The sequence below is a fragment of the Dreissena polymorpha genome, chromosome 4 (assembly GCF_020536995.1).
Source record: "Dreissena polymorpha isolate Duluth1 chromosome 4, UMN_Dpol_1.0, whole genome shotgun sequence".
Lineage (NCBI taxonomy): Eukaryota > Metazoa > Mollusca > Bivalvia > Myida > Dreissenidae > Dreissena > Dreissena polymorpha.
Genome location: NC_068358.1, coordinates 72727604 through 72840285, shown reverse-complemented (window position 1 = coordinate 72840285; position 112682 = coordinate 72727604). Strand labels below are relative to the sequence as shown.

Here is a 112682-nt window from a genome sequence, read left to right as displayed (position 1 = left end):
GGTAAATGCAGCCATGATATTGCGTGTAATTTGGTCGGTGCTTTTAGCAGCAGCTTACACAGAAGTCGTATGTAGTAATTTTAAAAAAATGATCAGACATTGCACTTTCAAAAACGTTTAAGGAGTGCATTCATCCAAATATAATCTTTTAATAGGTACAATGTTCATATTCGAATCATAAGATAGTATGCATGTATCATTTACGATAATGAATCTAAACATAAGTTATCAAAAAACATTTTGAAGTCAGTAATCACATATCTGATTTAAACGTTCGGCGAATAAGCATTGTTGATATGAGGCTATACTCTTTATGCTCTATGAACGCAATTCAACGAAATGATAAGGGACCAAGGGTCAATGGTTCGAGCCCGGTTGAAGATTACTTTAATATTATTATTGTTTTTACTGAAGCAATTTGGTCCCAATGTTTAAATTTATAAATTTAAATAATACATTCCAAAATCTTATGCTTAAATGCTTTAAACGTTAGTATAATTATTTATATGTAAAGACAATGCCATTTTTGCTAAAATATGCATATTATACACATTTTTTATTAACAGATATTTCCTCGATTAAAAATTTGCTGTTATTCTAACTAAACGCATAAAACGTTAAATAGTATAGCGAAAATGATTTTTTAATCGAATATGTATCATGTATATTTGATACAGTGTTACTTTCAACTGAGTTATCATTTAATCAGCATTATACAGCAGCAAACACAATTTACTTAATACACATTCTTAATGCAAAACTCACATTCTATGACAGTATATATCCCGTTCCAATTTAATAAGTAAGCAAAAGTAAATGTGATCTTCGTCCATGCTATTTTTATGTCGATGTTGAAAATCTCGTTAAATTTCTTGTACATTGAAGTAAACCTTTCTAACTAAATCTGTATACAAACAATATGGCATAAGTGTTCATAAAATATGTAACGTTCAAAATGTGTTTCTTAGTAAAATATATTGTTAAATTAAAAAAAAAAACATTCCATATTGGAAATCGTTGCTGTCTGAATAAATTTTATGTCACTCGTAAGTACATTCTTTTTGCATGCACTATGTATTACACATCTGGAATAAACATAATTTTCCCTGTTATAGGTAACGTTTTAATTATTTTTTAAAACGTAAAAATACCATGCTATGCTTTAAATTCTAAGTTGTATCGTGCATGTGTAAACACGATGAGCTGTAAAATTCTTAGGTGACTAAAATTATTTTTCTGTTCTTTAAATATTTGACGATATAAAAACCATCAAAGTTTATTATTACGAGTGCGATGTTGTAAATGCACTATTTTCGATCGACGGCGATTTAAATATTATAGCATGGCTACTAGTTCGCTGGAATCTCGCAGATGAAATAGTGGTGATTGTTGCAGGGTGCGTCGTACCAACAATTTGATGTTTTGGTCAGGTGCTAAAACAATAAGAACAATTCTACATAGAACTTCTTCTGAATTCATTACACTTTGCCAACAATACGACTGTTAAATTGGGGCGCTAATGTCATTATATGCAAGGTTGCATGTACACATGGAACAAAAAATGAACGAAATGAGCGTACGTGTATAAAAGCTGAAATAAGCCGTTTAATAGCCGCATACAATAATTTAAAATTCGGTACTTAGATTTAAAAAAAAACATTTTACGGTATAGTATATTAATTACAAGGAAACATGCAATTTGACAGATGTTTACCCAAATTCCCATGCAGTGTTGATCGCCACCATTGGGGTCGCCCGGTGCCCAGTAACTGGACGTAGCGCTTATCCATTTTCCTGAGTTGAACCACCGATACTTCATAGTACTCAGAAAGTCTGAGGCTCCTACCCAGAAAGATCCTGTAAGTGTATCAATTTTAAATGTACATCAACCGGTTTTTGATTAATCAATTCGACCAAAAACTCGATATTAACTTATATTTATACTTTTATTTAGAGCACCTTTGCTCATCACCAGTCTAGCGTCCGCATGAAAAAAACAACAAACAATTAAATGAGGAGCATCGTGAGAAAACCGGGCTTAATGACAAAATTTTCGAATTTGAGATCTTTAAAGTTTCTTAAAGTGCAGACCTTTCTGAGCATAACGGTATGTTTGTTTTAAGTATCCGATGCAAAACGGCGGAATAATGGGTATTTAATGACGTAACAGAATCCGTTTTTTTATTCGCTTACGTTATGACGTTATATTTATGACGTCGTGTAATTTTCTTGTATCACATTTCTTTCAATATTTATAAATACTTTTTAATCACTTAACCGGTAAAAACTTACAACAATATGATCAAAATAAGTATATTTTATATTTTCATTATTCGTAACTACATTTTGTTTCCTCGCAACGATAGAATGTCGGCGATAAGAAAAGCGTGACGTGTCGCGCAGGTCCGGATTAAGCACTAGGCTAACAAGGCTGCAGCCTTGGGCCCCCGATTTGTAAGGGGCCCCCAAAGACAGGCCAGTTTTTCAATGTATGATCTGTCTTTATTACGCCATTTAAGGACTCTATCGGGATTGCAGTAGAAATTGTCAATGTGGTTTTACCAGTTTCCCGATGTATATCCAATTGTAACCGTTTCGTTTGCTTTGATTAACTATGCAATCAATTTTCTTTCTGTGTTCTATATCCATTCAGAACCATAATTTTCTCTGTTTATTATACGACTTGCCCGTTTGGTTATGACAACATATGGGCCGTTCACTTTGATTAACTATGCTATCTGGATGCACTTGCGGGAGGCCTCTTAAAATATGTAGCGCAACATTGCTTCTTTGTGTTATCGGGCCTCTGATGTATATCGAATAGTAGCGGAGCCAATCACTGGCTTGCTTATGTTAATAACACCGTATCAAGGTTTTCAAGCTCAATTTACCGTATGTTTATAACCCAGGGTGCAGAATAACCTGACTATGTGGGGTTCCCAATTAAACGTTAAATTGATTTACACACACCGGTAAGTGGTGCTTTTTCTACAATAACTTCTTAAAACAATTTTTTTACGAATTTTAACTAGTGCATAAAAGACAGTTTTTTATTCTGCGTTTGGCAGTGTGACTTACATCAGAATTACTTTATTTAATAAGCCTTTGTTCTCAGACAAAAATTCGATGTCTACTGCATTGATGTACATGGTTATGCTTCGCGAAACGTGGAATTGTGTCACTTATTTCACATGCTTTCAAGGATTTATTCTTAAATCTTAAGATATCAACTAAAACTGCAAGAAAACTTGAGATATTTGCATAAATAAAGTTCTTAACGGTGTGTTTACATTGTCCAGCCCGTGTGTAAAACCCGGGAAACCCCGTTGATTCTGCACCCTAAACCTGCACAATTTTGTTAACGCACCATTCTTCGATAAGTCTACGGACAGATTACCACGCTAACATATAGGATATTTGACTGACTTATCGGATAACTGACACGAGCCTCGAGGTTATCTCACTGTTTCTGAATATTCTATATTTCGTATCACAGACACGAATAATACCCATAAATGAAAATAAAACGTGCACAACTTAGACATACAGTTCTGTTCTGACCTTTGGATACTAACAACCCCCTATCCCCTCCCTCTCCCACAAAATGGCCCCATTCTCAAATCCCCTATTTTCAACTCTTCATCCCCAATCTAACTCTTCCACTCCAACCTCATTGTCGTGATTTTGTCGTTCCGCCACGTGCTTTGTAAGAGTTGGTTAGTTTGGAGGCGAAAAGAAGGTAATTGTTTTATTGTATCATTAGATGTTTAACTGTGTACACATGCAAGTAATTTGATTTTTGTAGCTGTAGTATCAATTATGATTTTCAATATACAGAAGAAGGCCAGAGGGAAGGGGCCCCCGTTAAATGTGCAGCCTTGGGCCTCTAAATAGCTTAATCCGGCCCTGGTGTCGCGATTTTAGACGGCTTGTGGCTAATTTTGATCCGAAACCAGTCATAATTTGAAAAATCTTACCGACATAATTATAAATAAATGTATCAATTTGATGCAACGCTTAAAGAAAACATTACTTTATAAATCGTTATCCTTCATTTAACGACAAAGCCAAATATAGAGCTACCTAAAAAAACTCTTAAATTTGCGATTTCTACTTGACGTCGAGGGCAGATTGTAGGGTTTGTTTTGTTTTACTTTCATTGTTCCTTTAATGCATAATTCTTTAAAGGGCTTATATATAATTATTATAATAATTATATTATAAAACAACCAATGCTATAGTTTATGAATGTATTGATGCGCAAAAGATCAGATACAGAGATAATTGAAAACAATGAAATGGCATTTGTATCATAATAGTACACACTAGTCAGGACAGTAAGTCATATTTGTTTCTGGCACGTACAGTTGCATGATGTTTATTAAATACATTAACAATATGCACGTCGTCACAACAGTCAATTTCCAAAGAAATAATCCTTCGACGCTGGTCGGACATATCGGCTTACGGATCGGCGCAAGTATTGCCGGCGGTCTGCACTCAATCCAGCAGAGGGAACTGGGTGTGGACGCTCCACATTCTGGAACCGAAATGTCGGGGTTTTCAGGATCTGCAATTCCTGCTCTTCTCCGTCGTGTTGGATTTTTGCAGTCACAATACCCGGCTTTCTTTGGTCAAATTTAAAGTACTGGTACTGCCTGAAGGGGTTAACAAATACATTAATTTATGCAAATAAGCATGACAAAATAATGTAAAGAATAAATGTCGACAAAAAGTGCTGGGTTAGTAACCGTTACGACATCAATTGTTTAAGTTTACTTAACATTTGAACATTCAAGTCTGTAACACGTACTAAAATTATTCCTGTAACAGGTTTGAAGTACAATTCCAGGAAAGGTTTCCATTGCCGCCATGTCCAGGTCGGATACGAGACTGCCGTGTTGGTAACAGACGACTGGTCAACAAGCGCCGTTAGTTGTTCGAGAGTCTCACAGTCGTGGTTCCGGTATCTGTTTTTTATATGCGCAAATCCGGAATCCACCAAACACCTTGCATGCCCTTTGACAGAAAGAAAAATGTTTTGATATAATTGTACTGATAATGATATATTTGAAATGTCTTAATTAAATGCTAAAAAAAACTCATTTGTCTAATTATTAAAATGCGATAGAACAAAATTGTAAGTGTTTTTGAATATTTCGACGCGTATTACCCCTTTAGAAAATAATTAAGGTAGGGAATTGAAAAATGGTAAAAAAAATCTTTTAAGAAAGTTATTCGACAATACATCAAATTATTTTTCCGTAATATAATTTGTATACATACCAGGAACTTGCATGTGATACTCAATCAAGCGATGTTGGCCGGTCATCACTCGCCACATGAAATAACCCAGAACGTACCGGTTTTTGTTCTGCCCTGCAATGTAAAAGCCCTGTGTGGAATCTTTATTTTTGTCACTGCGTTTATAACATACATGTAGAAATAAGTGGAAAAGCTGCTAAATGATTCACTTTAAAAATACTTGTGAGCAAGCAAAATCAGCAAGACAACTGCGCGCGCAAAAACACATGCACACGTTGTACATGCACACACATACGTTCTTATATAAAATGTACATACCGGGGCAATTGTCTGCATGAATGGAACAAGTGTAAGCATCAGACTCGTAATTCTGCAGGGCCCAATCAAGCATAGAAAGGACAGCGTCCGGGCCATGTGAGGTCTTTCCGTCCTTGCCAATCGTTTGGTCCTCGTCAATCAGGAACTTCAACTGGCGGGGAATACTGTCCACTCGAACGCCAAAGATCTGAACCTTCCTTAGAGTGAGGAAATATAGCGGTCCTATCTGGCGGGCATGTGAGGTAGACTCACATTCTGGCTAAAATCGAACGTGAAATGGACATATCCGTCTGGACCTTCATTTGCCTCCTTACTTTTCCTGATGCAATCGTTGTATACATCTCTTTCCTGAAAAAATAGCAATCATTTTTCAAACGTTAAACACTGAACAACGGCTGCAAATTAAACGATTTAATAAGGATAATACAATTGCTGAAGCACTCATTTTGGTACATATTATAATACCAATGTCGCAGATTTGTTTTGTTTAGAAGACGTTTGGACACGACGAATTAAAAAAAAATATTTTGTAAAGCCTACAATTATTTCATATTTACTAAATGCAAGACTATATTATAATTATGTGTCAAACATTATTACCTTTTGTGCTAAAAGAATGTGAATCCTGAACGAGTCTGTAGCTGTCAATTTCTCTTCGTCCGTCACAGCATCCATGACACCCCTCCTGAGTGTTTCGCACTTGGCACAAACGTCATCACGTGGACCAGCGATCCGGATGTGCGGTAAGCACATGCGCCATATTTCCTTGAAGGCCGTTATTTCCATGACCCTGGAACCAGCTTCCGTGCATGATGTCTGGTACTGTTGATGCAGGTTGGTCTTTGTTGTGTCAGATGTTAAGTATACAGTCGGAACGTTGTCTACACCTCTCGGGGCGGCTGGTTGTGGTAGACCCCGTTCATCCACATAATAACGTATGAAATGCACAACGCGCATGACATCATCGTAACAAACAGCATGCTTTGGCTTTCTTCCACGGTTGCCATGAACTCTAGGCGTCAAACCGTGTTCTCTGACATGTTACTGTAATGATAAAAGCTGGTGCTTACCGATGTCAAAGAACAGCACAAATGGTTAACAACAGTATCAAAATTAAAACGTTTATCACACTGATGTTTACAGCCGCATCCGTCCGACATAAACTTACGCACGTTACGTAATGCGTCATCGTGAGCGTCGCCGGTTTCTTGTACATTCTCACCTTGGTCGCTTTCGTTATCTTCTGCGCCTTCGTTGCGGACCAGGTAATCCCGGACCCGGGTAGCAATTAATACTTCGGGCTCTTCAGGATCAACTAAGGGCGTTTCATCACACAGCACTTCCTGTGAGTTGACCGGTGTCCGACCAAAATGGTCCGACAATACAGATTCTAGTTCCTGAAAATATAGAAATGTGTATATTATAGGCCTAATATCACACGTGTTTATAATAACTTCATATGCATGTGATGTCAGTAAATTTAATATTAATTTTACTAACTTTCAATATGCTGTATGCATAGAATATTAACTACAATCTTGAATTAAAATAATAGCGAATGAGCGATATTATAACGAACTTATTATTCCCAACAAATTTATGTATGTTATTTAAATATTAAACATTGTAGTCACAACTGTTAATCTAGATCTAAATTACAGTTTGATTTATACTGCGTACACAATTAGGCCTATATACCTTTAAATGGACATCAGTTAAAAAATCATTTTAGCATGTTGCACTTTGCTTATAGGTGATAATGAAACGCTTAAATTTTTATTGAATTACAGTAAATCTATGTAAGGTAACGTGATTAAAATTCAATATTATTTAAATAATAAATAATTAGCATGCAACTATCTGCAAATGACAAATAAGAGTTAATAAAAACGGTCCGGTGACGGGAATCGAATTACTGAACATCAGTTTCATAGCGCTTCGATGCATCCATTACACCACAAGCACAAACTTACAATTTCGAGAGAAAATAAGGTCTATATATAAACAATAATTATTAAATGAAAACAATAATTATTAAATGAAAACAAAGAAACGACCATTTTGAAATGTCAAAACAAATGATAATCATATTTTTTCATAACAACGTACACCACTATTCGTTGCTCGTTTACGCAATGTTAGTATTTATTTAACTATCTATCATAACACCACTATTCGTTGCTCGTTTATGCACTGTTAGTATTTATTTAACTATCTATCATAAATACATGATTGTAAACAACAAATCTACAAAAAGAAAACAGTTTTATAACGCATTTCATAACTATCATGGCGTTCGATTTGGATAGAGCAAAGTTTACTAGATTTCTAAAGGCTATTGAGCAAAACTGCAACATTTTGTTTTACTTTCACTTCAGACGGTTCATGTTACAAAAGCAATAGAAATTAAAATATTTCCAACAGAAAGGTTCATAACACTGCAATCAAGAACAAACAAATAGTTACCTACATTTCTTTATCCATCATGTAATTCCGAGAATCACAACAATTCCGCAAATAACACGTAATATGTTTACACCAAACACTAAAATATTTCCCGGGTAAAACAATGACGTAGGTTAAAGCGGGTTTTCCCAATAACGTCATCAATGTCATTTAGCCTGGTTTTCCATATGGACGATGGTCCACCGTCGCCCAACTAAAAATAGCATGTAAAACTAAGTATGCGCATGCTCATTGGCCAAAATGATTTGGGCGACCGTGGACCAACAGGCCTCTGTTTCTCACGACGCGCCTCAAATGTATTTTTCGATTTTAAGGAAAAAAAAGTTACACGGGGCACTAAGAAGTTCAATAATGCTAGTAATGCAGTATAGGCTTTTATGAATTGGAAAAGTGTACCAAATAATAAATGGCTTTTAAAATCAAAACAATGACCATTGTCCAAATCAAATCGCAGAATTTCGTTTTATCACAATTTCTACTTACGAAACTTTTTTATAATAATATGTATAATATCACCGATCACGAGCAGAGAGCTGTTTTGAATCATTATACAGTAAAACGTAAACGGCGTGTGTCGTTAAACTCGTACTCGTTTCGACCTTTTTGTTCAAAAGTAATTAAGTTTAAGTGGTGGCTAAAGCAAACCCCGTTGGAGCGGTACTTGAAAACATAAATCACTGATCAATTGGATTTATAAAACTATTAAACTATTTTTGTAAAACACAATTAGGCCATTCTTTTTTTGTAAACAGCTATCTCTGATTATAACCTAGGTGTGATGTGATGCGATAGCAACATATTTTATGTACCGATTTGTTCATATTGCTTTGATATTGCTTAGAATATTAAACTAAAACCACACAAATATAATCAACAGTTAGGCCGTGACGTAGTGGTGCGAATCCCTTTGAGGGAGCTTTTTCCCCAGCACCAAGTACTAGATAAACCTAGGAAACGGACTCGAGAGCGTTTAAATAAGCCTAAGGCTTTCAATGCAATCAAGCTAAAGTAAAAAGGACTCAAAAACTTTAGTATTGGGCGTTGAAGACGACATTGCTTTAAAATGGATAAAAAGGACCATCGACGTCGCGTTTTGGTGTTTTTAAAATTAACCTAACAATTTGTTGTAATTAAGTTTGCTCAAGTATGGTTTTAGGTAATTCAAAACAACAAATTCAAGAATCTTTGACAATGCAGTTAAACATAACAGTGATGGGTAAAGTTTTAGACTTGTTAAAGTATAAAATATGTATTAAGATATTAAATGGCGAGTTAAATAATAAGAATTAAAATAAACTCAATACATAGCATTATAGCATTATCACTCAAATCAAAACCTTTACACATTACTCTCCTTACTTTGAGTTGCCAGAGCATGTTTATAAAGGAACTGGTTTTCAGCGACGTCATTGATTTCCACAAGATTTGCCTTTGTTAAAAAGAATGCCGTGCTGCATGTTACCTGTACGAAATTAAAAACAAAAACAAGTTACTTGACCGGTAATATTTTCCTTACTAACGTGTGCATGAGCAGTTTGAAAATAAATGAAACAGTATTTGTGTTCACCGTTGAATGGGTGTGCTACATACTTTATAGACTGCCTTTATATTTTGTTTCATTTATTTTTGTAAGCTTTTATTCAGAAATTCATATAAACATACACACATACATACTATTAATAAAGATATCATAACAGTGCCAATATATACCAAAATTGTATATAGCATGTTATTTTCATAAACAAAAGTACAATGTGTAGTAATACGTGTGTATGCCTTAAAAAAATCCTGACAAAAAAGGAGAGAAATGCAAGAAACAAAGAACAAAACGTTGCATACAGACAAAAACCTAAACAAAGAAGCAAAACAATTTAGATGTACTCATCTTAACATTTGTTTTCAGTAAAAAATATATAATTTAAGAAAAAAGTAATTATTTGTTTATGTTCACAAGTTCTTTAATTACTGACCACCGCGCCTTTTCCGTTTCAGTTAGTTTGTTTTTATGCCCCCGGTAGGGTGGCATATAGCAGTTGAACTGTCCGTCAGTGTGTCAGTCTGTTCGTCCGTCCGAAAACTTAAACATTGGCCATAACTTTTGCAATATTGATGATAGCAACTTAATATTTGGCATGCATGTGTATCTCATGAAGCTGCACATTATGAGTGTTGAAAGGTCAAGATCAAGGTCATCCTTCAAGGTCAAAGGTAAAAAACAAAATTCAAGGGTAGTAACAAGCTTTAAAGGGAGATAATTTCTATTTTATATCATTTTGGCAGGTACAGATCATTTTCACAAGGGAAGTAATGTTTTTAAAAGGATATAATCTGAAACAAATTTTAAGGTCAATGTCATCCTTCACGGTCAAAAGTAAAAAAATACAATCCAAGGGAAGTAATAAGCTATAAAAGGGAGATAATTTTTAAACCTGCCAAATGATACATTGAAATTTTATTTCAAAGCGGCGAAATAGGGGGCATAGTGTTTCTAACAAACACATCTCTTGTTATTGTGATTTATGGTGTCAGACCCCGATAAACATTTAAGTTATCCATTATAATTTGGTAAAGATTTCTTTCTCCTAGAAGCAAAATATATGTTTCAACTTATAGAGTTAAGATGTTTATTAATTTCTTTTTTAAATCCAATACTTCCAAGAATAAATGAATAACAATTCATTGTATAATGTGTATTTAATTGGAGCAGTAGGTCTGTCATTAAATAAGTAATCAGTATTTTGACTTTGTCACATTCCTAAAAAGGATAGGTGATTGTTTCCTCTACATGATTACAAAAAGTACCATTTTTATTGTAAGTTAAATTCATTTTAATTAATAAAGAATTAGTTACTGTTATTTGGTGAATAATTCTATACTGGAACCACTGTAAGTATCTCTTGTCATGTAGAAATGATTATAAAAATATATGTCCATTTATTTCCTCGTTATTGAGTTTTTCCCAATTTTTATGCAAATAGGTTCTAGATTGGATATATATAGACTTATAATTGTTAAAAAAGTTAGCATAGCATGACAGGGAAGGCATTTGAACACTCGCGTCTCTTCTATAAAATTCTAGATTTAAGGATCTAATATATGTCTTCACTGAATGAATAAGACATTTATAATGAATACAATTAATGCCGTACTATTTACATTTTGGTCGTATGGCAATTGAATTTCCAGTTACACAATGCCAACTTCTTAAATTAAATATGTTTTTGCCTTTATGGGATATCATTGACCAAGTTCCAGAACTCTGACCTGCAATTTAGCAGAATTAAGTCACCTTTTGTTGCTTGAAATTTGGATAAGGTATAGGTTCTATCTCCATATCACTGCTTTTACAACAGTTATTATGTTGAAACTTAGGCATATGTTAATGATAATTGTGTCAGGTTGTTGACAAAAGTTAATAACGATGACATGCCATGACTCATAATTATGCCCTTTTGCACTTAATCAATTTTAATAAGCTAGCCATTCAACATCTTTATATAACTATTTGTACTTCAGGTAATCATTTTAAACTTTTCGTTTATGTTCTTAGTGAATGTGTGAGGTAATTTGCCCTTACCTGAAATTAAGCAGAATAATGTCCCTCCTTGTATTAAAAAACACTAAAGGTTGTCTAAGATCAACTACTCCATACCTCCATATTGAGTACAGATATGGAAATAACACGTAGATGTTCGGGGTCTTTATGAACATTCACAGAACAAACCCTATAACTGTGGTCAGCTTTTGAAGCATGTCTTTGTCCTGAAAAGTTATGGGTTTCAGTTGAAATTCAGGTAACAATTTTGCTTGCAACAAGTACTTATTTCTCTTATTACTACAGATATTAAAGAGGCCTTATCACGTTTTGGTAAATTAACGAAAATTAAAAAAAGGTGTTTCAGATTCGCAAATTTTCGTATAAGTTTTGATATTTGTGAGGAAACAGTAATACTGAGCATTTAACATGCTCTAAAATAGCCATCATATGCATCTTTGGCGATTTAAAAACCTGAAAAGTATAAAGCGTTGCAACGCGAAACGATTTAATAATTTGGGGAGTTCTGTTGTTGTCTGTATATTTTGTGAAACTAAGAATATTGCTTATATAGCGTATAAAATACACCATTCATTGCAGGAGTACGGATGGCAGAGTGGACTAAGTGCTAGACATTTACTCCAGAACTACAGGGGTCATTGGTTCGAGCCCTGATGAGGGTAACTTTTTTTTTTCTTTTTGAAACTTTATTCTTGATTTTTCGCAGGAGCTTTTTAGATCAAATGTTTACATTTATCAATATAAAGCATATAATGACAAACTTCAAAACATGCCAAAATCTATGAAAAGTCCCCTTTAAATGAAAATTTTGGGGTTTAATTAATCAAAGCCAGTAACTCTGATATTGAATCAGCAAAATTATGCATCTTTCGTTCTTTAAAAAGAGAACACCTGTCTATAATTGCGTGTCAAAACTCCATATCTCTATGGCTACTTCAGCTATTGAGATAACTCTGAAAAAAAATCTGGATATTTAAAACAAATCACTGAAATGGATTTATAACAGCCGTTCAGCACGACTATTTCTGTTGTTTACTAAATTAAATCAGGTTTCACTTGTGCATTAAGAAATTTATTTTAAAGTTTGCATGCAATAACAAATCATAACACGTTGAATATCATAACTGAATAATTGAAGATCATTTCATATATATTCAAATTGTTGCTCTACGAAGTGAACACATGAATCAAAAATGACCTGAGAGACTGTCCAGGTTGCGACGTCGTTGCTGAAGTAATAACAGGTTTGTCCAAATTCATAAAGCCCTCTGGACAACAGCCACTTGCTGCAAACGTAGCAATTTAATTGCATATCGAATAGCGCATCAATATAGATGTATGTTTATAATGCCTCAGTCACAAATAATCCGGTCATCGGCCGTTTCGTCCGATCCCCAGGCATCGGAAAGACTGGACACGTCGGAGCAGTCCGCCGCCCGATGAGAGACACATCGGATTCATTGTACGTGTATCATGACGAGTTTCGTCCGGCGTCCGCCATTCATCTTGCGGAAGCCCTCCGATGTATTTGTCCCTGGGAAATATCTTAATGTTTGTCAATACACATACAATTAATCCGATGTCGGTAGATCGCTGGGCGATAACCGAGCGTTGTTCGTCCGATCTTTTTTCAATCTCAATTCGATACCTTCATGACAGACAGACAGACAGACAGACAGTTTATTTCGACTTGTACAATGTACATCGTCAACAACACATAATGATAACAGTACAGTTTGTCAATTGTGATAAAACAAAGTTTTATACAAATTTACAAATCATTTACTGAGCAAATACAGTGGCGTGATTACTAAATAAATATAACAACAACAGAAAAGAAAGAAAAATGAAAAAAAAGGATGAACAATTATAGTATTCTTGCATTTAGAATAGATGTTCGTACTTTAAGTGATTCTTTTACATAAAGGCATATATTAATTAGTTCTGTTTTATTATTCGTTTGCAGTAAACTTAAATATTTATACATAGATGATCTTATATAATAACATGCTTTAATGTATTATTTTCTAATGTTTCCAAACGTCGGGCAAATACAAATAAAGTGAAATTCATCTTCAATATCGGTCGAATCGCAACAAATGCAATATCGTTGGTTTCTAGAAATGATTTGTCTCGCATAACGACCGGTTTGAATATGTAATGGGTGGGCTGACAATCTAAGTCAAGTAAAAAGGTATCTCAAACTTCTTGGGATAAGGTCTAGGTAGGACTCATATTCAAAGTTGATTTTAAAACTTCGATAAACATCTAGCATTGAACTGCTGTTTAACGTCCCATACAAGTCCTGTGTAAAGTGATCATATACTCTGCGTTTAAATTCCTCTACAAATGTATTAGTGTCAATATTTATATTAGTTACATCATCAAATACATAACTGAAACCAAAGTCATCAATCATCTTTTTAACATTAAATATCCAATTATGACAGCCTTTGTGGTAATCTGCAACGGTCAAGTTATATACAGTTTTAATAATGATATTTTTAGATCTACGTTTATTAAACCAATATTTAATGACACGTACATATCCATTTATATACATGGGATATCTACCCAGCTCACCATAAACACATGCATTACACGTGTTAAGTTTAACCTTTAATAATCGTTTACAAAATTTCAAATGAATTCTTTCTAATTCCTTAGATTTAGTATAGCCCCAAACTTCCGAGGCATAGTTTAAAATGGAACCAACAAAAGCGTCAAATAGTTGAAAAAGTATTTTGGGCTTTAAATCATAGTCATTACATTTAGATAATAAGATATTCATTGCTTTTAATGCTTTACCCGTTAGGTGTTCCTGATTCAATGTAAAACTCCCAGTATAATTAAAAACAACTCCTAGATAATTAAAATCGTTCACTACTTGAATGACATGTCCATTGTAGGTCCACTTTTCATTGGGCAATAATCCGCTTCTTTTCCGAAATACCATAATCTTTGTTTTCTCTGTATTTAGTTTTAATCCCAAAACATTGCAATAATAATGTAGATTATCTAAATGATTTTGAATTTCGTCTGGCGATTTACCTACAATGGCCATATCATCAGCAAATAACAGTAAAATCAAGACAATGTCATCAATATGCAATCCGGATTGTACATCATTTTGTAAAAACAACTCGAGATCTTCTACAAACAAAGAAAATAATAAAGGGGACATAACCCCCCCCCCCCCCCCCCCTGACGAAGCCCCACTGCATATGAAAAATAGTCAGAATATGAAGACAATGACTTAACACAAGATTTAACTTTTTTTATACATATCCCGAACAATCCTAAGAATTTTACCCTGTATGCTACATTTATACATTTTTAACCATAATGCATTTCTATATATAGTATCAAAACATTTCATCATGTCCACAAAATAATATATAATCTCTTATTTTCAAATAAATAATTTTTAACAAGAGAATGGAGAATAGATATTGCATCAGTCGTAGACCGCCCTTTCCGAAATCCGAATTGGGCGTCCGAAATAGTGTTATTTTCACAACAGATATTTTCAATACGATTGTTTAAAACGGTTGTAAAGAGCTTAGATAAACAGCTGACCAAAGTAATCCCTCCATAGTTATTAACATCTTCTTTTGAACCTTTTTTGTGCAGAGGGACAATTCCCTCGGTCCATTTTTCAGGATAATACCCTGAGTTCAATACGCAATTAAATAAGTCACATATATGCAAGGCTAATATATCAACACTTTCAATAAAATACTCGTTCAAAAGATTATCACTACCGCAAGATTTGTTCCGCTTCAATGACTTAACAGCATTAATGATCTCTTCAACTGAAATTTGATCATCGAGCTCAGGGTTAACATGATTAGGATTATCAAAATCATTACAATTATTAAAATTTTCAGCATCATAATTCTTATCATTTGAAATGTCTGTGCTTAAATTTTCAAAATACTTTTTAAACTCATCAAGAGTTATTTTGGAAGATGTTTTTGCAGATTTAGATTTAAAATGTTTCCAAAATTCTCTGGGCCTACTTTGGCGTAAATTTGCCAATTCGGACATACGTTTTTTATAGTCTGCGTGCTTTTTCTTTCTAACGATATTTTTATAATTAGTTTTTGCATCACACAAAGTAGACCTGTTTGTATCGCTTTTGTCAACATAAAACAATTTAAGCGCTTCCAAATACATATTACGGCCGACAATACAATCATGGTCAAACCAATCTCTATTCCTTTTAGTGTATCCTTCAAAATAAGTATCGTGTGAATAAAAACAATCTTTGGTAAACAATGGATCTGCAACATCGCGAATAGTATTAGAAAACTTATCAATCAAAACGTTAATTGAGTCCCTGTCAGGGCAATTTATATAATGCACAATATCATTAAAAGTTGGCAATATTCGAATAATCCCCGAGCGAAATTGTTCACGCAAGGAGTCATTCCATTTATATTTAGTGTCTGATTGTTTTTCTTCGCTATGCAATCTGTTATTGCATAACAATGAAAAGCATAACGGTGCATGGTCACTCCATTCATTAAAACGTTGTATATAAAATTGTTGTATCTGAGAGAAGTTACTTTCTTTTGTTAAAAGATAATTGATCACTGAACAACCGTTATTTGACAAAAAAGTGAACTGATCGCTATTACCATTGCGACCATTTACAATGAGAAACGATGCGCCCTTACAAATATCGAGCAATTTCACCCCGTGGCTGTTGAGTGATTTATCTAATGAGGCCCTGTCAGGGATGCAATCTGAAGTATAATCTTGGCTATCGATACAACTATTAAATTTGTCACAGAGAATATAATCTTTTTTATCACCAACTCTACTGTTAAAATCACCACATATAAATACACAACCAAGAGTTTCATATCAACATATATCATTTTCTAAAATATCAAACAAATCAACGTTAAAAATATTGTATATTGGGGAATCATCGCCCCATATATATGATCCACACAGATAAATATTTTCTGGAGTATTAAAAAAGGAATGATCTAGTTTCAACCAAATTAGAGTGTCGTAATGGTTTTTTATTACATGTATTCCATTCTTAAAATGTTCTTTGTAAAGTAAAACAATTCCACCGCTACTACATTTCGCATTTTTATGCTTGAATTTGCGATAAAAATTGTAAGATACATATCCGTTCAACTGGATATTACTATTTGAGTCACACCAAGATTCATAAAGAAAACATATATCATATTTTTTAAGGATATTTACAAAATCACTATATTCTTTTTTGTCTTTTGTGAGTCCGTGCACGTTCCACGACAGTATAGACAGTTCACCCTCGTAGTGTTCCTAGGGACGTACCGGTTTGCCGTCGACGTACAGCGTATCGTATGCGATCCACGCACGTTTGCCTTCCTTTCTGGCATCTTTCATGTGGGGAACCAGTTTGCGCCGCTTCACTACCACTTCCGGTGGAAAGTGTTCGTGCATTTGGTAGTTTGTACCTGTAAGGTGTTTCCATTGTTTCCTCACTAGTTCCCTGTCCCTGAAGAAGGTAAATTTTGCGACTATATTTCGCACTTTGCCGTGAACCGGATATCCTGGCGCGCGGTGTACACGCTCGAAACGTATGGTGTCAGCGGTTTCTTTGGCGACCTTGAGTGTTTCATCTATGTGATCGCGGAGCTTCCGCTCTGTGACTTCGGGCGGCTCATTTCCTGTTGAGTTGTCTTCCGGGATATTCATAAACACTAAGTTATTACGCATTGACTGCGATTTCAAATAAACAACGTCATCCCGGAGCTCGTTTCGCTCCTTTTTTAGCTGAACTAGCCTGTCTGCCACTATCGTTGCCCCAACATCAACCAACTCCACCTTTTCCTCAAGCGCCAACACGCGCGCGTCTGTACGCTTCACCCTATCTTCAAGAGCGACCCATATTTTCTTTAGTTCTTACTCGAAAACACACACTTTCTTCTCTAATGAATCTATTGCATTTAATTTAACATCAATAGCCGCTAACCTGTTATCCATTGTTCTCATAAAGCTCATGACGTCCTTGATTGTTGGCTCCTGACCGTTTTCCGCCATATTTTCAAAACTTGCTCTGGACGAATCTACACAAGACAGCTCAAACACTTCACTCTGTAGTGGACCGATTTCGTATGGGTATAACACCGCATTAGATTATCCTAATATTTCACTTACTGAAACATTTGTGTTAACCTCCGACGGGCCTCTCTGTTTGGATAGTTTTGCTTTGTTTACACTTTGACTGCCACTTTGACTGCCACTATTTCTGTTTTTTTCGCTTATTCCCCATAGTCGATAAACTGCATACTTTTAGATAATCCACACGCCATAATAAACCAAATGTTCACTTAATCAACACAAAAAACAACGTTTTCTCCAAAACTTAATTTAAAATCCACAAATTTCCACAAATTTCTTTCCCGTTTCAAAAACACGTCCACTTTCGCGCCTATCACGTGACATTACCTCCATGGGTCCGACGTCGGGTTAAATTTTAAGTGAGACTTACGATTAATCCGGACGCCGCCCGATGCTTCAAAATGACCCGGTGCCAGCCCAATGAGCGAAAACAATACGACGTCCGCTGATCGAACCGTGATCGGTCTCTATTTGTGACTGAGTTATTAATTAATGATTTCCGAATATAAGAAGTCGTATGCTTACTCAACATTTGCATCTTATCGTACAATACATTTCTTTTGTACTACACTATTCGAACATCAACTTACCGCTTGAAAATACAACAGCACCGCTTGAAAATACAACAGCACCGATAAATAAAAGGAATATCATTTTAGAAGTTCAGAGATGTCCCCAGTGTTGCAAACCATGAGCACTCACTATATTTATATGAGTCGCGTTCTGAGAAAACTGGGCTTAATGCTTGTACGTAAAGTGTCGTCCCAGATTAGCCTGTGCAGTCCGCACAGGCTAATCAGGGACGATACTTTTCGCTTTAATGGTATTTTTCGTTAAAAGGAAGTCCCTTCTTACCGAAAATCTTGTTAAGGCGGAAAGTGTCGTCCCTGATTAGCCTGTGCAAACTGCACAGGCTAATCTGGGATGACACTTTACGCACAAGCATTAAGCCCAGTTTTCTCAGAACGCGGCGCATATGTTCTTGCACCCGCAATGTTATACCCATGTCACATGTAGCGAAAAGGATTTAGTGATTGGTTCACCGTTTCATGTAAGCTGCCACCTGATAACCTTTTCATTAAATAATGGGTACCGTATTTATGGATGTAGGTTATTTTAAGCTGGGAAATATATTTTATTAACGTAAATTACGCACTTAAATGTGGAGTGTTCGAGCGTGGGTGTGTTTAGGAGAAAATTTCACGCGTTGGTTTAAAATGACCTGTTCAGAAATTTGATTTTTGTTTCACGATGAGATTTGATAGATTTCAAAATATTGCTTCTTCGCAAATCGAAATGCATGAAATACAAAGCGTGTGTGACTCTTGGCACCTATAATTCTGTACATTTTACTACCATAAACACTACGATGTTCAACTGCTTAGTCGGATGGGGCGTCAAAATTGCTTTAGCATTAAAACCGTTTTTGATTGTTTTCTCGGTATTATATTCGCATGGTTATTAATATGAGCAAATAGTGTATATGAAAATGAATAAAAAGCGAAATCACTTAAAGGCTCTATAAAGGTGAGAAATTAAATTATTATGCATATAAACTGGTCTAATTTTTACCGGATTTCAGTTTCCTGTGCATAAAAAATGCTCATAACACAGCTTAAGTGCAACGTTGTCAAGACTTATGGAAGATATATCCGTTTCATAATTGGTAGAAATGTTTACAACTTTGCAACTAACGTGATGTGTAGCCTCAAAGCGTTTACGTATGCTAAAAATAGCCGAAAGAAAATTAAATTTTAATTCTGTTTTAAACAATTTTTAACCAGCAGAAAGTTACTTATAAGATCACTACAAACGTTTTAACCATTTAGAAGAGACCAACTTTGTGAGTGATACCGGAAAACGTAGAAAATCAACGATATATTTTTGGTGACCTGAGTGACTTTCACTTTCACTTTCCGAGTAAACAGCGATGTAAATAAACTGATTGTTTGTAAACACAATTGACTTGGAGGACACTATATTTTGAGCTCAAAACAAGTTGCATTGCTTATTTTTGTATGGTTATGTCCAATTGCATATACATATTGTTTTTGATAACCTTTATAAATAAAATATGAAAAACAATAATTTAAAATCGGTAAATAATTACGGATCGTGACCTTTATAGAGCCTTTAAGTATTCATCCTTTTTTTAATTGTATGTGGCAAAATGCTAGTTTTTGAAAACATGTGCAATAACTTCACTTAAGACAAACGTCTAAATCAAAATAAGCATTTTTAAAGAGTTTTTGAAAGGGTTCTCTTTTGTGCAAGAAATTACAAGAGAAAATCTGCAAGTTCAAAACAAAAGGTTTTAGAGTGTATATAGTATCCCTGTCAAAATGAAATGTACAGTAAACATCAATTGCATCTGTTTTCGTAAAATCCCATTATTTTTAAGATTCAGTTGAGAGAACTAAAGTTATCAAATTTCAGTCAATTGGCTTATATGTTCATAGTAGCATATGGAATACGTATTTAGAGTTTTAAATAAACTAGCTTAACGAATCACTTTAATCTAGCCCGCACGCCAACGCACGATAACGTTGACACCAGCGAATAGAATATATTGCATTTTTAATGTAAAGTCGTGATAAAGCAATGTTCATAAAACGATTGTATCAATGGATTCTATGGAACGCCATAACTGACTTTATATGAGTATTGTCGCTGTTTGCTGTACATTCAGCATTAGTTTCGGTGGGATAAGCTTTATGCCGTGTGCAATCTTCTTTACGTTCTTTACATTAGTTATTATGTGCAGTACTTACAGCATTACGTGCAGTAGTTACATCACTATGTTCTGTCAAAACTTAATTACGTTCGGTACATTCGTCAATATGTGCAGTAGTTACAACATTACTTGCAGTAGTTACAGTATTACGTTCCGTGGACAAAGTTTTATTTTTTGTGCAAAGTTCCTTCTTTTCTGTGCAAAGTTCTTGGCGTTCTGTACATTCATCAAGAGCGGTAGTTACAATATTACGCGCAGTAGCAACTCCACTGTTTGCTTTGCAAATTTCATTATGTTCAGTACATTCGTCATCCTGCGCAGTAACTACATTATTATGTTCTCTCCAAATGTCTTTATGTTGGGTACATTCAACTTTTTGTGCAGTAATTACATCATTTCGCGCTGTGCAAACGTCTTAACGTTGATTACGTTCGTCATTGTGTGCAGTTGTTACAGCATTACGTGCGGTAGTTATAGCATTAAGTTATGTAAAAATGTCTTGCGTTCGGTACATGTATCATTATGCGCAGTAGTAACAGCATTACGTGTACTAGTAACAACATAATGGCGTGAACAAATGCCTTTACGTTCGGTACATTTATCATTATATGCAGTTGTTACAGCATTACGTGCTTTAGTAACAACATTATGTTCTGTCAAAATAGTTTTACGTTCGGTACATTTATCATTATTCGCAGTAGTAACAGCATTGTGCGCAGTAGTAACAACATTATGTTTTGTCCACATAGATTTACGTTCGGTACATTTATAAGTGTGTGCTGTAGTTATATGATAACGCGTTGTTGTTTTAAAATGTCGTGCTGTCCAAAGTATATTGTATTTAGTACTTTTGCCACTACGCGTACTGGTTACATCGTAACGTTTGATAGAAACGACTTTACACTTGGTAGTTACGCCTTTTCGTTCTGTGGATAGGTCATTCTATGAACATTTATACGTGACACCGGACGACGTAATTTTCCCACAAGTGTGAAACAGAATCTTGGACTATTCACCCCTGGACAATTCACCCCCAGAATTCGATTTCCTTGGACAATTCACCCCCCAAAGACAATTCACCCCCAAGACAATTCACCCCGATATTTTTATATGAGATTTTAGTGTCATTTGCTTTTGTCATATTTGAAAATAAGTTGTGAGCAGATGTTTTGGGGTTATAATTTTGACTTTGCAGCACAATTTTGACGTGAAAATAATAAAATGTAGTATGTCAACGAAAGATGACATTGTGATTTTTGTCAAATACAATTCAACCAATGAATTTTTCTATAAACTGTGTTACAACATATAAATTGAAAAAAGAGTATTTTTTAAAATAATATTTGTGCTTTTGTTTTAAATAATATTATTAGGTTAATATCTTATTATTAGTACTTTGTCAAATATTGAAGTCGATTAATTAATTTCATTGACATCTTAGAATTTTACATTATCACAATAACTTATTTATTCACGTTATATGGGATAATGAATTTTAAAAAATACCATGGTTTAATTGAGGAAAAAAAACATTAATTCAAGAATGGAAATTGAATCTGGTTGGGATCGTGCCATTAATGGGTATAACAATCAAGCATTCACACCCCTGATGAGGCTTAATCAAAGTGTCAAAACAGATAAATCAAAGACTTCAATTACATACATTGACAAATAATTATGTTGGTCTGGGCAATTCTAAAGGTCTAACATCTTAAAATATAAATATAAGATAAAACAAACAACTTCATAAAAATTAATTATGACTTGTATTGCAAATGTCTATAATGTCTACGTAATGCTATAGCTAAGTGCACATAATGATGCGTAATGAACGAAAAGAGAATTACACAGCACGTAATGTTTTTATAACAGCACGCATTGATGTAACTATTGCACATAATGACGAATGTACCGAAAGCAAAGAAGTTTGCACAGCACGAAATGTTGTTACTACTGAACTTAATTATGTAACTGCTGCACGTAAGGACGAATGTACCGAACGTAAAGACGTTTGCACAGCGCATAATGATAAAACTACTACACATAATGTTTAATGTACCAAACGTCAAGAAGTTCGCACGGCATGGAATTATGTTAGTACAGCGCATAATGATGAAACTATTGCACATAATGACGAATGTACCGAACGTAAATAAAGTTTGCGCAGCACGAAATGATGTTACTACTGAACGTAATGATGAAACTACTGCACATAATGACGAATGTACCGAACATGTAGACGTTTGCACAGCAAGTAATGATGAAACTACTGCATATAATGTTGAATGTACGTAACACAAAGAGGTTTGCACAAAACAAAATGATGTGACTAGTGCACGTGATGATGTAACTACAGCACGTAATGACGAATGTACCGAACGTAGAATCTAGCACAGAACTTAATGCTGTAACTACTGCGCGTAATGCTGTTACTACAGCCCATAATGACGAATGAACCGAAAATAAAGAATATATCACAGCACGTAATGATATTGCTACAGTGCGTAATAATGTAACTACATCACATATTGTCGTATGTACAGAACGTCAAGAAGTTTGGACAGAACATAATGGTGTTACTACTTCGCGTAATGCTTTAACTACTGCATATAATGACGAATGTACCGAACGTAAAGAAAATTGCACAAAGCATAATGTATATTTCACTGAAAATAATGATTAATGTACTACAAACAACGACAACAGTCATATGAAGTCAGTAATGGCGTTCCATAGTATTCGGTTATTAATGTGTTATGGTTATAAAACATAAATGTGCGAAAATTAGACCTTATTGTCATATTTATGTGGGCGTTCTATTAATAGAACATATGAGTATTTCGTTAAAGTCCATTGTCAAAGATCACGTGTCAGTCCATTTTCCAGGAACACGTGTAAGCCAATTGTCCAAGAACACGTGTTATTCCATTTTTGAGGAACATACGTCAGTAAATTATTAAGGAACACGTTTCAGCCCATTGTCTAGGATCACGTGTCATACCATTGTCTTGGAACACGTGTTAGCCCATTGTCTAGGAATACATTTAGGCCCATTTGCTAGGAACACGTGTAATACCATTGTCTAGGAACACGTGTCAGCCCATTGTCTAGGAATACATGTCATCCCATTGTCTAAACAAACATGTCAGACCATTGTCTATAAACACTTTTCAGTCCTTGGATCAGGACCACGGGTCAGGCAATTGTCCAGGAACAAGTGTCAGTCGATTGATTAGGAACATGTGTCAGTCAATTGATCAGGAACACGTGCCAGTCCATTGATCAGGAAAACGTGTCAGTCCATTGATCAGGAACACGTTTCAGTCCATTGATCAGGAACAAATATCAGTCATTTGATCAGAAACCCGCGTCAGTACATTGTCCAGGACACTTGTCAGTCCATTGATCAGGAACACGTGTCAGTCCATCGATCAGGAACATGTGTAAGTCCATCGATAAGGAACACGTGTTAGTCCATTGTCCCGCAACCCGTGTAAGACCATTGCGCAGGAACACTTTTCAGTCCATGGATCGGAAACACGGGTCAGTCATGTGTAACACGTGTCATAAGTTAGTTGAATAACACGTGTCAGTCCATTGTCCTGTAACACGTGTCGGTCCTTTGTCCAATAACAAGTGCCCAACCATTGTCCAGGAACACGTGTCAGTACATTGTCCTAGAAGACGTGTCAGTTTCTTGACAAGGAACACGTGTAAGTCCAATTGATCAGGAACACGTGTCAATCCATTATCCAGGAATACGTGTAAGTCCAATGTATATAAACATGTGTATATAAACACAAATCGTAATTATAAAAACACATATCGTCTTTATATGCCGATAAAATTTGAAAAATACGTTAACAATCGTTCATTAATTTATGTAAATATGTTATCTCAACACGTTAAGATAAATTTATAATAAATACAGATTTTTATTTTTGTACAATCCTAAATAATTGTTTTATTAAGTTAATTACGTTATTACATAAATCCATACTATGTTAAGATGCTGATGAACATCGAAATTAATTACATTAATAAAAATTTCGTAAGCAATATTATATAATCTTAATGAATAAAGATAACATTTAATATACGAAGCTTTTATTACACACGGGAGAAAATTTAGTTTTGCATCATTTCACAACAATGGATATGGATTTGATGCTTGAGCAACTTAGAGTGAAAGAAGGAGTGATACGGCGCTTCAGACAGGAGAAGATAACACAGGATATCATAGCACTCCAATAAATTATTGTCAAACAATTGAAAACTAACTAAATTATTAAGACTTGTTTTAGAGTACAGTATGATTTATGCCAAACAATCATACATGAAACGGCTATCGCTTTAATATATTAAAAATAAGAATTTTGTGAGATTTTTTCTTAGAAATTTCTATTGTTTCTAAGCCATTTGGCTAAATGTAGAAGTAAATTAAAGCATATTCATTTTTTGCATTAAACCAACATAAAGTATTATTACTTATAACTGTTCAGCGTTTAAGGCTTCGTCAGTGTCTGAAACACCTAGACGAAGATGGAATTCGTGCACAAAAAAGAAGGCGACTACGACGTCGCATTTACAACGTTTCAGCTCCAAATTAGTTATGGCACATTGACAGCAACCATACATTAATTCGATGGCATTGTTTTATAATAGGCGGCATTAATGGTTTTAGTAACATATCTTTGATGCACGGACAACAACAAAGCGGAGACGGTTTTCCATTGCTTCAGAGTTGGTGTCTCGAAATTTGGATTTCCTGACCGGGTTCCTGATCAGATCAAATGAAGGCCGTGAAAATATGAAGGTCGCCGACTTCATGATAAATGCTCGTGGGACAGGACGTGGTAGTATGCTCACTGGTAAAAGAACACACAATCAACGTATTGAACGATTGTGGAGGGTCGTGTATGACGGAGTCATGAATTATTTTTATGACGTATTTTACTTTTTAGAGGGCAGTGGCCTGCTTGACAATTTAAATGAAAAAAACTTGTTTGCATTTCATTACGTATTTATTTCAAAGATAAATAAAAGGTTAAACACCTGGTTATGAACATGGAATCACCATTGAATTCGAACAGTGAATTCAACACCAACGCGGCTTCACCCGGCCGGTATGATGGACAACCCATCAGCATTTGTTGATGACATCCTTCCAAACACTCGTACAGAATCTTCATCTGATAAGGATATGGAGTCCTTGAACAACAGGCATGTATTATCATCTCTTTAAATACGTGTTAAAGCAATCCGGATGCGACGGCTCCACGAGCTATGTCCTCAAAGCTGGAGGTCAAACAATCACGGCATAGACATCGTTTTGACAGCCAAACAGATATTAACTGAATGACAACACGATTGATTGCTTGATTCTTACAAGCTGCTTATGATTTCCAAGCGAAGTTTAAGGGACCTGTTCATAGACGTTTACCCTTGGCAGAAAGTGTTTTCGTGATTATTATACCAAAATATGTTTCAATTTTCAAAGCAATTTATTAAGTCTCGATATGTCAATTGCTTTAATTAAATATACAAAGCGCAAGTATTAATTTAAATAATAATTTGGACGTAATCATTGTTAGTATGGTTAAGTAAAATCTATACTGCAAGCTACAAATGCACTTCCTTCATTTGCGCTATCAACGTAACATTTTCATTTTCAATATTAATTGAGAATGAACAATTTTATGATGACAGAGGTGCACTTTTTTCAGCATACTCCGCCAGCACATTACTTTTATTATATGCTATACCTTTCTTCCCCATATTATACAACCATTACGAATATTTTTATAATAAACATGTATAATATACCTTTAAGCGTTTTATTGGCTAGTTTTTATTAAACTGACCATGTGATAATACGGAATATTACGCTAGTCAACACGCCGGGTATGCGAATACTTCGTTGACGGATGGCACTTCACTAACAGAGAACAACAAAAGCCACGCGCGAGAGGTGAGTTCTTCAGCTTTTTTGTATTTATGATCTGTTTATTTGGTTTTTAGACACAGAACATTGTTTGGGTGATTAATGGTTTAGCACTTCGTATTGCGAAGAAAGAAATTCGCGGAAAAAACGGTGAATTATTAAAAAAAACGATAAAATTCCATCGATAATCAGCATGAATTGAATGATCAGTACATATTTTAACAAAATAAACATACTTGCAAATAAATCAAGAACGTGCTTACTATTCGAAATAAAAGATCAATATATCCAGTAATGTTACAACATGTTACATTTTAGTTTACTAATGTATTTGAGAAAATTCAAATGTTTTAAAAGTCGCATGCACATTTTTCATCTGCACTTCGTTTACCGATCATCTAAAAAACAATGGCACTTCGTTTCCCGACATCTAGACACTTTTTTACAGATATAACACACTCGTTTTTTGTGAATCAAAAATGCAGAATTCGCTGTGGAATACTGTTAAAGTAAGCAGGCAATAAATAAAAATATATGTACTTAGTACGCAAATAAAAAACGAATTACCGAAGCATGTTCTTATCCCTTTAAAATATGATTATGATTTGGTACAAATGTGAAAGATAAATGTTAAACAAATTGGATATGTCTAATGAGTAAAATCTATATGACCATATATTTTAAATTACGTTCTAAACGGTTGATCTAAAGCATTTATCTTTATGTCCAAATGAAGGTACTAAGGCGATTTACTTATATATTAGATAGCATGTCATGAATAATCACTCTGCTTAAACTGCCTCTCAGAGATTAATATCAGCAGCGATGGAGGTCCGAAATTCTATTGGAACTTTTTGGCTCAATGCCAGTAAACGAAAATAGCAATAAAAGAACGGGCGGGGTCGATTTAATCACACGACAGTGGTGTAAAAAGTTATGCATACCCGTCTTTTTTTTAAATATAAACACAACACATGCTGCATATGACGTTGCATATTAGTGACAGAATTATTTATTACAGGATGAGTGAATCGGAGCTGGTCCGGCATGGCCCATGTTCAAACTTGGCCTAGACACCATCTTAATACAACTTCTTACCAAGTTTGGCAAATATTGGATGAACACTACTTGAATTAGAGAGCGGACACCATGCTGAATGTTTAAAACGCACTAAGTGACCCCGTGACCTATTTTTTGACCCGTCATGACCAATACGGACCGACTGACAGACAGACCGACAGGCAGACACGTTCTATCCTATATAGCACCCTAAACTTCGTTTGTGGGGGTATACTAAGTACTGACTGCATAATATGACATTTAAACATTTTATGTACGCATTCCTTTTTTCCAAAATCAGTTGTTTTTACGATTTAATTTTACCCGTGTTTCTTTAAACTCAACCAATACAGTGATTTAGGGTCAGGTGAATCGCACTTCGAGCAAACGTTAGCGTTGCGTAAAGGGAAGTGCTGCCTATAAGCAGGGCTCAAAATTAATGGAGTTTTACCATTCTCTTTTTAATTTTGTTGCTACGCATAGGTATCGTCTTGATGATGCGATTCAAACAAGCACAACCGACATAGGATTTTATGAAGAACAAATGTGTATTTGCCTCATCAAGACCCCTTCACTACCGTTATCTAGAGCCCTGCTATAAGTAAAATTAAACACGATTGTGTTAATCCGCATTATCCGTTGTATTTTTATTTCTCTGAATCTCAAGTTACCAATAAAAAACAAGTTCATTATGTACAAATTTATTTAATAATAAATATTATCTTATTTGAAAATTGCAATTATAATAAACATAGTAAAAATTAAAAGTAATGTGATTTTTGAAAATTATATTTTCAAAATGTTTCGAATGAATAGCCGTAATATAAATAAATGCATTAAAGGTAGAAGATAAAACTCAGTTATTAGAGTGCCCGCTTTGTTGAAAGTCTCCGTAATCTGAAGTGCCCTTTATCGGTAAACAAAGTGCCTGCAACTTTATGTATGTCACCTATTACAACATGCACTATCTTTGTTTATATTTCATTGAATACTATCAAAATTTCAGTATGTGAAGCACAGTGATTACTCTACATGCTGGAATAGCAAACAATTTCTTGCAATAATTCTAAGTAGTTTTATTTTGTTAGATTGTTTACCGTTCATCCAGTTTATGCTGTTTTCCGATCGAATTTTCTATTTTTTTGGCAAAACTGTACCATTCTTCCGTGAAATTGTCTATTCCCAATACAAAAGGATACACCATTTATCAACTCGACCATGTGTCTTGTCTTAAAAACTAATCTTTAGGATATAACTTTAAATAACACAGAGGAACATACCTCTCGCGCGTGGCGTTTGTTGTTCTCTGTTAGTGAAGTGTCATCCGTCAACGAAGTATTCGCATACCCGGCGTGGTCAAGTGTTTGTACCATTCGAGTGGCTTGTGTGATGACGTTTCTCACGAGAGGCGGGGACTCGAGTGTGATATGAAATAGCGCAAGCCACGTGACTAGTAACAATTGACTAGAGTAATATTCCTTTTTCAACTTATAGATGGGTTTCTTTAAATTATGCATAATGTCCTAAAAGCAACGAAACAATGGCGAATTTTAGTAATAATGTGTTAATGCTTTTCAATTCAAGTCTGACAAGAAACTTCGTTTTATCGATGTAAATGATAATGATGAGCGTTGCGGTTGTGATCGTGGTAGAAAAGCTGAAAGGCTAAGACGAAATTGTGTTCTTCTTGAAAACGGTATTCACAGAAATGATTTACGACGACAGAAAGGACCTAAAACAAGTATGATTCTTATTCCATTGAACAAAAACACTAAACAGATTTTTTTTTATAGATTTGGATTAAACAGTTTCTTCATCATTCTAAATAAATATGTATTGATTTTGATATTTGGTTGTAAATAAATCTTCTAAATATAATGAAGTAAGGTATTTTTCTAAATTTACTGGTGACTTTTTGCGAGACTCCTCTAACTGTATAAAGAATTAACATGAATTTATTTGCTGATGTTTTAATGTTTTATCAGATATTATTTCGTTTGATTTGGTTCGTCTCTTCTTTCCTTTCATAATCAAAGTGTTCATGTGAATTAACTACCGTCAATTGGGTATTTACGATTTTACCTTTATAATTTGATTTAACGATTTTGTTAGCAATCAAAAATACAACTTCATAACAATTTGTACCACAACAGCAATGAAGTTAGATTTGTATGCATGCACATACTAGTTTTTGTTTGAAAAGTCGAAACTCATATAAAACTAAATGTACAATGTTTGGAAATCCCAAAGTGAATATTCTTTGTAGATATGTTCACATGACACATAGAAGTAATGCATAGTATGTCGTACAAATGTATAAACGTGCCAGAATCGACTATGTGCTTTGAATATCTTGGTCATTATTAATTAAATTAAAGAACAACATTGCATTCACCCTTTTGTACCCATGCGTGTGTTTGTTTGTTGTTGTTTTTGCTGCATTTGTTTCATGCATATACACGTTAATGTTGATTGTCGTTATTTTACCACAATATATTATTTAACGTAACTATGGTTCAAGGTATGGTAATAACAATAATCTAAGCAGAAATTTTCCCATACGAAATAATACAACGAACTTATAATTGTTTAAAATAGAATAATCATTTCACGTCATACACAACAGTGCTTACGATTTAACAATCACAAAAATCATTAAAAGTGTCAAGGATTTGTTTCCGGACTTTCATCGAACGATTCTTGCATTCCCTTACCCTCAAATGGCGACTATGTTGCCGTGTAGAGAGAGAAAAAAGAGAGAATATCGTGAAAGATCCTTTCGAAAATCCTGTGATTTTATGAACATTTACAATTTAGGATTAAGGTAAGAAGACATATATACGTACTACCCTGTACGTACATTAATGTAGCATGTATGCTTTGAACAGGTAAATGGTAATTAATATAACAAGGATATAATACTTTGTGGCCCTACTTTGGTAAGTCTGTTGTTTTATGAGCCCATGTTTACGTACGGAAAATATCTTTCAAAGACAAGGAAAAAAATTGTGCACCTGCGTATATGCAGTTACGACTCTTTATCCACGTCATACATACTCATTGATATAAACAATAGTGCATAAACTACAATATTTGTCACAAAACCACACTTAACAAAATAGTTGATAAATAGTTATTATATGATATAAAATGTGTTTCTATTATATTGGAATAATAACATAATAACAGCTTAGCTATGTACCTGACAGCCACACTCGGCACAGATGTTACATACATGTGCATTCTGTAGACTTTTCGACTGGTAGAATGACGTTACTTGGTTACCTTAAGAGGAAATATTGTTGTCAATATATTAAAAAAACGCGTGTGTATACACGTCATGTTTATATCTCGAGTCTGACCTTTTGTTAACTAATGTGTTACGCATGTATTGGTTAATGTAGATCTACATTATACAATTCTATTTTAAACTCAGCTATAATAATTGAATCGACATTTTTTGTTATACACTACTCTTGACTTTGTTGTACTTATGAATTCAGATGAGTCGCGTTTATCACTTGTTATGCCTACGAAAGATCACAATTTATACCATGTTTTTTTTTAATTTTGTTTCAATTTCGTTAAAACAACCTTTTGATTAAATTACCGACTATGATTTCGACATATTTCTATAAGTACATATAACAATACTACAGATATAAAATGTTGATTGCTTACTCGGCTGATAGTAGTCATATACACGGATCGCAGCTGGTTGCGACTTGGCCACCATTCCAGTTCGGATAATATCCAGCGTCAGGCACAGGGGCGTAGAAGTAATCTGTGTATAACGTTAATGCATACCTGTACGGCAAAAACGTCAACAACATTGGTGCAATCATTATAAATGTTGGATGAGCAAATGATTGATCAATAACACATATTACACTAAAGATGCCTTGTCACAGATTTTGGCATGTTTTAAAGTTTGTCATTAAATGCTTTATATTGATAAGACATTTGATATAAAAAGCTCCAGTAAAAAATCAAGAATAAAATTAAAAAAAGAAAAGAAAGGTAACCCTCAGCAGGGCTCGAACCACTGACCCCTGGAGTCCTGGAGAACAAAGTCTACCACTTAGACCACTCGGCCATCCTTCTAGAATGCTAGTTGTATTTTATACTTTATAAAAGCAATCCTCGTATTTTCACAAAATATAACGACAACAACAGAACTCTCCAAATTGTTAATTCGTTTCGCGTTGCAACGCTTTTTAATTTTCGGGTTTTTAAATCGTCAAAAGATGCATAAAATGGCTATTTTAGAGCACGGTAAATATTCAGTATTAATGTTTCCTCACAAATATTATAACTAAAACGAAAATTGGCTAATCTGAAACAATTTTTTTCGATTTTGTCAATTTACACAAACGTAAAAAGGCCCCTTTAATTCAAATTAAAGTGTTTTTTTTTACTAGCATATAATCTGAAAAACCAGCTCCAAAAAGCATAACACGTTTTGGACCAAAATAGCGCGATGTGTCAGTTGTTCGCCAAACAAGAACATTCAGTAAAATAATATGACACGCGACTCTAATCTTACCTGATTGAAGTACAAAACGAGTTTTCTGTCCTTAGACTCCATACGTTTTATCTCCACTACTTTTTCAATGCTTTCAAGATCCGCTTTGAACCCAGACGGAATTCCAAACTCCTGGATGGCCATTCCACTAGTACTGGCCTTCAACCATCTGTAAGAAGGTGACTATGACTTTAATGTGTATACTCATTTTAATGAAAAATATGAAGTGCGTTATAAAAAAGGTATACTTAAATGTGCTGCTGAATGCCAAAACAGGTCAAAGAAAATCATTCGCCACGTTCTACAAGTATCAGTATAAACAACATATTTTTTATACGCCTAATATGAAGTTTTTTGCCCTTCCCCTAATCGTGAACACTTACTTGACGCATGATTTTATGAACAGCATATCAATGCTTTCAGTAACTATGGTGATATTGATCTGGAAAGAGAGCGTCTCAATTTTTTGTTCAACGTTGAACGAGAGTCCAACCTGAGCAAAGACAAAAAGCATTTCATCTTACGTACATGCTAATACCATAAAACCACTGAAATACTTCGGCACAATTGTTGTGTTTACTTGGCATACCGGTATATAACATACCAATAATACTGTCTTCCAATTCCTGTGATTAAAAATTATAAAAACTGAATATTTGCACTTTGCATTTGGGTAAAACACACACTTACATCTAACAGAGCCATTCCGTGACCAGTTGCGCTAACAGAAACTTGGCTTGGAATCGATGGCAACTGTAACAGCAATTGGAATACAGCAACATATTACGTGTACAATTAACTTTGCAATCAACATTAAGTACAATATTGTATCGGAAATTCAAACTGGTATTGAAGGAACTGTTTATTTTATTTGTACACGTTTTTGTTCTGAAGTATTCTTTCTAAGCATCTTCTACTTACTACAACGGACTGCATGACAAGAGCATTTTGCTTGTTGATGTTGAATGTATGCGTGAAGGTTCCAGCTGTTACTGTGGCTTGGATGTTAAACGTGTCTGAGAAGATCAAAGCAGCAAATCTGGACAAGGCTTGAAGGGCAACAACGGTATCCTGAAAAACGAATGTTGGTTAATATATAGATATAAATGGAATGCAAATAAATAAAAAATACCATTTATTTAAGTAATATGAGTTGTTTGAAGAAGTTTGATTACCTAAATCAGAAATACAGAAAAACATAATAATAAGACACGAAACAACTCGATAACACATTAAAATAGGAGATGCACTTGTGGTGGCATTTTGTTTCATCGTCAAATAAGAACAATAATTTATGTGGACTGTTGTGCGATTAAAATAATCAATGTTAATTATAGTTAAACATATGAGGTTATCAAGAACGACCTGAAAAAGTAAAATAAACATATTTTTACCAAAACATCTAGTGTTTGATAATTGGCATATTCGTATAATTAACGAGTACGGCCGTGATCATCAGACCTGTGTTGAACTGAAGCCTCCATTAGAGTTCCTTTGGGCCGTGATCCACTTCAAAATCGGAAGACCCATGCTCATATCGCCGGCCTCCGCCGTCACCAGCAGGTTGTATGCCGTCATCTCAATGTCGATAGGATTTGCCTGTGAGTGGGCGGGCTGCCAGTGGCTCTGAATGGAGGCTTCCTGGTCCTTGTGCCAGTGGATGGTGCCTCCTACAGGTTATATTAAGTGTATGTACATGTACTATATGGAATTATGGTATTAACGAATAAATACAGATGGGGAAGACTAGCCACTTTAGTTTCTTGTACTCGAGAGAATTTATTCAACCAATTAGAAATACTTTGATGAATTACATGTGTATAACACTGATAATAATACCAAAGTTTGTATTATCATGCGTCGAGGAAATACACACTGAATCAGAAAGATTTCAAGCCGAAGTTTGATAACACTATTTGATTTATAATTAACTTTGATTTAAAACACATAATACAAACCTGGCCATATTAAAATCAATCTTGAAACACTTACCGCTAACGATTGCATCATTCTTAAGTTTGGTCTTGATGTCACGTACAGATGGACTGTTGGCAAGTGTAAGGGCGTAGTTAAAAAGGGAAAGCACGTACTCATCATTCGTCGTTGCAATTTGGGACTCCAGATAATCTGTTGCCAGTGCCACAGATTGTGTGATCCTCTGGTGAATGCTCTAAAATACAGGACATAATTGTATGTTTTAATTGAAATATAATTAACGAAATAATAATTTGAACAGTAAGTTACATTTTATTTCACATGCATATCATTTCTATAATGTTACATTATATACATAATATTTCATCATTTATATGTACTAAAAATATATTTTTATATACGCTCCATCTGCAATTAACGACACGATTCTAATTACTTATATTACTTCGTGTAAAATGGACTACATAATGCACACTGCTTAAGCAGACGCTATCAAATGTGTGCATTTATATCAGTTTAATTAACTTACTCCATGAAGATCATTGTTTTCAAGAAGGGATGCCAAAACAAAAGCAGTGGGACCTATGCCGGATGCAGCTCCACCCTGAAATCAAAACAGTGTTACACTTACCAAAAAAATTCACTGTTCAACTATCTTGTCGCCTTTAGATAAACATTTAATTTATTAGAAATGTTATTGCTATCATGATAATTCCTATGAGAATAGATATCTTCATACTATGTATGTGTTATCATTTTTTAGATAATGCAGATTTATATAATTCCGTGTACAGTGTGATCAATCAAATTATTTATCAATTGACAAGTTGCACAAAGAAAGTTTGCTCCGCCTTATTGTTCGTTTAAGTTAATTTGTGCAAAGATCTATATTCAATTAATTGAAAAATACAAATACTTGATTTGATGTTTAACTGAAATATAACTCAATAGTTGGTTAATTTATTCATATATTGAACATATGCAACAGGTAAATTGATCGATTTCTACCTGCATATCCTTATGGATCACATTACCAGGCTCTGGGAACGAGCCGTCGGCTTTCTGTCGGTTGATCATCCAGTCGAGGTCTCGAGTCAGTGTCTCGTCGTCGATGAAGATTTGCTTCTTGGCCTGGTGGCATGACTTGGTAACAAATGCAGTCAGACTGTACGAATGGTTTCCAAAATTATGTTTTTCGTGTTGTCAAAATAAGTTTGCATGAGGTATATGTTTAGGTGAATGAATTTTGTGCCGTTTGAAAAAGAACAAGGCTTTCCAACAACATGTTTAATCACAACTATACTCCTTCTGGCCTTCGAGTGGTGACCTTGATCGTGAAGTGTCTTTACTCATCAGACCTTGTGCATTTTGTGCCAATGTGTTAAGAATCTAACCTAAAATATTACATCGATCTTAATCTGGCGTCAAGGCCGTGCTTTTTACAAAAAGTATTAATGACATAAAAATTATTTCAATAAATTCCCTCAAACGTAGCAGATATATAGAGATGGAGCTGACATGACTATGGAGTTCAAAACATTTGACCTTCATGCGTAATCTTGACATTGAGCCGGTGTGACTGACTCATTCCTCCTGTACCGATTCTCAATCTTCTTAATTTTTTTTACTCCAAGTTCCTTGAAAATCGTTTGGACAGTATAGTTGATATTAATCGGTCAGAAAAATTGTAACGGACAGACAAACAGAGACCAAAGGCAACTTGTGGGGAAAAAACATCACTCAAAAGCAATACATTTATGTTGGTTTGTATATAAGTACTTTATATATATCTTCAATAACAAAGTCTTGAACATTACCCACCACATGCTTTCGGATGGGTCATGGTCACCAATAGCGCTGAATGAGCCGTCCTTGTGTTGATATGTAAGTTCACGTTGATACCATAAGTCGGACACACAGTTCATTAACAAGAAGAAAATTCAATTTAGTTTGTAATGAAAGACTCGTGGGCGCCATAATGTAATGTGATAAGGTAAGAAAATACGCAAATAATACATATTATGATTAATGCGCATACATTAAAACTATGACACTAACCAATACTCAACAGGAAAATATGAAGGAGCTAAAATGGAACGTGGTGCTGATATAATGGTCAAGGGCGGACAGCCGAAATCGACCTTTTTATTAATCTGCTTTATTCGTTATTTCTTTAGTGAAACTCTCTTTGTTAGGATATAAAAAGGTATATCCATATAAGGTTGAATAATTTCAAAATTATATAGAATGTCTAAAACAGAATTCTGTATTATATGGTCACCCAATTTTTGCAACAGTTAGGGAACATAAAAGGAACACGATGCGGCACCCTTCCAAGTCGACCTAGATCTTTCCCCAATTCATTCAACTCTATTTCCGTCACTCACCCTTCTCCATAAAGCTGATTGCCTTGTCCTCGATATCTCTCGTCAGTTGGTTGGTTGCCGTCAGGTAGTTAGTTACAAAGACGTCTGGCGCGAAGCCGAGCATCGTCTGCTTGCCACATCCGGTCGGCATTTGAAGCAGTTTGTCGAGGTTGTTTACCGTTGGTCCAAGAAGGTCACCTAAATAAAGCGCCTTTGTTTTTTAAATGTATTTAACTAAGTAATTTTCGTGTACCGATTGCGGTAACGACGATTCTTTTAGAGCCGGCGACAACTGATTGAGGCATAGAGATATCAGCGACCTGGCTGAATGTCGTCTGGTTCTTCAGGTCTACCAAGACTGGGTTGCTGTAATTCTTAGCGACTCCTTCAGGCTGTCACAAATGTACAGTAATTAAACATAAACGTTGCACTAGTACATCATATAACACACTTTCCATATAAATTCAATGATTTAAAGTCTCTATAACGCTCAAAATCAACGAACATTTCGTTAAGTATTTCGAAAAATAAAGTTAACACCTTAACAATCAGTGTTCCTTATAGCAATAGCCAAAATTTCAACGCTAGATGTGGTATGATTACATAGATTTTTGTAGATACAAAATGCTCGTTTTTATTTATTTGTGGCCACAATTAATTCCCGCGAATATATCTATTCATGCGATACACGAACACCATTTGAGTGCTCATGTATCGAATGAATAGATATGCAAAACAATAATAAAAACGAGCATTTTGTATTTACAAATATCTATTTTAGCAGACCACATCTGACGTTGAAATTTCGGCAATTGCCATAAGGAACACTGATTTTTAATTGGTTAAGTTTATTTTACGAACAATCGTACAAAATTTTCGTTGCTTTTGAATAGTATTGTAACTTTAATCAATTTAAAATCATTAGATTAATTATAAGACCAGTGTTGTTTGTGTGTGGTTAAGTGAAACAAGTTTTGTTGTACTTTTTTGCACTTGAAAATGCCAGACAAAAGCATATGACGTAATGAAGATACACACAAACATTTCTAAAAGTACCTACACACATAAAGGTATCATTATATGTTTGAATAACTATTTCATATAAAGATATAAAAAGGGACCTGTCACCTCAACAAGAAGTTTCCTCTGTACGCCATCAGCTGCGAGGGCAGACTGGGCGGTCACAGTCAGGGGTATCATGCCCAGGGAGAAAGGAACGATCGGAAAAAACACGGACTTGGCCTCTCCAGCAAGGATCTATTAGATAAATACTGCAGGTATACCAAACACATTAAAGCGGACGCGGTGCGTATATTGACACATATTGGGTGTTTATTAGCAACAAATAACATTAAGTCCTATTCAGCATTAAAGTATTGTAAATTAAATCATTAATTATTAATTTATTTACATATTCAGCATCTATGTAGATAAATAAGCTTAAACGAACAATATTTGAAAACCCAAAATGAATACCATGCCCTAAAATATCCAATATATGCATTTTTATGATTTTAAAATCTGAACATTATAAAGCGCTGCAACGCAAAACGATTGAATAATTTCGATAGTTCTGTTGTAGTCATTAGATTTTGTGACACTACGAGGATTGCTGTTATAAAGAATAAAATACATCATTTTCTCTATCAGCACGGATAGCCTAATGGTCTAATCATTAGACTTTTACCCCAGTGGTCAGTGATTCCAGACCATTTGAAGGTACCTTTTTTCTTTCTTCATTTTTTTTTCTTGAGCTTTTTAGATCATATGTTTACATTTATCAATATAAAAGCATTTAATGACAAACTTCAATGCATGCCAAAATCTGTGAAAAGGTCATTATAAAATAAATATGTTCAACCACGTAGTCATGAAATGCATCTTAAAGAATTTCGAGCACAAACGACGTAAGTCGACAAACACTCGATGAACTTTGCTTCTTAGATACAGTCAATCGTGTGTTCACTGTACAAGAACAACGAAGCAAATGGCATTACGTATCGTCATACAAGGACTGTCTTCGTTTGCGTCTGTGTGTCGTAACTAACGTGACCGTTAGCGTCAACTGTCATGCTCCTGAAGTCTGACGAACCCTTCAAGGTCACCAGTACCTGAAAATGTTTTTTTTATAATGAGCGCACATATATATCAATGTTTGTTTTCTGTATAAAGTTTAATGTTTGATCATTTACCTGATTTGTAATTGTTTTTACCGGAAAAAAACTAAATAACTACCAACAAGAAAATTATCTTGCTATCATTTCATATGACCATATAATTGTGGTCTTTTTTTATTAAATTATATACATGGAAACGATACTGCGCACTACCAAATACGGTATAGATACAAACTTTTAACAACATCTGTACACGATCATTTTTAAAAGTTTGCATCAAATCAGCGTAAATATGTTTTTATATGTATAAATAAATGTTGTCATGTCTGAACCTCAAAACAAATTGACATCATATCAATAAAAACACTACCATAAAACCGAAAACAGCACGCACTGCCAACTTTCTATAAAGTCGGTCAAAAAATAACTTTCTGTGGGTAATCAATAATTGTATATGCGCTGTTTGCAATAAGCCTAATTTTGAATAAATTGAATTGAACATCCGTGTATTTTCCATGGTTAAAAAGCGTTTAAAAACATTCATAAATGCATTTCTTGAGAAAAGTAGCTTTCTTTGTAATAAGAACTCACAAATATTACCCCTCTTTAACCGTTGCAACTGCAATCACAAGTTAAATCACCCAATACATTAAATGAGTATCGTTTTGTTCTTTTGATCTAACCAAACGAAAAATGAAACTTGAAAATGAAACAAAAACGAAACACATTTAAACCATATACACATTAAACATAAAACTATTTAATTCGATTATAAGCAAAATGCTAATGATGAAGAAAAGAATTTGATTTCTTCTGATCAAAGTCCATCCAGTTGCAATGCCTAGATTCTATGAACGCAGCTTACATTCATTTCCTGTGATATGTAGTTAAATACGTTTGTTTGGAGAGCTAGCTCCTCCCCTCGGACAACAGAGTACGGCAGATTGAGGCTCACGAAGAAAGGCTTGAACGCCCCAATCTGAAATGTGTAACCATCAACTGAAGTAAATATATATGGCTCTGGCTCCACTTGCCGTTCCAAAACGAGATTCCATTGTTATTCTCTTGTTGAGTTTTTTCCCTTCTTTCTAATGTCAGACAGATTCGAAAATGACAATTTGTCATAAGTTAAAAAACACGTGCTATAAGAAGGTTTTCCTCTTAATGATACAGATGAAATTTCACTTTTTTTGTATCCCAACGTTGTTAACATCTTTTTCTTCTCTAATTGGTGACCCCTTAATGATGTTGTTATGATTTGAGCTGTGGTGAATTTATTGTCCAGAAATTATGCGTTTTGTCTGTTGCCCTAAATATGACTAGATGCTTATTCGGATTCCTGTATAGTTTTTAGAAAACATAATACACACGTTAAAAATTGAATGGCAATACAATTACACTATTTTATTCACTCATTATATTTGGAAGCTTCCTTCTCTCTCGTAATGTCCTATTAAAGTCCAAATAATAATACTTACATTAATAACCCTTAATTAAAGTACTATTCGAAAAGATGCAGTTCGTCTCAAGTTTTATTTTGTGAAAAACATTGTGTGCCAAACCTTGGCTGGAGAGGAAGCTATTCCCAATCCTGACTTGGAATGAACTGCAAATGCACTGGCTTTGTTTGGCTCTAGAAGTGCCCCCCCCCCCCCAAAGATTAAATTAAATTGTTACCGGATAAAATGTGTACGGCGATAACGTAAAATTGCCCGTAAGTATTGTTTTCACTACGTAACTAATAACTAATATGACACCGGGGGCAGTTCTCCGCCCCTACAGATTTGATGGGGGGCAGATATCCGCCTACTAAATTCTGACAGGGGGGCAGTTCTCCGCCCCTACCGATTTGATGGGGGGGGGGGCACCTCTCCGCCACCTTTAAAATAAGGGGGCAGTTCTCCGGGGGGCGCTTCTCCGGATACCTGTTTTCCTTGTCTGGACAGTATCCGATCACAACGAGATAATTGGTTTGTGGTGAACAAAGGTGCAATTAAACACCGGGTTAAAATGCTGCAACAGAGTGATAAAATTGGTGTGAACAATTACATTTATCAAGAGAATTATTTAATCTGTAACAAGGTAAGTTTTTTAAGAAATATACTGGTTCGAATCAGTATTTATGTTGCGTTCATAAAATCGATCTATTTGTTGCTTGTTTTCATCCTGAATTGTTTTTTGTTCATTAAATTTATTATATTATGAACTAATTTCAAGTTCTGAGAATTTTGAACTAAAAATGGTCGCAAAGAAGTGCCAAGTAGAGAGATTTCGTGGTCAACATATACCGAACTTTGATATATTCCACTCCCGATTTCGTTGTTAGTAAAAACAAATATTAACAATATAATCGTTCCAACAATTAATTTCCTTGCATGCTAAGGTTTTATTCAGACATAATTAGCAAAATTATATTTAATATTGTGCGTGATTATCAATAAAACGATGATATTGTCAACCTTCTCTATACGCGCTTATATGATATCCACCTCTTTTTTCCAACCAGTGGACGGAGTTTAAAGTGTGCGTGACGTCACTCGTGAACTGGTCTATTGCTAAAAGTCAGGTGCCAGTGATTTAGCGGCGTGTATTTGAAAGAATACACTCGCACTACAACATGAATAGGGTTTCCAGTAATGGGTTCTATAAAAGTATATTAACAGGCATAGAATTAAAAAAAAACTAAATAACTAGCATGTGATTTTTAATCTCACTATTTTATTTCAGACGCATAGGAACATGTATTATGCAAGTACATTCATAATCTTTTGCAGAAATCAATTAAACCTAATTCAAATCGATTCATCTCATAACAAAACATGCCTTACTCCTACAAGAAGCTCTTAGACCGGAATCTATCTTGCAGGCTAGATCAATACACACAGCTGTAAAGTCTATTATTTCAAAGAAATGACATGCTGCTGCTGTGCGGGCAATTATGGAAAAGCAACTTTTCAGAATAGTCGATATTCAACTTACCCTTAAAAGAAGCACAGTCATTTGAGACACGTTTTTAACAAAATATGTTGGTCGAATCATTAATTAAATTTATGTAATCATCATATCAATACTATAATAAAATAAGTGAAATATAGGACCAAATTTTATGGCCAAGTCGTCAATATGTAAATGGGTGTACGGAAGAAATCCTCTTCGGAAGAAACCCCCTTCCCGAAAAACGGCATAGCGGAACAAACCCCCTTTCATATTTTGCATACGCGGAATAAACCCCCTCGCTAGTTTTGCATATGCGGAATTAACCCCCTTCCATAGCGGAATTAGCCCCCTTCCATCGCGGAACAAACCCCCTTCCATAAAGTGAGAATATGCACGTTTTTGTAAAATATTTAGTAAATACGCTAGCTATTCTTACGACACAGGAACAGTAACTCCGATCCTAATAAAAAGACGAATGCTTCGGTTATTGTAGGAAAATATGAACGTAATATCGTCGTTTCGATCGGCGCGGGGCGTTAATTTGTCGTTGCTGGATTTTATTTAATTCGTCTTCAATGTAAAAAAAATCTTGCCTATTTTGGGTTATTGTAACATATTTTTATCTATATAGTACAATTTAACACATATACAACTCTTATAATCTCAGTTTAACGAGAGCAAGTAAAATTTACACGACCATCTAAACATTGTCAAGTTGTTAACAAACTGCCGGTACACTTCTTTAATCCCAGGGCAAGTGTGAGGTTTGGAGCTTTGCAAAACCGGTAGTTACTTCAAGAGCTTATACATTGACCGTTCCAATGATGTGATCCTAGTTTTTGTGTATGTTTGTTCTTTGGTAATGTAGGTGTGTTTGTCTATTGCATGTGTTGTGTGTCTCATTGTTTGGCAATCGGTTTCTTGCCATAAATAAAGGACTAGATTGAATTATAAGGGTTTACTCTCCTGCTGATGCAGCTCAAGTTTCACTTTTAGTGAAGATTTTAAAGGCCATGTGACTTTGTCATGTTGACCTCAAAATCAGTTGGCATTGCCTTTCCTTACCAAGCAACTAAAATACCAAATTAATTGATCAAAGCGTTCTCTTTATATAGTGCAAAAACGTAGTGGTCTACAAACAAACTGACAATAAGACCAAGGGATGGATAGTTACAAACCAATAGACCTTGGTTATAATATACTTGCAAATAATTTAAAATAGATCATGCAAAAACAAGTGTATCTTAACATCTTGGTGAATTTAAAAACCAATTTTTGGTAATTGAATAAAAGGAGTTATTTGCTTCTCATCAGCGTCCGTTTTTTGTTATTTGTTTCTTGTCAGGGTCGACTGTTTATTATTTGTTTCTTGTCAGGGTCTGCTGTTTATTATTTGTTTCTCGTCAGGGTCAGCTCTTTGTTATTTGTTTCTCGTCAGGGTCGGCTGTTTATTATTTGATTCTCGTCAGGGTCGGCTGTTTGTTATTTGTTTCTCGTCAGGGTGCGCTGTTTTTCTGCGTGCTCCACGATCTTCTTATCCACCTTGAGGCCCTTCCGCTCACGCACGCTGTTCATGTAGACGCGTGCTCTGTTCTCAGAATCCGCCTTCTCCCCATAGTGCATGACTTCCTCCTCCGTCGTGGGCACCCAGAATGGGTCCAAGTCAATAACCTGAAAAGGGAACCAGAACGGATCCAAGTTAATCACCTGAAAGGGAACCAGAATGGGTCCAAGTAAGTCATCTGAAAGGGAACCAGAATGGGTCCAAGTCAATAACCTGAAAAGGAACCATAACGGGTTCTAGTCAATCCCCTGATAAGGAACCCGAACTGGTCCAAGTCAATCACCTTAAAGGAAACCAGAATGAGTCAAAGTGAATCACCAGAAAGGGAACCAGAATAGGTGCAGATCAATCATCTGAAACGAAATCAAAACAGGTTCAAGTCAATCAACTGAAAGGATTCCAGATCGGATCTAAGTCAATCACCTGAAGGGATCCAGAACAGGTCCAAGTCAATCACTTGAAAGTGAACAGCATATGGAAAAAATTGTGAAGCAAGAAGTCTGCGTTTATTAAGTTAATTTATACGTGCCTCTGCCTCTTCTTAACTATAAATGGATGGGCAGACTTGATGGTCGACAAAAAAGGATTGTGCACAGTTTAAATAGGTTGGCACCAAAAACAGGTGCATGACAATCACATGTATAGTGGTGGAACATAGAGCACATTTGATATTAAGTCAGCCAGACTGGGCTGGGCTTCGATACAATTGTTCCCGAGATTCGGGAAAAAATAGTACATGAGAGAGCTAGTTAAGAAAGGTGACCACAAAATTAACACATTGATATTGGCTGCATCTATACCATTTATTTCTTATTGGTAAGGGGTGTGCACTCTTGAAAATTATAATATTAGAATTATCAAAAGCCAAATGGCTTTTAAAGTGTCAATCAAACATTCAAAACAAGTAAATAAGTCATTCAAAATGATTTAATCAAACTATCAAAAGGATTAAATCAATCATTTAAATGGAACATGTAAAAATAGTACATTAAAAATTCAAAAGAAGTAAATAAAAAATTCAGAGGGAGGAAATAAAAAATTCAACAAGAATCAATGAAACATTCAAAAGTTGTTAATAAAACATTCAAAAGCAGTAAATAATTCATTCAAAAGGACTAAATCAAGTGTTCATAAGAAGTAATTTATAATTCAACACGAGTCAATCAAACATTCAAAAGAAGTTTAAAAAAATTCAAACAAATCAATCACTTAAAACGAGTCAATCACCCGTTTAAAAGGATTCAATTTAAAGACCAAACAAGTCAATCTGACATTCAAAAGAAGTAAATCAATCATTATAAAGGAGTCAATCAGGGACAAATCTTGGTAATATAATAATATAGTATAATATCACTTCAGCGAATATACCATTCTTATTGCTTTTCTTGATAGTCTTGGTATGTTGCACACATTCATATTTCCAGCAACATCCTGATCATATGCATCTTACACTCAAAACTTAAGTCATAATTTAAGCTTAAACTTCAGTCATAATTTAAGCTCGTCATAAGATCTTTGATAAAACAGGACCCTGACTATCTAAAAAAATTAAATACCTCCCAATGACTGAACACTAGTTGGGGACTGGCCAGTCCACTAGTTTTCTTCCTTATGTCCTCTGCAAACCCAAAACTCTCCACAACTGGAAGAGTGGCTACGATGTTGAACATCTGAGACCCCTCCCTCATCTCGTCATGTAACACCTTGCCATAACGCTTCCCCAGAACAGCAAACAACTTGCCTGTAGTTAAGCAATACAAGTTCATAGTTTTCAAACCTTAAATGTCTAAACAATAACTTAATAATTTGGGTTTCTTTCTCTTTAAAACAGAGCTTCTGTCACTGTGTTAGTGGGTCAAGTTTCTAATAAAAACAATGACAAAAGATGAGGAAACTTCTTCATACTTTGGAATTCAACTGTTTGTTAAATTCGCCTCAAAAGCATACAATTTACTATGATATTAAAAGCACAAAATTAAATTCTGCATTAAAAATGCATAGATAAAAAACAAATCAATAGCCACCCTGATTTTGGACCACGAGAAAATCATTCAGACATTCTTAAGAGTTGTTTCCTTAATAGAATGAGTGCTTGATGTCACCAATACCATTCACATGTTGCATCAAAATCCAATTACCCTAATACACATACATGGCACCATATTGCAACTTAAGAATGCCAGTTAATGACTATAGGTACCGGTACCTATGTATAGTATGACACTACCAGTTATTACTCAACGTTTCTTACCAAGGACATCTGTGGAAGCCTGTATGGTACACTTGTACATGGCAGCCATCAGCCTTTGAGGTTGGGTTTGAAAACCCTTCTGACATGCCTCCTTCACTATGGAGATCAGCTGACCCGACACATGACCTTGAACTTGACCTTGAACTACCTTGACCCCATGCACTGTGTTACCTTGGTTAGATGCATCAGAGTCTTTGTTTTCTGTAATCTCAATTGTTGTGGTGGCAGGGTGCCCCTCATTAGTTTCCTTAATTGATTGAATGGTCATTGACTCATTTGCTGATTCATTAGCACTCTGAGTAGATATATCATTAATTTTCAACTCTGATATATGACTTTCAACACTCTTTCCACATCCCAGTTCGTCTTTTACAGCACTTTGCTTACTCAAGATCAAACTATCATTGTTTGTAGACTGGTTCACCTCCCATTTCTCAACCAAAAAGCACACTCCTCTCATAGGCTCATCACAAAGGGGACCAGTCAATGTTGCAAGCTGGAAACCAGTCACTACACTGTAGTCATAGTCTCGCACATACATCTTGCTAACTTTTGTTGCATGTGAAACAAATTCCCATATAGAAGTTCTTGAGTACCCTTCTACTTGATTTACAAGTAAATTTGGCCCTACCCTCTTAGGACCAAATGCCCAGATGTTATCCACAATACCTTTCCACTGTTTACCAGCATCATTAAACAATTTCTCCAGCTTTTCTTTAAACTCTATCATAGCCTCTTTCATGGACTGTTTCAATTTAAGGCCCAACTGACTATCAGATTTATGCCTGTCAGATATCTTGGATGATACATATTGATCAAGAGTCTTTATGAGGAACTGGTTTTTGTCGAGACAATCTGTAACTTCTGGTGGTAAAGGCACAGCCCTTATCTGCACCATGCAATGCCGCTGTGGATTGTATATTTGCACGAGGCCCCTGTCTAGAACCTCTTCATCATCTTTGTATTCCTTCCATTTTTCGTTCCCCAACCCTGGTCCCTGGTCCTGTATGTTTTCATTGACCATGTCTGTGGTTGGAGGGGGCACTATGGTCTCACGGAATGGTACTATGGGGGCAGAGGCTGTTACCTCAATCTTGGCATACCTGCAGGCAAATTCCATATGAGCAGTATAATACATGAGCATTTCAAATGATCCATGTCATGCGAACATGGGTCGTATTTCATATGCAGCCAGCTTAGTTAGAGACCACCCTGCACAATGAGACCCTTGAACTTGTGTGACTTTAAAGGGGACAGGGCAGCTCCTGACCAGACTGCGCACATGTGCAGGCTCGTGTTGAGTTACCTTGGATGCAGGTGGCATACAACCTATTTTTGCATGATATCCCTCATACATAGTTAATTTCAATGGTGGGGGGAATTGGTCCCTGAAAGCCATATTCCCATATCCACATATACAGCATTACAGAATCAATTACAATCAATGTTTTTGCATAAAACTAACTACTTTTTATTGACGATGCTGGAACAGCAGCGTCTAAGGTTTGATAACCAGTAAAAAAATTCTTTACAATGGCGACCTATGTAAAAGACCGAGCCAGTCCGATTGAGATAACTCGATTTTTCAGTTACTTCCCTTAGCATTTGCCACTGCGTAGGAGATTGCTCGTGGATTTTCATTGATAACATTCTCCTCGCAGAGTTGTCGTTCGTGTTGATAAAGGTAAATATTAATAGAACAGCATATCCTGGGGAAACAGATTCAATAAGTTTATCAGAACGTTAATTTCAAATTAGTAATTTTACATCCATTTTATTTTTATGGACCAATGAAACAACTATATATGTTCTTTATTTTGTTTGATATTTGTTCTCGATTTAGTTAATAAATTGCGAATAAAAACATGTAAAATTAACTTTTTACGTGATCACAAAACTAAAGAATGCGAACAATTTCGAACCTGCAAATTGTAAACGCTGCACTGCTATGATATATATATAGATAAAATAACATTTCTTTACGTAATTGTCCGTCCCGCTAGCACATTGGTAAGGCCGTTCGCTTTTTCACCTTTATGACACCGGTTCGATTCCCGCTCCCGGCGCAATGTTATATTTTGTCTGTTTTGTGGTCACCATTCCGGACAGGTGTTTTTTTCCGGATAATCTCATCCCCCCGCAGCATTTGACCATATAAAAAACTAAAAAGTATTTCAGTACAAAACAAATAGCTGGAAATTGCAGCTATCATTCAAAGTTCGTCCCAACTGTCGTCAATCTAATCTTATTAGGTAGGACTGCTGGACACACTCCGGGTCCCAACATTATGCAGCCTCAGCGCGGAGATAACTCATTACCTTGGAAAAACACAAATACACACACTGGGTGCAGCCTAGGCGCGTATAGACTCAAACAAGGCAACAAACTCAAGTGCGGGCACAATCATTTAAAATTTACATATTGAATACGATATTCTAACAGAAATTACACAACCACCTAAGTGTACATACCATGTTTGATATTTCGTTCGATCGTTAGATTTCAGCATATACATGTATAAGGTCATTTCCCTATTAGTTAACTTATCCATATGTTCGTGGGCGAACTCGGATAGTCAAGTGCTCATACAATTGAGCTCACATGGTCTGGCTATGTGCTCATACCTACTTTCGAGAATCATCATGAAGGTATTGCCATACTTAATGAACAAGAATGTGACCCGCCTCCCAGTTTCGCTCAATGGGTCAAGTTACCCACGGGTACTACTTCCCCGTACCCCTAAACTTTTTTTCGTACCAAAAATGTTTCGTACGCAAATTTTTTTCGTACCAATTTTTTTTTCGTACCCAAAATTTTTGCACCCAAATTTTTTATCGTACCCACATGTTTGTATCAACAAACACAATTGTGGTGATAAAGATAAACTTAAATTGATGTTTTATATCCATCCTCTTCAAAAGCATCGTCACACCAGTACTGCCAGTACTTTGATGGTTTAACCTTTTATCTTAAAAGATAACAATAATCACATTATAAAATGAGAAGGGTAATTTAGAAATAACATCCTTCAATATTCACTATCATGATTTCAGTGCATTATATTTATTAAATTCCTTTCAAGTATTTTCTTTCAATTCATTTCTAAAAGATAAATTTTCAATACAATACATTAAAATGGTGGATATCAGATATTCTTATATAATCTTATCATTCTTAAGGCTTGCCATAACCAGTGAAAATCATCACTTTGTAGCATACAACTTGTCATGGTTAAACACACATGGATTCAAAGTGAAACACAAACAATAGAACTGCACATTTGCTTGGCAGAGGAATCTAAGGAACCATCTATAACTTGCACACTTCATACACAGACAGACCAATAAGAAGTCATGTTGAATTAGGAGATTTCAGCCCTGCAATCAAAAGTTTCCAGCTTGGAGCCTCTTAAGAGCATTCAAAAGATCAAAGAAACCAAGTACTGGTTCTACTCAGGAAAGTGACTTCTGAGTAATTAACAAGCCTAAGACTATTGATTCAATCAAGCTCAAATAAATAGGACTTGCACTAAACTGACATCTGTTGGAGATCATCCAAGCACTTCCTAAGATGCACCTCCCCCGCGGTGACAATGACATGCTCCCCTGTCTCCTGTACAAGCACCTGCACACAGGGGTCCGCCTGGTTCAACAGCCGCAGTCCCTTCACCAGCTTACTCATCCCACCTTCAACAGCATTGAGTCAGTTGAGAAGGGAACTTGCACATATTTATGTATATATAAAGTATTTAATAATTATACAGATGATTTAGGCCCTAATAGCCAAGTGTATGCCAGAAGAGGAACAGAACATTGTCTCAATAATTTAACCATAGTTACTCTCATCAACAGTGAACTGGGTCCATTCATAAGGCCAATATCGTATATTTTTATATTTAAATGCCATGCCAATGAAGTTTAAGAACTTATCATTTGAAACTATACCATTAATTAAGGTCTGGTTAAACAACTATTATCAAATCATTTTCAAGTGCTATCAAAGTAAGGTGAAAAATAATGAATGATGCATCATTGTGATGAATTATTTATTATTTAGTCATGTAAAATCCTTTTGCTTCTGAAAAAAACATGTTACTCTGCATATAAAAAAATATGGCCAATAATGCTGTCCATATACCTGCATGTGTAGGCTCTAGCGCCACTCTAAGAATGGGTGATGCATCAAAGTACAGGTCCGTGAAGGCTGTACAGGCAACGGTGCTACACACTGTCCCTGACTTCAACACGTGATCCTCCAGGCCTCCTATACCTGTCACCATGGCAACATAGAATGAGTAATACCTGTCACCATGGAAACATAGAATGAGTAAAGAAATTGAGCCTCACTCTGGGAAAACAGGGCTTAATGCATGAGTCTTCCTTATACTATACAAGCAAAGTGTCATCCCTGATAAGCCTGTGCAGACTGTACAGGCTAATCTGAGATTACACTTTAAACACATGCATTAAGCCCTGTTTTTTGAGAGCAGGACTCAATTTTTTTTCTTATTTATCCTGTTAACTGGCCTGCAAACAAGGATAAGATGTTCTGACATATAGAAATAAGGCCATAAGGGCGTTTGCCCTAAGTTATTCAATAGTCATGTATCATAATGGTACAGTAGTTTTCATAGGCCAATAAACTATAATAGTGCAAGTCTTAACATGAGGGGGTCGAGTGAATCTCTTAATTTTACAATTTCAATTTCATTGAGTACAATAAACAACAATATTCAAAGGAGATTTCTCTATACATTTCAATATAACTTTCATTTCATATGTCTTTTACAAGTGAGATTACCCTGAACATGTCCACAGTACTTCAATTCTATTTATTTTCAAGGGCGATTATACAGAACAATGCCATTTAATTTTTATTGTATCTCAAATAAAAGGGTGATTGTCAAGAACATTTCCATATAAATTATTGTATATACATTTCAAGGGACATAACACAGAACATGTCAATATTACTTCCATTTCATTTGACTTTCAAGGAGATTACCTATTGAATATCACTTCATTTTTGTTTAAAGGGAAAATAACCCCACAAATTTCCAAATTATATTAATTATATTAGTATTTCAGGGTAGACTACATTTTATATATCCCAATTAATAGCACATCCTTTTTGTTATGAGTAAAAATAACCCAGCAAATCTCCATCTTTCCCCTATTATTTTATCTGTAGTATTCAAGGGAGATTACCCAGCACATTTCCAGCAGGAACACTTTCCAGCTCCTCCAGTTCTCTGCCCATGAACATGTAAAGATTGGTTACTGTGACAACAGTTACATGATCAGTCCCAACTAGCTCTGTAACACTCTCCGCCATTACTTGTCCACCACTGTCTCCATACTAAAGTCAAAATTCAAGAGACTTAGCAAACATATGGAAAATTGGGAAATTTCATAATTTACATTCAGATAAAGACTACCAAACCTGTAGTGCAAAATGAACTTTAAATAGATGAGCCACAAACTCATTTATGTTTGAAGTCAAATACAAGTGTTTAAAACATAACATTCCAGGCCTTTGCAAGATTCACAGCATATGGGTTAATAAAGCATTAAAACACAAAAAAGTTTATAACTGTTACTTACAAAGTAATTTACAAAACTGTCACAGCTTGAACTTGGTAATGCTTATTAGGGAAAGTTGTGTCACTGCCCTATTAACACAGCCAGGATAGCATTGTGACTGCCCTATTAACACAGCCAGGATTGTTGTGTGACTGCCCTATTAACACAGCCAGGATAGCATTGTGACTGCCCTATTAACACAACCAGGATAGCATTGTGACTGCCCTATTAACACAGCCAGGATTGTTGTGTGACTGCCCTATTAACACAGCCAGGATAGCATTGTGACTGCCCTATTAACACAGCCAGGATAGCATTGTGACTGCCCTATTAACACAGCCAGGATAGCATTGTGACTGCCCTATTAACACAGCCAGGATAGCATTTTAGCCGATAACAAAGTTTTTTCCCCAGTATTGAGTCCTACATTGACATAACAAAAATTCATCCTGCCATGTGACATAATAAAGGATGAAAGATCATTAACCCTTTCCCCCATAAGAAGTAAAGTGAAAATGGCTTTAGCAAACAGCATAAAACCAGAACAGCCTGCAAGTCACTCGCAGTCTGTTCTGGTTTTATGCTGTTTGCTGCTAATAAGTATCTAAGGGTTGGAACTGAAACCTTTAAAACTTGGATTAAGTAAGAAATGCTTTAATAAAATTAAACTTTTGAGGGACTTCAAATGCATAAAAATATTCATCTAAGTGGTAAAGGGTTTAAGGAAAATTACCTTTAACAATGCACAGGCAGGATTGTGTTTTGGTCCCAGTACATAAAGTTTCTGTCCCTTTCGTATACGTCCACTGTACACACGGGCGAATGCTATAAACACTTGGTCTGTTTCCTCTTCTTCTGACTTCTTTACCTCCATTAGTGGGGTATCTGTACAGTATTATATTAACCTCATTCTAAGAAAACTGGGCTTAATGCATGCGTGCAAAGTGTCATCACTGATAAACCGATGCAATGCGCACAGGCTTATCAGAGACAACTCTTTCAGCCTACACTGGATTTTCCTTTAGAAGAGAACTCCTTTAAACATCTAAATCCATAAAGGCCGAAAAATACATACCTAATTAGCCTGTACAGACTGCAATACATCACCATAATTCACTCCCACCATAAAATAACTCAAAACATTATAAACTAGATTGCCTGAAAGGCCCAAAGTCGCTCACTTGAGATACAAAGGAACTGACCTGTTCTTTGCAGCCCAAGATATCATAAGAACAAATGTTCTGACCAAGTTTCATGAAGATTGAACAATAACTGCGATTTAACAAGGTTTTACTATAGCCAAATAATGGCAAACCCGCCCCCCACCGCCATGTTTTTCAACAGACCAGAACCGTTTTCAAACTCATCCAAGCAATCATTAAAACAAATGTCCTGACCAAGTTTCATGAAGTTTGGGCAATAAATGTGGCCTAAAGAGTATTGACAAGGTTTTACTACAGGCATACAAGGACAAATGTCTGGCCCCCTGGTGGCCATGTTTTTCAACCAGCTCGTCCAAGATATAACTGTGATAAATCTTCTAACGAAGTTTCATGAAGATGGGACAATACATGTGGCGTCTAGTAGAGTGTTAACAAAACCAGGTTTTACTACAGCTATATAAGGAACAGTACCCTGCACCCTGGTGGCCATGCCTTTCAAATGACCAGAACCATTTTTAAACTTATCTAAAGTATCATTAAAACAAGCATATTTGTTGCATTGATATCCTCTTCCAAATGAAGTTTGTTTATGGATGGGTGCAAATTCATTGATATATGGCATTATCCTAAAAAATATTTAAGTGTAAGGTAACTGTGTTTATGAATTGCAATTTTCTACAAAGATTTCTATACACCCATGCAGTTTAATATTGAAATATTGTAATGTATCTGAGATTCAGCCCTGAAAAATTACACAATAAAACAACAAAGGTTAATACTCATATTTAAGAAAGTGAAGGGTTATGGTCCCTTTGCATGGCACTTCTCCTAATTGATATCAATACACCCATGAAGTTATATGTTTAACTCTTGTATGGTATCTGAGATATAGCCCTGAAAAGTTACATGACAATAAAAACAAAGAACAATGGGTCGTGCTAAAAGGCGGATAAAAGAGCGGATGATATAGCGTATATAGTAAAGAGCGGATAATATAGACAAAGAAGGATTATCGGAAAGAGCGGATGATATGAACAAAGAAGGAAATAGGAGACGATATGGATTGTTATTGAACGATTGTTTTGTAATTGTTCTCGCGTTATGTTTTGGTACTGGAATATTTGAAAGTAAATATAAAGTTATTTAAGTTTAAATATAAAGCACACAAGTATTTTAGGCTACTAAATATATATGTATTTAGTAAATAATAACTTCGTTAGATATTGACTTAAGTTTAAACAAAAAGCAAAATACTATTCAATTTCTCTCTAAATATACATGAGGTAGTTTGCAAACAAAATGAATATGTTGCCCAGCTCTTGCCACGTGTAGGCCACCTCTTGTAAGAGCACAATTTTGAAAAAAATAGGCCGAAATCGTCAATTATATAAACAACAAATTAAATTTTGAAGCAAGTGTAATTAAATATATGGTACATAATATAAATACATATGATAAAAATGAGTCATACATTGCTATTTATCCCGTATTATGTTTTTATATAATAGAAGTTATAACATGTTGCAAAAATCTGATAATTATCTATGACGATCAGCTTCCAAAAAAAATCTGTAAAGAGCGGATAATATAGACAAAGAAGGATTATTGGAAAGAGCGGATGATATGAACAAAGAAGGAAACAGCAGATGAAAAATACAAAGAAGGAAACTGCGGATAATATGAATAATTAATAAATCTGCGGATAATATATACAAAGAACGAAACTGCGGATGATATATACAACGAAGGAAACAGCGGATAATATGAAGAATTAATAAATCTGCGGATGATATATTCAAAGAACGAAACTGCGGATGATATATATAGTCTGCTAATCTTAGTATAAGTGTACAAAGTATAACGCACCAATGGCGGCCGAGCGCAAAATTTTGCGATCGGCCGCCAAAAAAATCTGTAAAGAGCGGATAATATAGACAAAGAAGGATTATCGGAAAGAGCGGATGATATGAACAAAGAAGGAAACAGCGGATGATATGATAAACAAAGACGGCAATATACCATTGTAAGACTTGGATGATCAAACAACATTATCAGTAAGCCATGCATTTTGATGGAAATGTGAGAAAAACATCGAATTAATTAATTCATTTATAAGTGAGCATATGAATTGCGATTACATCGACATATTGTGAATGTCGGTTTTTTGACTTATTTAGCACGGAAACAAACAAAAATTAAAACAACGACAAATATATTATACTTTTTTTATTTCATGAAGTTAACATATTCATATTTGCTGCACATAATACATACAGCATTTATGTACTTTTACTTGCATGTGCAATTAGTGAAGATGTCATTAGAAAATATTTCCTTTGAAATTTGTTAAGTTTAATATTTACGTTATCTCATTCATATATTGGTAAAACCGTTATGCTACGCTTTAATGATCTGGGTGACTTGTTCTCAAGACTATTATCAGCTTAACAACAATAAGTTTAAAATAACATGCCAATTTCTTGTGTACTAGGAGCAATCGATAATCGATAATGCGCTAAATAGCTTCAGTAAGGACACAAAGGGTGCGTATTAATGATAACAATAGGGAGTCTTAACAGTTGTTGTTTACTTTTTCCAGAAAAAGGATATATATATATATATATATTTATTTATATATATATATATATATATATATATATAATGATGCTTTTGTGGATAAAAATGTAATTCATTTTATAAATCTAACATTACTGATGTGTTTATTACCAATAAAGTAATGTCTTCTATTAAAATTGGATGTGCAATAACACTTGGTTTTACAAAAAATTAATAATCTTATCATCCTTTTTCATTGAATCATAGCCAAATATATTTTAAATACTAATTCTTGTTAGCCAGTCACACCATTCAGTGTAATATGGTATATTGTCTGTCCATTATCATGTCCACAGTTTCCTTATTTGTTCATATCATCCGCAGATTCATAATGTCCGCAAATTTAAAAATTATTCATATATCCGCAAATCCCTTCTTTGTATATATCATCCGCTGTTTCCTTCTTTGTTCATATCATCCGCTCTCTCCGATAATCCTTCTTTGACTGAATTATCTGCTCTTTAATATATACCCTGTATCAAATATATCATCCGCAGATTCCTTCTTTGTATATATCCTCCGCAGTTACCTTCTTTGTTCATATCATCCGCTCTTTCCGATAATCCTTCTTTGTCTATAGTATCCGCTCTTTAGTATATGCCCTATATCATATACCCTATATCATATGTTTATTATGATGCTTTTGTGGATAAAAATGTAATTCATTTTATAAATCTAACATTACTGGTGTGTTTATTATCAATAAAGTAATGTCTTCTATTAAAATTGGATGTGCAATAACACTTGGTTTTACAAAAAAATAATAATCTTATCATCCTTTTTCATTGAATCATAGTCAAACATATTTTAAATACTAATTCTTGTTAGCCAGTCACACCATTCAGTGTACTATGGTATATTGCCGTCTTTGTTTATCATATCATCCGCTGTTTCCTTCTTTGTTCATATCATCCGCTCTTTCCGATAATCCTTCTTTGTCTATATTATCCGCTCTTTACTATATATCCTATATCACCCGCTCTTCTATCCGCCTTTTAGTACGGAACAATAAATCTTATTTAAGAAAGTGAAGGGTAACGGTTCTTGTGCATGGCAGCTCTTCTTATTGATATCTTTACACACATGAAGATTCATGTTGATATCCTATAAAGTTTATGAGATAAAGCCATGCAAAGTTTTGTGATGAACGGACATTCCGACAAACTGATGGACAAGCCCAATTTTATATCCTTCCGCCCATGGCGGGGATAACAATTGTTCTGACCATGTTTCATGAAGAAATGACAACAAATAGGGCCTCTAAAGTGTTAACAAGGTTTTACTATGGCCATATAATGAACAAAGACCCGCCCCCTGGCGGCCATGTTTTTTAACAAACCCGAATCATTTTTGAACTCATCCAATATATAATTGGAAAAAACTTCTGACCAAGTTTCATAAAGATCGGACAATAAATGTGGCTTCAAGATTGTTAACAAGACAAATATTGACGATGCACAAGGCACACAGAATGACAGACAAAAGGTGATCAGAAAAGCTCACCATTGAGCATGTTGTGCTCAGATCAGCTAAAAACTAAAAAAGAAAAGAACGCACTGCAGTAATAGTCCTACAGTCTTGATTATGTTAAGCTATCAATATCAAGCAAGGGACCACTTACATGCCATGATTCGCTTTTACTTTTTAAATACATTTTTCAAAGAAAATAATGCCTTTAAGTAAAAGTCTTACAGTGTTGATGGTGTGACTGGTCCTCACTATTTCCTGTGGCTGTTTCTGTCGCCTGCTCTTTCTCCATGCGGGCCGTGTGACGTTGTCTGGCCGCCTCCCTCCTCTGTTGTAGCTCCTCCTCTGTGAGGGGTCTGCAGTGAGAGAAATAATGATACAATACACTAAACAATTAATGTACATATATCTCAACTTTTATGAATACAACACAAATGTACAGTGCATTGATGTCATTGTAAATAATTTTTATGATGTAATTTGATGTTTTAGCGTTGTCTTCTTTTGTTTATTTTCAAAATTAAGACAGAAAATTGCAATACTAAAGGGATAAATTGAATACCACAAAAGTGTCAAACACTGACTTATTTGCTCAACAAAAAATCTTGAACCACTTTTTGAGCCTTGAGGTTCAGGCATTTTAACGCTTTGCCACTTAAAAACGTATTTAACCCTTTCCCACTTAAATATGTATTTTAACCCTTTACCACTTAGATACGTATTTAACCCCTTACCACTTAGATATGTATTTAACCCTTTACCACTTAGATACGTATTTAACCCTTTACCACTTAGATACGTATACATTTTTTTTTAACCTTTTACCACTTAGATACTTATTTTGACATATTTTTCCCTTCGAAAATTAAATTTTATTAAAAACCTTTATTTTAAGCTTTCTGATGGTTTATAGAGAAATATCAGTGAATTAAAACTAATATTTCACTGTTTCAAACAGTGAAAAATAACAGTGAATAGTATCAATAATTTTCATTGTTTTACCAAAACTATTTTTAGATATCTTTTGTTTCCCCATTGTGACCCTCAATTTAAGGCAAATTTTACAAAGAGGGACTACTCTGCATAGATGTTTATAAAAACCATACTGAAGAGCTCCCATTTAAATTACATGGGGGGCGCCCAACAAGGAATTATATTGTCCGGAATGGCAAAAATACAAAAATAATCATTTTGAAGGATAAAATAAAAAGAAAATTCACTCATGATCATTTTTTCCTATAAAAATATATTTTCACTCGTGGCTGCACCAATCGTGAAAATATCATTTTCTATGATCACTCATGAATTAAAATCAATATTCAACCAAATCCAACAAATATCCTCTATTTCTTACTAGTTTTTAGTTTAAAAGGCTTTATTTCCAACCTTAAATACTGATGAGCAGTAAACAGAATAAAACCTAAACAGACTTCCAGTTTCTCGCAGGCTGTTCTGGTTTTATGCTGTTTGCTCATAGCCATTTTCACTTTGCTTCTGCGTGGGAAAGGGTTCAGCTAAGCTGAATATGTAACTAGGCGTAAAACTTAGTATAGTGTAACCTGTACATTAAGGTTGCGGTTCAATCGTGATACATCGGCTATCTCGGATTCCTCCGTAAGATAGGCCTCGTGGCTAACAGTCGCCATATTGCCTTGTATTACTACTTTACTACCCAAAAGGTTGTCAGTCTATTGTTATGAGGCTGTATACGATGCGCGTTGAACTAGCGCCAAACTTTTTACCGAAACTTTGATATTAAGAGCACTATTAACGTTCATTTGTGTTGCACTTTGACCTATTATCCAAGTGATTTACTTTTCCATTATTATTTAATCACCCTATCATCCAATTTTTAAGATGAAATTACGGTGTTTACAAAACCAACCAAACCGAAAGTGAAACTGGATGCATTACGTTTCGCGATGTAAACATTAAATATTTGTTCAGTTTGAGGAAGCGAATCGATAATAGACGTTGGAATATGTATGCAATACAGACTATCATTGCCGATTGTAGTACTGGCTAAAAAATACCTTTTATGACAGGTCATGTATAGAACGTTAATTAAATAGTGACCATAAATCACTACAAATGTCTGTGTTGTTCATTAATATAATTAATGCACGTTTCTGATCTAATTGCCTGTATCTAGTTGTAATTACCACGATATTGATAAAAATAAACGTTTTTTTCATAAATTAACATTACATGTTTTATTTTTATCATTAAGGGAATAAATAATTGTATCATTATCATCATTAAATATTCTGAAAATAATCTAAATTATCATGATAACTTTAAAGTAGAATTTTTAAATTTTACTCATTATTTTTAATGAATTTCCACATTTGCTTGATTCAAAATAAAATGTATTAATAAGGGTTTCAGTTGTTAGTTTTAACCCATTTTTAGTTCGATTAAATTTAAATTACTAACTACGTACATGTATGTGAAATGCTCTTGAGTTCATTTCCTGGGCCTAGAACCAGTACTTGGGTGTCTCTTGGAGATTTCTTAAGAATGCTCCCACACTGGGGATCAAACCAGTGACCTCCAGATCATTAGGTGGACACCACATCCATTACACATCAGCGACCTTTAATTAGTTATTTACTTTCGTATTGCAGCATTATATAATATAATGTTGCTACATATTTTTGGAAAATGATTAATGTGCTGTACTAAATAAACTAAATGCATACAATTTTAATTGTGTATATTGTGTGATTATTAGTTACAAATTCACTTTTTACAGGTATACTGGATAATGAAAGACTGATAAACATAAAATTGACAACTCATCTCCCCAACGATACTTTGTGTGGCTCATTCTCAGAACAAACCCATAGTCAGTGAGAAAACTACAGTGTAAAAAGAGCACTTGATTGTGACAATTATGGCTGACCAAGCAAATGTTATCATTTAAAATAAAGAAAACTTCCAGTTCAATATACATTTTATACCAATTATGACATTGACCAACACAGAAAATAATTATAAGGTTGATTTTCCCAAAATTGACTGTTACAATTGGATACTGTTTTAAGATTCACTCTACTTTGTCTGAAAATAAGAGTCCTAAATGATGTAATAGAAACATACATATTTAATTTTTAGTTTTACAAGTATATATATATATATACTAAGTTTAACTAAGTCTAATATATATATATATATATATTTATATATATATATATATATATATATATATATATATATATATATATATATATATATATATATATATATACATACACATTATATACATTTGTATGCTTTGATTTTTTTCTATTGAAGCCAAATTAATATCCCATTAGATAGATAGATAATATCACAGCAGTATTCCTAGTTTGTCTGCAAGTACTGCAGAAATCATGGATTATTATTTTACTGAGTCAGCCTTAATCTTTATATTATAATTGTTAAAACAGATTAAGATGTGCATAATACAATTGAGGATGCATCAAGATTAAAAAATGGTACATGTATAAATTAATAAAGAATCAATAACAATCAGAAACTGTGCATTTTTTCAGTATTGTGTGAAAGGATTTGAATTAATTGTTAATATGATTTATGTGAATTTGAATAAATATATAAAATTTAGTGATTTTCTCAGACAAAACTGTTAATTACATACCCAAGTATTCAGAATGTATTATTGTAATATTCATTCGAATTTTTTAGTACAAAAAGCACTTTTCCCTGGCATTTGTATTTATAGTAATTGCATATTTTATTATTCTGACAGCATTTATAAACTGTGTTCATGCAAGCATGAACACGGTTTCATTTTTTGAGTATTTAAACAAGAGGGCCATGATGGCCCTGTATCGCTCCACTGCTGAAAAAAAGGCTGAAACAAATTTCTCTGCATGTGCAAATACTTACATATAGGCCCTATTTAAGCACATGTACACTTTTGTGACCTTCTCGGCTGGGTCAAATTTAACCCCAGAGGCATAATTTGAGCAAACTTTGTAGAGGACTACTATATCTCACTTCATACAAAATGTGGTAGCCCTAGGTCCTAGAGTTAAGGACATGAATATTTATAAAGTTTTCTCAAAATAAGCAAGATATAAGCGTATATAATGTTCAATTTTGTGACCCGCGGGTCAGGATCAATTTTGACCCAAAGGGCATAATTTGAACAAACTTGGTAGAGGACTATTCGATGTTATTGCATACAAAATTTGGTAGCCATAGTCTGAATGGTTTTCAACAAGAAGATTTTTAAAGATTTCACAAAATAGGCGCTTTATAAGCGTTTATTCAGTTTTGTGACCTCCTGGGGCAGGGTCAAAGTTGACTCCAGAGGCATTATTTGAACAAATTTGGTAGAGGTTTATTAGATGTCACTACATACCAAATTTGGTAGCCCTAGGCCCAATGGTTATGGACAACAAGATTTTTAAAGTTTTCACAAAATAGGCCCCATATAAGCGTATGTTCAGTTTTGTGACCCCGGGCAGGGTCAAATTTGACCCAAGGGGCATAATTTGAACAAACTTGGTAGAGAACTATTACATGTCACTACATACCAAATTTGGTAGCCCTATGCCTTATGGTTAAGGACAAGAAGAGTTTTAAAATTTTCACAAAATAGGCACTATATAAGCATATAATTGATTTTGTGGCCCCCGGGGCAGGGTCAAATTTGACCCCTGGGGCATAATTTGAACAAACTAAGTAGAGGACTATACAATGTCACTACATACCAAATTGTGTAGCCCTAGGCCTTATGGTTATGGACAAGAATTTTTTTAAGTTTTCACAAAATAGGCATTATATAAGCATATGTTCAATTTTGTGACCCCCGGGGCAGGGTCAAATGTGACCATAGGGATTAAATTTGAACAAATTTGGTAGAGGACTATTAGATGTCACTATACCAAATTTGATAGCCCTAGGCCGGATGGTTATGGACAAGAAGATTTTTGAAGTTTTCACAAAATAGGCCTTATATAAGCATATGTTCAATTTTGTGACCCTCGGGGCAGGGTCAAAATTGATCCCAGGGGCATAATTTGAAAAAACTTGGTAGAGGACTATAAGATGCCACTACATACCAAATTTGGTAGCCCTAGGCTCAATGGTTATGGACGAGAAGATTTGTAAAGTTTTCACAAAATATACCCTATATAAGCATATGTTCAATTTTGTGACCCCCGGGGCAGGGTCAAATTTGACCCCAGGGGCATAATTTGAACAAATTTGGTAGAGGACTATTAGATGTCTCTACATACCAAATTTGATAGCCCTAGACCCAATGGTTATGGACGGGAGATTTTGAAAGTTTTCACAAAAAAGGCCTTATATAAGCAAATTTTCAATTTTGTGACCCCTGGGACAGAGTCAAATTTTACCCCAGGGGCATAATTTGAACAAATTTGAAAGAGGTTCACCCCAGGAACATTCCTAAGAAATTTCATCAGAATTGGACCAGTAGTTTAGGAGAAGATGTTTAAAGGAAAAGTTAATGCACGGACGCACGATGGACACAGGACCTTTGGCCAGTGGAGCTAAAAATCAAATTAAACATTTAGTTTTGATGTAAAATCAGTTTTTATATGCAAGTGTCTATTTCACTTATTAATTAAAACAGCATATTATACATTATTGAAAAGATTATTCCAAGCTTGATGTCATATTTCAACTTTGCATAGTGTAGTTAATTGAACATTGTATTGAACTGTATGGGCAGCTATATTTTTTTATTTATGTATGATGTATTATACAAAATGCATTATTTCTACCACAAGTAGACCATATAAGGCCTACTGCTACTAAATAGGCACTGGTATGAATTTGACACTGTTTTTGATGCTCTTACAAAACTTTAATTATTACTTCACTTTAGTATATTAAGTAAGTTTTTGTTCAACATTTTTTGCAAAAGAGTGTCTTAATGCATTTGAAAATATACTTAAAACAAACTAAAAATGCATTTTAACATACCTTTTTCCTGGTAAAGTGTATTTGGGATGATAAAAAATACACTTGAAGAGTATTAATGCTGGAAAAATGCAGAAAAAAATACATTTGTTTCTGTTAGAAGTGTGTCTGGTCTGCATTTTTAAGTATATTAAATGCACATCAAATGCAGATAAATACAATGCCAATACTGTTACATGTATTGTAATGGACATAAAATGCACTTGTTCTTGTACCGGGGTATTTAAATGCTTTAGTGAATTGAAATAACCTTTTATAACGTTTTAACAATTAATAATACCTTTTTATATAAATTTTCTTTTGAAATGTGACACTTAATTGATTTTTGCACCACTAGTAAGAGATATAATTTGTGCTCATATTGCTTTATCATTATACTATATAATATCATTTGTTGTATGAAAATTCCCCGTAAATTCATGTGAAAGCTCAAGAGATCAATAGCAGCGTGCTATACCCTGCTCCTTTTTACATGACTTGATGGTATTTAGTCCCCAATTCTACATGGCCAAGGGCAAATTAATGTGCAGGTTTGACAAATTAGTCATAACTGGGATCAAATAGGCAGACTTTCATATTACTTGTATTTAATTTAAATCATGATCTGAATTGCTCTTTGGCAAATCTTCGTTGGTCACAGAATTCAACTGAATTTTGTTCACGTTGTAGTGATTATATTTTCAATATTTATCAGACAACATCTTTCTTCAAAAGTTTAACATGATTGCTTGGTTAATTTAGAAACAAGATCAATGCATCATAACATAAAATGAAACTAGAAATGGCGCGGCAGAGGCCGACGCGTATCCCCACGCCGAATGTTTGACCTAGGTGTGCCCCAGGGTTGGTAATGGGGCCATGCATAGCTGAGATTGACCGTATTGTCATAAGAGAAGTTCATCATCAATTAGAAGTGAATTGGTGTAGAAATGAAGAAGTTATAGTAAAAGGCAATTTTGGGTGGGTGTGACATATGTGGGCAGGGCGCCCCAGGGTTGGTAATTGTGCCATGCATAGTTGAGATTGACCGTATTGTCATAAGAGAAGTTCAGTATCAATTTGAAGTGAATCGGTGTAGAAATGAAGAAATTATAGTAAAAGGCAATTTTGGGCGGGTGTGGTCTATGTGGGCGGGGCCCCAGGGTTGGTAATGGGGCCATGCATAGTTGAGATTGACCGTATTGTCATAAGAGAGGTTCAGTATCAATTTGAAGTGAATCGGTGTAGAAATAAAGAAATTATAGTAAAAGGCAATTTTGGGTGGGTGTGGTCTATGTGGGCGGGGCGCCCCAGGGTTGGTTATGGGGCCATGCATAGTTGAGATTGACTGTATTGTCATAAGAGAAGTTCAATATCAATTTGAAGTGAATCGGTGTAGAAATGAAGAAATTATAGTAAAGGCAATTTTGGGTGGGTGTGGTCTATGTGGGCGGGGCCCCAGGGTTGGTTATGGGGCCATGCATAGTTGAGATTGACCCTAATGTCATAAGAGAAGTTCAGTATCAATTTGAAGTGAATCGGTGTAGAAAAGAAGAAATTATAGTAAAGACAATTTTGGGTGGGTGTGGTCTATGTGGGCCGGGCCCCAGGGTTGGTTATGGGGCCATGCACAGTTGAGATTGACCCTAATGTCATAAGAGAAGTTCAGTATCAATTTGAAGTGAATCCGTGTAGAAATGAAAAAATTATGGTAAATGGAATTTTTTGGTGGGTGTGGCCTATGTGGGCGGGCGCCCCAGGGTTGGGATTGGGGCCATGCATAGTTGAGATTGACCCTAATGTCATAACAAAAGTTCAGTATCAATTTGAAGTGAATCCGTGTAGAAATGAAAAAATTATAGTAAATGGAAATTTTTGGTGGGTGTGGCCTATGTGGGCGGGGCGCCCCAGGGTTGGGAATGGGGCCATGCATGGTTGAGATTGACTGTATTGTCATAAGAGAGGTCCAGTATCAATTTGAAGTGAATCGGTGTAGAAATAAAGAAGTAAATGTAAAATAACCTAAAAAAATGAGTGATAATTTCTGACGCGGCCCCACCCCAACCGCTATAACTTTTGACCCAGGGGTCAGATCAAAATTCCAAATAGTGCAGGGTCGCACATATGCTCATAGCTACCATGTGTGTAAGTTTCAAGGTTCTAGTGCTTTTAGTGTAGGAGGAGATAGTGGCCAGGACGGACAGACAGACAGACGGACGGCGGAGATAACCACAATATCCCCACCTTTTTTTCAAAAAGCGTGGGGATAAAAATGTGTAATAGTAAAAATGGCAGCAAAAAAGCACTAGATTATCTGCCTTAAATCTTAGACGTTATGTTGATGTATTGGAATTTCTCATAAATAATGTGTTCCATAGTTGTATAATTGTATAGTCGCATGCATGAGTGTTGTCAATGTCACAATACCAATTAAACTTTAAAGCCTATAATTTACTAAAACAATTTGAAGTTTGATGTGTGTTTTTTTCAAGATCTGTTATATATAATTTATATATATATATATATATTGTTGAAAAGTTAACATGCAATAAGTTTACTGTAATTAAGTGACAAATAGTTTTACTGATTTGGTTGGATGCATATATGCAGATATATCATGGTTTGTGCAGAGGACAGTAGCAAAAACAAGAGCTGTCTCCGTAGGATGACATACGCCCCCGATAAACGCTTTGATAGAAGTTATGAGCATTTTTCAAAACCTAAACGCCGACCCTAAGTTCAAGGTCAAAGGGGTCAAAATTTGTGTGTATGGGAAGGCCTTGTCCATATACACATGCATACCAAATATGAATGTTACATCTGAAGCGACATAGAAGTTATGAGCATTTTTTCGAAACCTAAATGCAAAGTGTGACGGATAGACAGTGCGATCACTATATGCCCTCATTTGGGAGCATAAAAATGTGTTTCACATTGTTTTGGTAAATTAGTAATGTAGTTAAAAGAACAGAATCATCAATTATAAAGTTATTGATTATAAAGTGTTGCTGGCATATTTGATGCATTCATCTAGCTATAAGAAGGTCCCTGTTTTATCCCCACTGGCACTGAGCGAGGGTTCTCAAAATCTTCTAACAATATGAATAAGTACATATAGGGTCGAGAAAGCCTTGTTGATATGGGGGCTAAACACCTGAAATCAAAGCGACCCAGGTTAAAGGCCGAGGCCAAATAAATAAACCAGAGGCCGCATGAGCCTGCTATACTCTGAACAAGTATTGTTTCTTCTCAGAAAACTGGCTTAAGTGTCTTACTAAGCTTTAGACTTTGAGTTTCAGTGCAATCTATCTAAAATAAATTGGTTAAATTAAATAATAATTTGTAAAAAATAAACATTCTGCACAAATTCAATTATTTACTTTACCTGTGTGCATGAATCATTTCAGTCTTGATGGTTAGTGAACTATGTCAAAAGCACCATAGCTATGAAACACTTGTATTTTGAATATTGCAATGTTCCACAGAAATGATGCTGATGATAATTCTACACGATCATGACATGAACAATGATGAATTATTAGATATATTTCTAAATTCCATTTCCACCAACAATTCGGTTATTCCACTACCAATTCACATGCTTCGTACACAGTTGAAAATAACACTATTCCACTCAACAACCGTGACACATGTACTAACTTTTTCAACTTTTCGCAATTAAAATTGTCTTCTACTGTTATTGTTGTTGTTGTACTTTTGAAAGTAGTTCGAAAGATGGCGACCATTAACCCAGAGATTGATTTATGAATAAATCGTCTGCTGATCCAGAGTGGTTGCGGTTAATAATGTTTTGGTTTGTCCCAAGCGGAAAGCATTCGCTTGTCACTTTTTCATAGAACAGATTTGGAGAAAGAAACAGAAATCCAGTTAGATTTATATATTTCATTAGGAATCAGTAAATGATAAGTAAGTCATAACATTAAGAGGTATTACTGCTTTTGTATTTGTGTTTATCATCCCCGATTCTTTCTTCTATTCTTTTATTTCTTTACTCAAACTATCGGGCTATCGGTAAAAATATGTTGTTATGAATGATCACTTTCACTTTGCAATAATTAATATTTCAGCTAGCAGAACTAACCCACCAGCCATATATAGGAACAGCAGGTCCTGAATAGCACATATTCAGTGAGTAAATTGTGTTTAGTTAGTCATTTGTATGTATTTGTTCATGTTGTATGTTTGTATCATTGTATGATGCAGTATGTGTAGGAATTTATTTCTGTGCAAGATGATTTATTGTTTTAACTTGTTTTAATATTAATTATAGTGCTTTGATTCTTGTGTGTATGCGTATTGTCATATACTCTTGAGGGGAACCACACATGTTTTAATAAATGTATGTTGTGTTGTATATTTTCAGGGCGTCATCTTCTACTACTGACTTCCTATAAACAAGGCTTACGCTATATGAATATTGATTGTATTCAGTGAATAAAGTATATTGTAACTGGCTTGTTACGAGTACAAGTAATTAGAAATACCCCGCGTGACAGGAGGCTACAAATTGGCGCCCAACGTGGGGCCCTCAAATGAGGGCTCTGACATACCAGATAGGGTGAGAACCCCGGAGAGTAGCAGCGATTATGATCGGTTACGTAACACCAGGATGGACAGGAAGACCAAGGAAGGACACACGAAGGACATCCAAGGACTCATGAACTCAATAGACTGACTTGTGCTGTGCGGTTCCTTTAAGTGTTGATATAGGTGGTGAGTGATAGTGTTAGATAAAAAATTAAGTGTACATTTTTATTTTTTGTTTTAATACCTTTTGATTATTTTTTCTGATAAGAAGATAATTTCTGAATAACACTACTTTAACATGTGGTTACTGGGTAATTAACAAGCATGCATTATACATATAAAGAAAATTAATCTGCAACTTTACGTTCACGTTTCACTTGAGATCTGAAGTGCACCGGTATAAGCCCAGGAATTCTGTTCATTCTATCTGACTACCTAGTACTAGTACAGATGGTAGTTTTAGTGTTTATGGTAGTAATTTATGAAGAATAATAGCATTAAGTAGATATTAACAGTCACAAGTCAAGACTTTACTTATAATACATGATTCTTTCCTTGAATAACAAGATTTATTTCAGTGCAGTTTTCTATTAGGTACTGGGAATTACTGCTGAATAACAGTTCGGGAACCAGATTTCTGAATGGGATTCAGGTACATTGGTAGATGCTTATTGTGAAAACTTGTATATTTTGAGCTCTTCTGGTAAAAAGATTTACCAGACAAGCTTTGAGTTGTTATCAATAATTGTCCGTGTCCAGGTGTCTCTTACCCCAACAAAAAAAAAAAAAACGCAGGAAGATTTATTTTGGTACACATTGATTAGGAAAAGGAGGAGAAATTGATAGAAAGTTTATGGTGTTTTATTAATGCTTTTAATATGATTTTATTATTGTGAAAACACTGAACTTGTTCTTACGCAAGTTAGGTAATGTAAGTTACTTTAAAGGTAATTTAGTTAGATTAGTGGGCCCACCACTTATATTAGTGTTAAAATAAGGTAGTGGTAAACTAGTGTACATAATAGTTTTATAGTTATTAGAATACAGAACTTGTTCAGTGTTAAAACTATCATTTGTAAATTTTAACATAAAATAAGTGTCTGTATACAAGGAAAATGGCTCAAAGCATTAGTGAAGAAGAGATTGCTCTCCTCAAAGTATTGAAGAAAATGAAACTCGATGATCCTGAACAGTTAGAAGATGTGCTAACTAAGAAAAGCATGAAACAAGAAGAAAAGTACCAGGAAAAGGATTCACTTCAATTTCCTAGAATTTCATTATTTTATGGGGAACCAGGGAAAGGAGAAGTGTCGTATAGAGCCTGGAGGTATGAGGTGAATTGTCTGATAAAGGACAAAACATATTCACATGCCAGTATGCTACTGGGCATAAGGAGATCATTGCGAGGTGAGGCAGCAGACATGGTGATGAGGCTAGGAGAAGAAGCTAAAGTAGAAGAAATCCTAGAATTGTTTCAAAGCTCATTTGGCAATATTGAAAGTCCAGAGTCCACTTTGAAAAAGTTTCATGCTTGTGAACAAGGAGAAAATGAGCCTGTAGTGAAATATGCAAGTAGAGTCGAAGAAATGTTCTCTAGAGCAGTAGAATTAGGAGCACTTGCAAGAACACAGCAAATCCTTTTGAAAAGTGTCCTCTATGAAGGCCTAAACGTCGAATAAAAAAATGCATCTGCATTTAAATATGAGACTACTACGGATTATAATATGTTCAAGGCAGAGATTAGGAAACTAGAACAGGAATTTCAGAGTAGAAAATCTACAGGTAAATCAAAACAATGCCAAGCTACCACTTTGAAACCCGAAAACTCAGAATTAGGAGAAATTAAAAGTCTGCTTGAAAAGATGAATGCTAGAATAGAAGTGTTAGAGAAGGAGAAAGCTCAGACTAATGTTATGCAACAGTATCCACAGAACAGAAGAGGGAATACAGGTGAAACCGAAGCAAATCCAAAGACAAGAGGTTCAGACAGAGGTTACCATGTAAGGGGACAAAGAGGACCTAGACACTTCACAGGTATGAGAGACCAGTTTCAAGGAAGACGTCCATTTCGAGGTCAAGGTCGAGGAACAGAAAGTTACAGACCGAAACGCCCTTTTGGAAGCAATATGTTCAAACTTCATATTCAGTGTTACAACTGCAACGAGTATGGACACTTTGCTAGCGAGTGCCCTTTAAACGAGTGAGTGTTGTTATGTCGGGTCAGGATAGTGACACATCAGGTAAGTATGACCCCAAATTGATTGGTGAAGCAGCTGAAGTCAGGGTATTTATCAATAATATAATGACCAATGCACTTTGCGACACAGGTTCATGTGTATCCACTTGTTCTGAAAAGTTTTACTTAGAAAATTTAAGAGAAATAGAGTTAAAACCTCTTAACAACTTGTTGAAAATTGAGTGTGCAGACAGAAATGAGCTACCATACAAGGGATATGTAGAAACGTCTTTGAAAGCTTGTGGTATTCCTGGAGATATTGAACAGAAATGCTTGTTTCTTACAGTTCCAGACACTGAATATAATAAAGGTACACCTATTCTTTTGGGAACAAATATTTTGACAGAATTAATTAAGGACTGTAAGGAAATATTTGGCGAGAAATTTCTCCAAAACTCAAAATTACATGTACCATGGTACTTAGCATTCAGATGCATGATTCTAAGAGAAAAGTCAATAAAGAAGAATAACTACACATTAGCTATTGTAAGGTCTGCTCTAACTCACACTGTTTCATTAGGTCCAAACCAGTCTATAAACCTTAAATGTTCAACTGACAGAGAATTGAGCCATTATCCCACATGTGCATTAATACAGGAGACTAGACAATCTAATTTGCCCAATTTTACACAAATAACACCGGCAATTATACACTACTCTGGTAAGAAACAAGAAGTTGTAGTGAATATAAATAATACTACGCAATCTACAGTAAAAATTTCACCGAGAGCTGTCTTAGCTGAATTACAACTAGTTACCATTGATGAAGAAAAGAACAAAATGCCAACTGATAACGATACAACGGTGCTTAACCAAATTAATATTGATCAGGACTTGAATCCATCACAACATGAGGAGCTTATGAAAATTCTGGAAGTACACAAAGGCATATTCTCAACATCAGAGACAGACATAGGAAGTTGTGATATTATGAAACACAGAATAGAATTAATCGACAAAACCCCTTTCAAAGAAAGATATAGACGTATTCCACCATCAATGATAGAAGAAGTGAGGAAACATTTAGAAGATTTGTTAGCCAGTGGCGTCATTAGGAGATCAAAGTCCCCATGGGCATCTGCTGTGGTCATTTGCAGAAAACATTCTGGAGCTATGAGAATGTGTGTCGATTACCGTAAATTGAATGCGAGAACGATGAAAGACTCGTACGCCATTCCAAGAATTGATGATGTCCTGGATTGCTTACATGGATCAAAATATTTCTCCACTCTTGACATGAAATCGGGTTGCCATCAAATAGAGATAGAAGAAAAACATAAAGAAAGAACTGCTTTTACAGTTGGACCCCTAGGATTTTGGGAATTTAACAAATTACCTTTCAGATGCACGGATTCGCCTGCAACTTACCAAAGAATCATGGAAGAAATAATAGGAGATCTTAACCTTAAAATCTGCATCATCTACTTGGATGATATCATCATTTTCAGTTCCAACTATTCTGAGCACCTTCAGCGATTAAATTTGATATTGTCTCGATTAAAAGCAGCTGGCATTAAATTATCCCCAAATAAATGTCATTTTTTTAAGAAAAAAGTTAAATTTTAAGGTCATTATGTCAGTGAAGAAGGAATAGAAACAGATCCAGAAAAATGTGACAAAGTAAAAAATTACCCCAAACCAAACAATGCTGATCAATTGAGATCTTTTCTTGCTTTGGCAGGGTACTATAGAAAGTTTATAAAAGGATACAGTACAATCAGCAAGCCATTAACAGACCTTCTTCCTCCAACAACTACGAAAAAAGGAAAAATAGCAAATAAGAAAGAATGGCATTGGGATGAATTACATGAAAGAACTTTCAATAAAATAAAGGAACTTTTGACCTCTCCACCTATTCTAGGATTCCCTATATTCAACTCTCCTTTTGAATTGCATACTGATGCCTGTGGTTCAGGTTTAGGAGCAGTATTATATCAGGAACAAGAAGGAAAAAAGAGAGTAATTGCGTATGCCAGTAGGAGCCTATCAAAAAGTGAAAAAAACTACTCTGCGTTTAAATTAGAATTTCTGGCCTTAAAATGGGCTATAACTGAGAAATTTTCTGATTATTTAATTGGTCAGCATTTCAAAGTATATACTGACAATAATCCCCTGACGCACATTTTGACAACAGCCAAACTTGAAGCAACAGGACAACGATGGGTTTCAGCTTTAAGTGATTATGATTTTGATATCATTTATCGACCAGGAAAGAGCAATACTGACGCAGACATCATGTCAAGATACCCAGAGCAGAGCAACTCTACTGAAGTCATTAAAAATGATACCATCAAAGCAATATGTAATACTATACGTACCAGACCATTTATTGAAGTTTTGCCTTGCCATTCACTTAACATATTAGATATGATTGATGAGAGCGGACAAAAGATGGCTCAAGTGGAAATGAGAGAGTTAAGAAATCAACAACGGAATGACCCTATTATAGGAGTTTGGCTGAGAGCACTTACTGATAAGAAATTTCCAAATACGACAATTATTCAGAGCAATAAACAGCATCTAACAATGTCCAGACATTTTAATAATTTGAAAATCATAAGAGGTGTCCTTTATAGAGAAATAACTGAAAATAAAAGACCAATTAAACAACTAATTTTGCCTAGCTTCTATAGAACAGAAGTACTACGTGGTTTACACGATCAGGTCGGCCACCCAGGAAAAGAGCGAACGATATCATTAGTTCGTGACCGGTTTTATTGGCCCAGTTATACCATAGATTGTACAAAATGGGTAGAGCAATGTCAAAGATGCCTCAGAAGAAAATCTTCCAATAATATAAAAGCACCTCTAGTGAACATTCAGTCGTCATATCCATTGGAACAAGTCTGTACTGACTTTTTGAAAGTAGTTGAATGTAAAGGTGGAATAAAAATTTGTTCTTGTGATAACTGATCACTTTATGAAATACGCAGTAGCTGTTCCAACAAAAAACCAAACGGCCAAAACCACGGCTGAAGCTCTTCTAAATAATTTTATATTTCATTATGGAGTTCCTACAAGATTACTGTCAGATCAAGGAGCTAACTTTGAGTCTGAAGTTATACAAGAACTGTGCAACCTTATGGAAATATCTAAAGTCAGAACTACAATATATCATCCCCAATGTAATGGACAGTCTGAAAGATTCAACAGGACATTGATAAGCATGTTAGCTACATTAGAACCAGAAAAAAAGGAAAATTGGAAAAGAATTGTCCCATCATTAGTATATGCATATAATGCTATCAGACACGAATCGACAGGATACTCTCCTTTTGAATTGATGTTTGGACGTTGTCCCAGACTACCTGTAGACTCGATGTTTCAAATAGAAAATGATGATTTGATGAATACTGAGTATGTCCAAGACCTCAAACAGAAACTAGAAGTTTTGTGGGACATTGCATTGAAAACATTGAATAAGTCTCGTGAAAAACAGAAAAACAATTATGATAAAAAGGCAAAAGCCTCCACCATTAATGTCGGTGACAAGGTTCTAATAAAAATTCTTGCATTTTCAAAACCGCATAAAATAGCAGATAAGTTTGAACAGGATGTGTACCAAGTCATTAAGCAACCAAATTTGAATATACCAGTTTATGCGGTGAGAAATGTGAAAATAGAAAAACAAGTATACATCCTCAAGCATCTTCTGTATCAACAGAAATAGAGGAAGAGGCAGTGCAGGAAGAAGAAGAAGAAAATATAGAAGAACAGGAAGAAGAAGAAACAGAAACTTTGGAGGAAAATCGAGATGGTGTATACCAAACACATTTGGTAACAGACCTAGGTACAACTGAAGCTCCTAGAAGATCAAATAGAACGAGGAAGAAACCTGCATGGTTTCAATCTTACCACATAGGACAACAACAGAACATCACTAAATTACTGGAAATGCAAATACAGAGTACAAACTCAAATGCAGAATTGTTAAGAGCAATGCTCATACATTAATAACTGTATTGTTTTTGTGTTATGTGTAAATAATGTATGAGAATTACAGTAGTTTTATTATTAATTGTATATAGTATATTTTCATCAAATATTTAAGGTGGGCGGAGAAGTAATCCGTTTATTTATTTTCAGCTCTTGGAATGTTTGGTATTTTAATATGCAGATAAATATTCTGTTTATCTATTTGTTTTTTACTAATTCATAGTTAATTTTTATTGCAGGTAAGAGGCAATCCGACGCAAACTATCCAATATATTTGATATTTGCTAAATGTATTTTTATTTAGTACTGAAAGTCTTGACTTAAGTATTTAAGTAGTTATTAGTAACACTAACATAGTTAGTGTAGTTGTATTTGAAGTACGAGGTTGTTTTATTTGGTACATTTCAAGTCGGGACAACTTGATTTTCGGAGAGGGGGAGAATGTAACTAGGCGTAAAACTTAGTATAGTGTAACCTCTACATTAAGGTTGCGGTTAATAATGTTTTGGTTTGTCCCAAGCAGAAGTCATTCGCTTGTCACTTTTTCATAGAACAGATTTGGAGAAAGAAACAGAAATCCAGTTAGTTTTATATATTTCATAAGGAATCAGTAAATGATAAGTAAGTCATAACATTAAGAGGTATTACTGCTTTTGTATTTGTGTTTATCATCCCCGATTCTTTCTTCTATTCTTTTATTTCTTTACTCAAACTATCGGGCTATCGGTAAAAATATGTTGTTATGAATGATCACTTTCACTTTGCAATAATTAATATTTCAGCTAGCAGAACTAACCCCACCAGCCATATATAGGAACAGCAGGTCCTGAATAGCACATATTCAGTGAGTAAATTGTGTTTAGTTAGTCATTTGTATGTATTTGTTCATGTTGTATGTTTGTATCATTGTATGATGCAGTATGTGTAGGAATTTATATCTGTGCAAGATGATTTATTGTTTTAACTTGTTTTAATATTAATTATAGTGCTTTGATTCTTGTGTGTATGCGTATTGTCATATACTCTTGAGGGGAACCACACATGTTTTAATAAATGTATGTTGTGTTGTATATTTTCAGGGCGTCATCTTCTACTACTGACTTCCTATAAACAAGGCTTACGCTATATGAATATTGATTGTATTCAGTGAATAAAGTATATTGTAACTGGCTTGTTACGAGTACAAGTAATTAGAAATACCCCGCGTGACAGGAGGTTACAAATAAACTGATCTGTTTTCAACACTAACCTACTATAGTCTATTTACCCTAATACTTCAGTCAAAGTTATTGAACAGGATAACAACAATCAGATAAACTTAAAATTTATCCTGATCAGTATTTTTCTCACACATTATTTTTATAATGCTATGTATTTCAATGTCTATGCTTACACCATTCTGCATCGGGAAACCAAGTTTGGTTATTTTTATTGTTTCGCAATAATTAATTTTTCCCTAGTATTGTTATTGTTTAACAATAACTTGTTTTCACCCCATTGACATAATTTATGGTGATAGAATACAAGCATGTTATACATTAGCAAAAAAACATAAGTTCATGAAATTCTTGTACTTGTTTGTGCACTCAAAGCAAACGTTTTGCAAAGGGAGTCACAAATGAAAGAAATACACTAGTATAATGACCTCAAATTACTTAAAATTCTGCTGAAAAGTAAAATATAGAAGGTTCTTAATAAATGTACCTCTGTTTGTTACAAGGCAATACGGCCTTGTCCATTGGGAACATTTTTGACACGAACACGATCACAGGCCTGTCATCATCAGCAGAGCAGGCAAGGAAATCTACAAATAGAGCCAATTAAAGAAAAACCTGGAACCCTTTATGTCAGTACCCAGTACAAAAACATGCAATGACCAAAGCTTTGTTTGTGAAATGTCAATTCTTTTGCTTATTTCATGTACAACAACACAAATTGAAATGGCTAAGAGCTTGTCGATTTATTACATTGTGATGTCAATATTTTCCTTTTAATTTTAAATTAAAAACTAGAACAATAAAAATTTCAGTGGAAGGATTTTCTAGATAAAGCCATATTTCTCAGCTAATAAAATTGTGTGGGTTTATTGGCATAAGCTGTTACTTTATTGAAAGCATACACTAACAAATAAGATCAAGCAAACTTTATAATCTGGTTAATCCGGCAATATTGCACCCATGTTTAAATTTAACCCTCAACAATGTATTGTATTCATCAAACCCTGTATAAATTAATACCTCACTAATGAATTGTTTCTCTCACAATGTCAAAGTCTTAGATAACCTCTCATACATGCCCTATATTTATCTCTCCCTGTCTTAGATAACCCCTCATACATGCCCTATATTTATCTCACACTGTCTTAGATAACCCCTCATTCATGCCCTATATCTATCTCACCCTGTCTTAGATAACCCCTCACACATGCCCTATATTTATCTCACCTCGCCTTAGATAACCCCTAACACATGCCCTATATCTATCTCACCCTGTCTTAGATAACCCCTCACACATGCCCTATATTTATCTCTCCCTGTCTTAGATAACCCCACACACATGCCTTATATTTATCTCTCCCTGTCTTCGATAACCCCTCATACATGCCCTATATTTATCTCTCCCTGTCTTAGATAACCCCTCACACATGCCCTATATTTATCTCTCCCTGTCTCAGATAACCCCTCATACATACCCTATATTTATCTCTCCCTGTCTTGGATAACCCCTCATACATGCCCTATATTTATCTCTCCCTGTCTAAGATAACCCCTCATATATGCCCTATATTTATCTCTCCCTTGCTTAGATAACCCCTCATATATGCCCTATATTTATCTTACCATGTCTAAGATAAATCCTCATATATGCCCTATATTTATCTCTCCCTGTCTTAGATAGCCCCTCATATATGCCCTATATTTGTCTCACCCTGTCTTAGATAACCCCTCATACATGCCCTATATTTATCTCCCCCTGTCTTAGATATATAGCTGCAACGATCCGATCCGATGCATAGAAAATCGGTTTTAAATGCGTTGATTCGATTACGATACCAACCCTTCCAAATTTAATTTGATTCTTTAACATATAGATATATATACGTAAAGCGCGCTGTACTCTGACTATTTGATATGGGAAGGTATGGGGTTTATCTTTACCTGTAATTACGATGTGCCCGATTGTTTACTTAATACTTTAGTCATCCAATCAATACGGGCGTTACGGTCTACTTTCGGAAAAAAACTTCAAAATGGCTGAAAAAAATATGTGGCCGGCAAATGGAAATTATCAGATGCGCCTAAAAAGCTAAAATCAAAAGTGTGGCAGTATTTTGGGTTTCGGGATGGTAGCCCTCCCGATAAAGCTACGTGTAAACTGTGCTTCACGGACGTGGCGTACCCTAAATCCGGCTCAACCACTAATCTAATGCAACATGTCAAACGCAAACATAACATTGATTTAGCAAGAGGTAGCACTAGTGCAACTACTCAAGTCGCCAGCATTATTATTATTTATTTATTTTTTATATTATTGTGTAGTCAACACAATCTTTGAATCAGAAGTTTATTGATATTAATATTGAGTTCCTAATTTGCTATTCTTTTTAATGTGTTTTATTGAAAAATTGACATAGTTTGTCAGAAAAATGGCAGTTTCTTCCTAAATATTTCTTACAAATGTTAATTTAACCCACTTTCAACAGTTTTTAAAACACTGTTGAACAAACCAAACTATATCTAGCAAACACACAAATGCCAAAAATGTCTAGATATGCAACACATTTGAACATAAATGTTTATTTTGAGGCAGAAGAGTGAATATAATCAATATATGATAAAACTAGGTTGAAAGATGAATCGAATCGAAATAATCGGTATCGGACTGTCTGAAATCAAATTGAATCGAGCTTTCGGTGAATCGTTGCAGCTCTACTTAGATAATCCCTCATACATGCCCTATATTTATCTCTCCCTGTCTTAGATAACCCCTCACACATGCCCTATACAGTGAAAACTCGCTATTAAGACCACTTGTGGGACTTTTCAAAAGTGGTCTTAATAGCGAGGTGGTCTTAATTCTGAGTTTTCATGAATTTGATGGACATATAATTACAACAACGTAAATATTCACTGAACTTTTATCTGTTTGCATACAATATAACAGTCATCCGTTTATACATTGTATTTATACATTGTACAAAGATAGTATTTCAAGTTGTTCATTAAAGAAGTGTAAATACATGTATATGTACTTTTCATCAAGATCCTTGATGTTTACTTAACGAATGAGTCAATTGTCGTCTGCTTAGCATTTTGTCGAATAAAAGTCGAGATTTTCTTTTTAGAATAGCTTGAACCCGAGTCTTTCCAATGCCGAATAAATCGTCGTTGAGATTTCCCATCACTTGCGTCGATCAAATCAATCTTTTCTTTTAAACACAACTCTTTCCGTTTTCGCTTATCCATTTTGAATAACGATATGGTATAAAAGTCGGTTTTTATATCCATCACGAACAAAACCGTGTTACTCAAATATCCTAACTGTTAAATTATTCGCCTTAATAAATCTTTAAAGTGTGTACCAAACAACTAACAATTTACCCATCAAAGACTCAATAATAATAATAGCTAATTGTCAATCAAGGGTTAAAAATTATAACAAGTGCCGAAAATCTAACACCTGTGTCGCAAATCGATGCCAAAAACCGTTGTCGTTAATTGTGGTTAATTGGGTCAGAATGGCTTCGTACACAAGCCCGATAGTACCACAACATCAGATCAAGTAAGGTGTGAAAATTACTGGTCGTTTGGCGGGTGTCAATTAAGAACAATATCGATAATTGGTACTGATTAAAGTGGTCGTAATAGCGGATTAGCGGGTTGGTCGGATTAGTGAGTGTAACGACCATTGAAATATAGAAGGAACAAATCGGGACTGAAAAATGGTGGTCGACTTAGCGAGTTGGTCGGAATACCGAGGTGGTCGTAAAGAGAGTTTTCACTGTATTTATCTCTCCCTGTCTTAGATAACCCCTCACACATGCCCTATATTTATCTCTCCCTGTCTTAGATAACCCCTCATACATGCCCTATATTTATCTCTCCCTGTCTTAGATAACTCCTCATACATGCCCTATATTTATCTCTCCCCGTCTTAGATAACCCCTCATACATGCCCTATATTTATCTCACCCTGTCTTAGATAACCCCTAATACATGCCCTTTATTTATCTCTCCCTGTATGAGATAAACCCTCATACATGCCCTATATTTATCTCACCCTGTCTAAGATAACCCCTCATACATGCCCTATATTTATCTCACCCTGTCTTAGATAACCCCTCAAACATGCCCTATATTTATCTCACCCTGTTTAAGATATCCCCTCATACATGCCCTATATTTATCTCTCCCTGTCTTAGATAACCCCTCATACACGTACATGCCCTATATTTATCTCACCCTGTCTAAGACAATCCCTCATACATGCCCTATATTTATCTCTCTCTGTCTTAGATAACCCCTCACACATGCCCTATATTTATCTCTCCCTGTCTTAGATAACCCCTCACACATGCCCTATATTTATCTCTCCCTGTCTTAGATAACCCCTCATACATGCCCTATATTTATCTCTCCCTTTCTAAGATAACTCCTCATACATGCCCTATATTTATCTCTCCCTGTCTTAGATAACCCCTCATACATGCCCTATATTTATCTCACCGTGTCTTAGATAACCCCTCATACATGCCCTATATTTATCTCACCCTGTCTTAGATAACCCCTCATACATGCCCTATATTTATCTCACCCTGTCTAAGATAACCCCTCATACATGCCCTATATTTATCTCTCCCTGTCTTAGATAACCCCTCATACATGCCCTATATTTATCTCACCCTGTCTAAGATAACCCCTCATACATGCCCTATATTTATCTCACCCTGTCAAAGATAACCACTCATACATGCCCTATATTTATCTCACCCTGTCTAAGATAACCCCTCATACATGCCCTATATTTATCTCTCCCTGTCTTAGATAACCCCTCATATATGCCCTATATTTATCTCACCGTGTCTTAGATAACCCCTCATACATGCCCTTTATTTATCTCTCCCTGTCTTAGATAACCCCTCATATATGCCCTATATTTATCTCACCCTGTCTTAGATAACCCCTCATATATGGCCTATATTTATCTCTCCCTGTCTAAGATAACCCCTCATACATGCCCTATATTTATCTCACCCTGTCTTAGATAACCTATCATACATGCCCTATATTTATCTCACCCTTATTTAATTTAACCCTACCCATGCCCTACATTCAACTCACCTTGTTTAAGTTGTTGAGTCTCTATAGGCAGGGAGTCAAACCTACGGGCCTGGTTACACATCAGCTTCTCCACCTTCTCCTCAGCTATGGCCAATGGGGAAGGCAGTTTCTCCACTACCTTTCCTGAACATGAATATAATTATATGGGCCGTGCTCTGTGAAAAAGGGTATTAATGCATGTGCGTAAAATGTCATCCCAGATTAGCCTGTGCAGTCTGCACAGGCTAATCAGGGACATCACTTTCTGTTTTTATGATAGTTTTTGTTTCAAGAATGTCTCTTCTTAGCAAAAATCAAGTTAAGGTGAAAAGTGTCGTCACTGATTAGCCTGTGATGACACTTAAGGCACATGCATTAAACCCCTTTTTCACAGAGTGCTCCTCATATGCATTCAATGTAAACACTGCCTCACACACTCAGAGAATTTTGTTAGAAGCACAATCCTGCTTTTTGATGCAAACAGGTAATTTTCATATTTCTGACTCAAGCAAATTAACAACCTTTTCAGTAAACCTATTTTTAAATAATCTTACTTCAAAAGTATATCATGTAAGCTTATAAATATTGGTAGATACATGCTTAAATTCAGGTGATTCAAATTCTTTCAAGTTTTGATTTTTCAAAACAAATGACTGCAAGAGCGTGTGGAGTGGTATACTTATAGAGCTACATGTTCATGTTTATTGAAAAATATTAAAATGGCCTCAATTTTTTTATAAACCGAAATGATTGTTTTAATTTAAACACAGAAAATGTAGACTACAAAGGGAGACTGACAGACAAAAGCAAGTAATGGTTATGTGAGCTAAAAAAAGCATGAACAAGAGTATCAAGGATAAGGAATGGTTTAAGACATCATAGAAACCTCACCTAGCACTGCCCGGGACAATGGCAGCCATTGTGACATCATGGCCTGGAGCTGTACCCGAGTGTCGCTCTGGCGGGTTTCCCGAAGGCCAATCTTCAGGTCAAGGGACTTGACAATCTTCTCAGTCATTTCCTTGTCCTTACGTATCATGACTGCATCGTACACAGACCACACACTCTCCAGCACAAACTGGACAAAAAGGGGCTTCTTGCCCTTGGTCTACAGAAATACAATAAATTCTTTTAAAATCAAATATAAATAAATTAAGTTACATTCAATTGAGTTTTCAAGTTTTAACCGACTTTGAGCAGAGACGTTTTTGTAAATATAAAATGTATCAGAACATTGTGCATTTTGGAATTGTCTATATATTTCCTTACTTTTTTTATATCTATTCATTTAAGCCTGAATGTACCGAAAGCCTAAGGTTTTTTATCTATAAATTTTTGAACTTGTCTTGTAAAGAATCATTATCTGGTGTCTTTGCAGAAGATAGCGAGAATCCTCTTTCACAGGGGATTTAGTATAGGACCTTCTGTTAGATAGGCTGAACCAATTCCACTACTTCCCCACGACCTTGATTTGTCTTTAGTTTGTATTGCAGGATACCTTAACTAAGATGAATATTTTGGCAATTCTGCAGACAATATTGTATATATTAACTGTATAATTGATAACTCTTAAAAACTTACCTCCACATTACAAACAACATTATCAATACTATTGAACAATTCCTTTCAATGCTTGACGGATAATTATAAACATATAACAAGAGGGCCATAATGGCCCTAACCAGTGCTCACCTGAGTCCATAGAAACCAATTGTATAAGACTTGACCTGTACTATATCTACAATGTAGTTTTATAAACCTCTTGACCCTGATTCTTAAAAGTATATTCGAATTTTTTAAATACTGGATTTTAGCTAAATTTTATTCAAAGACACAAAAATAACTGAACATATAACCTGTAGTATATTGATTTGATTAAACTAGAGTGTTCACAAACTTTTTTTACTATATAAATATAAGGAAAATGCGCCAGCCCCCCTGGCAGCCATGTTTTTCAACAGACCGGAACTATTTTCAAACTTAACTTTCGTATCTAGGAAACAAATGTTCTTACCAAATTGCATTAAAACTGAGCCAAAAATGTGACTTCTAGAGTGTTCACATGTTTTCACTATATACATTTAGAGAAAACTACCCCACCCACTGGCGGCTATGTTTTTTCACCGATCTGGACCATTTTCAAACTCGTCCAAGATATCAATAAAACCAATGTTTTGACCAAGTTTCATGATGATAAGGTAATAAATGTGACTTCTTGACTGTTCTCAAGCCTTTTTTACTATATAAATACATTGTATAAGGAAAACTGCCCCGTTCCCTTGGCAGCCATGTTTTTCAACAGACCGGAACCATTTTCAAACTTAACTCATGTATCTAAAAAACAAATGTTCTGACCAAATTTCATGAAGATTGGACCAAAAATGTGACTTCTAGAGTGTTCACATGTTTTTACTATATACATAAAGAGAAAACTGCCCCGCCCCCTGGTGGCTATGTTTTTTCACTGATCTGGACCATTTTCAAACTCGTCCAAGATATCAATAAAACCAATGTTTTGACCAAGTTTCATGATGATTGGGCAAAAGTTGTGACTTCTAGAGTGTTAACAAGGTTTCTCTATAGCAAAATAAGAAAAACTGCCCCGCCCACTGGCGGCCATGTTTTTCAACAGACTGGAACCACTTTTGAACTTAACCAACATATTATTAAGACAAACATTTTGACAAAGTAACATGAAGATTGGGCATGAAATGTGACTTCTACAGTGTTAACAAGGTTTTTCTTCTTTTTGACCTAGTTTTTGACCAAGCATGACCCAGTTTCGAACTCGATCAAGGTATCATTGGGACAAATCTTCTGATTAAGTTTCATGAAGATCGGACAAGAAATGTGGCCTCTAGAGTGTTTACAAGACAAATGTGGACAACGGACGACGGATGGACGACAGACAACGGACAAAGACCGATCCCAAAAGCTCAAAAATAACAAATCAAATTATAAAGTCCAATTAAAATATAGAACTTATAATAAACACTAAAATATTCTACCTAACTACACGTAAAATTTAAATTATCATTACTTTCTCAATGAAATATTATTAGAGAAGATCCCTCTTACATGAGCGCCCTTCATGATACGCTTGGTCTTGCTGTTGAGATAGAAGTCTCCCCACAGAGTCCCACGTAGCCCTTCTACGTTCATACCAAGTTTGCGACCATAAATATCTGCGAATTGGTCTATGCTGGAAAATGTAAGCAAGCGTTTTTTTCTCCAAACTATAAATTCTGATTAATCAGTATGCAAAACAATATCAACAATATCAACATATGTACTGCAAGTTTATACAGATAACAGCAAGATAACTGCATTTTACACATTTTCAATTGCTTGAAAAATTCATACATATCAATGACAAACTGCTGAATATTTGTTAACACACCTATCTCGAGGAATGAAAAGGGATGACGTAATGGTACACGTACCAACTGTCATTTTAATCTAATTGTTAAAACATAACTTTTTGCACACACAGTAGAGAACTTTGAGCTTTGTCAAAATGAAAGATAAGTTCTAAGGCAAATAACTGAGAAATGTGTGAATCATTGGCAATAAATACAGTAGCTTGCACATCGACATTTCATGGTGATGACATAATTTTAATGTCAAACAAGAGTTCTGCGTTCGGAGACATATGCCCCCTAAACAGGGCTTTGAACTTGTGACCCCAATTTCAATAAGGGTCATCTACTGTCCAAGGCCAATGCACATGTGAAATACCAAGCCAATCGTTTAATTTGTTGACAAGTTATTGATAAGAAACAATTTTCACACTTATTGTGACAGTGACCTTGACCCTTGACCTAGTGACCCAAATTTCAATAAGGGTCATCTACTATCCAAGGCTAATGAACATGGGAAGGATTAAAACCATCTGTGAATCAGTTGACAAGTATTTCATTGGAAACGATTTTATTCTTAATGTGTAACAGCGACCTTGATCTTTGACCTAGTGACCCCAATTTCAATAGGGGTCATCTACTGTCCAAGGCCAATTCACATTTAAGTATAAAGCCAATCGGTCCATTGGTTGACAAGTTATTGTTTGGAGACGATTTTCACACTTACTGTGATAGTGACCTTGACCTTTGACCTAGTGACCCCAATTTCAAGAGGGATCATCTACTGTCCAAGGCCAATTCACATGTGAAGTATTAAACCAATCAGTCATTTCTTGATTATTTATTGTTAATTATTAATCGGAAATGAACTGGTCTACCAACAGGCCGACAGACAGACCGACCAACCGACCGCAAAACAATATACCCCCTCTTCTTCCAAGAGGGGCATTATACATTACTTAAGAAATTGGGATCTATTTAGCTCCAAAATATATCTCTTGTTATGTAGAATGACAGAGCACCCAAAACAACAGATGAATGACCCTAATACATTCTGTCTCAAATGTAGTTTGCTCTCTTACGTGAATCCCCAGCCATCGTAGGCCGATGTGAAGACCACATTGCCAAGCTCTGGTGAGAAGTAGATGTTCTTGTGTTCTAACTCGTCTGCATCTTCTGTCCAGTCATAATTCTGTGTACATGAAATAAGGTCCGTGCAGACGTGAACATTGTAAGGCAATTGCTTTGTTTAGTGGGTCAAATTTATTTGTTTTGTGTGATAGTTGCGTACTTGTATGTTGTTCTTAATGCTTTTGTGCTGCGTTGCACTGTTCCTTGCCTTAAATAAAGAACCCTAATTATGCTATAATAAAGTTTCTCTCCTCCTTTAATTTGAATGAAAAGATAAATTAAAACTTTCTATTAGCAATCTATGTGTTTCCTGTGAATCTGTTAAAAAAAATCATCAATAAAATAGATACAAGTAGTTAAACACATGTTGGAGGACTAATTCATTACACATTTTATGGATGCAGCAGGACAATTCAGAAACAAATACAGTTAGATTTATTTCTTGTGCATATAATTGATTAATTATTCTAAATTTCCAATTCAACCTATTCAATGCTGAGCATAGAAATGAAAAGGTGTAAAATATAGTCAACCCTTGACATAGAAATGGAAAGTTATTAAACATGGTCAACCCTTGACATAGAAATGGAAAATTGTAAAACATACCAGAAGTCAACACTGGACATGAAAATGGCAAGTTGTAAAACATAGTCGACGCTGGACATAGAAATGGCAAGTTGTACAACATAGTCGACGCTGGACATAGACATGGCAAGTTGAACAATATAGTCAAGATGAATAAAGGCAAGATTCAGTGCACACAGGCATACCTGAGTGGCCTCCCCTGGGCTGGAAGATTCAGTGGTGTGCAGTGACATCATGTCAGCCGTGAAGAATTCACTGGTCACCACATTCACCTGATAGCAGATACATTCATGCTGATGTTGGTTTTTATTTTGTGGTTTCCAAAGAACAAAATGGCTCAATTTCAAATGCAAGTTTCTACTTTAAGCAAAAATAATCAGGTTTACCTAGTGGGTTACTCTGGCCTAGTAAGTTTAGGAAATGTATTTTAACCTTGGAATTTGGAATTTTTTAATTTGTGAAACACAGATTGGGTTCATGAAATCACATGCATGCAGTATTGGCTTTACTCAGGAATGTGACCAAGAAACCATCAAAACGAATGTTCTGAGCAAGTTTTGTGGAAATTCAGCAAAAAATCTGAAGTTTCTCAGACAATAACCATTTTTGAACATGGCTGAGATAGCATTTTAACATAAGTTCTTAGTAGGTTCCTTAAGTATCATGCAAACAATGAGGTTTCTTTCCAGAGGGTTCATGTTCCCTCTTTTATTATATTTCGACCCCACATGATCCAGTTTTAAACGCAGCCAAAATAACATTGAGACAAATGCTTTTACCACGTTTCATAATGATAAAGCCCTTAATGTCATTACAAAGTAAATATTGACCATGCATGATGGACAATGGACAAAATTAGCTCACCATCAGCTCAAAAGAGTAAGATTTCTTAATGAAATTGTGAACTTTTCAAAACAAAATATTTGATGCAAATACATGAAGGCATTACTATCCACAAACAACTTACTGCAGCCACACAAACTATATAGAATACAAGATATTTCCTTTAATTGCAAATTCTCCACAATGTCGCTGACCTGTTCAAGTATTTGTTGGAGGTGAATGAAGGCGTGCAGGGGTTCCATCTTCAGCTCTGTGATCAGCCTGTCCAGCTTGTTGAGGACGAGGATTGGGCGGATGTTCTCCAGCCATGCTTGACGTAGAACTGCATGCGTCTGACATAAAGAGGATTTAAGGCTATGAGGCTGTATGGGTGCTCTATGTATGTGTATGTTAGAGAGAAAAAGTAACCCATAAATACCAATTAATTATTTTTCATAAGAAACTAGTCTCAAAACAGTATATGTTTTAGTGAGTATTTATGTATTAACCTTTCTTAATGAATTTAAATACCCACCCATACACCCATTCACAAACCTAATATTCTCTTTGTATCCGATAAAAATGTATAACAGAATGAAAATTCCCACTCAACCTACACAGCTTTATTGTTGAATTGTTTGTTTAACTTAAGTTTTATGGTTTTATTGTCTTTATTAAGATTAATATATATTACTAAAGCATAGCTATTTTATAAAGGAAGAGGTAGGAATTCATAATACAAATGTAATATCAACACAATGCCTTATTGAAGTTGTATCAATATCTGTGTATTCTATTTGTTTGCAACTCATATTTTTATGTGTTTGATTTCTGATTTGGTTGTGTTACTCATTTTACCAAGTGACTGATGCTTTTTAATTAATAAAATTGAGCACATCCCTGTAGATGCTACTGCAGTATCATGTATTGATACATGATGTGATTAAAATGTCAACTGCGACATGACTTGTTTACTTGAAGTGATTTCATGTTTGCGTTTCTCACTTATAATAAACATTGGGAGGATACAGTATAGATCTACTGAGTGTTGTGCATTGAAATGAATAAATGTAATTGTATTCATCTGTTCCGTAAATTAAAAAACAAGAAACCGTCGGAGAGGGGTGATGCTCCCCAAAGTGTTTTTTTTCACAATATTGCACTATATATTCAGATAAAAGGAAACGTCTTGAGGGGCATAACTTTAGACAAAATAATACGATGGATTGTTTAGCAACTTAAAAATTACAAAGGGCCATAACTCTCTAAATAAATCATCTAACCAGAACCCACAAATAACATGCGCATCTCCGAAAGGAGTTAAGCTTCCCATAAAGCTTCATTGAATTCCAGTCAGTAGTTGGGGAGAAATAGCCCGGACAAGAATTGCACTATATGTACAGTTTATAGAAAATTATAAAGAGCCATAACTCTGTGAAAAATCATCCGACCAGATCCGGCTGATAATATGCACATCTCCTCTTGGTAGTAAAGCTTCCCATAAAGTTTCATTGAATTCCGGTCATTCATTGCTGAGCAAATAGCCCGGACAAAAATTGTGCACGGACGGACGGACAAACACACGGACACTCACCCACAGATGAAGCGGCGACTATAATGCTCCCCCCAAAAATTTTGGGGGAGCATAAAAAAGATAACTCAAGACCTGTAAGACATGAACTTTAAGTATAATTAAGATAAACTCCTGCTTTTATGTACATTAAGTGTGAACTGTAGAAAGTACTTTTACTAAAAAAGCACATCTTGTACAATATTAAAACATTAACCCTTTACCTCTTAGATATGTAATTTCACGCAATTGTAGTCCCTTCAAAAGTAACATTTAATATAAACCTTTCTTACTAGATTCAAGTTTTAATGCTTCATCTCCAAACCTTAGAAACTGATTAACAGCAAACAGAATAAAACCTGAACAGACTGCAAGTGACTTGCAGGCTGCTCTGGTTTTATGCTGTTTACACATAGCCATTTTCACTTTGCTTTTAAGTGGGAAAGCATTAATAAGCCCCAGCTCATTGCCTGTAGGTTATACCAGCTGAAGCAAACGTCTTCTTAATGCACAGGTTATAAGGTTATATTTATATCTGTTTTTACATTTTTGTTATGTTATTTTTTGTTGAATTATAAATCATGCTTGATTATGACAGCTTGATGACTCATGTTTATATTAAACTTCATATCAATCATAGTTTTCATTCTATTTTGTGATAATTAGTTCAAAGGGGCTGTTCTTTGCTGCTTTATTAAGAACTGTTCTTTGCTGCTTTATTAAGAAAACATCTCTGCATGTAAAATTTACCAAACTTGCAAGCAAAAACAATTTTGAAGAATACAACAAAATAACCAGAAAGATAATGAAACAAAAGGGCCATGGGCCCTAAGGCGCTCACCTGAGACCCAAAGGAACTAAACTATTCTGGGAAGGTGGAGTTCAAAATAATAAAAGTACTACATACAGACGGGTGAACATACTTAACTTGCGCTTTATAGTTTGATTATTTAGTGTAAAATCTTCAAAAGAGGACGAGTGCTGAACAGACAGGCGGTAGTACAGACTTAGTGTGCTCTATTATTAAAATACGTTTTCACTGTTTTTCCATTCAAAGTTATTTAGAACAATGATACTCTGATTTTCAAGTAATACTGCATTTCACATATCATACATGACGTACGTCTGCATATAAAATTAATTAGAATAATGGTATTTCTGACTTTCACCTAATACTGTATTTCACATATCATCCATGTAGGCCTACATGACTTTTGTATATCAATCTATATTTATGATTTAAAATGAAATTTCATACTTCATTTAAGAGTTAATTTTTGTTAATTATTCACATTTGTAAGTGTTGTTTGTAAACAATGCGTCTACGCTTCGACTCTTTATTTACAACCAATGCAAAACTAAAATGCATTTTAATTGTGAAATTTATTCTCAAATACAAGCTGCATTTAATATCATAAGTATCGCAAATAGTTGGTTTTAAGTACATTTTCTCTATCTATTTAATTCTTGAACAAAGTATATCTGTGATATGATATGTGTACATGTAGACACAATAGTTTTTTGTCAATAAATGTTCAACAGTAAAGTTGGAGAATATTTCAATCTATTTTTTATTGATCAATATAATTGAATTTTGATAACAGTTGTTGCCTAAGCTGTAAAGGATATTTTACGTACATATCTTTACTCAAAGACCTATAGATAACATTATCTATAGGTCTTTGCTTTACTTTTTCTTCCTCATATTCATAATATACACTGGGACTTTGTGATAGTTATAAGTTAAATAATAGCCATATTGAGTAAGTTCAATCAGGCATCACTGTACTGAAAGCTAAGAAATATGAAATATCACGCCCATTAAATTTATAAATATTGTATAAACCTTTCTTGGAAATATATAAGTACATAAATTTTGGCGATTTCAAGAGCTTGCTCCAATGTTGTAATCTGTTCTTTTTATGCAGTCAGCATGCTGATTTTTATACGAAAATAAATGCCAGACAGATGTATTTACGTGTTTATCTCTATATTGATACCACTGTATAGCAATTGCTGTTCCATGCTGTTCACTGCAAAAGGCTGTAAACAAGGGGTTAGGCATCAAGCAACTGTCAGAGATAATGAGGTACCTGCTGTGGCTAATGGTTATTTCATTGGTCTGCGGTCATTAAATTACATGCAACAAAATGTGTGAAAAGTGGCCAGCACAGGAATTTGGGGACTGACTCTAAACTGTTATATACAGTTGTTTCTCCCCTAAGTAATTTTCTGTGAAATCAATATTACTACTTAAAATTTTGAGATTATTTAATAAAGGGTTTTCAGATGGCAAAAATACATTTGTTGCACTTCATCCCCAACCAATCATCAACATAATAATCCTCTGTTTTTATGGCCATGTTTTTCAAATGTTCACGATTATTTCAAGCTCGTCCGAGATATCCACATAACCAGTGTTGTGACCAAATTTCATGATGATTAGGCAAAAAAATGTGACTTCTAGAGTGTTCCCAAGCTTTTTTACTATATAAATATAAGGAAAAAGACCCCCCCCGCGCAGCCATGTTTTTTTACCGATCTGAACCATTTTCAAACTCAACCGTCGTATCCAGGAAACAAATGTTCTGACTAAATTTCATGTAGATTGGACCAAAAATGTGACTTAAGGGTGTTCGAATGTTTTCACTATATACATATAGAGAAAACTGTCCCGCCCCCTGGCGGCCATGTTTTTTCACCGATCTGGACCATTTTTTAACTCATCCGAGATACCAATAAAACCAATGTTTTGACCAAGTTTCATGATGATTGGGCAAAAATTGTGATTTCTAGAGTGTTCACAAGGCTTCTATAAAGCCATATAAGGAATACTGCAACGCCCCCCTGGTGGCCATGTTTTTCAACGGACCGGAACAATTTTTGAACTCAACCAACATATCATTAAGACAAACATTTTGGCAAAATTTACATGAAGATTAGGCATCAAATGTGACTTCTACAGTGTTCACAAGGTTTCTTTATTTTTTTACCTAGTGACCTAGTTTTTGACCCAGCATGACCCAGTTTTGAACTCAGTCGAGGCATCATCGGGACAAATGTTCTGACCAAGTTTCATGAAGATCGGATAAGAAATGTGGCCTCTAGAGTGTTCACAAGGTAAAATGTTGACGACGCACGCACGACAGATGACGGACAAAAGGCGATCCCAAAAGCTCACCATGAGCACGTTGTGCTCAGGTGAGCTAAAAAAAAAGAATTTTACTGTGGTTGCATTTATGTGATTAAGCACACAGCGATTTAACAAGCACATCGTAAATAAAGAACAAGCGAACATCATGTAATTGCCACTCTAACCATGGCGTTCATTAGCGAATGAATACAACCAAAATAAAATTCAATCCTTCAATTGTTTGGCCAATCAGTGTCATCTTAAAAATATTTCCAAATATTTATTACATATTTTAATGCTGTAATTATCACCTGGGGACAGACTCCTTCAACCACATCTACAACAACAATGGCCCCATCGCAAAGTCTTACAGCAGTAGAAACTTCCGATGAGAAATCCACATGGCCTGGTGAATCAATCAAGTTGATCAGATACTCTCCAACATCTGAAATGTATTTTTTTATGCCCCATTATGTCTCCAAGTAAACTTCAAAACAACAGCTGTTGTAAAAGTGTCCCCTCTTGATTAAAAGCAATCTAGAGATAATTTAATAAATTTCAGAGATGATGACTGGATTTGCATTACAAAAACTGAAATTTCAAAAAGGCTGGTTTTAATATAAAATAATCAAAGGGCCACAATTCAACAATTCATGATGTGATCTGGCTCATATCTAATTGGCCTTAATATTATGCTTTCAGTCATTTCCAAGAGTTTTGGTTTAAATCCCTTAAACAATGTCATCATACATGTACTTCCATAAACCAATTGACAGGCCAGTATTAGCTATTTAAAACACCCTACCATCTTTTATTGGACTTAATTTACAGTATTTAGCACAGCAAAGAATCTCTATAAATAACAAAATCAATCAATCCTAGCAACGAAGATTAGTTAAACAAGATCCAGCATTAAACTATTGAAGCTTACGTAGAATTTTAAGCACATATAATTGTTCCTAGGAGAAAACTTAGCTTAATTATAATTTGATGCTAGTTATGCCCAAATGGCTCTCACAACATAACAGCCAAGTCTTTTCAGGAGCTTCACAGTCTGCTAGTGAGACCAAAAAATTTTGTGTGACATTTAAGTGGACAAGGTATCTCCATACCAAACTGCGCAAAGGCTACACAGGTTGTAAATGAAATAAGCAGGTATCTTGCTGGATTGAAATTTTCTTTCGCCATCAATTTTCACAATTAAAAAAATTAGGTTGCCACTTTTAAAAAATAAGAGCCATTTTGTTGCAAATTTTCAGGGGTCTCACTGGAAACTCCTTACTTGGAAAAGTCCTGAAGACAAAAAATAGGAGCCCTAAAAGGATTCCTTTTGGATTTATATTTTCAGGAAAAAAATCCATTTAAATAAAGAATACTAGTTTACAAATTTTACTTTTTGTTGTATAATTAAAAACCCATATTTCAAAAGTCCTTCCTTGAATTTCAACTTTGTATCTGTTGTCATGATATCGTAAACAAACACTGTAAAGGAAATCTTTTCTCTCGACTTGTTTTTGCAAATTTAAAGATTGTTTTGTCACTTTTCAAATTTTTTGCATTTGGCAACAATAGCCAATGGCAGCGGGAGCCCTGAATACGAATGATTTTTGCATGATATGGCTTCAATATAAGTTAGGTTAAAGGTTTACAAATTGTTATAGAAGCCAAACGAATTTGTTTTACAAAGAAACATTGTTTAATTATCATATTTCTGATATAAATTTGACCAAATAGTGATGTTTTCAAACAGGTTTATAACTCCTTCCTTAAGATATTTGTATCATTAGTGATATAAAAGCTATAAATCCTTCCTTTAGATGTTTGTATCATTAGTGATATAAGAGCTATCGTCGTATGTCAACACATTTTAATATAAATAAATATATTTATGGAAGGTGAAAACCAGGAATCCAAAAAACGAAATGAAGATGAAAGTTGTGAGCTTTAAACAATCATAACTATGTCTTCAGCTTAACGAAGTCATACCTATGCAATTTGACCATTCAATCTGGTAAAATTCTTTCACCAACAATTATCAGGACTTCCTATGCAAATAGTTGCAATTAGCTATTCTGTGTTTTGTGAGAGAAATAGTTTATTTTTACCATTATGAAAATGGAGAGAGATGGCACTTGATTTCATGGTGATACCCCTGACTTGCTCGTCTTCCCTGCTATCCAAATACCGCAACTGTAATAAGATAGACCCTCATATCAGTTGAACAAGAGATGTGTTCGTCAGAAACACAATGCCCCCTACTGCGCCGCTTTGAAATAAAATTTCTATTAATCATTTGGCAGGTATAAATCATCTCCCTTTAAAGCTTATTACTTCCCTTGGATTTTGTCCAATCCAACCAGTGGGGAGTCTGAAGACAGTCAAAATGACCAAGTCAGCCATCACTGACAACCAAGGCCTGTGGTTTATGAAAGAGATCATAGTCAGAGTTCATCATGTGCTTGTAGACGTAAGTCCAGAGGTATGTAATGAACCCTACTATTCACAAATTAGTACAGTAAAGAAATGATAATTATATCATTTAAAAAAAACTTTGACAAATCATTCATTTGAGTTATAAATAATCCAAATAAAAAATCTGTACAGTAACAGTGAAAGAATTCTTAAATTCTTGGTAAAGAAATATATAATATGAGATTTATAATTATATAAATTACTTCCCTTGAAAATAATTGTCTCTAACAAATCTCTATTTTTAGTAGCAAATAATTAAAAGCCACTCTCTATTTTTAGTAGCAAATAATTAAAAGCCACTACCGTGACTGTAGATTTACCACTCAATGTGCAGCTCCATGAGATACACATGCATGCCAAATATCAAGTTGCTATGTTCAATATTGAATAATTATCTCCTTTTAAAGCTTATTACTTCCCTTTGATTTGTATTTTTGACTTAAGACCTTGACCTTTTACCACGATTTGTTTGTCAGAAGCACAATGCCGCCTTCTGCGCCACTTTAGTTTATTTAAAAAAAAAAATAATTTGGCAGGTCAGATAATTATGTCCATTTAAAGCTTATTACTTCCCTTGGATTTGTTTTTTCGATCCCTAGACCTGGAAGGATGATGTTCACCTTGAAATTTTACCACTCAAAATGTGCAGCTCCATGAGATCAAGCTGCTATCTTCAATATTTAAAAAGTTATGGCCAATGTTTAAGGTTTTTTTTCGGACGGACAGACATACTGACGGACAGTTCAACTGCTATATGCCACCCTACCGGGGGCATAAAAATAGAAAATGAATAACATGCAAATATAAACGAAGAATAAATCAATTAAATATGTGACCATAAGAATGGAATAAAGTGAAAAAAACAACAACAACAGACTGACTGTTTGCGCATTAGAATCACACATATTTTAATTTAAAACATTCATTTCTAATAACATTACTTTGAAAATGGAACATCATCTCAGTCTTTAAAAGAAATAACTGTTTACATAAATCGATGGCTAGTGATAAAAGAAAACACCAAAATGAACTTGGAATGGTTCAAAATCTGAATAAGAACCACATTACTATTTTAAAGAATTGCTGTCTCTGAAAGCCAGAATAACTTTAGAGGCAATGATAAAAAATGTATTTGCCCAAAATAAGAACAGGTTACTTCATTACAATTCGTTAAAATTGAACAAAATTAGACAGAAGTAAAGGAATGCTATTTTACCTTTCCTGCCATTCTTTGGGAGATAATTCCATTACTTGCTACAAGGGCATCTGCAAGAGTTGTCTTTCCTGAAACATTTTAATACAATAATATAACCTTAATTTAACAATGATTACAATATAGGAAACTTCTAACTTTGTAATTATGTTTTATCAAGGGGAAGTAATTCTGTGTTTAGACAGTGATGAAAAACTCAACAACAAAATATCATGGTCAAAGTATCAAGTGTATAGTTGGTCATTTTCATCTTAAGGCCAAAATTTTGTATTAAAATGATTTTTGGATTTTTTTCTAAAAGTGTCAGGTAGGAGGACGGAAAAAAAAGATGGGTGACCAAATATGCACTCATTTTAAAATGCTATGGTATGAAGTTCATTTTACTAAGCAACCACAGTGATTTTTTTTTTAAACATGTTGATGTGCAAAATGATCATAATCAGACTGTAGGTCTTGATGTGCAGTTTTTAAATTAGTTTGAATTAAAAAAATATCTTAACAAGTTCAAAAGTTATGCAATTTTTTCACTTGTCTATAATAAACTTTTTGGTGATTTTTTGATGTTTTTTTTTACAAGGAATCCATATGTTGCATTAAAAATACTTTATCTCAACAAACAACCAATAAGCTATTGAGGTTTAAAAAAAACATTTATAGTTAATTGTTTAGTAAAAATCAATACCGCAGACAAATACAAATAGCATGATAAAACGCTTTTCAGGGGTTTCACTGTCCCAAAAAAAAGTTGTCGCCACTTTATCGCGGTGTGAATCATTTAAGGAACCTTACTTCATTAATGAATAATGGCATTTACTATATTTTTATTACTCTGAGAAGTATGTTAATACATAAATAACAATAAGTACCTTCATAAGTCTTAATATTAAAAGCTTTATTTTTATATAAATAAAATTTTTTCCACTTGATAAACCAGATAACCAACATAATATAATAACGTTAACAATAATGTAACAGTATGCTGCATAAAGTTTCAGAATTATTTATTAAAACCTAGAATCACACAAATATATATCATCTGAAAGGAAAAATAAATCTAACATCAGAAAATAAAGCATCTCAATTTAAATTGTTAAACAGTTTATACATTTGGTCATTTGGACATGATATACATCAATTTCTGTTTATTATCAAATTTCACAAATTCCAAAAAAAACACCTTTTGTTAAAAGGTTTTCTGTTAGTTGTGGTGGTTGATTTCCAGGTTCAATTAAATGAATATTTTTTCACATCTATTTCTTGACAGAAAGGCCCAGGATAATTGCCACCATCCATTCTTGTTGCCTGAAATAACACAAAACATATTTGTACAAACTATATACAACAAATCAACACATAAATGTCACTATCTTTATATATGTCCGAATTTTAACATATCCGAAATATAGTACATCGAGTGAAGGACCTACTTTTGATTTCATTTACATAGTTGGTATCTTAATTAAAATATATCGTTCCCAGAACATTTTAATAAATCCCCATAAACTTGACTATTTTATTTGGACATTCATGGTTTCATTTACATAGTTGGTATCTTAATAAAAATAGATCGTTCCCAGAACATTTTAATAAACCCCCATAAACTTGACTATTCTATTTGGACATTCATGGCTTGAAATCGTTTTAAAAACTGTTTTGCGATTTTTGAACTTTTGGTACGAACCAGTTCGGAACAAAACCGAAGTTTCGTACCCAATGAAAATAACGAAAAAACACATATGCACAAATTCCTCAATACAACTACATTAAACAACACATAAAATTGTATTCTCTAAAATATGACCGTATTTGTGCGTAAAATATGGAATGTTTAAAGTTGATAGGCGTAAATGGGTTTCGCATTGCGAGTACCTGTTAAATCAAAATCGTTCTTTTTTTATTGCTTTCACAACATTTTTTAGTCATTTTAATACTATCAATTTGATAAAATTATAAAGAAAAAATAAAATATTTACTTACAAATTGATTCCATTCAGGATTTCATTTGATGGTTGCATAAGTATTGAGAAATTAGCAGACTTTGCTGATGAAAGCGTTGTAGCGTTCTTCAACTTCTTGCACAAACAATGATGGCGTAGCTGTTGGAAAATTCCAGCACATGTACACGATGAAGAATGTTCACGTATAGTTCTGGCTACCATAACTTTAAATGTCGCTTTTTATGATTTTTGACAGGCGCGACTTTCTAGAACAGGTATGTCAATACTATATAAACTGTACGCTGAAGTTTCTTTAGCTAGTTCAGGTATTAATGTGGGTAATTAAAACTGGGTTTACTATGATGGTTTATAACTCATTTGAACTTTTTCTAAAACCCGGCAAGCATTTTGTGTTTAAAAGCCACCTTTTGGCATCCGAAAAAAAGATTTTTTAATATTTTATTTTTTTGGTTTTGTCAAAAATTGGAGTCGGCGGGTCCGAAAATCAGTTTATTAAAAAGTTCTGGCCTAATCCAAGAAAATAGAGTGACAGCACAGGGCTAGTGAAATTACAGTTTAAATACCAGCTCATCAAAATAAAATTATGTATTAAGTGAAATTAATCTCTACAATTATTGCATATCAATTTAATATATTGGGTTATAACAATTATAGTGAAGGCTGCCATTTAACTAGTGTTCACAATGCAAATGTTGAGGACGCACGGTGGACAAAACGTGATCACAAAAGCTCACCATTAGCACGTTGTGCTCAGGTGAAATATAAAAAAAAGCTATTTGTTAGCATCTGCATATTACCAGTTTTAAAAAGACAGTGGTCAAGGAAATTAATTATTGTTGAAAATACCATAAATTAAGCAAAAAAACAATATTAAAGTGAAAACGTGAAATCAACTGCTGTTTTGTTTGTATTTTTTAAGCTTATAACGTGATGCAGTACATACCATGATCAACATGTGCCAAGATGCATATGTTCCTCACATTGGCTGGATTTCCCTGCAGCTTGGACAAGCTCGCTGTAGTTGTTGTCCTCATTTCAGAATATTATGAATTGGCATGTGCTGTTGGTAAAAAAATGAGTAAAATAAAACAAATGAAACAACAATCTTATTCTTAAAAGATTATCAAAAGTCTTCAATGAAAAATATTTTTTTGTCATACTGAAATACCAATGTCAGAACACTAAAATATACCAATCCACAAATTTACAATCTGACTAAAAGTTCAAATACAGATGATACATCACAGCTCAGCTTCTTGAATAATAGCTACTTAAAATGGACTTTATTATCGAGCTTTATTGAACTTGTGAGTACAGAATGTGTGCTAATTGATTTTGATGAAGCCTAGATCTCATGTCTAATGAACTAATTGTTCTACACTTTTATCTCAGGAACCTCAGTATGATAGCAGCGATTTTTTTTGTACAATTGGGAAAAGTACCCGTACCGGTCCAATAGGGAAAAAATTGAGTCGTGAAAGCCTGAAAATTGGGAAAAATCAAGTCGTGAAACCATCAAATTGGGAAATTGGTGTATTTGATTTTTTGCTCCCAAATACTTTAAAATGGATAACTAAGTGTTTTCAAGCTGTCAATATTATATTTACATAGGTTGAAACAATAGAGCTGCATAGGGAAACTAACAAAATGTTGCATTTTCCAAAAAAAAAAAAAAAAAATTTTTTTTTTACCTTAAATTGGGATTTTTTTAGACAGCAATTGGGAAATTTGTTGTTTTTTTTTTCGTAATTGGGAAAGTGCTGTTTACCGGTACTTTATAAAGAAGGAAAAAAATCGCTGGATAGATATATTTGTCAATTAAATTCTTGGCTTTCTGTTCGATTATGTTGTTTATCAACTTTTGTGTTGAGCATTTATCCACAAGCAACACACACATTTATGTCAATGGTTACAGGTATTGTTTTAGTCATGGGGTGTTTTAGGTTGATTGAATTCGATTTTATAGACAAACTTGAGACTTCATTTTGTGTCATGAAATTAGGTTTTATGAGGTATGGTCTTGTTTTTTGGGGGGGTAGGGGGAAACAAGAGCAGCTGGAAGAAACCGCTTGTGTAATGACCACCAATGCGGCAATTCACTAAAATGCACCGGTATTATTTATTCATTATTGATTCAACTGAAGTCGCCAAGGTGGGAAGTGCTTGCATCAACTACTGCATTTACTGAGTAGTTGTTTGGACAGAATAGGACTTACTTATGACTTTGTACTCGGAGAAAATAACTTAGCACTATCGATAACTATCCGAAATGAATCATTTCCGCTCACTGTTAATGTTATGATCCAAAGTACGATGCATTTAAAGTATATGAGTTAAGAGAAATAACGAACCCATGGTTTGAGATTAGACACACTTATTAAAAAACATACTGTGCATAAACAATTAAATACAAAGCCCAGAAATTTACCTTTAAAACCACTGAGTGTCATTCACATGTTCATATAACATATTGCGAAAGATGTTGACAGCGTTGTTGTTGTTGCTTGTTGGAACAATCGAGCAATCGCACATTCTCGGCCCTTTCCGTCAAACATCGGATAAGTACCTCGAAGGAGATAGTATGAATACACATTTCGGAAGCGGTATTGCGGTCTACCTACGCGGGCCTACGCGAATCAAAATTACATAGTAAAAACAAACATGGCCGGTTTTGCGAGTTGTTTACATTTTGTAAAGATGAAAATGGGGATTTTCTATGCTCTGAAGCCAGAGCAAGTACAAACTCTACAGGAATTATGGACGCCATCGTTGTTATTGTTTTTGTTGTTGTAACATTCTTAGAATGGTATCACGTGGGCGGACTACTTTCAGCCCGAATTTCTCCCGAGTCCGATTATGATAATCTGCGAGGGGTACCGAATGACAATCGAGTAGCTTTGATAGGCTACACTTCACTATAATTGACCTTTCGACAGCCGATTGATTGACAGGCTTATTAACCAATCAGATTACAGCATAGATTAGGCCCGTTACTATCCGCCATTTTGTCCGTCAAACTCGCCGTTGTCCGACACATAAGCTTATACGTAATTCTGTGTTTTAAACAAAGAAAATGGTTGAAAGGTGCTGTTATGGCACTTGTTATTCAGACACAAGGTATCCAGAACGGTTAAAAGATGGAAGTACGTTTTTTCCGTTCCCTCAACCGGGTACTAATCTTGAAAAATTCAAACGTTGGATTCGTCTTTGTGGTCGTCCACACGAACAGCTTAATCTCAACATATTAAGCGATCGCCCGAAAGCAAAACACAGTCGTTATAATAAGATACTACGCGAAAATAGAAAATGTAAGTTTTGCAACGGACACGTTATAAAAAAGAGTATAACTTTGTACTTGTTTATCCTCTATATAGACAAATTAGAAAGGAACATTTAAAACCATTTTTCAAAGGTGGCCAACGTTAAATAAATTTGACATTCTAATGCAGTCGGCAAATAAATAAGACATTATAAACTTTGCTAGATTTTTTTAATGCTAATGAAATCGTAATAATAAAGACAATCAGTTATTATTTTTAATAATATCACATAGAATAAAACATTTTTTATTTCTTTCGGTTTAAGTCTTCCAAATTTAATGTAAGTTAAGAAACTATTTTCAAATGCGCAAGTAATTATCAATAGGGGCCAATAAGTGTCATTTTACACCATATGTGGGCTTTCTACTAATCCGTTATCAAAACAGATGCCGCAAACTGTGAATGACCCTTTGAAAACCCGGTCTGATTAGCGAGTTTTTTTGTACATGAAAATTCTTTCAACTTTTTATATTTTAAACATTGCAGAAGATAGTTTTCGAGGAAATAATAATATATAATAATATATTGTGTATGTTACTTTTTTGACGACTTTGACTTTGTTATACGATTATAACAATGCGCATGGGTCATTTTGACCAAACGCATTGTAGATATGTGTTATATCGGATTTCAATAGAAACGTTCTTCGTCTTCTATTATAATAAATTTACTTACCTGTGCCACATTTGCGATGTTGCCATCGGTTGCAAAAATTAACGGCTTTTAATTAAAAAACTGAAACATCTATTACTCAAGGAAAAATATTGTGACTAACGAACAATTCATACTGTATGCGATAATTGGCGATAATTTTGCCGACTTTGATGATAAATTTAACGGCTTTTAAGTAGACTAATAAAAAAGTTTTGACTATTTAATAGATATGATAATTATATTCAGCACCACTATTCAATGATAATAAAAACTATTGTATGGCCTTTCTGGTATTCCATGAGGCCTTTTTGGTTCACTTATGCGGCCGATTCGCGTAGCCATTTTTATGACGGACTTCGGCGGAGTGACCCCCCTTGAAATCGGTGGGCGTGGCTTCACTCTCGCTGTCGAAAGGTCAATTCCAAGAGGTATCAACGGCGCAACAAAACATCATTGTTATGATAATTTACAAGCGATGTCCAGGTAATTGAGTTAGATTCCATTTTTTTTATTCCTTAGTTTTGGTTTTCATTATGATCTGTCATGATGATCACATTAATGTGTGCTTCTACTGAATGTTATTGCTCCAAACAACAGTTGGGGAACATACGGGGTATTTAATTTTCGGTATCTACAAAGTGCGCACGCGATGCCATGCAAACATGGGCAAATACATTTATTTCGACTACTTAAAATATTCATGTTTAACTACTCGGACGTGTTTGGCAGCATTGATTGATTAAATATTTGAAATTCATGTTTTATCAGAGAAAAATAGCGTCGCTCCAGATGACAACGATATTACATTACGCTCGTAAAACTTCCAAAGTAACGAATTATTGTAAGGTTGTGTGTGAGGGGTTATCTAAGACAGGGTGAGATAAATATAGGGAATGTGTGAGGGGTTAACTAAGACAGGGTGAGATAAATATAGGGCATGTGTGAGGGGTTATCAAAGACAGGGTGAGATAAATATAGGGCATGTGTGAGGGGTTATCTAAGACAGGGTGAGATAAATATAGGGCATGTGTGAGGGTTTATCTAAGACAGGGTGAGATAAATATAGGGCATGTGTGAGGGGTTTACTAAGAAATGGGTGAGGTAAATAAAGCGCATGTGTGAGGGGTTATCTAAGACAGGGTGAGATAAATATAGGGCATGTGTGAGGGGTTATCTAAGACAGGGTGAGAAAAATATAGGGCATGTGTGAGGGTTTATGACAGGGAGAGATAAATACAGGGAATGTGTAAGGGGTTGTCTAAGACAGGGTGTGATAAATATAGGGCATGTGTGAGGGGTTAACTAAAACAGGCAGAGATAAATATTGGGCATGTGTGAGGGGTTATCTAAGAAAGGGTGAGATAATTATAGGGCATGTGTGCGCACCTAATACTTACTACATGGCGACGCGATAGCTATTACGTACGCACATATTAGCAAGAGCGTGCACACGCAACACTATCGTATGCGAGCGCAATACTTTCGTGTGCTCACGTTAAATAACGCTGGATACGTATTTAAATATCCTCCATTTACTCAAAAAATTCATCTGCATCAATATTGTTCGAAATAAGTTTTTTTGCTTTGAGTAGTGATTTTAGCAAACAATAAAAACAAATATAGATCTGACGTATCATCATTAATTAATAACACACTAAATTGCAGTTTCTTCGAAAAAAAAACGTTGCATGCCATACATATACAGGAAACATTAGCATCAACTATCTTAAAATAATTACTGCGATCTTGTCAGATTTGTCATTCCAACTCAGTTATAATAATATTATCATGTTGTTGTTTTTAAGTTTAATGGTCAAAGAAATGAAATCGAACCGTATTTGTTTAAAGTGACATTATGGGCATCTAACAGTTTATATGTGTCTATCGAAACCGTTGTTTATTTTTGGAGTTTTCCCTTCATATAAACTTATATTTGTTAATGCAGCATCAACACCCTAAACCAATATCCCGGTAAGATAAAAATAATGCTTTTGAATATCAACCGTACTTTCGTGTTGACAACTGACGACATAAATGATTCGATGTACGATGTGAATCCAAATTTAGTTTTAGTGCAGATTCGTTCATACGACACACAGACACTATTTTGTTTTACGGATCATTTCGGCTTTGAGGACTGGGTGAGTCATGTAAAATATCGAATATAATATATTATTATAAACAACTGGTAGCAAGATGAGTTGCAGATATTTGGTTAGTTACCACATTTTTACTTACTCGTTTGACCTGATAATTCTTTTCAGCTCAATTCAACAGTGAAAAATGCCCATAATATCACTGTAAGTGTCTCTGTACTGCAAACCTAAACAGTCATACTATTGAATGGCATTAGATCATCGAATTTACATAAAAACATATAGTTAAAATATATTAAACAGTTTTACAAATGTCATTCCTTTTATGTTCACTGTAAGGAATTCACCTGTTTTATTTAGCGGTACATCGTAAACTGCACAATTCGGTCAGCCAATGCATAATTGATATGTTTACTCGAGACATCATAATACGTCGTCACGTGTTTTTTGCTCAAAACATGTAAAAATATAAACACATAATTTATAATTTGGTATTAATTTAGGACAATTTTAGTTGTGGTTATTACTAATCAAACCATCATGTATTAGCTTGAAAATAGTTAAGACAGGAATGTATTTACCATTGAGTCTTTGTTCTCTTGCTTCTTAAACATATTAATTAAGTCATGCTATGAAGTACGTACGTTACGCTCTAGAAAAAACATGCGTTTACATGAAAATGGTTATATAAACGTTCAAAAACACGTACCTATAATACCTGATTCATTCAAATTCAGGCATGTACATGTATCTCAATTTAAACCTATTTGTCGATTGCATCAAAGTATGAGACTTGTTGTGACTTACAGATACTCCAGCCCTATTTTCTAGGGCGACCAGTACGATATATGTATGTACGGTATTATAAAATTGATAAACGTCTGCTTGTCTTTTGTGTATTAGACACTTTATTTTTCGATTAATCATCGAAATTAAGTATTTGTTCGTATTTGTCGTGTTTTGTTGAGTTCAAATAATCTTATTTGTTGCGTACAAAAGGTGACAAGAGTTGTCATTTTATAACATATTTTTAAAACGGTTTCAGGAAAAATTTTCGACAATAGCTCGCTTACTAACAAATTTAATGGACCAGTTTAATATATCATGGTATGAATCAAGCGTCATATCTTTTTTGAACCACATTCTTTTAGAATAGCAAAGGCAATTAATATTTACCGTTTGCGTAGTTAACATGCAACACTAAAGTATAAGGCAATAATGAAATATGAATACACGTACACGTATGCGGTAGTCAAACAGTATTTTAATGTTTTAGTATTCACACAATAAATTAAAGTAAAAATATGTTTAGAAACAACTATTGTTGTTGTTGTTTTAGTCAAAAGTTGTATTCCCTGACTGGCGGAAATCTCTGTTTCGTCGCCCCTCATTTCCACATAATGACCAGACCTTTCAAAGAATTATGTTGTTGATGATGATGATGATGGTGGTGGTGGTGGTAGTGGTGATGATGATGATGAAGATGACGACGACGATTATGATGATGATGATGATGATGATGATGATGATGATGATGATGATGATGATGATGATGATGATGATGATGATGTTGATGATGATGATGAATAAGAAGAAGATGATGATGATGACGAGGACGAGGGGAGGAGGAGGAACAGGAGGAGGACGTTTAAGTATAATAAAAGTGAAAACAATGAAAAATCATGATATAACGAACATTTTATATTTCTAGCATTTTTATAAGTCTATTGTACACTTATAAATGGTTTACGCTGGGTACGTATGAGTTGGATCATTCATGAAATCAAAACAATTAACGGAAAGAAACAAAAAGTAAAACCAAAAACTATAATAATAACCTAGCATTGTACAGTTCACGTGCACGTGCTCGTTATTCAATACAAGTAAATGTTCAACTATATTGAACTACAACGATAAAAACATCTATGTTTTACATTAGAAAATGAAACACATCTATATATTCCACATGTGAACGCTGATATTTACGACATGCTTTTGTTAGTAGAGCTTCGACAGCTAGACAAGACCGAGTGTCCTTAATTTATGCTGCGTTGAGTGACACCTTTCCGAAGAGCTTTCGTCTCCCAATGATAATGTCTTGCAGTGGCCGAACAAGTTCGTACCTTAACACGGCGTGGTCCGGATCGGTCATGTATGCCGCCATTTTCTGAGCTTGTTGCTTCTTAACAAGCATTCCTTGGAATTGCGCATGCGTGATGGGTCTCTCTTCATCTTTATTCGCCGTCGTTTGCTGCGCATCAGCCTCGAACAGTGTCGTTATAGCATCATCGAGGCTTTCAAGAACGTTCGACAGCGTTTTTATTTCAGTTTTAAGAAACTCTGTGTCTTTAGTGATGTATTGCTCCATACTTGACTCAGTTTCGCTCTTCATGGTTTGCAGTGCTTCATTTAATTTTTCTAGATACTGGTTTATTTGAAAGACTACATTCTCCCTTTCATACTCAATCTCTTTTTCCACGTTTTCTCGAGCGGACAGCTTGTGTTCCGCGTGCTTCCTTAGCATCGATAGATCAATCAGCATGTCTTCATAGATTGGGCCCTTAGAGCGAATTTCGATTAGGTTACCACATGTGTTATGGACACCACCCACAAGGCAATGTGTGCACAAGAATTCTTGGTGACTTTTGCACATCGCTATGGCAACGGAAGACGTATGGGAGTCGCAGAATGGGCGTGATGGTATCTTGTAGGCCATTGCAACTAAAACGTTTAATAAATTCCGTTATCGTCAAGAAATATAATTAAGCTTTCGCCAAAAAATATGTTATAAGAAATTTAACGGGATATGGGAAAATGTGTTTTATACTAAGACCCGCGTCAAGCGAAAATAGGTTTTATGTGACCATCTTTGCTCCCGACTAGCCAGTAAATTGGCAAAGTCTGGTCGGGAGACAAGGTTTCGTGCTCTCATTAGTGGATAGAATTGTTTTTGACCAGACTGAGAGAATATGTTGGGTGGTCTGGAGCTACGCAAGTTGCATACGGTATAAAACCCAATTTTCGCATGACGCTGTTCTCATAGTATTCGTTCGTGTGTTTGTACTGTAATACTATTACACTGTTCTTCAGAAAACATTCTTCCAAGTACCAAGTTGTAAAAATGTGAAAACATATCGGTCTTCTTATATAAAATAAAATCAAATCATAAAAAATAAATTATACTCGTAAAGTTTATCAATACATGTGTAAGTCTTAAAGATAAATAATTATAAAATAATAAATCCGAAAATGCACATGCAATATTTTAGTCAACGTTTGTTGTTTAAATTCAATTTTAAATTATACTACTGCAGAACACTTAAATACAAAATACAAATTTCAAATGTTAAACGATACAATTTTTTAATTATAAATGTATATTACACACATAATTATTATTAATAAAGCAAAACATACTTGCATAAGAGGTCGACTTCGACGGTGCTCGAGATTTCAAAAGAAGAGTTTATCGATGTTCACGATGTAGGAATACTTTTATAGTGTTTGATAAAAAAATTTAATCTCCCGTGGACCTCTCAAAGCTCAGTTTCCATCACGATAACCTTGTATTGAACACTCGAAATGATCGCTCAGATAAAACTCTCTATCTCTCTTTAAAAAGCAGTGATTTAAACACGTGATGAACAAATGATTTACAGTAAATTCGTTTGAGTTTTGTTTTGTTTACTTTTTGGTCAGCAGTGGGAACTATTTATATATGAAACATCGTTTATTTCATTATAATTATAAAAGATATAAGATAGTTTATCTCTATATATATCTGTTTTGCAATAGCAAAATTTAATTCTTTACGTTCATTTCTATTAAACAAAAGAAGTTGTCTATAAATCCTCTTTAAATTTCGAGTTCATCGAGAACGCCACAAACACAGCCGGGATTGGCGACATGTCTTTGTAGTATTCTTTCATGTTCAATTGTTGATGAACAAACTTACCAAATATTATGTTTTAAAAACCAATACGCCGTAAATAAGAACACTTGAAGAAAAACATCTTAAGTGAGATATTTGTATAACATACCACTTAATTCATGATCTTATAATGAAAGAAGGATGTTGTATAATATTTTAATATTTTGACAACCATATAACTTCCTTTTAAAGATAAAATAGTTTTTTTCTTATTCTTTTTATCAAAATAGGAGTGGCAACGACACTTCCCTGAATAGGAAATGTTAAAAGACATTACATTTTCGTTCCGTTAATATAATCATATGAATTTTAATAAATCTAAAGTCATTTGTTATTGTTTATCGATCAATAAACGATTGTTTTGAGGTATGTGCTTACAAATATACCACGCGAGCGTTAGCTGTTTAAAGACACGCATAAAAAGGCAAATAGTTGTTTATTGGTCGTTCGATAATTATCCTGCGGTAATTATTCCGATTACACCCTAAAGTGTAACATATATATGCTATTAAAATAGAACAATTTCCTAGTATTTAGAAATGCTGTGTTTGGTTTCTTGATTATTTTTCAGTATTGACGGAGTTCTACAACGCTACTATAATTGTCTTTTGAAAACATGAAGATCACCGAGGGTCATGTTAGAATTAGTTTATACATTTTACTATGAGTGAACGGTATCATTTGTACTTGTACATGTAAAGAAAAATATACCCGGTACATGCGGGTATTCAGTGTTGCATATTTATGATTCAAATACTTATTCAGATACTTTTGCGTATGCAAAAGACGTACCTGGAGCATATAGGCGTTCGTTCTACAATAATCGTCGGAAATGACGAAGTGACATAATTTTTGGTTGCGAGTCATTTTTGCTTTGCTGAACTGTACCTTTAACCTTTTTACAATGACATTGCATTTTTGACCATTTTACAATAGCAGTCAAAATCAAGTATTTTGATTACAAGTACCGAACCCATAAAACATGACAACGTACACAGTAATCAGATGCGTTGACGTTTAAGCCTACTTAACATGATCAGGCCCATACTGAACACAATCTGCACACGTACAACAATAATGAACCATTTATAGTATTATAATATAAAATACTAATTCAAGTAGAGTATAATGACAAATGCAATGTTTTTAACACGTGTTGTATACTTAGACCTTCGTATACATTATTTTGTAAAATTAAACGTAAAGTTTGGTCATGTTTTATCATATTTTAGTTTCTATGCAATGTTTACTTTGGGTTAAATATGTGCTGTAATGATGGAAATGATTACATATTACATATTATACACTTAAACTCTGCTTGTGTTACTAAATGATGAATATGTATCTTGCCCGAAGCTCATACGTATTCTACACCCCTGGGCATTATACTATACAGCATTTTGACATGAATTTTCAAACCGTGCGATAATCTCTAAGGAAGAACTTGAAGATTAACATATTAGTACAAAGTTCACACGTTATCAGTCACATAAGACCTGCAGCGTTTTCAGAAAGAGTTCATCAGCGACATTAACTAGTAAGTGCTTTAAACTTACTTCATATTAATTTTTGGTACTGAATAGTTTTTGAGAAAAAAATCTGTATACATGAAGTTCGCGATTTATAATTACAACAGTAATGTACTTCACCGATCATTATCTTTTTATCGAATTACACTAAATACTATAGGTTAAGTTACAACTGTGTTACCAAAAATATCTAAGATCGAAAAGGGTAGAGGGTTCTGTTAGAAAAGAGTAGTGTGTAAAGACGATACGCACAGTAATTATACATTTGACATATTATTTATTCATATTCTAATGATATCTTTAAGTCGCTGTTTGTCAGTGCATATGACAATATGTTGGGGCGGTGATTGTTAACAATTCAAATCTCTGCCAATTTGTGATTGAGTTGAACATCCTTTTCAATGCGTTTGCTGCACACATGTTTTACCTTCTGAAAATATCAGGAGCTGCAATTTTTCAGACATGGCTTCTAAGTTCCAGTGTGTGGACCATCCAAGTATGTCGGGGGTCGTCATCTGTCGTGACTGCAAAGTAATCGTCTGCACGCGCTGCTACATGAATGGACAGCACAAGGAGGAATGTGACGTAATAGATGTCAACAGCGTGACCTCATTGTATGGTAAGCTAGCAACGGAACTGATACACCTTCGTCAGACTTTGGACAAGAAGAAAGCGACACGCGCCAATGTTTTGGAACAAATACAAAATGACAAAGACAATGTTGTCCTTCGGATGAAAGATGAATTAGGGCAACTTTTGGTCAAAGTCGCGGAAATCAAGTCAAGTAACGAAGAAGAGATGCGTGCGTCCTTCGACAGATACAAGAAAGGGATACAGAAAGGCGGCTCAACGCTAAAAGGTCTTGTGGCGAAGCTGAAAGAACAGATTGATGATTTTATACTTGATGAAGGATCGACAACAGACGACTATAAACCGGCTGGGTCATTGAAAAGGCTTGCGCAGCGGAAACTTGCGCAGATCAGCGATGGCGAAAAGCATCCGCACGGTAGATTCGTGCTTGCAGAATACCTGCAGAGTATACTGGACGGACGCGTGAAGACGTTTGGATCCTACACCCTACATTTTCCTCTTGCAAGGAAGAGCTAGAGAGTTATAAACATACAGTTTAAAGCTTACAGCAATTTAGAAAATGGCGACAAAATATATAATTATATCATGTTGTCGTATGCATTAAGAAATGTCCGAAAACACAATCGGCGTTGAAATAAATAGTGAGATGGAATGCTCTAAATAAAACAACAAGTAAACCAATATGATCAGTTACGTGATTCAAACTCCATAAATACTGTATACTATACGTGTAAAATCAGTTGCATATTAGTTGAAATCTTTTTTAGAAGTAGATAAACTATGCTATTACAACTATTTGTGTTTATAAAACGTATCAACGATTAAAATGTAAATAAATATAGTCAGTAAGTTTTACAAATGTACATTCCATATTTGTTGTTTTTCTCGGTTGTACGATTCTTGGTGCGCTCATTACAACTTGATTTTCAGAATAAATAGCGAAGAAATTAACGCGGAAACTACACAATATAGTTATTTCTGATTAAACAGTAAATAAATACATGTTAGATCATTTATTTAAATAAATACATTAAATGCAAATCACTTGTTTATACAAAAAGTCGTACTTTAAAATCAACAATCCATAACACTGCAATGTGATATATAAAGAGACAATACTTTTGGAGATGGTATTTTGTTTTGTTTGCAATGAAGAAAACCATCTTGTTTTACAACGCAATTGCGTTTACGAAGTTGCTTGATCTGTCATAAATCCTTAAACTGACCAAAATTTTGTGTTGAGTGTTTACAGTACACTCATTTGAACCTGCAGACTGCAGACTTTTACCTGATTGTCTTAGTAAACATGAGGTCATCTAATATGTAATGTTCTTATTCTCACGATAAGCAACTCAGTCTTACTCATATTTGTTTGATTGATTAAATGAGTGTTATGTGTTAGCCCTTTACCACTTAGATACTGTTTTGAGGCATTTGTAGTCCCTTAGAAAGTTAAATTTAATTAAAGACATTTCTAACTAGATACAAGTTTTAAAGGCTTCATTTCCAACCCTTAGATACTGATGAGCAGCAAACAGCATAAAACCTGAACAGACTGCGCGTGACTCACAGGTTGTCCTTGTTTTGTGCTGTTTGCACATAGCCATTTTCACTTTTTTTTCTGAGTGAGAAAGGGTTAAAATGTGTTTGTTATATTTTAGTCGGTACTGTATTCTACTTTATAAGAAAAGTCATCAGCCCGTCTCATGTGCATATTGCACAGCAGAGTTATCCGACAGTAAATCGCTAAATGTTTTCGGAATTTTCAAGCATAAACATTTGTGAAATATAGCATTTATATATTATATCAGACTCTACTTTTTTCTGTGCCATTTCCGGACTTTCTGATATCATAAAATATTAAAAGTCCACAGCCTTATAATCTCTGTATGCAAATTAAATTCTCTAAAGGAGACCTATGCAATATGTATTAGAACAAGGTAACACATATCAGCGAGTTAATTATATAATTTATAAAATTTACCGATCTCGATTGGCGTTTAATTTATCCATGGCATAAATGTTTCAAGTAATCAACATGTATGTCAAAGTGATCATATACATCCTTGCAGCAAATATAGCTTGATGTTTTGTTGGGACCACTGCAATGATGGCTGTTTACGCTTTCGAATCTTACACGGCCAAAGCACCAGGAAACACTCACACATAATATTTATATTTTAAAAATAGACCCACCATAGTCTATATTTTCAATTCATAAATTTTAGTATACGAAATATAGGTTGTTGAAATTTATAAATACTGGGAAGGAAAACATCTTGAAAGCATTTTATTGGACTCAACTTCCGGTAGGTCTATAGATCTTTATAAAAAGTCATTACGTTTTCATTCAGAGCGCTCGCAACACAAAGGTTTTTTATCTTAGCATTAACTCAAATACATTGGGCCATCAATATAAAAAAGATAACAACACATTGTTTATTCTATAAAGAAAACGACAGACAGACAGAATGTTTTATTGTTGTAAACTTTACAGTTTTTTTGTCATTCACAAATAGTTAGTCATATAACTACCTATACTTACGCCAACGTTTACATAATTGCATTTAGCTAAATATAATCTTGATCGCGTTAAGTTAATCACATATATATAATAATACCTTTTGTGTGATTTTACACAAACAACAAAATATTCAACTGTTATAGTTTTCTTCAACTAATAAATTATTACTAATTTGAATTTTAATAATAAATTAGGCGAACACGTCTTTGCAAATTACAAAATATGCAACTAAAATATTAAGGTTTATCGCGACAAATATATACATGTATAAATGATGGATGAAAGGAATTTAATAATTAAATTGTACATACAATTTGGAGGGTAAAACCATAAACATAGTGCAAAGGTAAAGGTGAGTTATACAGTGTTTTGTTATACAAAGAAGTACGTGATGAATAAACTGAATTTAACTATTAGGAAGTACAACAAGTTGCGTTGATTTGTATGCATCTCTACTATTAGAAACAAACTCGCTCTTTTTATGAATAGAATGAATTCAATTGTTTGATGTCCATTGATGAAAACCAATCACACAATACAGTTATTATAACGTTATACAAGAGGAATTGGTAAGAACAAAAACACAGATGAAGAGCAATAGATCAATTAATATCTGAACAACTATGTCCAGGATGAGTTAAGTTGGATCATTTGTTAGGGACGTTACTGTGATGTGAATAACATCAAGGGATACTTGCCTTACCCAGGTAAGTCATTGCTAGTGAAGTTACTGTGATGTGAATAACATCAAATTATAATTGCCTTACCCAGGTAAGTCATTGCTAGTGACGTAACTGTGATGTGAATAACATCAAGGGATACTTGCCTTACCCAGGTAAGTCATTGCTAGTGACGTTACTGTGATGTACATGACATCAAGGGATACTTGCCTGACCCAGGTAGGTCATTGCTAGTGACGTTACTGTGATGTGAATCACATCAAGGGATACTTGCCTTACCCAGGTAAGTCATTGCTAGTGACGTTACTGTGATGTGAATAACATCAAGGGAGACTTGCCTTACCCAGGTAAGTCATTGCTAGTGACGTTACTGTGATGTGAATAACATCAAATTATAATTGCCTTACCCAGGTAAGTCATTACTAGTGACGTAACTGTGATGTGAATAACATCAAGGGATACTTGCCTTACCCAGGTAAGTCATTGCTAGTGCCGCTACTGTGATGTGAATAACATCAAGGGATACTTGCCCTACCCAGGTAAGTCATTGCTAGTGACGTTACTGTGATGTGAATTACATCAAGGGATACTTGCCTTACCCAGGTAAGTCATTGCTAGTGACGTTACTGTGATGTGAATTACATCAAAGGGGACTTGCCTTACCCAGGTAAGTCATTGCTAGTGACGTTACTGCGATGTGAATAGCATCAAGGGATACTTGCCTTACCCAGGTAAGTCATTGCTAGTGACGTTACTGTGATGTGAATAACATCAAGGGATACTTGCCTTACCCAGATAAGTCATTGCTAGTGACGTTACTGTGATGTGAATAACATCAAGGGATACTTGCCTTACCCAGGTAAGTCATTGCTAGTGACGTTACTGTGATGTGAATAACATCAAGGGAGACTTGCCTTACCCAGGTAAGTCATTGCTAGTGACGTTACTGTGATGTGAATAGCATCAAGGGATACTTGCCTTACCCAGGTAAGTCATTGCTAGTGACGTTACTGTGATGTGAATAACATCAAGGGATACTTGCCTTACCCAGATAAGTCATTGCTAGTGACGTTACTGTGATGTGAATAACATCAAGGGATACTTGCCTTACCCAGGTACCTGGAGTCACAAGAGTGTGGCCGAATCTCATAGCCGCAGTCGCGAATTCTTGCGTGATACCCGGATGTATGTTCGGATTGTACCCCTCTGCAAAAGCGCACTGACTTTTTTACACTCATAGGTAGACAAATTTAGATTTTTCATCCCCCAACCTCTTCAGAATAGTTCAATATACGTATGGGCATTAAAAGTGTGCATACCAATCGTTTATATCTAACATAACTACAGAAATTACAACAATTATGAAATCGATTGTCTGTGCAAAAAAAGATTGCGAACTTAAAACATTAGTGTCATTTCCGGTAGAAATTGTGTGCACTCTTTTAAATTTCGGTCATTATTATTTCTAAAAGTTGTCCTAAACTATCGGATATTTATTTCAATATAGATGATGAGAAGTTTATTGATGTGTATTCAATGCCTTGAACATTTTAGAATATAGGTAAATACATCGCATACACGAACGGAAAGTGCAGTATCTTGGGGGAATCGGGTGGACTACTAATAACAGCAGAAATGTATCTTGCTGCTAAGCTCTAGGGAAACCAAACTTAATTCGTATCCAAGATTAGCAAGAGTAGCCTATGTAGTGCGTATAGGCTTATCAGGGACGACATTTTCCGCCTTTTCTTGATTTTCGTTTAGAAGAGACATTAAACGAAAAATTCAATAGCGGGAAGGATTGTCCCTCATTAGTATGGCGCACCATAGGGTTCGAAACTTTAACTTCTGCTGCAGCAGAAAAAAAATGCTGCTCGGGCAGCAATTTACTGCTCGGGCAGCATTTAAATGCTGCTCGACCATCAAGATTCCTGCCCGAGCAGCATTTTTTTCTGCTGCAGCAGAAAAGTCCTGCTTGACCAGCATTTATTTTTAGAATAAGCTATTTTACCCGTTAGCCAATCAAATGTGAGCTTACAAACGGACGACATAAGCTACCTCTACGGACACGAAATAGACATGACAATAACTTTAGAAAAACTGAAACGAACTCATAATCTGTGTTTACATCAATTATTAT

At 34.8% G+C, this 112682-nt stretch overlaps 4 protein-coding genes across 4 annotated transcripts; 1 reads left to right on the top strand and 3 right to left on the bottom strand.

Moving 5' to 3' along the window:
- Window positions 1-30674: 30674 nt before the first annotated feature.
- LOC127878506 (CD109 antigen-like) lies at window positions 30675-36458 on the bottom strand. The gene is made up of 10 exons (XM_052425035.1): window positions 36322-36458; window positions 34943-35077; window positions 34464-34538; window positions 33992-34169; window positions 33461-33669; window positions 32921-33070; window positions 32690-32752; window positions 32021-32168; window positions 31156-31258; window positions 30675-30759 (listed from the first exon to the last, which is right to left on the bottom strand). Exons 2-8 carry the CDS (start codon window positions 35009-35011, stop codon window positions 32148-32150), a joined length of 765 nt encoding a protein of 254 aa, XP_052280995.1. The 5' UTR covers window positions 35012-35077; window positions 36322-36458; the 3' UTR covers window positions 30675-30759; window positions 31156-31258; window positions 32021-32147.
- A 4657-nt stretch (window positions 36459-41115) lies between these two features.
- LOC127877553 (elongation factor-like GTPase 1) lies at window positions 41116-97800 on the bottom strand. The gene is made up of 20 exons (XM_052423525.1): window positions 97646-97800; window positions 96161-96277; window positions 93263-93330; window positions 91680-91764; window positions 89886-90019; window positions 85087-85224; window positions 84235-84321; window positions 83416-83525; window positions 82053-82176; window positions 79866-80082; window positions 78996-79118; window positions 74359-74458; window positions 56223-56353; window positions 51485-51636; window positions 50377-50527; window positions 49307-49438; window positions 48708-48855; window positions 45170-46272; window positions 44475-44659; window positions 41116-43025 (listed from the first exon to the last, which is right to left on the bottom strand). The coding sequence occupies exons 2-20, from the start codon at window positions 96249-96251 to the stop codon at window positions 42837-42839; spliced, it is 3468 nt and encodes a 1155-aa protein (XP_052279485.1). The 5' UTR covers window positions 96252-96277; window positions 97646-97800; the 3' UTR covers window positions 41116-42836.
- Window positions 97801-102533: 4733 nt separating this feature from the next.
- Window positions 102534-105181, bottom strand: LOC127877945 (uncharacterized). The gene is made up of 2 exons (XM_052424275.1): window positions 104705-105181; window positions 102534-104008 (listed from the first exon to the last, which is right to left on the bottom strand). The coding sequence occupies exon 2, from the start codon at window positions 104001-104003 to the stop codon at window positions 103329-103331; it is 675 nt and encodes a 224-aa protein (XP_052280235.1). The 5' UTR covers window positions 104004-104008; window positions 104705-105181; the 3' UTR covers window positions 102534-103328.
- A 1449-nt stretch (window positions 105182-106630) lies between these two features.
- LOC127877820 (uncharacterized) lies at window positions 106631-109145 on the top strand. The gene is made up of 2 exons (XM_052424078.1): window positions 106631-106755; window positions 107208-109145. Exon 2 carries the CDS (start codon window positions 107210-107212, stop codon window positions 107852-107854), a length of 645 nt encoding a protein of 214 aa, XP_052280038.1. The 5' UTR covers window positions 106631-106755; window positions 107208-107209; the 3' UTR covers window positions 107855-109145.
- The last annotated feature ends 3537 nt before the right edge of the window (window positions 109146-112682 follow it).

Coding starts and splice junctions, on each gene's coding strand:
- LOC127878506 (XM_052425035.1), bottom strand. CDS start 35,011: ATGATCAACCGACAGAAAGCCGACGGCTCGTTCCCAGAGCCTGGTAAT. Junction 32,753..32,920: donor TTGTCATGCAGTCCGTTGTA/GTAAGTAGAAGA, acceptor TTGCTGTTACAG/TTGCCATCGATTCCAAGCCA. Junction 32,169..32,689: donor ACGGAATGGCTCTGTTAGAT/GTAAGTGTGTGT, acceptor ACCTTCTTACAG/ATGGTTGAAGGCCAGTACTA.
- LOC127877553 (XM_052423525.1), bottom strand. CDS start 96,251: ATGAGGACAACAACTACAGCGAGCTTGTCCAAGCTGCAGGGAAATCCA. Junction 85,225..89,885: donor TTGAAGGAGTCTGTCCCCAG/GTGATAATTACA, acceptor TCTTTATGTCAG/ACGCATGCAGTTCTACGTCA. Junction 44,660..45,169: donor GGCTTCCACAGATGTCCTTG/GTAAGAAACGTT, acceptor GCTTAACTACAG/GCAAGTTGTTTGCTGTTCTG.
- LOC127877945 (XM_052424275.1), bottom strand. CDS start 104,003: ATGGCCTACAAGATACCATCACGCCCATTCTGCGACTCCCATACGTCT.
- LOC127877820 (XM_052424078.1), top strand. CDS start 107,210: ATGGCTTCTAAGTTCCAGTGTGTGGACCATCCAAGTATGTCGGGGGTC.